General features: G+C 40.1%; 4 protein-coding genes across 4 annotated transcripts; all 4 read left to right on the forward strand.

Annotated features, from left to right (window-relative positions):
* Positions 1-9,416: 9,416 nt before the first annotated feature.
* DYRK4 (dual specificity tyrosine phosphorylation regulated kinase 4) lies at positions 9,417-35,507 on the forward strand (the record flags this gene model as incomplete). Its single annotated transcript, XM_032187465.1, has 12 exons — positions 9,417-9,473; positions 13,283-13,432; positions 17,661-17,796; positions 19,497-19,660; positions 20,014-20,150; positions 23,277-23,417; positions 25,246-25,384; positions 27,696-27,777; positions 29,348-29,520; positions 30,669-30,729; positions 31,276-31,405; positions 35,447-35,507. Coding segments are annotated over exons 1-12 (1,431 nt in total), but the record flags the coding sequence as incomplete, so codon positions are not given.
* An 8,848-nt stretch (positions 35,508-44,355) lies between these two features.
* On the forward strand, positions 44,356-61,632 carry LOC116489297 (putative DBH-like monooxygenase protein 2). Its single transcript, XM_032187573.1, has 13 exons — positions 44,356-44,712; positions 47,133-47,279; positions 48,237-48,398; positions 48,901-48,984; positions 50,184-50,351; positions 51,319-51,421; positions 51,754-51,920; positions 53,643-53,734; positions 56,674-56,770; positions 56,968-57,027; positions 57,898-58,028; positions 58,278-58,392; positions 61,576-61,632. Exons 1-13 carry the CDS (start codon positions 44,356-44,358, stop codon positions 61,630-61,632), a joined length of 1,740 nt encoding a protein of 579 aa, XP_032043464.1.
* Positions 61,633-64,408: 2,776 nt separating this feature from the next.
* Positions 64,409-76,984, forward strand: LOC116489364 (C-type lectin domain family 5 member A-like). Its single transcript, XM_032187708.1, has 7 exons — positions 64,409-64,490; positions 66,411-66,479; positions 72,095-72,184; positions 74,354-74,419; positions 75,325-75,467; positions 76,115-76,224; positions 76,795-76,984. The coding sequence occupies exons 1-7, from the start codon at positions 64,409-64,411 to the stop codon at positions 76,982-76,984; spliced, it is 750 nt and encodes a 249-aa protein (XP_032043599.1).
* A 22,130-nt stretch (positions 76,985-99,114) lies between these two features.
* Positions 99,115-103,356, forward strand: LOC116502201 (C-type lectin domain family 2 member L-like). Its single transcript, XM_032207983.1, has 5 exons — positions 99,115-99,191; positions 99,546-99,629; positions 100,288-100,472; positions 101,536-101,607; positions 103,295-103,356. Exons 1-5 carry the CDS (start codon positions 99,131-99,133, stop codon positions 103,298-103,300), a joined length of 408 nt encoding a protein of 135 aa, XP_032063874.1. The 5' UTR covers positions 99,115-99,130; the 3' UTR covers positions 103,301-103,356.
* Positions 103,357-144,179: the final 40,823 nt, after the last annotated feature.

The following is a 144,179-nucleotide window of genomic DNA, read 5'->3' on the forward strand; positions in this document are numbered from 1 at the left end:
CCCCTTCATCCTCACACTACATTACTTACATATGTCTGGCTGTAATCGTAGTGCTGTGCCTCCTTAGAGGCTCAGTGCTACTGCTGATCTGGGGAAGGAGTTGGACATGGACTCCTAAATGATCCACTGGATGTAGGAGGGACTGGATAGCAACAAACCACCCTGCTTATCGTGCACCAGCATTTCTGAAATGCCGAAGTGTCTTCATCATGTACGAAAATATGTTTTTGTCTTTAAATTCTGTAGCTAAATGTAGATACCTTGCAACATCTAAATGCAGATACCAGCAGTAGGTAGTCCAGCTTTCCTAAATTAGATCCCTGGGCTTCATGTACAGCCCTTGCAGGAAGGCAGAACAACTTGAAACATCCAGAGGGAGCAACTCAGAGCTAGTCAAAAGCAAACTGTAGGCAGAGGGATGTCCCCAGAAGCTGCATCTTGATTTTACATACTTCCGCATAATTATTAGATCTGCTTAGGAAGATCATCTTCTAAGGACGAACAGCATTTACAGTACACGTATACAGTGTACCCTGGTTCCTCCTTCCATACAATTGCACCTTGTATTGCACCTTTATCTGCCTGCCTAACAGAATGAGAAATTTTATACAATTCCTGACTATATAACCTGTGTGCGTTTATTTCATTGTTTTTGTATATACAGTTCCTTGACCTCTCAAAGCAGCAGGAAATCCATCCACTGAGGCACAACTCTATCAATTATGGCAAGTAAGAAATTGCAGGAAATATTCAAAGTTAATGCCCAAGTGAAGTGCCCAGCTGTAAAGAAGTGTTGCAGCTGCTTGTCTGTATATAGGCTTGTCTATATATAGCCAAGGGTTTTGCTCCATACAGGTAGCCAGAAGAAGCAGAGGTGTAGTGAATGATACATACTAGCAGCGTGCAAGCAAAGAGGGGGGAAGAGGTAAGGGAGTGGAGGCCTTAAATTGTTGAATTTTAAGCTTTTAATCTACAAATGATTTAATTGTAACCAACCATATCCTGGGCTGTATCAAAAGAAGCATGACAGCTGATCAAGGGAGGTAAAGCTCCTCCTCTACTCTGCTCTTGTGATACCCCACCTGGAGTACTGCATTCAGTTCTGGGGTGCCCGGCACAAGAAGGATGTGGACGTATTATAGCTAGTCCAGAGGAAGGCCATGGCGATGATCAAAGGGCTGAAGCACCTTTCCTATGAAGGCAGGCTGAGGGAGTTGGGGTTGTTCAGCCTGGAGAAGAGGAGGCTCCAGGGAGAATTTATAGTGGACTTCCAGTATCCAAAGGGGGCCTACAGATGGGGAGGGACTCTTTGTCAGGGAGTGTAGGGATAGGACAAGGTGGGAATGGCTTTAAACTGAAAGAGGGAAGATTTAGATTCAATGTTAGGATTCAATGTTAGGAAGAAACACATCACTCAGAGGGTGGCGAGGCACTGGAAGAGGTTGCCTAAAGAAGCTGTGGATGTCCCATCCCTGAAAGTGTTCAAGGCCAGGTTGGATGGGGCTTTGGGCAACCTGGTCTACTGGAAGGTGTCCCTGACTGTGGCAGGGGGCTGGAACTAGATGATGTTTAAGGTCCCTTCCAACGCAAACCATTCTATTATTCTGTGATTCTATGATCTTACTTCAGGCACCATCTGTATGAAGAAATTGTGTCTGATAGCAGCGGAAGAGGCGTGGCCTATGATTAGCAACAGGGTCCTAGAAACTTCTAGGGAGATAAATAAATTCATGATAAATAAATTGCAAGACTAACATTAAAATATTAGTCTAATGTATATTGGAAAGATATGGGAGAGCATGCAGTATCAGTGGCATTGTTGCTTGAATAGGCCTGAGGTCTAGTCAGTGGATATTATATCCATTATAAAGTGGGCAAACGTGTAAACACTGAAGGAGATGCGGTAACAGCAGAGAGCTCTGTGACTTAATTTCTAGGAAGGTGGTACTGTTCTCAAGGGACTGTGACACACATGGTTAGTCAGCAAATTGGGAAATGTGGACCGCAGCCTGCTCAGACTTCCGTTTGCTATATATACCCATTCAGTTATTCACAACTGCAAATCAAATTATGCCCTTGCAGGAGGTAAAAATTAAATTTACATACAGACTCAGCACCTCTTAACATCTGTTATTTTCCTGCTGGCATATTTGCTCTAGCAGTGTACTGATGTCAGGCCACTGCCATGCACCATGTATGTGCTGAGCAATAATAGGAGATGGTGCAGATTCACTTACTTGTCTCTACTCTCCTCCCAGATCAGTATGACTTTTTCAAGTGTTGAATGAGAGCCAATCTGACCTCTCCTAGAGAGAGGACAAATCATCAACCTATTGTAACCTATACGGAAGTGATCAGTTATTTGGCATCTTTTGATTGCGAGGTTCATAAGTGTTTGTGAAAACTAGGAGGAGCCATAACAAGTTTCTCAGTGCCTGAATGAAAGCTCACTTTTCTGTTTGCTTAGTTCATAGTGACTGTGGTTCAGGATCTGAGGAATCATCCATCTTTCTCTAGACTTCACAAAAACTTATTTGGTTTGATTTCATACAGTTTCTCCATTTCCCATCCCTTTTTCTTGTCTGATTGGAAAGCTCTAAATTTGACTCCTAGAAGCAGAACACTTCACTGATGTGAACTGTAGCAGAATATGAAGGCAAAGGCAGAATTTGTTCATTATCGTCTTCATAGTGCAAGCTGTTCCTTTTTTTATTTTTATTGCGGAATCTCACAAAACAAAACCTTTGCTGTTTCTCTGAAATCTTTCACAAGCTTTGAGATTGTTTTTGAGGAAGAGGTATGGTGTTTAGATCTTTATTTTTAATATTAAAACAGTTTGGGTTTTTGACTTCTTGGCATTTAGATTTTCTTTTCCACTTGTCTTTATTTAATCCCTCTCTTTCTCCTCCTCCCATGTTTTGTGTTTTGTTTTGTTGTGTTTTGTGTTTGTTTTTTTTTTTTTTTTCAAATTTACAAAGAAAATAAAAATTGATTAAGAAGAAAATGTAACTTCAGTGTCTCTGGGGTTCTGAATCTTATTTTCCATGAATAAACATGGAAACAAGGATCAAATAATATATAAAATTATAAACTTATAAGAAATGTAAATGGTATTAATTTCAGTGTTTTCCAAAAGGAGACTTAGAGTTTTCTCAACTTTATTCCAAACCCACTGTGGCTTTATTGTAATAAGTTTGTGTTGTTCTTCTGCTTTTTTAAATCTTTCTTTCACTTTGACAAAGATTTTGTTTGCATTTTTTGCTCTTTATGAAATACAAATTGCTTTATCATTCTTCAAGAAAAGTACAGAAAATAATGAATTGAGATTAAGTGTTAGTTATTCCCCCATGGAACCTGTCAGGAGTACAAAACTAGATTACAATATGCTGAATAAAGATCATTGAAGTATTTTCCCTTTGTATTCCAAGCAAAAGCCGCTCCTTCTGCATGCGTTTGTTTTGCTGATGGAGTATCTAAAAGGTTGTTAGAGCCCACAGAGGATTAAAGCCTAAGCAGAAACAGAGCTACCTAGAAATAGTCACTCCAAGATCACAAGTATTTTTGAGGGCTAAGAGGAAACCATGAGTGAAATGCATGGGGACATTCTTTGGACTTACAGTAAAACTCTATGAATTATACAAACTACCTTTGAATTACCTTCATTATAGAGTTTGTTTTTAGCAGAACTAAATCTGTGTCTGAGTCTTTGCGAAAGGAATTAAAAAAAAAAAAAAGAAAAAAAAGAAAATGATGCACCTTGTGGTACCTCAAGGGACAGTTTTGCAATCATGCTGAGCCTAATTGATGAACATGTTGTGCTTGTGCTAGGTCCTCAAAGATTTCATAGCACGTCAGCAAATATGCTAATATTCTCAGTTTGGTTTAATATTACTTGGTTTGTGACAATGCTGTGGAACTGTGGTAAAACAACATGTGATTTAATTTCAGCAAGCTCACCCATGGAAATCATCAAACAGCCCATGCTATTACTGATACAGGGGCACCTGTATGGCAGGGTTGGATTAGACAAACAGTAACATCAGGTTTAAGTTACAAGAGAACAATTTAATGGATTTAAAACATGGAGCTTTGTCATTATGGGGAGAGAAAGAAGCAGTGAAAACTGCTGTGATTTCAGCTTCTTCAATAACTCTTGTTTACGAATGAGAAGAAATAGAAGAATCCAGCCTAAGGTAATAATGGTTAGCATTTGCTTTTATTCTTTAAAGTATGTGCATTTGTATGATATACCTCTTGTGTGGAATGATAAACAAATACTAGAAAACAGAAGACAGTTTGATCAATTATACTGTCTATTATCAATTCCATATATTTTTTTCAGGATTAATCATAATTTAATTTGTATTGAAAAGGGTAATTAACATGTCACTTTTTAATGAAAACATTAACATCATTAATGATGTGAAGTTAGTTAATGCTTACGTTTTTAAGTTGCAGGAGTATCTTACAGGTTTCTGCATAAATGTTAAAAGTGATTAACTTGTAGAATCTCAGAGTACTTAGGGTTCTGCAAAAGATTTCATACTGATCTTCTCATTTACATGAGAGGCTTTGTAGTTTATTACAAATTTTAACTTATATCCTATAAACAGCTAGTCTATTTCTTATTTTAGAGGGTGCTCTATAGAAAACTCCACTGATGGCACCGTTTAGGAAGCCATCTAAATGTACAAATGTGTACTTGAAATCAATGGCATTTGGGAAGGTGTTTAGTAAGTGCAATTATGAACTATACAAGGACTGGGAGATCTTGATTCCTCCACGCTACCATGCTAGCTTCTGCTTCACAAGAATAGACAGGTGTTTCCTGAACATTACCTCATTACCTGCAGACTGGTAGAAATAGCTGATGATCTTTCTTGAAAGAAAGATCTTGCAGGTCTTTCAGGGCTTCATAGGAAAGTGAAAAATACTTTTCCATCATGATAACGAACTTATTTTCCTATAATCTTTTTTTTTTTTTTTTTTCCCTGTGACTGCTCAATGTGTTTAGGAGCTACGTTTTGACTGTGTACCCCACTTGATTTAAATGAGCTTATCTGGTACATATCCAATTCCTGCTTCTCATGTGATTCCTCTTCGGCTTGTGAGTCCAGGAATAACCATATTTTCTGTTCTTGGAATAGTCCTAAGAACAGATTGGTGCTTTAGGAAAAAAAAATGTTTGAGCACTGATTTCTAGGCTAAGTTCTTTATTTGCCCAGTCTGTTTCCTAGAAATTATAATGTTGCTCCAGTCCTGGTGGCTTTAGACAGCCAAACAGTTGTTTGGAAAATCCCCATGTACCCAGATTCTATTTAAATTTGGTCATGGACCCTTGCTCTGATGTTAGAAATTATCTTTCAAAGTTTTGATAATTATGTCCTTAGCTACACAGTGCTTGATTTCCTCATATGTGATTGTTATTTATCTTCAGAGCTTTTTTACACCTGAATAGTATTATTAATTTGTTTCTCCTGTTTGCTAATAGCAGGAGCATATCCCAACCATGATAGGAATTATTAATAAGCTTTAGAGAAGCATCTTCATGGCAAATAGTTTAAATGTTAAAAAGGTGAATTTATCATTCACCAAGCTTTTGCACTCTTCTGTGGAAGACATACACTAAAGAAGTCAGAAATTGTGCAACTGTTTTTTCCATTTCCAGTAAATTTGCCTGTGTTGGTTCATCTGGTGCAATCTTTGCCCGAGTTTATGCACGCAAATCTTAAATCACCCATTTCCTTTTCACTGGTTAAGCAGTAGTGTTATTGACATAGTTCATATGCTTTATTACAACAAATAAAACAGGAATGATTTAGGAAACATTAACTGTATTTTCTGGCAACTCCAGTCACTTCAGGGACTTGTATTCACCGTACTTGCTTCAGTCTGCAGTGGCAGCATTTCACTTTCTCCATTGCAATGGTCAAGCATTTATGTAAGCCACTGCATGGACCTGGACACAAAGGGTTCAGTTTGTTGCCCCCTTGTATCTTTTGTCTTTAGTCAAATCAGTGGAATGACTGTAGGCAAGTAAAATGTTTTCAAACCAAATTTAGGATTTGGTATCTCTTTTGTTTAGTGGTACTAGTTCTACAAGGTGCATTGCAGTGCAGGAGGTGCACAGTGAAGTGTATAAAGAGCAGAATTTATAAGATCTAATTTTAGTGATATAAAATTTGAGGTACCTGATCTACATTACTTGCATAATCTCCTTCTCAAGCTGAGCGAACAAAAAGTCAGAGGCACTTCCACAGGGACCTTTGTTTACCTTGAACATTTAGGCTAAGTTGGAATGAATCTTCTTCCCACTCCAAAATGCCTAGTCCGCCACAGGGCAAGTTCTTTAATTACTTTACCTTTAATATTATTCTATTCCACAGAGATGTTGCTGAACTTAATAGGATTGTAGTTAAGGGTTTGCCTATGTGATGATCACAGCCAATGATGGCATCCACGAGGACTTTATCTACTATTGAACTTAAGCCCTCTAGTAAACTGTCAGAAATGGGTATTTTGTTAATAGTTAGTTACACAGACAAAGACCATAAATATTTCCTTCAAACTTAACAAAAATGCTTTGTAATTTATAGCTGAAACATTTTATGCATATTTTTTTTTACTTCAGATGACTGCACTTTTAACTTTACTACCAAGTTCCGGTCATGAGAATCCTGGCAGGTTTCTTTCACTTTGACAGTGTTGTTGAGAAATGTAAGAGAAAACCTTACAGTAGTTTCTTGTGTTGAAAAATTATTTGGTCCTCTTCAGGCATGAGAAAGAATGATCCTAAAATTTGTTTTTATTCCTCCATGACTTGACACACACCCAAAAATAATTGAATATGCTTACAAGAATGTTATAAAATAAAATAAGGAAAATAGAAAACATTATGAGGAACAAAAATAAGGAAAATAGAGGACATTCTTAATGGGGGACAATTGAGTGTATGACCAGATACATCCTTTGCTCCCTTGTATGTAAATTATCCTAGGGATGTTAATAATTTCTTAATGAGTCAAGAGTCAAAACCTGAGATAGGACAATAAGGCCCAGAAGGTTGTTGAGCTATGCAAAGCTGTCTTACACATCTTTTAATAAACAACATGGCTGCACTGCAAACAAACCAGAGGGAATATGGTGTACAGCTTTCTCTTACATACCCTGCCTCTTATATCTAGCACTGCTGGTCATAAGAGCAGAGTGCTGTGAGTGTCAGTAGTGGTACTTCCCACCTGTGTAGTACATGTACTTGATATCCACAGTGGACTGGACTGATAGCTTCCAGCATCACAAATTTATGTTTTCACACCACATTAGCTAAATCCCTTCTTGTGAACCTTTGTGAAAGCTACTCAGAAATGGTTGATATACCTGTGGGAGACAATAGCTGGAGTGTAACTAGCTGTATGTGCACACACATTCCTGCTTGTCTGTGTATGTTTGTGTGGGAGTGATTTAGGTTGAACACACTTGATGCATATTCGTGCTGTTTCATTTGTATTCCAGCACATGGCATCTCCATGCATTCCTAGGGCTAAACCTGCACTGTTGGCATGACAGCCTATGATGTTATTTGGCTAGACAATGAGAAGTTGTTTTTCTTGTATGTGAGGTGTAATTCTGGGGAGGATTTGTTGACTGGAGAGCTCCAATTTGGGGAAAATGGAGAAGTAGAAGTGATAGAAATGAGAGTGATTTGCCTTTTAGGATGGTGCACCTCAACAATAGTATTATGCAAGGGCATTGCTTGGACCTCCATGACTGCAAAAGAATAGCTGTTTGTCCCTTGACAGCTCTGTGGAAAAACTCATCCAGAAGCATCAGCAAAGGTGGCTGTCTTCTAGAATAGCTTCTGTGGGTGAGCATGTATTTCTTCTTTGTAAAGCCTGATTTCTGAGTGAAAATAGAGCTATTCTGGGTTGTCGACAGATTTAGAACCGGCAGGGAACATGCCATTCCTTGACTGTATGAAGGAGGAGAGCACATGGTATTTTTCGGTCTTAGCTATTCCCATAAGATGTTGGGGAGATAGGATCACTTCCACCAGTGCTCCCCCTCAAATGCACTACACCCAAATGAGGTAAGGGAAAGACAGGATGGCAGCTAAGCTCTATCTCACTATTTATACCAAAACGAGAGCCTCGTTATCTCACAGGTCAGAGAAGCTCTGTACTGATGCTAACAAGAACCCCAGGCAAAGGTGCCACAGTTTGGTCTTCAGTAAATGAAACGTCATGACCAATGAGAAATGAGTCCTTGAGGTATTAATCTATTTTCATTTTCCAAGCTGACAGTCTCAGTGACTAGATTTAACTCAATGTATAGCAAGGTCTCTGCGACAAGCTTTGAAAAAATATGATTTCAAGTGGTTTTTGGTTTCGCAAGCACACGATCTCAGTAAGAAAGAACAGACTGAGACAGCAAGGAGAACAGCCAATCCTGTTATATTTGTCTTTCTTATTACTGACTTGCCATGATAAATATGGAAAATTATATTTGGCTAGAAGGAGGTTGAGAAAGGGAACAGATGGCCACCAAAAGAATACTAGAGCAGCTAATAGTCACTGGCATATTTCCGGGATAAAAATTTAAATTTAAATCTGAAGCCAAGCAGAAGGGTTTTTTTCTGATCAGGGTACTGTGTATGAAATTGAGCCTGCTCTGCTCTAACTAGATGAAGGTGGGCTTCCTGAAATGTGTTTTGCAAATGGAATAAACAGCCTCTGTCCTGCAATTAATGGCTCTTGCAGTTATGCTGACAGAAATAGTTGACAAGGTAAGGAAAATGTTTATTTTCCTGCTGTATTTTGAGTGAGCAAATATGTATTTGCTATGGCTTTTGAATATACTGCATGATTTAACATTATGTTGCATTCTGTGTATGTATTCTACAAGCTTAATTCGATTTTGATAGTGGGCAGGTGTCCATTTAATCAAGGAAACTATGGAGTCTACGTTTTATATAGTTATGTGTTTTATCATTTCTAAAATTCTAATACATTTCTGGTCAATTGAATACTGAAAAAAAAAAAAAAAAGCTGACATATTGGGTATTCTGAAAAAGTGTCACACTTTCTGATTTTGCAGAATGGTGAATGCTCAGTGCCTCCTGTGATTGCAAATTAATTAGGTAGCGAATGGCGACACTGCTCTGTTTCTTGAGTGACAATTGGAATTAGCAAGGTAATAGCCAGTAATACATGATTTGAAGGGCTGGAATAGCAGGAGATTGTAGTTCAGGACTGCAGTGCACTATATGTATCTTAGTTGTAGGACAGGCCAAGTGCTATATGAGTACAACAGCCATGAGTGAAGTGGAATGGAATAGTAACAGTTGCTGCAGTTTTCTTTAGCGTGCATCTGCCAGATTAAACCATGCACAACAGCTCAGCTGTAGTTCCCATTACTAAATGTACAGGATTTCACTAGAGCAGCAGCTGATGGGTCATTTGGATCAAGACTATCAAGTAAGTCACTGTGTGGACTTAAATCCATCTGCTCCCTTGTCAGGTACTGGCAGGACTGTTGTAGGCACAGATCAGTTTTTCCAGTGGTAAATGTGTATGCTATCTAACTGTTTATTTTATGAGGGTTGGTCAGCTATTGATTTTAAGGTGTTTTGAGTAAATTTCCCAAAGAATACTGAAGAGCTCTACATCCTTAATAAGAAGGTTTAGAAAAAGAGAGGCAAAGAGAATCACAATTTTCTGCAATTAAAAAAAGGCACAGCCATGGGCTAATGGACTGATTTTGCTTTTGCAGTATTAAAGGAGAACTGTCTATCTCAAAATTGTGCTAATCTTTTCTGTAGTAAATAGAAATTAAATAGATTCGGAATTCTGGCAGCATCATGACCTGGAGTTCACTCACTTGCTTCCTTAGCTCTTGCTGAGTTTTAATGTCATTTTGTGAGTTGATTAAGCTATGTTAGTAAATACAGTATATTTTGAAATTTATATTTAATAATATAGGCATCACTGCATAGCATTTTTAAATCACTGCTAAGAAATAAAATGCCATTTTAGAGTGAAGACTCTGCAGTCTGTACAGGTATGTGAAGTCAACTCTATCTTTATTTGCTTCTCAGTGATGACTTTCTCTTTAAAAGCCTGGTATTGTATTGACTTGTAGTCAGAAAAGCACACAGCATTTAAGAAACTCTTTCTAAATGGAATGTAATGTTTTCATCAGGTCCATAAACTGAAAAATAAAACTAGCTGGGAATAAAGTATGGATGAGGTGTGAGAAGAAATCTAGTATGTCCTGAAATCAATAGTTAAATGTATTAAGTTCTGGGTTGATACATCTGGTATAGTTACGAGTGTGGAATCCAGACTCATCTTCTTAATAAATCTGGTTCTGCACTGAAGTGCAGGATATGTAGTTTACATGCAAAGTGTTTGTATGTGAAAATGTTCTGGCAAATATTCATCTATTCAAATTCACTCTGGAAAATAGTGATCACAAGGACATTTGGAGCACCAGGAGAAGTATATTGTGCTCTAGGTAATTCATATGTAGGATGCAGTAATCCAGTGTTTCTCTTTGGGACAATTATTGTGTTTTGTTGTTGGGAAGTTTTGAACTTACGGTGTATGATTCTTCAGACAGTGAGTCTAAAGGAAAGTGGCATGGAGTCCCTTTCACTGTGGCTAGGCTGCATCATGGCAGGTGACTTATGGCCCATACAAAACACTAGCAATACTCCTCTCATATGCAGACTTATTTTCATGTGGACTTACTGAAGCCCACTACAAAGGCCTTTAAATAACAATCCTCTGGCACTGATCCTGGAACTGGATAGAATAAATGTCATTGCAAAGAGCAGTGACTTCTCTTCATCAGGTGCTCTGCACATTTAAGACTGTGTGACAGGTACAGGCCATGGAAGCCCTGGCTACAAAACAGGTAAAGAAGAATACAATGCTTTGTCGAAGTATGTTTAATCTTCAGCTTACATCCGTAAGACAATTTTGGCTGCAAATTATTTTTTTTTTGAGACACTAAACTAAAGTTCCCTCCCATGCCTCCAAGTTCCTCTGCTTTTAGAGAAAATCCTGCTTTTCTACTACTTCAAGAATCCTATAGTGGAATTGTTGTGCCTACTTGGTTAAAGATGATTTTCTTGATTATGAATGGAATGACGTTATGCCTTACAGAGCCCAGAGACAAGGAAGCATATTTGACCAAACCTGGTGAGGTTCACTTGAGTCTATAGAGCAGAGCTCCAAGCTGCTATTGTGTTTCAATATCCAAATTATCTTACAGTTTCCTTCGATTCACTGCAGTCTTGGACAGGAATGTACAGTACAATGCATTTTATGTTTGTAAGAAAACTGCATAAAGCACCAGCAGAATCTTAAAAATGACAAGCTACTTAGCGCTTTCCCCATGTTTCTTTTTCTATTATTGTAAAATTCTCTCTCCTTTGGAACCAATTGGATTTTTTTTCTTTATCTCAGTAAATTTAAACATTGATATGTGTTTTCTTTACCACAAGTTGAATTAGTATAATTCTGCTATTAACAATGGATGGGTTTACAATCTACCTTATGAGCCATTGTAAAGTTGTCCTTCCAAGCAGGCTCACTATATACTTTCAAGCACATATTTTTAAGGATGGCAAAGGCCCCCCTTCCCCTCTGTTGACCACATGGACACATCAAGCATGCTGAGAAGCACAATAGGCAAAGCAAGCTGTCTCTGCACCTGCCCACAAAACAGCTGTTCGACTGGGAGGGGAATTGCCGGAGAGTAGTGTGTTTTCAGCAGCTTTTGTGGTCCTCTCTCAAACACTGTTTTGGCACAGATATTGCCACAAAGGAAAGAAAAAGAAAAAGAAAAAGAAAAAAAAAAAAAAAAAGCATTTTTTCCCAGAGTAATTATTATTATTATTAAAAAAGCATCATCTCATGTTTACAGTCTTCTCATGTGGATACATTTTCTCAGCCTCAGCTGACTGTTCAAGAGAGTGATCATCTGGGATCTAACAGAGTCTTCCATCAGGTAGGTAACTCTTCAGCTGACTTTAAAGAATACCTAAATGCTTGTTTCCTAAAAGATTCCACATAATAAATAAATCTGAGCATAGAAAAGTCCTGTATTCCCTGCCCTCTTCCATTTTCCCTATAGCTGTATGACTTTGTCGCAAGTGCCTGAGAGTATTTTGTTTTCTGCTAACTGTTCAATAACATGTGAGGCATTTCTCCTGCCCACAGCCACTTTTGTCTCCTGAAGATGTAATGAAAAGTTCCCTGGAATCTCAGTTCTAAGGCTTTAAAGACTCTTCTATAATATTGGAAAAAAACTTACTTGTTCAAGATGGTTTGATAGAGAGCTTGTTTCTTTGCTTTTTGAGAAAAATATCAAACCTCTCTGTTGCTGTCAAAAGTTTGAAAAATATATTCTTTTCAGATCTATGTTGCAGATCTATTTCAAATCTTTTTTCTTTTCTTTTTTTTTTAATGTTTGCCAAAGAAAACAGTCTACCTTGAATTTTTTCTTTGTTGATAAGAAGGTGATTTCTCTCATTCTAGATATCCAAGATATTAGAGGTCCTAACATTCATAGAACCACATACTTAAAAGACTGATTCTAGAAAACGAGTGTTATAGACATATTTTACAATAAGAAAAGGGACAAGTCTAAAGGAAAGACTAATCATACTGGAACTTTCAAATGATTATAAACATCTCATTTTCAATACAGTTTGCACAAAACACGCCTTCTCATTAACAAATCAAATGTTAACAACGGTGCCTAGGCAAAGAGAACTGTATGGAAAATGAGGGGGGAAGGAAATGCTGAGAAAACAGACCAGGGAAGACCCTCTCAGTGACTCCTTTTCAGTCCCAATTTCTCTTCTGCCACCTGGGATAGCTAATGAAGTTTTTTACCATTTACATTTTGTGTCTATCCTACATACACTTTATTTTCCCCACTCCTGCGGCCTGGAGCGGCTGTCCAGTTTCCCAGCCCAACCACCTTTTCCACCTGAGGCACTCACTCCTCTGTTGCTGGATGCAGGTGTTCTTGTGGGGAAACTCGAATGCCCCAGAAGGTGCCAGACGGCCGGATTGCCTAGACAACCTCCTCCTGCATGTTAGAGCAAGTTGGAGCTGCTGGAGAGTATCTGCCCTTTTTGCTTTCACCGTTAGGTGTCAGAAGTGAACCATACACACCATTTCAAGGCTTTAAATACTTCTGTTTTTCGAAGCTGTTACACAGAATTGCCTGCTAGGATGTTATGTAATATTTACTTATGCTTTCTATTTAGAAAGTCAGTCACAGTGCTATTTCCTTCCCACATCTGGAAGGCCAAGCAAAGCATGGTTTGGTTGCAGACTCTGCAAACCCTCCCCCCCTTGAAAGCAGCCTGTGTCAGATAACAAATACCAGCTTGCAGAATGTGCTCCCCCCTCTTCAGGTGAGTTATAAAGTTCTTAAACATCTTGATTTTCATTAACTAATCAGCTTCTCTCTAGTATTGCTAAGAAAGTGTCAGTGGAAAAATGTCATAAATGTATTTCTGGGGGAAAGAGATAAATAATTTAGAGCCTACATTTGCATCAGTTTCTGTTTTCAGTTACAGAAAAGAAAAAAAAAAAAAGAAAAAGAAAAAGGAAGAACTATAAATCGTCAGACAGATAAATTGCTTATCAGCATGATCGTGTAAAGCTCCTGTGATTTTAATGGACACCTACACCTAACCTCATAGGAGCTGCCTGGGCTGTCTTCACTTTTGGTATTCCTTCTTCCATCTTCCCCCCGTCCTTGAGCTGTTGTGCTCCTCATACCTGGCAGCTCTGCTTTTGTAGTAGTCAATATTGAAAAATAAAGAAAAAAAAAAAAGCAAAAAAAAAAAAAAAAAGGGGAGAAAAAAAAAGCAGCAAGGCTAGATGCAAATACTGGAAGATGATTTTAAAATAAAACTTTTCACTCACACTAACACGTTCTTAATCCAAAACTCACAAGTATCAAGATGCATGTATCCCATCAGGACTTTTTGCAGTGACGTGATGGACAAGGACTGCCCACGGTTTGGTCTATATCACATCTACTGGGTTGTTCTTGTGCTGGCAGCCATGTGCTGGTTTTGGGTTATGGCTTTTGTATCATGGCACCCAGACAGACTGATCTTTTGTGTCTCTATCCTGGTCCTCTTGTATGAGTTGTCAGGACTTTCTCAAAGGCTGAAGAATTATAAATATATTTATTTATATATAAAGAATAATAGCATAACTTAGGTTGGAAATGTCTTCTGGAAAACATCTAGCACAACCTCCCACTCCAACTAGATCAAGCTTGGAACTGGTTGCTCAGGGCCTTGCCCAGCTGTGTTCGGAGTATCTTCAAGGATAGATAGTCCACAGCTTTTTTGGGCAACCTCTTGCAATAGCAAACCACCAGTACAGTAAAAATGTTTTTCCTAATACCTAACGAACAATTCCCAAGTTGTGATTTGTATCCATTAGCCAGGTATCCATCTTGTCCTAAGACCACACACCCCTGAGAAGAGACTGGCTTTGCTTTCCCTATATCATCCTGGCAGGTAACTGTAGATAGCAATACAGCCAGTCCTGAAGCATCCTCTTCTGCAGACTGAACAAATGCATTTCCATCAGCCTCTCTTTGTACGTCATGTGGTCCAAGCTCCTAAACATTCCCTGGCCTCTCCCCTGAATTCACCCCAGTTGGTTGATATCTTTCTTGTACTGGGGATCCCCAGCCTAGACTCAGCACTCTGTGTTGTTATGAATGCTGAAGAGAGGGGGAGAATGACTTCCCTGCTGGCTATCCACTTGCTAATTCAACCCAGGATGTGTTTGGCCTCCTTTGCTGGAAGGGGCAGAGCATACTGCTGCCCCAAGTTCAGTTTGTTCCCAGGACCTTCGCTGCAAAACTGTATCCTTTCAGTTGTCTCCTAACCTGTTCTATTACTAGGGAATATTCTGTTCTAGGTGCAGAACTTCGCATTTGTCTTCATTCAACTTCAGGAGATGCCCATTAGCCAATTTTTCCAGCCTGCTGGCCTTTCTTTGGATAGCATCCCTGATACGGCCTGCAGGGTGAATTCATCTATTGCCCACGTAATTGATGAACACAGTAAGACTGCTAGCTTTAGTATCAGTCCCTGAGGGTGGCTGCTGGTAAGCAATTACCACTGATCACAGTCCTTGGAACCTGACCATCCATCCAATTCTTGACTCACATTACGATCTGTTTATCCATTCCAGATCTTACCATTTAGGACATAAGCGTACTGTGGGAGACAGTTACACAGGCTTTGCTGAAGTCAAAGTATACAGCATTCATTGCTTTCCCCCCATTTACCAAGACAGTCACTTCATCAGAGAAGGAAATCAGGTTGTTCAGACACAAATTCTTCACAATTTATTCTGCCAAATCCACATTGGCTGTTTCAAATAAGCTTTTTGTCTTTTATTTGGTTGGAAATGGCTTCCAGGAGGAATTGCTCCATAGCAGTCCCTGGGGTGAGGTAAGGCTGACCAACCTGTAGTTTCCTGAATCCTTCTTCTTGCCCTTTTTGAAGATGTGTGATGTTTGACTTTTCCACATTTTCAGGAACTGCCATGGCCTTCAAATATAATAGAGAGCAGCCTTTCAGTGACGTTGAGCTCTTTTTGCACATTCTCAAGTCCATCCCATCTGGTCCTGTAGACTTAGGTACATCCAGCTACTTATGTAGTCCTTAAATATCTTGAAATATCTTGATGTACTGCAGGTAGATGAGATTTTTCCACAAACTCTGCTCCTTGACTCAGGGACATAGCAGGCCTGAGGGCATAACTTACCAATGGAAAGCATCTAGTACCTTAGTCTCTTCCATGTCCTTAGTCACTTGGTCTCAAACACCACTGAGCAGTGCATTCATATTTCCTTTAGCCTTCCTTTTTGCTGATGGTGTACTTAGAGAAACATTCCTTGCTAATTGCAGATTCAACTGAGGTTTTGCTTTCCTAAACATCACTGTGTGCTTGTGTAGTGCCTCTTATATATGTCCCAGATAACCCATCCTTGTTTACACCTTTTTTGTACTCCTTACTGTGTTTGTACCTGATCAAATGCTCCGTTTCCATCCATTCTGGCCTTCATCCATGCTTGCTTAACTTTCTGCATGTCAAAATGGACTGTTCTTGTACTTCAAAGAGATCTACTCTGAAGATTTATGAACCCTTCTGGTTTCCTTTGCCCTCCAGGGCAGTCTTCCATAGGATTATAAGAAGATCCATGAACAATTCAAAAGGTACTTTTCTGAACATCAACGTTTGTGGTTCTGCTGTTTGTCTCACTCATGTCTCTCAGGATTTTGAACTCCACAATCATACGGTCACTGCAGCCAAACTGCTCTTTCTTTGACCTTTATATAATCAGTCAGTTGAGATGAGCAATGCTGCTTGAGAACAGCAGGTCCAGCAGAGCATCTCAGATCATCTACATTAAATCCACAGTCCATAAATCTCCTGGATAGCTATTGCTATCTCAACAAATGTTTAGGTGACTGAACTTGCCCATGAGTATCAGAGCCTTTTAAGTTATGAAAACTCTTCCTTGATGTACCTAATTAAAAGCCCTACTAAGCATGGTTAGTAAAGCTATTTGCAAATGTAATCTTGCCCTGCTTCATCAGTTGGATTCTGTTTCTTCTCAGCAGTCCTTGTTCCTCATCCTGTGTACATAGAAGACAAATCACTCCCTGTAGCTTCAGCCAGGTATTTATGCACTGAATGTATCCTCTCTAGCTGAGTCTTTTCCGTTCATTGAAGGGATTGAGAACATAGCTTGGGACCCCACACCTTCTATTCTTATCCCAGAGCACACTATTTTCTGTCTTTTTATCTGTCTTCCTTTTATATCCAACCCTCCATCATGTCCTTCTGACTTGATTCTGTAGGCTGTCCTGTTCTGGAAGGCCTGTGAACTGCATGTGCAGGAATCTTGAAGACCTGCTGATATAGATAGCATCTTTATATCATTTCTTACACCACTTGTTCCTTCTAGTGCTTCCACACCCATACGAGCCCATTCATTCCTCGTTCCTACCAATCTGGATATTTGTATTGCAATTGTGTAGGTGTGCAGACCCACACTGCTGTCTCTGCAATGCTGCAGGCTGCACAAGCAGTCTGATGGATTCTAGCACAACTCTACTCAATGTGTCCATACAGAAATCAGAGATAGAAAATGCCTATTTGACTATCTTTGCTGCACTTCATACCAGGAAGACCGTACTCAGATCTATCCTAGCTCATAAAAGATAGGCAGCTTAATCAAGCCGTGGTGGTTTCTAGCATTTATACAATGTAAGTACCCATATATTGAATGAACATGGAAAATGAACTTTATTCTTTTATTTAGAAATTTATCCTTCTGTGGTCCAACAGTGCTATAGGCAGAATTTTGGGGTATTCAGTGAGTTCTTGTTTCCAAGCATACGTGTTCTATCTCAGCACAAAATTGACAAAGATCACTCAAGAAATCCAGCTCTTGTAGTCCTGTCTTTAGGAATGTAGTAGGTTGGGGTTTTGTTGTTGCTGTTTTGTTTTTGTTTTTGTTTTTCACAATTGTAGATAGCTGAATATTCATGAAAATATTTGAAAATAAATTTAATTTTTTTTTTCTTTGCTTGTCAGGAAAATGGAATTATAAGTAAGTTTCCGCAATTTAACCTTCTAAATAGTCATTCTGAAAATGATACCAGAGCTCAGAGAAAATCATCAGAACTGGAAAACACCAGCACCAGTGTCAAGCTGCCTATGACTGCTTCAGGTAGACTATAAGAGAGCATGCTAAAAAGACTAGAGTGACAGGTTGTGTGTATAGATAGTGAGTGTATGCAACCAGGATACTCACTGATGAGAGGTCCTTTGCTAAATGTTCCATGAAATATTTAATAAACAATTTGAAGGGCAGGAATATGGATGGGCTTGTTGATCCCTAACAATTCTACTTGCAATGTGAGAATGCAATAAATGGAATATGAAAATGAATAGACTAACACAAATACATAAACAAGAAATTTATACATTATAAAACTGAACTTGTATTTGTCAAAGATTTATGACAGATCATGAAGCAGTATTCTATTATGGTGATAAAACACTTTTCCCACTTGCTTGTAACTGTGTCACATTTTATTTATGTGGGCTAAATTGCATTTTGGTATTCCTCAGATGTAGAAGGTTTCTGGATGAGTAGACCTATTTTTACGAACAGTGCTGGGAAAAAAAAATGTAGTGGCCTCTTGTCTTCAAATGATTTAACATCACTGCATTAATGGATGGAAATCTGCTAGTGTTTAACAAAACACCCATGTGCATGCCTAGAGAACACATTGATTTATAATCTCTGTTTATTTGTCTAGATTTAAATGATATAAAAGGGGGTGTAGGTAGAAATTCTTCTGTACAGGTAGAATCAGGATTAGTAGAACAGCAGATTTGGGTCCCACTTAATTCCCAACCTCATGCATTTGAACTTGATATTTTTTGTTAGAAAAACAAGTACTTAAAAGCTTTGGTTAACTAAAGCTTACTGCCATTTCATAAATATGTCAATCCAATCAATAAAAAGCATACAGTTCTTCATGTAATCTGTGAAGCTTACTGAAACAGATAGACAACAGATGGGATTTTCAAAAACATCTGGGTATGTGACTTTGCTCAAAATCAAATGATTTTTACCTCAGCTCTCAAAATCTTGCTGAGAGATAATGAATGTTTCGTTGAACATAGAACAGTAGGTCAGAAAAGAAAGAAAAAGAAACATAATTTTGTACAAAATGTCAACGTAGAATCATAGAAATTATGGTTGGAAGGAAACTCTAGCAGCCATCTACTCAACCTCGTTTTCAAACAGATATGCTTTACTCTAAAATTTTCCACTGTTAAAGCAATTTGCCATTGACAATGTATTTAGCCACAGCTTGAGTACTGTATTCAGCTCTGGGGCCACCAGTTTAAGAAGGACATGGACCAATAGCAAGTCATAAGCAGGTCCAGAGGAGGGCCACAAGGATGATCAAGGGGCTGGAGCACCTGTCCCATGAGGGAGTTGTGATCGTTCAGCATGGAGAAGAGAATGCTCTGGGGAGACCTTATAGCAGCTTTCCAATACCTACAGGAATACTGGAGAGGAACTCTTCATCAAGGACTGTAGTGATACAACTAGGAATAATGATTTTAAACTGAAAGAGGGTAGGTTTAGATTAGACATTAGAAATAAGTTATTTATTCAGAGGGTGGTGAGGCACTGGCATAGGTTGCCCAGGGAAGTTTTGGATGCCCCACCCCTGGAAGTGTTCAAGGCCAGGCTGGATGGGGCTTTGAGCAACTTGATATGGTGGGACGTGCCCCTGCCCATGGCAGGAGGTTTGGAATTGTGTGATTTTTAAGGTCCTTTCCAACCCAAACTATTTTGTGATTTTGCGATTCTGATTTTTGTTCTTATTTTCTTGTTTTTTAATTTAGAAGCCTTGAAAAATTTTAGAAACCAGTTAACAGTCTATGAACAAAAAGAAATTTTCAATTATCCAGAGCTATGGTTTCTTGGTCTGGAAGCTAAAAAGATTGAAGGTTTACCTGAAGCCCAGAATAATAGTTGTTATGATGATGAGAATGGTTCTTACCTGAAGGTAAGTGGAAACATTACGGTATTCACTTTCAGATCAATAAGTTTGTAGTGACTATCGACTCTTAAGGGATCAATGTGAGATAAATGTTGTTTCCTGAAGGTAAATATTCCCATAGCAAAAACATCAGTAATAATCATGGTAAAGCTTAGAAGAGAATCCTAAAGAGATAACCGCTTTTCCTCAGGCTTGATGCAAGGTGGGTGGATTAATGAACCATGTACTTGTTATTTTTCTCTCTTACAGTTGCTTAATGTAGACATCACTTGCTACAAATCCAGCCTCTTTCATGAACTACTTTAAAGCATGATCTTTGCCTTGCTGTTTGAATCTGAACTATTTGTTTTCTTTTGAAGGTTTTACATGACCATATTGCATATCGATATGAAGTGTTGGAGGTCATTGGAAAAGGGTCATTTGGGCAGGTGGCTAAATGCCTGGATCATAAAACCAATGAATTAGTGGCACTGAAAATAATAAGGAATAAGAAAAGGTGAGACATCCATTGAATTTAAACCAATACAATCAGCTCTTTATTATATAGGCAGTGACAAACTGAGATAATGTGAACAAAGCAAAACCAAGCCTCCAGTACCACAGGTTTTCATTAAACACACTCAGAACAGAGTGAAGAAAGGTTAAGTCAGGGTCTCAGAACTGGCCTGAGCCCAGTGGAGACACAGTCTATGAAAGCAGCCACAGTTTTTCCATACTTACAAAGAGGTCTCTTATCTGTGGCACAGTTAATACACAGCACAGGTAACCAGCCCAGTACAACTGTTTTCTGAGAGCCTACTTTCCTACAAGACCTCAAAACACCAAGAATAGTCTGGGGGGCTTCAGTCGCTCATTTTAGTATGGAAAATTCTGCGCTATGTTCCTAAGAAACATCTCATTTATGTGACAGATTATAATTTTGTCAGTTGAGTTTAGTGTTAACTGAAGTCAAAGGAGCAGATGAGAAACAGAATCATAGAATTATTCAGGTTGGAAAAGACCTCTAAGATCATCAAGTCCAATGGTTAGCCTAGCACTGCCAAATCTACCACTAAACCATGTAACTAAGCACCACATCTATGTGTATTTCGAATACCTCTATGGCTGGTAACTCAACTACTTCACTGGGCAACCTGTTCCAATGTCACACAACCTTTTCAGTGCAGATTTTTTTCCTAATATCCAACTTAAATCTCCCCTAGCACAACTTGAGGCCATTTCCTCTTGTCCTATCACTTGTTGCTTGGGAGGAAAGACTGACCCCTACCTTGCTACAATCTCCTTAGAGGTAGTTGTAGAGAGAGAGAAGGTCTCCCCTGAGCCTCCTTTTCCCTAGGCTGAATAACTCCAGTTCTCTCAGCCACTCCTCCTAAGGCTTGTTCTCTAGACCCTTCACCAGCTTTGTTGTCCTACTTTGGATACAATCCAGCACCTTAATGTCCTTCCTGTAGTGAGGGGCCCAAAACTAAACACAGTAATTCAGGTGCAGTCTCACCAGTGCTGAGCACAGAGGGACAATCCCTTCCTCAGCCATGCTGGCCACGCTGTTTCTGATAGAAGCCAGGATGGCATTGGTCTTCTGGGCTACCTGGGCACAATGCTGGCTCATGTTCAGCCTGCTGTCAGCCAGCACCCTCGATCCTTTTCTGCTGGGCAGTCTTCTAACCACTCTTCCCCCAACCTGTAGCGCTGCTTGGGGTAGGTGTACCCCAAGTGCAGGACCCATCATGTGGCCTTGTTGAACTTCATACAGTTGTCTCAGTGCATCAGTCCAGTCTATCCAGATCCCTCTGTAGAGCCTTCATACCCTCAGGCAGATCAGTACTCATGCCCAACTTGTTGTCATCTGCAAACTTACTGAGGGTGGACTCGATCCCCTCATCCAGATCATTGATAAAGATATTGAAGAGAACTGGCCCCAATGCTGAGCCCTGGGGGACACCACTAATGACCAGCCTCCAGCTGGATTTAACTCCATTCATCACGACTCTTTGGGCCTTGCCACCCAGACAGATTTTTACCCAGCAAAGCCTATGCCCATCCAAGCCATGAGCAGTCAGTTTCTCCAGAAGAAAGCTGTGAGCAAGTGTCAAAAGCTTTGCTAAACTCTAGGTATAAAATATCCACAGCCTTTTCCTCATCCACTTAGCAAATCACCTTGTCACAGAAAGAGATCAGGTTCATCAAGCAGAACCTGCCTTTTGTAAACCCATGCTGACTGGGCCTGATCACCTGTTAGTCTTGTGTGTGCTGCATGCTGGCACTCAAGATGATCTGCTCTATGAGCTTCACCAGCACCTAACAGGCCTGTATTTCCCTGAGTCCTCTTTCCAGCCCATCTTGTAGATGGGCATCACATTTGCTAGCCACCAGTCAATTGAGACCTCCTCTGAAAGACAGGACTGCTGAGAAATGATGGAAAGTGGCTTGGTGAGCACTTCTGCCAACTCCTTCATTACCCATGGGTAGATGCCATTTGGCCCCATAGAACTGGGTACATCTAAGTGGTGTTGCAGGTCACTAACCATTTCCTCTTGGATTATGAGGGCTTTATTCTGCTCCCCATCCCTATGTACCACTTCAGGGGATTGGATACCCAGAGAACAAATGGTCCTACTACTAAAGACTGTGGCAAAGAAGCCATTAAGTACCTCAGCCTTTTCCTCATCTTTTGTTACTGTTTCCCCCTACATCCAGTAAAGGATGGAGATTCTCCTTAGTCCTCCTTTTTTTGTTTATGTGTTTTTAAAAACATGTTTTATTTTCCTTTATGGCAGAAGCCAGATTGAGCTTAGGTTGAGGTTTAGCCCTTCTAATTTTCTTCCTGCACAACCTCACAACATCATGATAGTCTTCTTGAGTGGCTTGCCCCTTCTTCCAAAGGTCATAAACACTCTTTCTCTTCCTGAGCTCTAGCCGAAGGTTTCTGTTCAGCCATGCTGTCTTTCTTCCTCGTGGGCTTGTCCTCTGGTACATGGGGACAGTCTGTTCCTGTGCCTTTAGGATTTCTGTCTTGGAGAGTGTCCAGCCTTCCTGGACTCCTTTGCCCTTCAAGACTGGCTCACAAGGGACTCCACCAACCAGTCTCCTAAAGAGTTTACCCTCTCGAAGTCCAAGCTGGCAGTTCTTCTAACCTCCTCCTTGCTTTTCCAAGAACCAAAAAGTTCATTAAATTATGCTATTGACTCCAGGAAGAGCTGTATTCAGAGCTTCAACTGTTAAGTTTTTTTCCCTCAGTGAACACCGAGAGTAAAGACGTTCTTCAAAACTGACAGTCTCACTGTGCTATGTGTGAAATATTGCTCTGTTTGAGTAAATGTAAACATTCCTATGGATTTTGAAAGCATCAGGTTTTTACTCTGGATGTTTGTTTGAAACTATTTTTCTTTATTTTTTTTCAGACAATTCAAAATATCTACTCTTAAGTGCTATCTAAGACTGGTATATTTAGACTACGAAACAACAGTGAATCAAATTTAAAGTAGTTAACAGTGAATGGTGAATTTTTAATTGTCTCACACATTGAGTTTATAGTAAAATTGTGGTGTTTGCAGTGTTTGTATTGCAATAAACTTAGATTGAGTTAATGATTCATCCATTTGGATGCCATATGATATTGCAGATTTCACAGCCAGGCTTTGGTGGAAGTTAAGATCCTTGATGCTCTTCTGAAGAAGGACAAAGATGATACTCACAATATTATCCACATGAAGGAATACTTCTACTTTCGCAATCACTTCTGTATTTCATTTGAACTGCTGGGGTAAAGTGTATTTTCCTTTACATAAATCTTAAGGGGCATTGTAGATCTTGTGCCTTATGAGCTTCCATTTTAATGCCTTCTTCGGAAGAATGTGTATCTCTCAATGTTCCAAGAAAGGAATACTGTCTAAATTCGAACTGCATAGCTGAGTCTTTGATCAGGAAAGATGAAATGAAAAAGGCCCCCTCAGACCTTATATAGACAATGACATGATCTATTCCTTATCTTCTGTGCTATGTATTGAAGTGTTCTTCTCTGAGAAACCTATAAGTAAAATTGTGAGTTCAGAACTGGTAAACTTCAGGGTGTAGAAGCATGAATTATGTTAAATTATTATAAAATATTGCTTTATGTGAATGTATGCTGCAGGACACACCTCAGGTGGAATTTTGGATAAACTTCAAGGAAGTCAGACCATTTTATTCACCAGCCTCCTTATAATCAGGGCATCAAATTATAATTATGTTTACCTATAATTTCCCATTTCTTCAAGTAACAGCCCAGTTGCTGCATGTATCATAGCACTTGCTGAATTTTCATCATCCTATGGAAGTCTTGATCTCAAATACACCTAAATTAATTGTAATTAATTGCTGCTTGTAAGTCTGTCAGTCAGACACACAGGAAAAGAGTTGACTACTTGTCTCCAGGGAAGACATGGATGAGTCTTTTCAGAAAGCTGCTATGGAAAATTCACAGGAAAACATTCATGGTATAGTCAACATATGCAGCTTTTTACAGAAGAGTAGCAGACTCTGACTGTCATAAAAAGTATTTGCCCGATAAATTCTTGAATGCTTCTAAAATGCAATGAAAAACCCTTAATTTGTGAACTTTGTGCTCCATCAAGTCCTGGTAACTTTATTTACTTCCAAAGGAATGAGCCTTGTCTGAACTAGTGGACATGCAAGTGGGGAAGGCAGAAAGCTTCAGTTGGTGTATGCCCTTGACGTGACATGGGAGCTGGGGTCTCCCAGGGCTGTGGAGGCTCCTGAAAGGAGTCTGTGAGCATCAGAGGCTCCCCATGTCCATCGTGACAGGGCCTGGTGCCTACCTGGTGCAGTAGGTACCAGAAACACCAGTAACAGTCCAGGCATTGGGTACCTTTCTGGGGATGGGCCAAAGCTGTTCTGGGCCATGGGTCCATAGGCTGGGCCTTGGGGAGCTGGAGCCCGGCCCTGTTGTTGGCCTCACTGGGGCAGTGGTCGGCAGCTATGGTGCTGACATGGGGTCCCAGGCTTGGTGCTTGTGGCACCCTCAAGCTCTCAGGGCACTGTTCACATGAGCAAACACTAGTCATATCATTTAATGCAGTACCGGAAGGCGCTAAGATACGATGATGACAAGAGGGATTTAAGAACCTAACAAGACCTGAATTTATGGGTTATTTATCTAGAATAATTTAATACTAATTAAAGACTTTTTAGACAAAATGGATTTATACAAGGTGCCAAAACAAAGATAAATGAGAGAGAAAAGAGACAATGTTTTTTTTTTCCTTTCAATTCCTAAATGATTGTTTTATTTGATGTAAATCAGCACAGTTGCATAACAGCATGGAGTTTAGTAAGCAAGCATGTCTATGGGCATTATGTCCTCATTAGATCTGAAGATTCAAGGAGATGTTTATGCATATTATATACAGAACATCATTCTCAAGGAGGAAATTACTTAGGTCGTTTTATTCTTCATGAGTCTCCTCCCTCAGGTAGGAAGACAGACAAAATACTTTCTTAATGCACTCTAAATTATTCATGCTGTTAAAAATAAGTTCTCTAATCTTTTTTCTGCTTTCTGCCTTCTTCTTCCAACCCCACAATCCTCACAGAATAAATTTGTATGAGTTGATCAAAAAGAACAATTTCCAAGGTTTCAGTCTGTCTTTAATTCGACACTTCACTCAGTGTGTGCTGAGATGTTTACAAGTGCTCTACCAGGAAAGAATCATTCACTGTGATCTGAAACCTGTAAGTACTGTCATTTCCTAATGTGTTATTCTGCACAGAATCTTATTTTTTTATTGATTGAGAGGAACACTCAGTAGAATCATTAAAATTTAGTAGGATATTTGTCCAGAAGCTAAAATTTCTCTCAGATGTTATTAGTACTAGGGTTAAGTGATTCTTTCTGTTGATTCAGTTTCTTTACTACAGTTTATATGTGGTTTTGTGGCTGCCAAAATATGTGCAAAAATGGATAAAATGCAGGTAATGGCTTTTTGCTTAGAGACAGAAAAAGGTATTTGTGAAATTAAATAATTCAATATGAGGAGCATTATAATATAAGTTACTCTCAAAGTAGCCTGTTTCTGGTTAATCCTGTTGCATATTTAATTTCATATGTGTAACTACAAAATTAAGTATTCTAGTAAGTAACAAAACAATTTTATAATACACTATTCAGGATGCTTACATATTTCTGGAGGAATATCTGCGATCCAATTCCTGCTGTTATATCTGCTAAGCATTCAAGCTAGATGAAACATTTCCATTCTCCTTAAGCCCCAGTCTTAACTCTCTCTCTCTCTCTTTTTTTTTTCTTTTTAATTCTTAAGAATTTTTTATTCTGTTCTTAAGAAAATTCTTTAGTATTTTTAATCTTTTAATTTCAGGTAAACCATTCTCTTGATTTTTTTTCCAATCATCAAATGAACCAATAAATAAATAAATCATCTCTCAAGTAAAAATGCTAAGGATGGAATTCTGCTCTCACTATGCGTAATGTAATCTAACTCAGAACTCCAAAAAGTCAAGTACTGTCTGTACCCGCTATCTTGCCGACATCTTTAATAGACTGGTTTACAGTGAGAAGTGAGGCTTGCAAGATAGTCAAAATATTGTAATCTGAAACAATTGCCCTAACAGGAAATCTCTTCCCAGACAGCCACTGCCATGAAATAAGGTTACCAATATCAATGAGTATAGTCTGCATTTAAATAGAGTGATATTAGTGAATACTTAATGGTTTAACTGAAAGAGAATTTTGTTCTCATTCTTTAAGTATGGTTTCATGACTTGAATTTTTGTTACCTGAAGCTCACGTGTGTTATTACATCTGTCTCCTATGATATTTCTCAATGTAAGTTAGGGCACAGAATTGCTGTGGACTTCATGCTAGGTAAGTAATGGCCCCAGAACCTGATTTTGCCATTAATCAGTTTCTTTGCATTGTGCGGGATTCAGTATTAGAGAATGAATGCTACCATGAGCATGGAAGCATAGCTAGCTGCAGAGAGAGGTTACATCCTGTAACAGGACCAAGACCATCTGGGTTGTGGAAGTGAGTCCTTGTCTTGACTTTCATCAGTATCAGCATCTTCCTCCTATCTCCTATTTTTATGAATCTAATAGCACAAGAAACTATTTTGTCACTAGTTGACAGCAATCTGGGAACTGTTCAGTCCTTCAAAACTTTGACGCAAAATTGGTATAAAACTTGTTGATAAACGTAGCTGTCTCTCTGCTGAGAAGTGGAAAAGACCGTATGATCAGAAAGAAAATCAAAGGAAATTCTTGATCTCAAGAGATTTTTAACAAGGGTAGAATTCAACTATCCAGCAGAGAGCTAATAGGCTATGTTTCCTCATTGTTGCAGATATTCCTGAGCTAGTTGTATAGGAATCACTTTTCAAGTTAGAACTGTAGGCACACAGTACTACTCTATCAGCACCCAGCTAATATGTCGATAGGACTGTAACATTGTAATTCATTGCTACTTTGATATCTCCACACCACACTATTGTGAGGTGGAAAGAGATAGGCTTACAGAGTATGGTGAAGGTTGAAAGAAATAGAGGGAAGATATGTGAATTACAACTTGTTCATGGGGCAAAGGCTTTCTGTGTTTACAAAAATAATGGTTCTAGTTAGATCATCATGTGACCAGATACAGTTCGCCTTTTACTAAGTCAATAACAATGGGTTTGCAGGGGCTCATTCTGCTCACACAGCAAGTAGTCTCACTGGCTGGTGCCTTGATAACACCACACACTGTGCAGTGCAGTGGCTTGGAATGTATGTCAAGGACCAGTGTGTCTGCCTAGCTAACCTTCAAACTCTGTCCATTTACAAATCTCCCCTCTGCTTTTGCACACATTCCTGGATGTGGTTGCCTACTCATGTTAGCAAATGCGTTCTCAGGGAAGATGAAATTTTAAGCTTTTGTTATGCAGATAAATGTAGACCTGATATATGTTGTTTTTTTACCCAAGTGTTCACTAACCTAATGGGGTGTTAACCTTTTTTTTTTTTTTTTTCCCTGTGATTTTTCCCCCTTTAGGAGAACATATTATTATATCACAAAGGCCAAGGTTCAGTTAAAGTTATTGATTTTGGATCAAGCTGCTATGAACACCAAAGAGGTTTGCAGAAAAGTCAAGTTGATGTAATTTTCTTAATAAGTTTTCTTAATTTTTAATAATGTGGGAAAAGCTAATTCTTTGATTGATCTAATATGGTCGCCTATGTCCCTAACCAAAATCTGACAAGCTGTTCAGCCGTTGGTGGTGGAACATATACTTGTAGGAAATAAATAAGCTATTACCATGTTTCTTCTTTGTCCCAAGCCTAATCAGCCCTCTACTGCTGTTGAACTTAGAATTGCATTTGCAAAAATGGTTAGCTGAAATGGGCCTATCCAGATAATCCCAGTTACATGATTTAACAAATAGTTTGTAGGATCAGGATAGGTCCAGAGATCCTTTCCCAGTGGAAAGATTAAAAAACAGGCACTTTTTGGATGAATACAATGAGGTAGGAAACAGAAAAGAAAAACAGAAAGAAATCTAGACTACATTTTAAAACCAAAACTAGTCTTGAATTGCTCCTTTATTTTCCTATGAAAGTTTGATATATAAACTGAACCAAACATGTTCATTTATATTTTGGGATTCAGCCCATTAGATTTGCATCACAGTTTTGTAGGAGCAGGTAATCATTTTAGGTTTTCCAATATTTGAATAAAATATAATCTGAAGACACAGCCTAAAATATTTGCAGATAGTAACAAATTGAAACATAAACATCAGTAGAAAGAAAGAAGGATCATGACTGAGACTCTGTCAGCTGAAACAAGACTCAGTGCAACCCTCAAATTGGTACAGGATTAAAGAGTATAAAACAAAAAAATCAGTTATTTATTTGTGATAAAATGACAGAAAAACAGCCAACAATTATACAGTTGGCCAAATGCACAGATTACCACCATGGTGCTCTTTATCTGCACAGATTTGGTGAAATCGCATGTTGTGCAGAACTAACTTTTCAGGGCACTTTCCTTCCAGAAAGGTTTCAAATATATGGGAATGTAAAGAACTGCAAAAATATAAACAAAGTGACAATCAGGTTGATAAGAATAAGGAAATAACAGTGCTTGTATACTGTAATAGTTTTCATTTGTTTGAACTGACAAGAGGCAAAAGGATAAATCTACTCATTGGGAGTCCAAACTTGGAATGTGATTTTTGATAGTTGCTGTGAGGCTATAGTTCAGACAATAATGCATGAACAGGGGAATCAGAAGGCAACAGGAGATATTCCCTAGATATCAGTAGAAAAAAGTATTTCCTATAGTGTAAGATTGTGATAACGAAGAACCCTTGATTCATTCAAGGGGAAGACCTGCAAGTATGAAAGTGAACAGAATAAGCTGAATCACAACATTAGAAGAAGAGTTTCTTTTAGTAAAACCTATTGAAGTATGATTTCAAATAAAATAGTGCTAAACATATTGCTCATTGATTTCAGAATGGGATAAGGGAAGGTTTTCAGAGCCTGTGTGAGCAGTCCATTAATGGGAGCTAGTAGTTAGAGTAGATATATGGTGCTTGAACATAGATATCACTTTTCCTGTGGAATCTGGAATCCACATTTCTGTCTCAATTACAATATTTTGCTTCTTGTCAATTTTTTATTTTTATTTTTTTGTTGCAGTGTACACGTATGTTCAGAGCCGGTTTTATCGCTCACCTGAAGTGATTCTTGGTCATCCTTATGCCATGGCTGTTGATATGTGGAGCTTAGGCTGTATCATGGCTGAACTTTACACAGGCTACCCACTGTTTCCAGGGGAAAATGAGGTTGACCAACTTGCTTGCATCATGGAGGTAACTTCTGGGATTGTATTTTGAATTACATACTCACTTGATAAACTGTGCTGCCAGCAACAAAAAGAAATTTCAAGAAATGAAGAAGTATAATTGATGAAGAGACAGCCTTTTAGAGAGCGGTTTATTGCAGCCACAAGACACTTTGAAAGGATAGGTTCTAACAAGAAATTGTTATTTCTATTTCTTGTGCTAAACGCTTCTTTGTACATTCACTGTCTCGCTTCTGAAGGAAACACATTTTAATCTGCTCAGAATTTGTACAGAGAAGCTACCACAGAAGTATATCTAGGGGGAAGGAAAAGCAATACAAATTATATAACAGGCTCCTCTTCTCTCAGAGATCACAGAACTGACAGTCAAGTGAAATCTGTCAAGGTCTTTAGTCCAAGCTCCTTCTGAGAGTGAGATTTTTGCTGATCAGTCAGCTGTGGCTTTGTCTAGCAAATCTTGAAAACCTCAAAGTCTGGAGTTTCTACCACCTGTCTGCATGAGCTGTTAAAATGCTGCTCTATTCTCCCGGTGAAAAAGTTTTTCCTCACAGTCACCCTGAACTTCTCAAGCTACAGTTTGTGGATGTTGCCCCTTCTTATACTGGCTGCCTACCAAAGAGTTTGGCTCTGTCATCTTTGTAACTGTTTCAGGAATGTAGTGTGATACATGTATATCCTACCTCAGATCATCTACCAAATGTTAGAGTAGGTGCAAAGCTGACCCATGAAAGCGGCTGCATACCAACCACTACACTGCAATCTGATGTTGAACTCAGCCCCAAATTCTCATCCTTCTAGTGCCATGTCAGTTTGTACAAGATTTTTCAACAGCAGCATCTCTCTCTTTGGCTTCCTACAATGTATTTTATTAACAGAAATGCTAGTTCTTAGAGCCCTCTGTGGATGAAGATCCTGATGTCAACTTTTATGAGAAGACATTTTCTATGTGCAGATAACTTTAAGGGAATCCATTAATTTCTTCCAAAATAAAATGTATAAAAGCAAATGGCTTGTAGACATTTCATAGTAAGTTGCTACATTCAGCTTCTTTTCAAATGGCATTAGGTGAAATATCACATCTCTCCTGATGGCTGTTGTGTATGTTTATGAAATGAGCAGTAACTCCATGTATTTTTTTTTTTTTTTGTATTGAAGGTTTTGGGTCTTCCACCAGCTGATTTTATCCAGGCTGCATCAAGGAAGCGAACATTCTTTGGTAACTGATTCTGTTTGTTTTTCCTTGCTGGACTCCTCTGCTCGTTAATCACTGATAGAGCACTGGTAGAAAGTAGGGTTAGAAGAACTTCTAACCTGCTTCTTAGCTGACAAAACTTCCTTCAGAAAGAGGTATTGAGGTAAAGCAAATTGATAACATTAGGCCTACAAATGAATGTGTTCCTGTGTTCTTCATCTTTTATGGGCCTCATATTGCCAAGCTGAGAGAGAAGAAATTGGGAAATCCATTCCATTGTTACGTCTTAAAAGATGTTATTTCAGAAAGGAACACAGGGTTGGGGAAACTAATTTAGACTAAGTTAACTTCTCTGGATATCATGTGGTTTTGGAAAAAATTAACAAAACACTTAGTGTAAGATGCAATCTCTAGGATGTAACCAGTATTGTTTGCCACAATGCTGACAGATAATCAGTTGAACAGGACAAAGCTGGAGTTAGTGGTATGGATGCGTACTGTTTTTGCAACTCTTAAAGTTTTGGTCAAGATTTTTAATGTGGTTTTTTGATCAGGTTTTTATTTTTTAAGATTCCAAAGGTTTTCCTAAATCCATAACCAACAGCAAGGGAAAAAAGAGATGCCCAGACTCAAAGGATTTAAGCACAGTGTTGAAAACTCATGATGCTGGTTTCTTGGACTTTCTGAAAGGATGTCTAATGTGAGTTCATAGTTCTGATTTACATGCAGCAGACTGGTTTTGAACTTGCTTTCAATGTCTTGTGCCTTTAAAATCTTTGTATCTGTTTGTTGGCTTTTGTGTGTGTGTTTTTGTTTGTTTATTTTGCCCTTCATGGTATTGTTAGGGTAGCTATTACAGATACTCACAGCTTATTGCAGTGAAAAATAATTGCACAAAAAGACTCAGTGTAAGGGACTAGTTCAAGCTACGTTTAAAAAAAAATGTCATGTCTAAAAACATCTCTCCTTCCTCTGATGTTGCAGACTAAACTTTAAAAGCAACATTTTTTGTCTATTTAGACCTTTTGTATTTCATCCTTTCTGTTTTATCTAAAATAAAGGTTCATTCTTCTATGGAGGGTGTTGGGGTCATTCAGCTTGGAGAAGAAAAGACTCTGGGGAGACTTTATAGCAGTCTTCCAGTATATAAATGGGACCTACAGGAAAGCTGGGGATGGACTTTTTATCAGGAAGTACATTGATAGGACAAGGAATAGTGGTTTTAAACTAAAAAGTTAGATTTTGATTAGATATTTGGAATAAATTCTTTCCTATGAGGGTGATGAGGCACTGGAACAAGTTGCCCAGAGAAGCTGTGGATGCCCCATCCGTGAAAGGGTTCAAGGCCAGATTGGATGGAGCTTTGGACAACCTGGTCTTATGAAAGGGGTCCCTGACCATGGCAGGTGGGTTGGAACTGGATGGTCTTGAGGTCCCTTCCAACCCAACCCATTTTATGGCTGTGATTCTATGATTCAGATTAACACAAATAATGATAATGCACTGCCCCAAGGCAGTGGATATTTGCAAATCAAAGTTTGGTTTTGTACTTAAATCAGCCTCCTACTCTGGTGGGAATAAAGTCGTCCAAAATTTCCTCCAGTGGGAGATATATTGGGAGCTAACTTAGCTGACTTGAATTTCTTGATCATATTTTCTGTGCTAGGTCTTGGAAATGGCAATCAGATGATATGTTATGGCATATGTATGAAAATAGTTCTGCTTCTTTGAATATCTGCTTGCAACGATCTCACTGTCAGTATGTATGTTCCGTGGGTGAGATTAGACTTTTTGGTTATAATATGCTATAGACATCCCCCGTTGCACAGGATAAAAGGGCAAAGTATATTCAAGCATGTCTCCATTCCAGAATCAATAGTATTGTTTGCTTGTTCACTTCTTTCTTGACTGTGGTAGTTAGTGTGGAGAATTGCTTAGCATATTTACTGGAGTGTTACCTTGTATTCTGCATGCTGATTTTTTTTTCATTACCATAGTTATACTTACTTCTCATCGATGGCAACACAATGTACGTTTCAAGAATGATCTGATCTGAAGTATCAGATAGACCATATTTTTTCCATTCTTAAGATTGAAATAAAGTTTTATAAATCAGTCAATCTCAGAATGCAAGAAGAGTCTAATATGTCTCAGGTCCTGTCATTTCTAAGATAATATGTTGACTTCACTCCAGTCAAGAATTTTGTTACTATAGGGCAAGTAGTATACAAATGTTTTCTTAAAGGAAATTGATGACTGGCACAATTTTCTAAAATGCTAGACACAAATAACATGGAAATGTTTAGAGTCTTCACAGAAGTTAGGAATCAGACAGATTCTCTATGCCATGAACTTTTTACATAGTACCACAGAATAATTTAGGTAGGAAGAGACCTCTGGAAGTCCTTGGAAGTAGCAGGGCAAGTCCAAGCAGGGCAAACTTGGATCAGGTTGCTCAGAACCTCGTCCTGTTAGGTTCTGAGTATCTCCAGAGAGGGAGAATCCACAGCCTGTGGCAATCTGTTCCAAATACAAAGCACTCTCATGTTGAGAGCATCAATGGCAAGGAGTCTTTGTGTTTGTGTGGGGGAAGGGAGAAATATTTCAGTGTCAGCAGCATATCATCTGTCTTCACAAAGTCATTGGGACTTTTTTATAAAAGAGGTATTGTTGGGAAGGCAAGCTATTTCATGGCTCAAGTACGATCATGGCTTTTCCAAAGAGGTCAGGTTACTAAGCATTTTACATGGTGAGACTCCATGATATGAGGTGTCATTTTACGAATAGTTAAAATGAAATCTGTTGGGAGGTGGTTACTAATGAAGTTTTACTCATCCATTGAATGAGAAAACTGAGCATAGAGGAACAAACTTGTGTCTGGTTGCCTTAAATATTTACCTCTTATTATAGGTAGAGTAAGCTTTTGTTCTAATTTTTACTGAAGTGTAATGGCAGCAGAAGCTGGTTCCATGCCTTTTGCAGTGCTACCTCTGCCTTATGCAAGGCTAGTATTTTGTGACTTGTTTAACATTGTAAAATTCTTTCTAGCAGTTATGGGTTATTTTCCTAGAGAAATCCAACCTAGTTTGCAGTTACCTCTTCTCGTGTGTCTTGCACAAGAAGATTGCTTTTAATGTTCTCTGTTTGCTAAAGCTGTATGAATCATTGAATCATTTTGGTTTGCTGGTTGAATCATAAAATTTAGAAACAATTTCAGTGAAGCAAAGACACCTGTAAGCAAGTAATTTCAGGTCACAAAAAAAAACATTTTTGCTGCAGTTTTTGTTGTTATTGTTGTTTGTTTGTTTTAATTTTCATAGGTTTGAAATGAAAGCTCATTTGGTGACAGAAAGAATTGATCTATTTGGTGTTTTGAAGTTGTCAATCTATGTTTTTCCAAAGCAGCTTTGTACATTTGCCATGACCTCACAGATAGTTTTGTTCAACTTGAGACTGAAAAAGAATTCAGTCAGCTCTTGTGATGGCAAGAGCATCTTTTTTTTTTCTACTTCATTTCTGTACAGTTCTAAACAGCATTGATATTGGGCAAATCAGAATGAAATACCCTGCAACTAATGTAGAGATTTGTGACATAAATATTAGGATTGTTATGAATGCAGTGTGAATGGAAATGTATGCTTGCTTAAGCACTGGAGTAAACAGCACAATGAGGGCCCAAAGAATTGTGCATATTAATAACAAATGATACCATTCCCAGGACACTGGTCTCCCTTGTAAAGCTGGGAAGTGCAGTGTTTGTGTTACAGCCAGGACAGTCAGGAAGCCTGCATGCTGGTGATACCACAGCACAGGTGACCAGCAGTGAAAAATCTGAAAGGTTGCAGAATATCACCCACACCATTAACTTTCCTGTTAGTCAAAAGCAAACAAAACAGATACATATTCCAAATCTACAAGTGAAAACAGACGATGAGTAGTTACCTTGCACAACATTCCAACACTTATGGAGATCAAAGTCGGAAAGGTTCTTATGTGGAGGACAATGCCTAAATGCCAGGTGACTTCTAAAGGATATGAAAGGTCTGTCCAAGGACTATTTCACTGTCACCAGTCAAGAACAACCCCAGAGGTGTGGTGAAGACTCAGTAGATGTCATCTCTTGTCATCTGTGTGACACACAAGTGATATCGGCCAGAACACTTGGTATTTGTGAGTGTGTAGATGTGAAAACTGTGTGAATTAAACCTGTGAGAGAATGAATGTGAGAAGGTAAAATAAAATTAGGAATTTTGTAAAAATATCACCTTCCATTTCCATAATAAGATCTCTCATGAATTTGTTAAACTAATTCTCCACATTAGTTTCAGATGCAGCTAAATTAGAGAAGATTTATCTTTTAATGAATTACCCTATGTCTGATTTGTGTTCATTCTTGGAGCTTGCATTGACAGAATGTGAAAACTTTGAAACAAATATTCAGTTGGGTCCCTACCCTAATAACACTATAAACTGCACATTTTTGTATTTAAAAATATCTAGATGCTACAGATTAAAGCAAAGATGAGATCAGCAAAGCACATAGTGCTGAAGTAAGTAAAAAGCTTTTAGCAAGTAGAAAGATGGAGAAGATCAAGTAAGATTTTTCTTTATTTTCCATTAAAATTCTTTTGTTTCAAAAAATGGCCTCATGGCATGACTTTCAAATACTGAACCTCTTGGCTTAAACTAACTTTCAGTTATAGCTACTGTTGAATAACTTTTTGCCTACTGTGGATTTAAGGTGGGAACCTGCTCAGCGCATGACTCCAGATGAAGCAATGAAACATGCATGGATCCAGGAACCAAAAATATGCAGAGCAAAACAGAAAATGCAGGTTTCAAGGAAGCTGAGTGATGGCTCTTTCTCTACACCAGGAAAGAAAAAAGAGAATATCCGTAAGCATGTCTACCTGGAAAACTAACTGCATTTATATTGGTGTTTGGTATTTCTTTATATTTCGTAGCATCTGACCGATGTAAGGTGAGGTGATAGTACACACTATGCAGATAATGAACAGTCACTGGAATCTAGTGAATATAGCAACTATTTCTTACCTCTACAGAAATAGATCTGCCCACTACTTATTTTTTGTAGTGGCTCCCAGCAAGAAGACTGGTAGCACTAAAGGTTCACAGAGAAAGCTTTTCCCTGTTCACAGCAAAATAGTTATGGTATCTGACACCATACCATAGTGCACTTCACTTTCAGAGCAAAAGAATGCAGCAGTGGTTGTTGTGAGATCACAACAGAAATTTTCAATTGATTTTTTCTGATTTTGTAGTGATCGTGTGTTTAGCTGCTGCTGATAATCCACAGTCTCACCCTATCATTTTATTTATTTATTATTACAGAAAATATCTGGAAAGATACAGCTGACAATGTGAAAAGTGAACTGGGTGAAAGACTGACTCTCACTGTGCCCTCCACAGGAACAACAGAAAATGATGTACAGAATCACACAATGAAACATGCTATCCCAGAGAAACTTTTGGATACTGAAATAGAAAAGCCAGTCAAAAATGATCAAGCAGAACACAGTGGTGAAACAGCTCTTCCAAAAAATTCTTTCTTTTTCCCACCAATTAAATAATGCAGAGTATAAGTAATGATTGGTTCAGTTGCATACCTGGTGTATTTTGTAGGTACTTGTACTCAGGAACATAAGCTGTATCTGTCTGAACATGGACTGTGCATATTGTAGGTTTATTTAATGTTCATTTTACTTTGAAATAGTCCAGGAAAAAAAAAAAAAAAGAATTTGAAAAACATTCATTTTCCTCACCTCCATCCTTGCTATGTTCAGAGATACTTTACAACTAGCAGCAATAAAATGGAGACTGTAGAGACAGAGTGGCTTGTTCGTGATGTCATAACAGACTTTTCTGAATTTTAGGTTTTCCTGAAGCTAAAAGAACAAATGTATTGACTAAAGGATCTGAATCCTTTCACTTACATCAGCATAACTAAGGAATAATTCACAGATAGGCTTGCTGTATTTACTTCTGTATAAAAAATAGAAATCAAACACAGCATCTCCACTTTCCTCCTTCTCTATCTCATCTTTTTTTGTGTGAAGCACTAGATGGAAGCCATTGTCGCACTTTTGTAGCAGACTTAGGAATGTAAATTATGTTCTTTTGCTCTTCCACAACAACAGAGGGTGGTATTTCATGCCCATTTCTGCAGGGACTTCACTCAATACTCATATTAACGAGAAAAAGGAATTAAAGCAAGCTGTTTAGATTCATGGGAATTGTTCTCCATAGGAACTTAATAGTCCAGAAAAAAAAAAAAAAAAAAAAAAGAAACAGAAACAAACAAAATCCACGAGATTTCTAGGAACCCTATGATTTCTATGCTCAATTTAAACATTAATCTCTTTGGCACACACCTCGTTATGACTCATTTACCTTACTGTGGCTTATGGATAGTACTGCAAAATATGAAAGCACATAGTGAGGAAATTGTCATACAAAATGCAGCTGCTGCTGTAACAGTGCAAAATAGTAGTCCCAAGAGAGCTAGGTGATTGTTGGTGTTAAGAGTTACCATAACAGCAAACTCCCGCAGGCCCTATGTGCAAAAGAAAAACCCAGAGAACATGAAAATGCTCCCTACACAGTTCTAATACAACAATGAATAAACAAGGCGTCTGATAGGGTCCAGAGGCGACTGCGTTACAAGAGCCCTACTGTAGGTGTGCTGCCAAATATAAAGTTAATGGAAACAGTCATCTCAGAGAAAATGGGCTGTACAATAAAAAGTGGCCATTCATGTGGGTTTCAGGCAAGTCCTGGGACTCAGGACTGCACAGCTGGAAGATAAGTGACCCAACAGGGCAACAGCCCATTATTGGGTGTAATTGAGTGATTAAGCGTCTTGGTATTCTGGCAGTAAAATGTCATTCTGCTGTGATTCAGATGTTACTGACAAGCAGGCCAACTTGCAGTACCAGAATTGTCTGTATCTCTGGCTTCAGAGAGACTCCTGTTCAGCTGAACTCTCCTGAAGACTATAAAAAGCTTCTGTTCTTCCATGGAAGAATATGCCAGAAAAAGTGAATTCTCTTGTGCACTGCATTTATTTCTGTGATTACACAATACCCAAAGAGGGTGAGTATCAAGTGGGAGGTACACAGAGCCCTTACCATGTTTCATGGAGAAGGAATCCCGCCCCTGATGGGAATGGAGCTAGACTCATCAGCAGTTTTAGGGAATATTCAGATAGGTTTTTGCAGATATTTGGAAAATATTTTGGATATTTCTTGAAAGTAACACAGAAGATGAGAAGCAAAAGGTTTCCGTTTAAGTGCAAGGGTTCTTTGTGGACTAAGGACAGCAAGAGTACTTATCCCGATATCATGTAACATAAAAGGTCAGATTCTTATCTCCTTGGAAAAAGAAATTGTACAGTTTCTATTCAGTTGCTGTTCCTTCTACAGCTCTGTTGTGGTATGTTCACTTGATGACTGTTTAGGCTGCTCCAAGTTAAAATATCTGTTTTCTCACAATTTTGCACTTGTGTATTTGTCTGCTCTACCTTAGAGACAAGGTTTTGGGGTCTTTTATACCAGCCTGCTTTTGATAGTATTGTTTAGTGATAATGAAGCTGAAAACTCAGTCTAATGCATGGGTTCACGTGCTGGAGCTGTAGTTTCTTCCATTAATTCACAATTAATACATTTCAGTAGCTTTTTGTAGTAACCAGCGTCATATTGCTTCTCTTGGCACATGTTTGTGTTTTTTCAAGACATTCAGAGCATATAGAAACAAAGCCACCAGAGACTGAAATTCAGTGTGATTATCCTATTCACAGTAGGCAGCTAGATGGCATTTTACTGTAGCTAACTGGCTCTTCTGTATTTTGTCTTCCCTTCTTTGCTGACCTGCTGTTATTTTTTAATTCCTTCAGCCTCCACAGTGATTTCCACCTTCCAAGTATTTCTTAATAAGGCCTCTTTTAGATAACTGTTGGATTATTTATGTATTTATTTATTTATTTATTTTTCAGATATGACAGAAATAGATAGAAATGCCTTGGTAGGAAGATCTAGTCCTCAGATATCATCACCGCTTTCACAATCTTCTGCAGAAAAAAAAAAAAAAAAAAAAAAAAAGCAGATCCATCAGATACAGGTAGCATCCAGTTCTTTAAGCTGTAAAAGGAAAGTCAAAATACTGAGAACATTCCTCTGACTTCTGCTCTGTTTGATCTACCTGCAGACTGATACCACTGAGTTTAAGAGAAGTTGCAGGAACCAGCACTGTTGCAGAAGTCGGTATTTAAAGGATGTAGGACACAAATCTGTAGGAAATCAAGCTGTGAAAATATAGGTGCTCATTGAACAAGTGAGGTGTATTCCTTCTCTCCCTGAAACCTCATTTAGAAAACGTCTGTGAAAACTAATGATAATACATGCACCTTGGCTCTGCTGCTTTTCTGGAATTTAATGCATTTTGGGGGAAAAAAAAAAAAAAAAAAAAAAAAAAGCACCCCATTGCCCCTCCTAGGAGGCTAAGTGTAATTGCTGTAAGTCAAACAGTCACTGCCAGAGCCAAGATCAGACAAGACCAAACCGTGCGGATCCTCACTTCCGTGCGCTTCTCTTACTCGTGTGGGATCCTGAAGTTGGTTCTTTTATTCGGGGTTGATAAAGTTGTCATCAGCGGCAATGCTGAAACACTGCAGCCCCAGCTGGAGTAACGCAGAAGTGCAGCTGTTCACGAGGTGATGCCTGTCTGCTCGTTTGGGGTCGTTCGCTAATGTTCTGATGCCATCTAGCGTTACAAAAGGCTGAGTGTATTCTGTTTCGAGTGCATTGCTAATGGCTCTTTAATGCCCAATAAAAAAAGTAATAAGCTCATCAAGAACAAATCTCATAGAACAAAGGGTGACAGTGATAAGGTCTCTCTTTAGATCTAGAATGTTGTAGCCTAACCTGGGCACAGAGAGTGTTTTAGAGCCACACCTCAACTCAAATAACAAGAAAAACACATTATTTTATATACAGGTAGGGCTGAGCTATGTGGAACATTATCTCTACCTCAAAGTAAGGAAAAAAAAAAAAAAAAAAAAAAGGCCTAAGTTTAGTAATTGTTTTACTGAATCAATGCAGCCAGGACAGGATATGCAGGAACAGCATTTTGATTTCCTGACTGTGTACACCATGCTAAGACCTACTGACATTACCTTTGGAGATGACCGGAGGGGACAAGATGGCTACCAACAATGTGAAGCAATCGCTTTTCCTGAGCATCTCAGCAGTAACAAAATACCTACTTTACAAGCTGTAGTAAGTTTATCCACACTCAGAGAACTGAGCCACTGCCTGTCAGTCAGGATTTTCCCTATTCTTCCACACCCACTACCCATCCCAGCTCTGTTTCCCCACAGGTCATGGGACTAGAGGAACCCTGCACAACCTCTGCAGCTGCAAAAGCCATCCAGAGAAAAAAAGTCTACTACACATAGTCCTAATGTTCTCTAAAGGAAACCTAATAGTGGATCCTCAGTGATGGCTTGCTTAATTATATTGTAAATTAAGCAACCTATTTGTCTTCCCATAGTTATGTTCTCTCCTTTATACCATTGGGAAAAATCAAGAACCTGGGTGTAGGGTGGGACGTGTCAGGCATTTTCCTCTACAAACAACCAGAGGAGAGGTCAACTGCAATCTGTGTACTGGCAGGAGAGAGGGAAGACTCAGCAGTTGGGTCAAGGGGAAAGCTTGAAGGAGAAAATCATTGGGTGGGAACAACAGCAAGGTGACCCCTCACCGTCTCCCTGAGAAGCAGCAGTCCAGTTCTTCCAGAGCCAAGGACAGGAGAAGAATGGCAGGTCCCTTTTCTGAGGCATTTAGTGCTCAGCTCTTTTATCATCCAGGTCATTGTATATCTTATTTGCCCCAAGAATGAGTCACTGGGAAAGTCTGAACCCAAGGAGAACAGACCAAGATGTTTTGTTTGTTTGCTTGCTTTTAATACTGTTACTTTTGGTGCTCCCATTACTGAATTCCTTCTCAGACTCCATCTTGACACCTCTTAGTTCAAACATGTTACTAATTTCTGGCTGTCCACCCACGTGGGAAGCTTGTACTAGTAAACTATTGTGTGAACCTTCTACCTGAGTCTGCCCAGAGTCATGGATTGCCAGTCTCTGATGACTGTAGTGTGTGACTGTTTGGGGGTTCATGCTGGAAGGGACAGGAAACAAAGTGGCAGGGGCTGAAATGGCTCTAGGGAGAGATGAGAAAATATACTTAAAAGCTGGGAGGAGGAGGAATCAGATTGGGATGAGATGAGGTGGTCCTAAGTTCTGGAGGCCACATTCATCTGTGTTGATGAAAGACAAGCAGAAGAAGCAACCAAGTCTTTGTTCTCCTGAGAAACATTTTATACATTGAGCTAATAGGAATCAATCAACTACCACTACAGTAGATGTGTCTACCTCCAAATGGGGAAAGGTCTCCCTCCCCACCTCTCCCATCAGAAGCTTTGGGGAATGGAGCAACTTACACAGCTTAGCATGAGGCTTGGGCAGAGACACTGGAAATAATGCAGCCACTCAGGAACATGGGGATTTCACTGACCCAAGATGTCAAGGCAATCATGAGGAACCTGAGAGGAACCATTGGGAAAAACCCCTTTCCTCTAAGGACCTGCCCATTGCAGTCAATATTCTTACTGTACATTGAGTTTCATGAAAATGCAGTGCAACATCACTTACTTCCTCTCCTTTCTGTGTGTCTCCATCTGCCATATAAGACAGATCCTCAGAAGTACTGTTGTGCCCTGTGGTTCTGACCCTCCTCATTCTTTTCACACTTGGCTCCTGCATGAGCACTTAGTTTTTCTAAAGGAAGGGTTATCTTATTTCCTCTGTCATTTTATAATCATCTTTGGCATGTGGCTCACTGCTAATCTGTGGTATTTTACTGTTCCTGAATATCTCTCCCATGTCCCTTAGTAGTGGTGTGCAAACACCACATCCTGTTTCATCAAAGAAACCATGCAATTCTAATCCTTGTCACACAGCTAAGCCACCCCTCTTTGTAATCCTGGGATAACCATGTCTTCCAGCAGTGTATCAATTCCATCCCCTAATACCTTACTCCTCTCAGTGTAAAAAAGGGATTTTCTGCTTAGAAGAATAGAGAACTAGCAATGATGAAAATTTCTCACACCAGCAGGTCTGCAGAGCATCCTCATTGTAGCTGTGTATATTCCCTTCCCTTTTTCCCTCCCTCTACTTCATTAACTCTTGTCTTGGGTTCTCCCCACATGAGGGCTGAAGTCCCTCAGTTTTAACACCCTGTGATATCCTATCCTTTTGTCCTACTATATTATCACAGCCCTCAGTCCTGGCTGGTGTCCCTAGAACAGTGTGCTGGGCCTCTCTGGAGCAGAGAAGCTTTAAAATGTTGGCATTGTACTACATAATTCAGAAAAGAAACCGCAAATGTACTTGCTGCCTACAGCAAGACTGTCAACAATGTAAGTGGGCATCCAAGAAATCTGTATGCAATGTGATCTGTTTAAATCCTATCCCTGAAGATCAGATTAGATATCTCTCCTTCTCTGTTACTCATTTGTCCTGCAAGCACTTGTCTCAGCAGAATAATACAAATGGGCTTTTCTAGGCTTTCCTAGCACATAAGTCAGAATGAACTACAACCTTCTTCAAAATCCATAGACTCGGGCTATGTTTTGTAGTGCATTATGCAACTAGACAAATTGTAAATGAGATTCACAAGGCAATTCCTGGCAGAACTGGTTGGAAGCCTGCTGAGGCTATTTGTTTTTCTTATCAGTACTCCGAATCCTCCCGGAAACCATGTTAAGATACATGAAAGACAGGGAGGTGAGTGGAGATAGCCAACATGGCTTCACAAAGGGCTAGTCAGGTTTGACTAATTTGGTGGCCTTCTAAGACAGAATGACAACATTGGTGGACAAGAACAATGGCTGTCATCTACATTAACTTGTGCAAAGTTTTTGATATGGTCCCACCGAACACCCTTGACTGTAAATTGGAGAGAAAAGGATTTGATGGATGGATTATTCAGTGAATAAAGAATTGGCTGGAGGGTTATACTCAAGGAGCTGCAGTCAATGGTTCAATATGAAGGTGAAGAACTCTGAGAAGTGGTATCCCTTAGGTGTCTGTACTAGGACCGGTACTGTTTAATGTTTCCATCAGTGACACGGACAGTGGGATTTAGTGCATTTTAGCAAGTTTTCAGATGACACCAAGCTGAACGCTGCGGATGATACTACAAAGGGAAGGGATGCCATCCAGAGGAACCTTGATAGACTTGAATAGTGGGCCCATGTGAATCTCATGAAGTTCAACAAGGCCAAATACAATGTCCTGCACCTGGGTCAGGGCAATCCCAATCATCAGTACAGACTGGGTGATGAATGGGTTAAGAGAAGTCCTGTAGGGAAGGACTTGGGGGTTCTGGTGGGTGAAAAACTCTGCATGAGCCAACAATGTTCTCTTGCAGCCCAGAAGACCGATTTATCCTAGGTTGCATCAAAATAAACATTCCCAGCAGGTTGAGGGATGTGATTCTCACCTTCTACTCTACTCTCATGAGACCCCACCTGGAGTACTGCATTCAGCTCTGGGCGTCCCCGCACAAGAAGGACGTGGACCTGTTGGACCAAGTCAAGAGGAGGGCCACAAGGATGATAAAAGGGCTGGAGCACCTCTCCTGTGAAGAGAGGCTGAGAGGGTTTGGGTTGTTTAACCTAGAGAGGAGAAGTCTCTGGGGATACCTTATTGTGGCCTTCCAGTACTTAAAAGGGGGCTCACAAGAAAGGTAGGGAGGGACTCTCTGCCAAAGGAGTGTAGTGATAGGACAAGTGACCAGTAATGTTTTTAAACTGAAGGAGTAGATTTAGATTAAATATAAGGACGAAATTCCTCACTATGAGGGTGACGAGGAACTGGGACAGGTTGCCCAGAGAAGTTGTGTAAGTCTTCACCCTGGAAGTGTTCAGGTTAGATGGGGCTTTGAGGAGCCTGATCTAGTGGAAGATGTCTCTACTAATGGCAGGGGGGCTAGAACTGGATGATCTTTAAGGGACCTTAGTTTGCTTTTAACCCATACAATTTTATGATTCTATGATAGGGCCTTTTGTCCATATAGCCCCAGTCCAGATTGCTACTGCAGGATAGCTTCTTTACATTGCTACTGCAGGATAGCTTCTTTATATAGCTTCCTCTGATAAACTAGGAACTAAAGTTCACCAGCCTCTTCCCCACAAACTTTCCAATAATTATTGCACCAGGCAATAAGGTAGCACAGTCAGGGTTCATTTCAGCATTTGCAAGGAAAGACACATAGTCAGAAGAGTCCTTTTTCGTTCGTGAAAAGAGGCATCATTCACCTATTCTAAGGAGTACTGGGTAAAACAAAAACTTTTTTTTTTTTTTTTTTTTTTTTTTGGCTGTGTGGTACAAACCAGCTCTTTAAAATGTTGTAATATGTACATGGGATGGACTAGTATGGTTTCACAGAGGCAGGGTGCCAGGACATATTACGTAAGATGTTGATCTTTCTTAAATGTTAAATTGGATATAAAACAGCCGGTTTCCACTTCTCCTTTCTGGCAACAGGCCAGCCTCATGTAATTCCATATAAGATGGGCCCCTCACAGCAGAATAGCTGCTCAGGGTATCAACAGAACACAGAAATTGCAGCAGTCCTGTGGATAATGTCTGTTCCCTTCTCAAGAATAAAGGGCATGTTCTTCCTCTTGTTCCTCACATGGTTTTGTTCTGGTCAGCCTGCACCTCCACTCTTACGTTTCTCTGTCTACCTGGATCCTTTAAACATGGTATACCTTCGTTGGGACCATGATGAACAGGAGATGATGACTTTTGAGCTGCAGGTTCACACAACTGGCTGGGTGGCGTTTGGATTCAGCCCTCATGGAGAGTTGCCTGGATCTGACATTGTGATTGGAGGTGTCTTCCCTAATGGCAGCATCTACTTCTCTGTAAGTTGAAAAGCCTTCTGAAAAGTCTTCTTCTGCACCCCTCTTTGCCAAGGGCCACGTTATCAGTGTGTTGTCTTGAGAGCATATGGGCTTAACCGACTAAAGCTAGCTATCTGGGACCATTTTAGATGCTATAGTAGCCTCTGACTGAAAGAGTCCAAAAGGTCCCAGGTCTTCTGCAGGTCCTGTATCACGGCTGCTATCCCCATGCAGCTACCTCACATACACTATGATATCCCAGATGGCACTAGATGTTGTTGTTAGGCAAATAAACTGATCCCATCTGTGAGTCAAAACCACAGCTATAACCAATTAGATTTGATCAAAGCAGTCACCTACCATGAAAGTAGAAAAGGCTGCTGGGAGAGTTACTTCAGACAGGATTCTGATGTGAAATTCCTCTGTTTTTCCTCACTTTCAAAGGTTTTTAACTTTTTCAAAGGTTAAATAAAATTCAAGAAAATTATGGTTTGTTTACTACAGATGTTGAGCGGATGGGGAGGAGAACAGCTTTTCACATTTCCCTGCCATTTATGCATTCAGCTGTCTTGATTTTGTGTAGGAGCTCATAGCCTATCAGAATTGTGGTCTAGCTTTGCAAAGTGGAAGAGACCTCCTTGGAGCCTAGCTTTGACCTGAGTATTGTGAATGGGAGTCCTCCTACCAAAGTAAAGTTGTTAGAGAGGCAGTCATCTGGATTGAACTAGCTTTCTGAGTTTCTTCTGGAGTAAGTGGAGAGATGTGTTCACCTCCACAGGTGGCTTCTTCCTGACAGTGTTAAATGCTCCAGTAGGAATAGGATAGAACACCCTTGGGGCTTGATGATTTTTTCCATTGACTGTAAAGGCAATAACTAAGGTTAGATGCCTGATGTTAAGGCAGCTGAACTGCAGATGAAGAAAATACCCATTAGGGTGCTAAACGCAAAAACGCTGTGTTTGTTTGTTTGAAAGAAATAGTTTAGTATTATCCAGACACAGGAAAAGAAGAAGGTATACCGATTAAATATTTGCAATTCAAAGTGGTTTTAGTTTGCTCAGACATTTTATTTTACCTATTCACATAACAGCAAAATGTGTTTTGCATGAAATGTGTCTACATTTTCTAAAGTCAGTGAACTTTGGAGGAGGTGAGGTAGCTAGCTTTACTTATAGTCTAGTTGTTTGCAAAACTGCTCTTGTAATACTGAGTTTTAAATCTTCTTTTGATTGTGACACAATGAGTTATGGGGGTAAATGAAACTACAGGAGGGAAATAATATGGACAACTTAGAAGAAACTGTTGCTTGTACTTTGTTTAAGAGTAATTACAATAATAATAATAATTTATGGTAAAATGAAAGCATTTAACAACTCCTAAAATGTACACCCTAAAATAAGAAATTGAAGTATTCAGTTTCAAAATTATTAATATTAAACTTTCCATAATATTCAGATTAAATATTTAACATTTTCATAGTTTCTCTGCCTTGGTAGCTGGAATTCTTTGCTTAAATTAGAAAATCACTTCAGTCCCACAGACATCCTACTTTTTATCAGCTTTACTACATATAAGAAAATATGTCCCAATGATTTAAATCTGGAGACATTATAGTAAGCAAGCACATTACTGAACACAAAAATCTACATGTGTTGTAGGATGTGTGTCATTTCTCCTGAACCCATGAAACAGACTGTGGAAAAATTTGCTAGTTAACATAAATGGCATTTATGTGGAGCTTTCTCTTTGTGTTCTTCCCTTAATCCTTTTTCTTGTATCCTTGGTTTTTGTTTTAATCCCCTTTTTTACTTCAACCATGCCAAACTCATTATCTGAATAATGACCAATGGGTGGGAAAACTACCCCAAAAAATGTTGGATTTCTGTTTGTTGTTGTTACAGCTGTTCACTGCTTTTCTCTCTCTCTCTTTTTTTTTTTTTTTTTTTTATGATATATTTAATTTTACATATTTTTTCAAAGTACTTCACTTGCAAAATACTTATCTTTAAATTGTGATCTTAGAAGCTTTGGTATGCCCCAAATATTTCATATCTAAACTACCCCTGTTTTTCAGCAGGGCTTGCTTTACCTCCCAGTTCCTGTGTAACTTAGCCAAATGTGCTAAAATACCCTGGTATGCAGGAGGGGACACCCTCTGTCAGGGAGTAGGGAAGATCCTCTAGGACCCATCCTATCCAGGCCATCCTCTGGGCAATGGGACACCAGGGGCTTCTCTTCCCTTGAGAAGCTGGATGTAGCAGGACTGGATGGGAGTTATCTTTGATTTATTTGTGGAAATCGGTGGTGAAAGCGGGGGAGATTTTTTGGTGAAAGATAGACTTAGATTATTCAGGTACCACCAACAGTAATTAGAAACATGGCTTCCTGGAGTGTAGGAAGTTTTCTCCTCTCTATGGCTTCTACCACTCTTCCTTTTCCAGGATTTTCATGTGGTAGATGATGCAGCCCTTGAGGAAGATGATAGCCAGGACTACCAACTGCTGTCAGTGACAGAGAACGAAACCTCTACCACCATGCTGTTCAAGCGCCACCTCCGGACGTGTGACTCAAATGACTTGGATATCACAGTAAGGAAGGGGACTGGTCAAACAACAAACCAAACCAAACTGCTCTCGTGTCCCACTGTAGTCCCAGTTTCTCTGGATAAGATCTGAGAATAACAAGATTTTCTCACAACAGTAAAGTTACAGGAATATGAAGAAAAATATGGTATCATATGGCCACATTTATAATGCCCATTTCACCCATTGATATGTTTTATATTTTCTTACAATGTTTTCCATCAAATAATTGTGATGATGTAAGTCTCAGTGTTTTCTTAAGCTTGAATACAAGTTTAGGCTACGCAAAAATGTTTGTCCAGAGGTAAGTGTATATTCAACATTTTTCCAGAGTTCAAATACACGCTCAAAAAAATAGTTACATTCCTTTGAAGTGACAGACCTTCCTAATTACCTTCACTAATTGGAAGGAATATAATCCCATTCTAAATGGTAAGAATGTTCAGACTTCCAAGGCTACTGCTGTTCTTGCATGGTGGGGCAGATCCAGGCAGGAATGTATGCTCAGTGTTAGCTGCTAATGGAGAATCATGGTACTACAGTTTTGTTAGCATTTTTTGTTAAGTCTTGTAGCAATTCTTAGTAAAAGTTTCTGAAGCCAGCACCCTTTATTTGTAAGGAAAAAAAAAAAAGTGTGTGTGTATATATATAGATAGATAGATATACACACACAAATATACAAATATATGTATATATTGTTTTTGTGCCTGGACAAGGCAAATTTTATGTGTTATAGTGATTAGTTTCTGTTGTGTGTTCTGATATGTTGCCCGATTGCCCATGTGTAATCTACATACCAAACATTCACGTTTATAATACAGGTGACTTTTAACTGCAGATGGTTAGTATTGTATTGGATTTTAATATGTGTGCAGCAGTATAATGCAGATGGTGTGGGTGAATTACATGTTTATCGTTGATGGGAATGAATTAAGATTTTCCAATGAAACACTCTTATTACAGATGGACACAGCACGTCTCATTACTGCATTTGGCACCGATGACACAGTACAACTCTTTAAGGGCCAAAAATTTTCTAAATCTCTTTTCTTGATGAGATACAGAAGTCCATCCAACTCAACTGACCCTAAAATATTCTTCACCTATGACCTGAGGCTGGACAACGTAAGTATTGGACAAAAAAGTTAGCTCCCAGGCTCAATGTCTAAGCTGTGCTTGCTCAGAGTTGTGGATAGGTGAACTGGAATGCTGGAGCAGGCTACCTGGGATGTGTTAGAGGAGGAGGACAGACTTACTCAGAAAAGAAATGATATATGTATGTGCTGTGCTTGAGACTCTAGACATACAGGAATTAAAAATTATTGATTGAACAGGTTAATTGTTAAGACTTGGTGGTGCTGACCACTGTATTTTCTCTTCACCAGAATGGAGTTTTATCTTCTTGAACCTTCATTCAAGAATCATTTCACTGATTGCTACCAGAACCCCATTAGTCTCTTGCTAACTGCATCACCTTTCTCTCCATCCTGACTGGAGGAACAGGGTCCAGTTCTGTTTTTTTTTGTTCTCTTTGCACAGCCTTCTTTTGGCTTCTCCACTTTCCTGCACATGTTATTGTGTTGCCAGAGGAATCTTCAGGTGACTTGTGTGTCTGCTTCTTTTACAGTTTGCTGTTCCCATTGAAGAAACCAAATATGCCTGTACTTTTCTTCCACTGCCCAGGGTTAAGCAGAAACACCATATCTACAAGGTAAACTGGGGAAAAAACAGGACAGAACAGACTTGTTCCTTCAATTATGCTTGCAAGTCTGTCCCTTACAGCATTTTTAGCATAAATCAGGGAGCATTCCATGTGTCCTTCACTGCCATTGGGATGAGCCAGTAAATTTGTCTGGATTGCGTAAAAAGATTCTCTGCCTCATTTCTAACCTTGGAATTATCTTTGTCTTTATGTACATCACACCTGAAGAAATCTTCCTACAAGTCTGATTCTCTCAGTGTAATGAACTCAGGCCAAGTTACCTATCAGTATCTTTGAGAGCAAAGGGAGCCTGCAGAATTTTCTGTATTTGAAATAAATTCAAGGACTTTTCCTTTTGTTCTTGGAAATTTCTAAGCATATCTATATAAAAGGCAAAATTAACACTTGAAGCAGTTTCAAGATTGGATACGAAAAGAAAAGATCATGAATTTACCAAACCTAGATTAATTCTCAAATTAAGATAATTTTTCTTTAATGTCACACAACCTTTTTTAATTTTGTAGGTTTTGAAGGTTTAAAAAAGAGATGTTCCGATGTATTAATGTAGAATTTCAGAACGAAGAATTTACATGGACTGGAAAAGTGAGAATTTAAAGGACAAAAAGACAAGCCGACAAAACAAACTCATGAGTTTTAGTCAGTTCTGGTGGTAACATCAGGATTTTGAGGCCTGATCTCACTGGTACTAATAAAACTTCAATGATTCATAAACAGATCCAGGTTATTTGCAGGTTTATTTTAAACTATCTTGATTATAGTTGTGTTGGCACAACTGAGGGGTCAGCAAGTTACAGTGAACCTAGATTAAGCATCCAAAGTCAAGGTTCTTTATCTTGCTATTCAGCCAGTAAAGTGGTTCATGAGGTAAACTAGTTATATTTCTAGTCTGGAATCCCACTGCCCAAAATAGTAGGGCAAATAGACATCCCTATAATTCTGATTAAAGAAACGTGCTTTAGAGGAAAATGCAATTAAATTCCGAAAAACATGGACTCTGCTGGATGTGTATTGAAATTAGTAGATAAACCATCATCTAGTTTGCCATTCATCTTGTGAATCTGACTTTCTGTTCCCTCAAGCTGTGGTTAGCTGTTCTTCCTTGTTGCTTGAGAAATAAATATTTTAGGAATGAAAATAACTTTTTTTTTTTTTTTTTTTTTTTTTTTGTCTCTTTATCTTGCTTACAGTTTGAACCTGTTATAACTCCCCACAACATAACTTTAGTTCATCATATTCTGGTTTACGCCTGTGGCAATGCCAGCGTTTTACCAAGTGGCATAGATGACTGCTATGGAGCCAATCCAGATTTTGCCCTGTGCTCTCAGGTGGTTGTGGGCTGGGCTGTTGGAGGAGAGGTGAGTCTGTCATTCCCTTCCTTATTTCTTGTTGTGAATAGTGGTAACCCTTTTTGTCATCTTATCCAGTAACACCTCACTGTCCTGCAGAGCCAGTCAAATTGGAGGTCTCTCATTTTATTCTCACTCAAGTCATCTGTGGCATCAGTTGAAGATGTTGATTTCTACATAGCTGTTGATACATGGAGTGTATGTGCATGTTATTATCATACAGGCATTGAACAGTTATTATATGTCAAATAGTAAGGCTTTAATTCTGACCTTTTGATAATGTTGACATTAATGTAACAAAACTCTCCTTGGACTAATCTTGCATAAGAGAAAGGAGTGTAACTACTCGCTGCCTTCATTCCTACTGGCTCCACTTGTTTTTCAGCATAATAAAATTAAAAGTTCAGTGAAACTGGTGCAATGGATGAATGGTTTAGTTAATACCCAGGGTTACACAAATTATAGCATCTATATTGTGATGGTTACTTCACTTCTCAGAGCAAAATGTATTTTGTGGTTCTATGGTATGGATGTACATAGGGAGGAAAAGATGTAGGAGATGAATTTTAGACAAAACACATTAATTTTATTTAGATTTCAAATTATGCAGTGCCAATGCTGATGTGAAATTCAATGCAAGAATTTATACTTTATATAAATATCCTATAAAATATAGTAACAAAATAAAAATGAAACCAAGCAAAAGAATAATGGAAAAATAAATTTTGAAAAGCCTTCCTTATTGCAATTCAGAAGAAAAAAATAATTAGAACAGGAATAATTTTTGACAACATTTTGCTTTTTAATGAAGTCTAAAAAAATATTCAATATTCACAGATGCAAGAAAATCAAAACTTTATTTTTCTAAGTTTCCATATTTTGACTCTGTCCAAAAACAGAAAAAAAAATAAAAAATAAAAAGAGAGAGAAGAGTTAAAATTACTCATTACTTCATGTAACTTTATTTCTCCACAAGTCTTATCAATTTCCAGATGATGCTGCATATTCCATCGGAACACCTTGGGACCCTCAGTATGTCCGACTGGAAATCCATTACAGCAATTTTGACTTGGTATCAGGTGGGTAATGTTGGGTAGTTGCCTGACAAAGAACAGCAGCAGGATAGTAGTCTCAGACCTCACCTACATACCAATTAAGAACCAGTTACTGAGTGAAATTCTTCCATGTATTGATCAGTACAACCTTCAGACAGTAAGAGGAAACTGAGAGGTGCTGAGAGTCAAGCAGTGACTATCTGGGTATTGAGGGGACTGGGGATGTGGACCTGGGAGCTGAGAAAGGTGAGGATTCAGACATGCACAGAATGGATGGAAAACTATGGAAATGGGTCATGTAAACCAGAGATGTTTCTAGAGTCATTGCTGAAGGAGTGGTTATTTTTATTTTAAAGGTTTGATCGACAGCTCAGGGGTACGAATCTACTATACACCAGAGGTACGAAAGTATGATGTGGGGATACTGCAAACAGGCATCTTCACCTTCCCTGTGCATTTCATTCCTCCTGGAGCAGAATCCTACAGATCTTATGGCCTTTGCAATTCAAGCCAGTTTGATGAAGTGAGTGTGGGGGAAAGACATTAAATCCTTCTTGATTTTTTTTGATCTTTCTCACTTTGGTCTTTCATCTTGCTCTAGACATGTCCAAAAGCCATTTGGTGCAGGGTGCCATCTTGCCTTTCATTTCTGCATGTTGCAAAATGAATAATTTTCTAGCAAAACTGCTCGGAAGAGACCCAGGGTTTGGCCCAAGAGCATTGGCAGAGCTGTGCAAGCATGTCAAAATCATGGCTCAAGTAACCATTCACATCATCTAAGTGAATGGGGTGTGTGTGTGTGTGTGTGTGTAAACAAAGAATGTAAAGCTCCCCAAGACCCCAAGGGAGTCTGTTCCACTACATGTGAGAATTTTGTCCTACCACAGGCATGTGGTACTGGTGCAGGAAGGCGCGTGCTGGGCTGGGAGGATGTGGTACAGTCTCTCAGGTCAAGAAGATACCTCTAGGGCAGAGAGCTCACATCCCTCTAAAAACTGCCATGGGGTTGCTTAAAACAGTCAATTCCAGTGGACTGTGGGATCCAGAGGATTTACCACCTCCAGGACTACTAGATACCCCTTTCACTGCTCCTAATCCCAGCTGAGGCTGGGGGCAAACTCCAAAAATACAGACATCCTCCACTCCACCCCAACCACCCAAACGCACATGACCAGAGAGTGGTCTCAGCTGGCCGCCAACAGATCAACATAGACAGGAGTACAGTACCTTTATGGGCACCCCATGGGTGAGCACAGACATGGGGGTACCCTTGTGAGCACACAAATGACCCAGTCCTGTTCCTGCTATCTGGCAAATCAAGGTTAAAATTCACTAGAGAAACACGTACATACTCTCATGCAGCTTTCACCGGTACTCGTACTACTGGGTCACTCCAATTTCTGGTTCACACTGTAAGTCCTTCCAGCATCTGTGCCCAGACCTAGGCCCCTTTTATGCAGTGTCTTGCAGGGACCTTGGGTCTTACGTATGTGTAGTACAGAAGGCACACTCACACAGAAAATAATTAGCAATAGAGTGTAACAAGTTAGTATATATAGACTGCAGAGGTCAAGTACCAGGCTTGGCCAGCCTAGTACACTGACCTTAACTCTACTTAAGTAAATTTGGACTCTTTCCTTCCTCTCCCCGTTGTCCTACATTTGTTACTATTTCCCTACCTTTGAAAATTTCCCTAAACATCCCATAACGTATTTTGCACATTCCCACAATCCACTTACAACATCCCATAAATTTTACTTTTAATTGAGTGATTTTACATTTTTACAATTTTAAAAGTTTTACGATTTTAACTGCACATCCTATAAGAGGTTTGCTCCTTCATATGAGCTCTGAGGTAACCTTGGTTTTCTTCTTCTCACCAATTATTACGATTCTCTTTGAAACTTTTCTGGTTTACACTTTGGTCATTCTCTTAATAGCCCATTGATTGTTCAGTCTTATATATAAATATACTTACAGTACCCAGCTTGAGAAATCACAGACTCAGACACCTATTATAAAGTACCTAAAGTGAAATTTTCAGAAAGGCTCACCAGAACCTTTCTACAGTAACAACCTACATGAGGAGACAAGCTAAACCTTGTTGTTTGTTTGTTTGTTTGTTTGTTTTTTTAAATGCTAAGTTTAGAGAGGTTCAGTCAAGCTTTTGACTTGATGGACAGGCTTGAATGTGTATTGCAAAGCTCTGACTGTAAGACATGACCCACTTTTTTTTGGACTGCAGATGAATGGGACACCAGTTCCAGATCTGCACGTCTTTGCCTACTTGCTTCACACTCATCTGGCTGGCAGAGGAGTGAAGGTTGCCCAATACAGGTAAGAGACATATTCTTGCCCTTGCCATGGGCTCAGTCACTGACTCTTGGGTCAGAGCAGGCAAGAATCCTGCTCCTGGGGTCATTTCCATTCTGAAGGTGCAGGAGACTCCATAGAGCCTGAACTGTAGTGCCAACAACTAGCTCTGAAAAGAAGTTCAGTGAAGAGTGAAAGAGTAGGACTGCATGTCCTGTCAAACAAAATAGCCCCAGGCAGTGAGTTCAAGCACTGCACTGCTGCTCTTCTACACTGGTCAGCTGCAACAAGGTGCTCTGAAATGTCTGGACCTGCTTGCCAGACTCACCCCAAGGCTATATAGTTGCGTTTCTGTGGCTTGCATGTACCAGTTCCCGTGGGCTGTATAGGCAAAATTCTAGTGGGTTTGGTTTCCTTTACCACCCTCCCACTCTAAAGATTTCATCTCCCCTATGCACTGTCTGATCACACCACAAGCCATGAGGTGTGAACTCTCACTTTAGGCTCTGAAAATAGCAAATCATGGTCTGCAGCATATTGTTTCAACACTACTTCTACCAATTTAAATTTATAAATAAATAAATAAACTGAAGGGGGAGGGAAGAAAAAAGTTGTGCTTTAGGCCAAAAAGACGTAACAGAGGTCCAAGTGCTTGGTAGCATAGGTATGAACGCTTTCTCTTCCTTAGGTTTCTAATTTCAGAACAACCCAGTATGACCATCATGTTTCAGACTTTACAGGTAGTCAGGCACTTAGACTTAGACTATTTAGCCTGAGAACAACCCGTGACCCTATGCTGCTTAGCCATATGGGTGTAGCTCAAGACATTAACAGTGTGACCAGCAGGGCTAGGGAGGTGATCGTCCCCCTGTACTCAGCTCTGGTGAGGCCGCACCTCGAGTACTGTGTTCAGTTTTGGGCCCCTCGCTACAAGAAGGACATGGAGGTGCTTGAGAGGGTGCAGAGAAGGGCGACGAAGCTGGTGAGGGGCCTGGAGAACAAGTCCTACGAGGAGCGGCTGAGGGAGCTGGGCTTGTTCAGCCTGGAGAAGAGGAGGCTCAGGGGCGACCTTATCGCTCTCTATGGGTACCTCAAGGGAGGCTGTAGCGAGGTGGGGGTTGGCCTGTTCTCCCACGTGCCTGGTGACAGGACGAGGGGGAATGGGCTTAAGTTGAGCCAGGGGAGTTTTAGGTTAGATGTTAGGAAGAACTTCTTCACTGAAAGGGTTGTGAGGCACTGGAACAGGCTGCCCAGGGAAGTGGTGGAGTCACCATCCCTGGAAGTCTTCAAAAGACGTTTAGATGTAGAGCTTAGGGAAATGGTTTAGTGGGGACTGTTAGCGTTAGGTCAGAGGTTGGACTCGATGATCTTGAGGTCTCTTCCAACCTAGAAATTCTGTGATTCTGTGATTCCAGCAACATTATAATATTAGAGTGCTCACCGTGACAGCTTCAAGGTGAAGTTCTCTGTCTATACAGCATCACTGATGCATCTGGGATGTGATGTGGGTCCCATTGGAATGCTAAGAAGTTTTGGCATTGCTTGGTCTTTACGTGGCTGTGCTCTCACACTAAATTCCCAGACCTCTCTGTCTAGAGAGTTCATAGGATCATAGAACAATTTGGGTTGGAAGAGACCCTAAAGATCATCCAGTTCCTACGCCCCTGCCATGGGCAGAAACACCTCCCACTAGACCAGGTTGATCAAAACCCCATCCAACCTGACCGTAAACACTTCCAGGAATTGGACATCAACAACCTCTCTGGGCAACCTGTTCCAGTGCCTCACCACTCTCATACTGAATAATTTCTTCCTTATATATAATCTAAATCTAACTTCTTTTAGTTTAAAACCATTACTCCTTACCCTATTTGTTCAGTTCACTTAGGATGAACATATATATGAGAAATGACTCTTACAGATTTTACCATGTTAGAACCATGCCCTGAAATCACCTCAAGCACAAGTTCCAAAACAGAAAGTCAAGTGTTGAAACAATTTCTGAACAGATCTGATTCAGTCACAGTGAGCTGTGGGGGGTGATTATTTTTTTCTGGGATTTCCCCTGTAGGATGACTATGTTGTTCTCAGTTATTTGTCTAATTAGTGGAGCCCTCAGCCTGTTTGGAAGTTGGTCTTGGTAAATTATAGCAGATTGTGATTATTCTTGATAACAATTTAGGGACTTTCTGTGGTTGTCCCTGGCTGAAAGTTTTTCTCTGAAAGGTAGCTTTATTTTTCTGGAGCCTTTGACTCAGGGCTTTGGTAGCACAGGTCTCTCTCCTTTTTAGGTGTTTAGTTTCAAAATATCCTTATGTGCCAAAGCACCCATAGCAAGTAAAAGTGAGGAAGGTAAAGCTATGTTGTTTCAAATTATAGCAGTAGTTTGGGGCTCCTTCTCTTAATGTGAGTCGCATGATACACATAAACTGTGCATTATGTGACAAAGCATCTTCTTTCTTATCATTTTGGAAGTACTCAGCAAGATCTAATGACTTGTAATGTTGATGGATTAACAATGCTCAAGCTGAGCAAAGACCACCTAAGGAGATGTAACATAAACCAGTTTAGAGATAACAAATAAAAATTAAAATATCAGTATAGAAATATCAAATTAATTTATTTTTGATGCACCTGCAAGGGAGGGTCTACAGAGCTTGCCAGCTCTAGTGTGCTAGGGTCAGAGAATCTTTCTTTTGGTGCTTTATATTACAGGTATTGGAGTTCTTAATTCTGGGATCCCAGAAAATTTTAGGAAAAAAATTTTTGAATTGTGTGTTTGGGACACACAAAATGTTTGGGACCGTCACTAAAAATGTGTTGTATAAGTTATGTAAAAAAGAGATCAAGCATGATGTCTGGATGGGATTTTCCTTGGCTCCATTTATTTCATGCGGGAATCAGTTATTTCACACTCCCCTCTGCAAACATTATAACCATCTCCCCTTGTACATCTTTGCCAGGAATGAAAAACAGCTGGGGATCATCTGTGAGGACAACAAGTATGACTTCACCTTGCAGGAGATTCGGGACATGAAGGAAATCCTTGTAATCAAACCAGTACGTTCGTTCATTCCTCTTCTGGAATGTAGCTGTGGGGGAGCAAGCTGGGGAGATGGCATGCATCAGAGATGCTAGAATATGTTTACATATTCTGTCCTTCATTCCACTTCAGACTTTGGCCTCTTTCCTGCATGTGGTTGTTGTCTGTGGTCTGTCTGTACAGCTCTGATGGAATGACCTACTGTGTTCTCTAGGGGGATGAAATCCTGGTCGAATGTAACTTTCAGACACTGGATCGGTCAGGGATTACTTTTGTAAGTTTCTTTTTCTACCTACCATTTTTCCATTGTTTTTAAAACTAGTTTAGCCCCATTAACATCCTTTGGGCAAATTTAATATGGCACTGTCAAATGCTTTTAGTGCTAGACACAACATCAGACGTACCGAGGCATGCCTTGCAAGGTTGTGCTGTGGCTGTAGAGTAGCTCACCATTAAGACCCTCCTACTCTAGGCTTATGAGCAGATCCCAAAGATGTCTTGCACCTAATACCATACAAGCTAACCCTCGTCCAAAAAGTCATATGCAAGTAGAGAAACTTGCAGCCAAGTTGTTTTTCAATCACTGAACAACTTTATTTAGTGGACAGTTTGGGTCAAATACAGAAAGTGAACTAATCTAGCAGTTGGATCTTACTTAGACTTCTCAAAATATAAAGTAATTCTTTTTAACTTTTCTTGTTCGGATCTCAACCACTAGTTTAATTATACCTGTACACTTCTGCAGAACACAGCACATAAGCAATTATTGACATACTCTAGCTTCATAACTGACTTATTTCAGAGCACATACAATGTAGAGATCAAATATTATAGATATATCAGATATTTCCCTTAATGTTTCAGAAGAACTTTGCAAAGTTTCAGACTTTAAGATCCCCTAGATTGAAAGACAAATACAGTAGTCTTCTTGAAAGACAAAATAAGTAAGTTTAAGTTATAAAATTACAGAGCAGCCTATTTATTGAACTGCTGGGAGGATTCTTCAGTTTTAACTGACAATCAGATTCTTCTTTTTTCACCACACACAATCTGCATGATATGTAAACAAGAGTGCTTTCCTGAGGAGAAACTGTCTCCCCTTTGAATCTCAGTAGGCCTCTGAGTCATCCTTATGTCTTTGCAGGCTGGGCCAAGCACCATGAATGAGATGTGTCTCTCATTCCTCTTCTACTACCCTCGTAACAACATCTCCAGCTGTATGGGCTACCCTGACATTTTGTATGTTGCGCATGTACTCAAGCAGGAGGCCTCAGAGTGAGTCCTGAGTCAGCATGTTTCTGGAGGTAGCAGAGCAAAATGTAGCTATCAAGAATGGTAAATAGAAAAGAGAATGTAAATGAAATGGTCTTAGGGAAGATATACCCACATATCTGGATCTGTCAAGTTGAATTGCCTTGTTGCAGGAATTTATCAACTCCATCACCTTAAAAATCTCTTCTTTTTCCCCTTTCTCCTCACTGATTGTCTTCTCTACTTCCCCATTTCCCCTTACTCCCTCCTCAGTGCAGTGGAAGGAATGATGGCCATGGACTTTGTTGACTGGAACAACGAAACTGTCAAAACTGCAGAGAAAGCAGCCAAGGAGGCAGATCAAATAGTTGTGATTAAAACCATTAATGTAAGTCCCCCTTCTGCACTATTTCTGGTTGGTGTCACCTCTGAGATTCTGAGAGTTAAGCACAGCTGAAATACAGAGCCAACACACACCACCGTGAGCTTATCATAGCTTATCTACAGTTTATCTATTGGAACTGAAAGAGAGTACTTGAATTATGAAAGCCCGTCTCTTAGGCTGTAACTGCAAGCAACTGTCCAAGAGATGTTTAATAATCATTTACCATTGTTCTAAAAGAGTTAAATGTTCTTCAGTGGAAAAAAAACAAAACAAAACAAAAACAAACAAACATTTTTGCATCTCAGTAATATACCAGTGCTTAACAGGTAATGCTACAGAAGGGTATTTTTGATGCAATAAAAAATAAAGTAATGCTGAAGATCCCTCAAGCAACATGGGAGTTAGGATGATCCAGAAAGCTCAATCTCATGGGACAAGGTTTCCTAGCCTTACTTCTCTAACTACATGTCAGCCTGATTTTACAGATAAATCGGGGGAAAAAATCTCTTTAACTGAGAAAGGATGTACCTCCTCTCTCAGAGGGCTTCTCTTCTGTTCATGACTTTTTCTGAGATGACTAGTTACTCATCCAGACAACAAGAAATTTGACTAAAACATATCCAAAACTTACAGTGCTATCTGAATTTTTGTGGCTCCCAACTTATTTAAAAAGAGAAACTATAATTTTATTTTGCCTCTTTCCTTCCATCCCCAGGAAATCCAGAAAAATGAGAGTGGTCTCATCAGAGAAATTCATATTCCAGAGCGGGCTGTCTGTCACAATATTTCTGTACAACAGACACTGTCAGATCTGAGAGCTACTGCAAACCTTCGTTTGACCGCAGTACACAATTTTGAATCCTCAACCACCAAAGAATTTGTTTCACTTCCTCTTCTTTTTCTCACACAGCTGTTGTTTGCTTGGATTATTTTTTCCTCTGAGTATAGGAAGTGAGGGGCAGAATACTAGAACAAATCATTGGCCTGATGAAGAAGTCACTATAATTACCACGTGGTATCAGAGTATTCCAGCCCCAATGTGAACACGAGAAGATACTTAAATAATAGAATATTCTCTCCCTTTGGAAGAAATAGGTTCTGTGTGTATTGGCATTTATTTTATTTTCATGAAAAATACTTTCTACTGTAGTTTGTTCTAAATCAAAAAACAAACAAAACCAATGTACTATAATGCAGTAAAGACAGGAATATGATGTCAATTATTGAATAGCTGGTGAATAATTATTAAATCCAGAGCTTACATAGATGGGTTATGATCTATATTTGCTCACAGATATTTCAGTAATTGTTATCTAATCTCTAGTTATATACTCACAACCTGCACTTAGGTCAGTATAGAAAACTAGGCTCCTTAGTTATTAAAACATTTTAATTAATAATCCAAGTAATATATTTGAATGTAAAGCCAGTAGTGCCATATCCAGCATTAAAGTATGTATTCCTATGACTGTACACCAGGGAATTTATCTACTGATTGCCAGGTAATGATGAGGCAATGGCTGGGTGTTTATTGACTAATAGACCTGAAACATCATCAAAATGTGAAGACATAGAACAACTCAAGAATCCCATGCCTTGACATTAAATATATGCAAGTGTAATGGCTAATCTATCATGCTGAAGTTTTCCTGTTTTCCTTTCTAACTGTACATAGATATTTTCTTGCAGTGTGACACCTAAGGAACTGTGACTCTGAAATTAAATTTAGAACCTCTCCAACTTTAACCCTGTCATGATATTCTACAAAGCAGGCTAGGAATCCTCAAAGAAATATCATGAAAATATTCTTCACAAACCAAAATATGTTCATATAAAATATTATTTAAAATAAATAAAAAAATAAAAAATAAAAGTTGATGTATTACTGGGAAAAGTGAAAAGCAGATATTCTCATTTCTAGTTTTTTCCTAAGCATTCTTTTATCAGTAGAAATATTTTGGTTATTATAATTTGGATATTATAATTTGGATATTATTATAGAGCTTTCTATATATAATGTTTAAGTGGAAAGGAGGTGAAGCTGATTTCTGAACCTGATGAAGTAAAGGTTGTTTTGTTTTTGTTGCATAGTATGTCCTGGGACAGACCATCATCCAGAACACAGATCTTTTTTTAACAACTCAAATGTTCTACTATGGAAGACAAAAACATGATTTTAAACCAAAGGGACACCTGCTGCAGTGTGGTATCTGTAGCATATCAACACAGAACTTGGAGTTCTGCTGTAAGTTTTTACAGGCAAAAATTTTCCATAATGATGTCAAATAGCATGATGTGAAGTGTAGCAGAAGAATGATATATTTGCCAAATCCTTCTAAATCATCTTTTTCTGTTAACAATAATTTCCCTTTTTACATGCAATGATATTTCTTCTTGTAAGGCAGAATTTCAAAAGCACCTTTCCTGTGAGTAATTTCCTACAGTTTATAGTTCCTAAAAAAAAATAAAAATAAAAAAAATAAAAAATAATAATAAAAAAAAACATTTTACAGTAAAAAGAGAGAAACGAAACAGAAAACAACACAGCCATATATTTTTTACTTTATTCAAGGTTTGCCTTTTCTTGCATGTTTCTTAAAAAGGTTACAAGACATTATGAATTAATGAGAAAATGAGCATCAGAAGAATGAGACACATCAAACTAAAGGATATAGGTCAAATGTGTTGGGTTGCTTTGCATGACTTCTTACTCATCTACTCATTTGTACATTAGCACTGGTCATTCAACATGAAGTCACGTACATGAATGACTTCACAGTAAGCAGGCTAACTTTTTAAGTGCAGCAATAGATGAATGAATCTGAAAGATTTCATGGCCAAACAGTAAGCTTCTCAGTTTCAGTAGGCTAAGCTCCTCAGTTCCAGTAGACTGAAGATGTATGCTGAGATGCCCTAGAGAAGACTGCAACAGCGTGATAGCATGCATAGGAACCCAAAATCATGTAAAATGGCCTGACCACATTTTGACTTCTGTAAACCGTATTTCAAGATGCCATTGCATCTGCAGTATGTTCAGACAGATTTATGCTGCTGAGAACACAACTGGTGGTAGAGGAGAACAACATCAAGAATAAATTTGAAATGTTTTTCAGTTTTCTGGTTCCAAGTTCCATTGGTCTCTGAACTGTATCCACATTTCCTGAAGCCATTTTTCTGTACTGATAGGTCAAGTTAACAGATGACATTCAAACAGGACAAGCTCTTCAGCTGCAAGTAAAATAGAGGTCCTTCAAAGGAAAAATAAATAAATAAATGAAAGGATAACAATGCAAACAGGGAATACAGCAGATCACGTCAGATAGTGTGGTCAGTTAATCCCAACTAGTACCTAAGCACACACCAGGTCCTTGCTCACTCCTCTCATCAGCAGGATGGAGAATAGGAAAGGTTAGAGTGAGAAAAACTTGTGGACCAAGATAAAAACAGTTAAACAAGTGAAGAAAACCAAACCAAAACAAAACAACAACAACAAAGTGATGCAAAGGTAATCACTCTCCATCTTCCACCAGCAGACTGATGCCTGATGAGTCCCCAAGCCATAGTTACTTTGGAAAAACTTCCCCCTCCATTTTTTATTGCTGAGCACAGCATCAGAAAGCATGGAATATCTCTTTGGTCAGTTTGGGTCATTTTTTCCAGATGTGTCCCCTCCTGGTTTCTTGCCCACCCTCAGACTCCTCACTTGTAGGGCACAGAGAGAAACAGAGAAGGCCTTCAGGCTGTGTAAGCACTGTTCAGACATGGCTAAGACATTGGTGTGTCACCAATTTGTGTCTTAGCCACAAATCTGAAGCACAGAATCACACTGCTACAAAGAGCATTAGCTCCATCCCAGCCAAACCAATCTGAACAGGAAGAACAGGTCAGACCACAAGATATCAAAAGAACACATACTTCCTCTGCGTGGTTTAGTAACTTTTCTAGAGTTTAACATAATTCACAAGCTGACAACCCATCATGAAAACAAATCTCTTTCTTTGGTCCATTCTCTTTGTACCATGTCTTTCACAGTCCTCTTCATGTTTTCTCTTTTATAGCCATGGGAAGAACAAGACTACCAGAAGAAATCTTTTCATGGTATATATTAATATGTGATTACTTATAAGACCCTCTTCTTATACTGGTACAACCTGCCATCAGGTCCTCTCTTCCTCACGTCCAAAAGTAGAGTTCAAGTTGACAACAGAAATAATCATGATTAATACTTCTTTTTTATGAGAGAGTGCATACTGTGGTTGATGTAATCTCTGATGTGTACACTGTTAGGGGAAGGATCATGGATTTGTTACTGTCAGTTGCCCAGGTTTGCTCAGACAGTTCTGGTGAAATACTTGTCATCACCAGGAGCAGCTATCATTAGCCAGTTTGATTCCTTGACTCTTCAGAGATCTCTACCCGTGGTAGCTCTCTGGTGGCGTCACTTTTTGGCTATGAGTATGGTATGTATTTCACCCTACAAGTCAGGTATACATAGACATTCCATGTCAACATCTCCTCTGGCACAAATTTCAGAATTACAGATTTGGTCACCACATTGACTCTTCCAAATTTCAAGTTTCATACTGGAAGTCTCCAACAAATTCTCTCCCTACACTCCCTAAAGCAGAGTTTTTTCTTATTTTGGCAATAATTCATATAGCAGGTAAAAACACTTTTTGACTTTAAAAGCAAGCAACAGAGTGGCAGTGTGTATTCCTTCTTCATTGGGCTGATGAATATTTAATAGCTAGTAATAATCTTACCTAAAACCGAAGCATGGGCAGAAAAAAAAAAGATTTGCTTTGAAGGTAAGTTCATGAGGAGAATCCCGGATTGCAAAAGATTCCGAGAGAATCATCCGGACATCCAGAGTCGTATCCCAAATAAAATATATTAGTGAGATCACTGTGTTCTTCTTAGTAACATCTTAATTCTCACAATTCTCACTTAGAAAATAATAATAATAACATCCCTCCCCTTCAAATTCCTATGGGAATATATCATATTTCTTCTCACTCACAGTGTAGCCAAATCATGGCAAGGCCAAAAGTACAGAGCTATCCATCCCTTGTACTTTAATGAGGGCAGGAGGTTTCTCCTGGCAGATCAATTTGCCTTCAGGGCATGATAGTAAATTTGGTATTTTCAGTTGCTAATTGCTGCTATGAACATTCCCTTTAAAAGTGATTCACAGCACAGTCCACATAATTGCTACCTCCTGTTCTAAAAAAGCATCAGTCATGTGGCGATTAAAAGCTTGGAAAGGCTGGGGATTGTTGTGTTTAGGCTAAACTTTTCTAGTTGATGTCTTTTCAAATTAACCACCCTTGGCCCTTCCTGAAACATGCTGGAGCCATCCCACTTTAGGAATCCCAATTTGCCTTCAGAAGTTACCCACAGAGGGGATGAACATGTTTGTGAGCTGCATAAAACCCACATTCCTCAGGACACAGGAATTCAGATGTTTCTGGATTTAAAAAGCTGTAGCCACAAGACAAAACCCTGAAGTGTGGTAGGCTCCTCTTTCAGCAGTATCACATACATTTCTCTACAGATCAGGAACAAATATATCATAATTTCAAATGTCTGCTTTTGAGAGCACTCCCTCCTGAACAACTCAGGGTTGCTCCCTATGATGTGCTGCAGGTCCACACTGAGAGCTTTACTCTGCTTCTCAGACCTCACTTCTGAATCTGTTCTGTTTTTCTCCTTCCCATTTCATCTAACAAAGTCTGCCTTTTCAAAATACAAGGGGAAAAATTAGAATTTGAAAATGCTAACAGTGCCATAACCCCTTCTAGACAAAGGTCATCATATCAAGGCTTGCAACCTTACCCTTAACATGCTGCTATAAAAAGACCAGTTAAAATCAAACTTCCCCTATCACTATTGGCTTCTGTATGACAGAAGGAAGAAAGAACTTCCTCCTGAGGAAGCAGAGGAGGGTAGTTACAAGCCCATTACAGCAGAGAACAACTTTTCAACAGCAACAAAGGAAAAAAAAGAAGTGGGAATAAGAATGTCAGAAAATCTCATCTATGCTGACTTGAACTTGACTGAATCGAACAGGTCTAGGCTACAGAAGGACATCAATGTCCAAGGTAGGTCAATCTGTCTGCACCGAGCTTTGTTTTATTCAACCTCCCTCACTTTCATTTTGAAAGAGGGTAGCACCAAAGCCCCAAAGAGGGTGATGGAAATATAGAGGGCAAAGCTGTGGAAAATTTGCAGGTGGGGTCAATTTTTAGTTTATTTTTTTAACCTGAATAAAGGGAATTTTTATAAGGTCTACTTCTCATTTTTTTGTTATAAGGTCTACTTTTCATTTGTCAAAGTGCAAATATGAAGGGGAGTTTCTTGTGTGGTATTAAGAGGTCCAATTTAAGAAATTACTCCATAGCTGAATGTTACTCGATCCTGATCCAGGTCTGTTCTTATGTAGCATACTCTGATTCTTACAGCAAACTGATCAGAGGGTTGAGTTCCTAATGTTTCCACTGTTTGAAGCAGTCTCATGCATAGTACAATGCTTCTTGATGAGCATAGCAAGCATTGTTTTGTGGTTTTTTTTTTGTTTGTTTGTTTTGTTTTGTTTTGTTTTTGTTTTTTCCCTCCTGGTCTTGCCGGTGCATGCTGCTTATTTAATAAATCAAGCATAAAATATTTCATGAACAGATTTGGTTTGATTTAGTACAATGATCTTGCAAAATTCTTACCTAAATCTTATCTTAGCAGTAAGAATTATTATGTAAATTTTTGCACTGTTTTTGCTACATCTGCATAATATTACATCCTAAAATTATAGACATTTTAGACTTCATCTCCATATTTCTTCCTTCCTTCCTTCCTTCCTTTTCTTTTTTTTTTTTTTCCTCTTTCTCTGTTTGACATTACTATCTCTTGGCCAGAAATAGTAGTACCTATTTCTTGCCATCCTGCACCTGAATTTTGCATAAATTGTGATCCCTTGGCATCTATTTTAAGGTGGCTGAAGTGTCTAATGCTCCAAGAAACAGTGTTCCCATCACCTCTTTCAAAAGATTAACACACAGCTAGATTGACATACAACCACAATAGAAGACACTTGATTGAAAGTTCCATTTTACTTATAATTTAATACATGTTCTCCTGCTTACAGCTTTTACACATTTTAAATAGCATTTTTATATTTCTTTCTGGAAATCCCGTATGAACTATTTTCCTGTAAATGTTCATTTAATTTATGCACTGTATCTCCCAGTAAGTATAAATATCTTACACAAAGGAGCTTAGAAAATGTCTTCTCTATTCTTTTCCCTCTAGTTTGCTATTTTTGCTATGACAGCAGATTTCCTGGGATCAAATGCATTAATCTCAAAGGAATAAAATTAATTCTATAAGCAGAAGAATGCACTTACAATCATAGAAGATATTAATTCTGTATGGTGATATAAACAGTGGAGCTCAGTGCTGCATGTCAGGATGATTTTGAATATTTTATAAAATTGTAACATCGTAGTTGTTCTTTTCTACCTTATTTCTACACTTTCCTACCCTTCCTTCCTTCCCCACCTGCCTTCTTCCATTTATTATCTGCAGATGTTGGAGTAGTTCTCAGCTTTTCCTCACCATCTCTTTATTAAATAACCCCTTCCAATTCTGTACGAACTGTAGCTTTCAGGTCTGGTTCCTTATCGTAACCACTCTCACCACTCATGTTTGTATGTAAATTGGGTAAGACAGTCAGAGACCTTAGACCTTTTTTTCCACTTCTGTTTAGATTTAAAGCGTGTGTTCATGTTTCCTCTGTTACTGTCCACACTGAACTGATGATAAAACAGATCTTTTTTCTGCTTATAAAAAGTCCTTTATTGTTTGAATGCAATGGGCAAACATATTACTGTGTCAAAGTTAAACACTGTCACATGAATTGCATCAGTTGTTGCCATGTGTTTATAATTTCTCATAATTGCAGTTATTTTTATAACATTTAATTTGTTTCTCTTCTTTTTCTGTTCTCCATTATTTTTGCCTGCTTTCAGATTCTACATACGCAGAACTGAATGTGCAATCCCTAGACACAAGTGCTGTAGCTAGCTGTGCATCATCTGGTGAGTTTTCAGCTGTCTGCTAAACTGATATGAATTTAAACAATGTGAAGTGGGTAGTCCATTCCTTGTTTTCAAGAAATGAAGTGATATAAAACCACATGGAGACAGGAACATACACTTGACTGCTTTATGTAGCCAAAGTAAGGAGCAGCTGATGTGTTGTATTCTAAGCAACTAAACATTTGTTGGATTCACTGGCATAGGAACACAAGATTTATGGGCAGTATCAAGCAATCACATCGCCCAACCTCTATCTGCAATGGCAGTCAAAAGTGTACAACTACTGACAAGTAAGAAGAGGGTAAGCATATATACTATCTTCTTGTAATAACTTTCCCAAGCATCCAGCTACTCAAGGACTTCCTGAGGCAGACTTGTTTCTATCTGCTTACCGTTGGTGGATTTCTCTTTTATGAACTTGCCCAATCTCCCCTTGATTCCATACAAAGCCCTGATTTCTATAACATCCTTTGACAAGGAGATCCACAGTTCTTTTAGATATGCAATGATGAACCAGCTGCTTTTGTCTATCCTAAGCTGGCCTACTATTACTGTATTACTATTTCGAGGCTGTGCAGGGACAAAATTAGGAAGGCCAAAGCTCATCTGGAGCTCAATCTGGCTACTGCTGTTAAAGATAACAAAAAATGTTTTTATAAATAGATCAACACAAAAAGGAGGACTAAGGAGAATCTCCATCCTTTACTGGATGCGGGGGGAAACTTAGTTACAAGAGATGAGGAAAAGGCGGAGGTGCTTAATGCCTTCTTCTCCTCAGTCTTTAGCAGCAATACCGGTTGTTCTCTGGATACCCAGTACCCTGAGCTGGTGGAAGGGGATGGGGAGCAGGATGTGGCCCTCACTATCCACGAAGAACTGGTTGGTGACCTGGTATGGCACTTCGATGTGCACAAGTCGATGGGGCTGGATGGGATCCACCCAAGGGTACTGAGAGAACTGGCAGAGGAGCTGGCCAAGCCACTATCCATCATTTATCAGCAGTCCTGGCTATCGGGGGAGGTCCCAGTGGACTGGTGGCTAACAAACGTGACGCCCATCTACAAGATGGGCCGGAGGGCAGACCCGGGAAACTACAGGCCTGTCTGTTTGACCTCAGTACCAGGGAAGCTCATGGAGCAGATCCTCTTGAAAGTCATCACACAGCACTTACAGGGCAAGCCCAGATCAGGCCCAGTCAGCATGAGTTTATGAAAGGCAGGTCCTGCTTGACGAACCTGATCTCCTTCTATGACAAAGTGACGCGCTGGGTGGATGAGGGAAAGGCTGTGGATGTGGTCTACCTTGACTTCAGCAAGGCTTTTGACACCGTCTCCCACAGCATTCTCCTCAAGAAACTGGCTGCTCTTGGCTTGGACTGGCGCACGCTTCGTTGGGTTAGAAACTGGCTGGATAGCCAGGCCCAAAGAGTTGTGGTAAATGGAGTCAAGTCCAGTTGGAAGCCAGTCACTAGTGGCGTTCCCCAGGGCTCAGTGCTGGGGCTGGTCCTCTTTAATATCTTCATCGATGATCTGGATGAGGGCATTGAGTGCACCCTCAGTAAGTTTGCAGATGACACTAAGTTAGGTGCGTGTGTCGATCTGCTTGAGGGTAGGAAGGCTCTGCAGGAGGATCTGGATAGGCTGCACCGATGGGCTGAGGTCAACTGCATGAAGTTTAACAAGCCAAGTGCCGAGTCCTCCACCTGGGGTGCAACAACCTCAAGCAGAGCTACAGGCTGGGAGATGAGTGGTTGGAGAGCTGCCAGGCAGAGAAGGACCTGGGAGTGATGGTGGATAGTCGACTGAATATGAGCCAGCAGTGTGCTCAGGTGGCCAAGAAGGCCAACGGCATCCTGGCTTGCATAAGAAACAGTGTGACCAGCAGGGCTAGGGAGGTGATCGTCCCCCTGTACTCGGCTCTGGTGAGGCCGCACCTCAAGTACTGTGTTCAGTTTTGGGCCCCTCGCTACAAGAAGGACATGGAGGTGCTTGAGCAGGTGCAGAGAAGTGTGACAAAGCTGGTGAGGGGCCTGGAGAACAAGTCCTACGAGGAGCGGCTGAGGGAGCTGGGCTTGTTCAGCCTGGAGAAGAGGAGGCTCAGGGGCGACCTTATTGCTCTGTACAGGTACCTTAAAGGAGGCTGTAGCAAGGTAGGGGTTGGTCTATTCTCCCATGTGCCTGGTGACAGGACGAGGGGGAATGGGCTAAAGTTGCACCAGGGGAGTTTTAGGTTGGATGTTAGGAAGAACTTCTTTACCGAAAGGGTTGTTAGACATTGGAACAGGCTGCCCAGGGAAGTGGTGGAGTCACCATCCCTGGAAGTCTTTAAAAGACGTTTAGATGTAGAGCTTAGGGATATGGTTTAGTGGGGACTGTTAGCGTTAGGTCAGAGGTTGGACTTGATGATCTTGAGGTCTCTTCCAACCTAGAAATTCTGTGATTCTGTGATACATACTACAGTAAGCAGCTAAACCCAATCCAAGGTCTCCATGATATTCAGGATTTTATAGTGGGTACCATATTATAGTACCCACTAGGTTCCCTGGTACAGTCTCAGAACAAAGGAAAACACTTTACACTGAGGGTGGTCAAACAATGGAACAGGTTTCCCAGAGAGAGATTGTGGAGTCTCCATCTGTGGCGATAGTCAAAACCTGACCTCACAGTCCTGAGCAAGCTGCTCTACTTGAACCTGCTTGAGCAAGGGAGTTAAAGTAGGTGATCTGAAAAGGTCATTTCCAACTTAAATGATTCTGTTATTGTGTGATCAGCTGAAGTTCACAGATCTACTCTATTTATTTATTTATTTATTTATTTATTTGTGGGTTTGGCTCACATTAGATGTGTTACCTTCTAATTCCTGGGTGCAAAGGTAGTTTTAAGAGAGGGATTACAAAACTGCATTAGTAATGCAGTTGTCTCACACCTAGCTTGTCTCGGGATTTTTTACTGCACCCAGTTGTGTATTTGGGCCATATTAAAGAAACTCTTCACAAAAAGCTGTCCTGAAATGGGAGGTCCACCCAGTTATTATTCAGTCAACCCTGATGAAAAGGATTAATTTAGCTTCTCTGCTATAGCCTTATCTTCTGAATACTTCATGGATACCATACAATCCACTGGCCTACGAAGCTCCAAAAAGTTACTTTCTCTCATTGTATTTAAAGACAGGTTGAGTGGTAATTCTGATGGTTTTTGCTTCTCAAGTTCCTAGCTGTCTAATTATTTTTATATATGATTTTTATCTTCCCACCATTTATGATACTTTCTATTTATTTAATTTGGTGTTTACAGCTTTGTAAATTTGATGTTTACAGCTTTGTAAAGTTTACCATCTGTTTCTAATAGCCTTGTCTGCTTCCTTTTATCTGTTCCCAGATCATTCTTAGTAAGTGGCTTATATTGTCCACATGCTGCCAGGATGTTATTCTTTAATAATATATGCTCTGCCTGTATTAATTTTATTATCTTCTAGCAGTACTTTTCAACTTCCTTTTTATAAGTGCCCTCTCCTTTATGTAGTTCCCCTATTTTCTCCATTAGCACTCTATTTTCCCTTTTGTAGTCTAGTACTCTGCTGTCCCTTTTCCTTCTATGCACTTTCCCATATACATACTGGGGTGCTCTTTGGTTAACAAACCACAAGTGTCCAGAACCACCTGGGAAGTATTAGCACATTCTGTCTGCATTCAGTAGGCAGATCTAGAAGACCACAGATCTCATGTAAGTTTTGTAACATCTTCCAGATATGTACAGTTATCTGATATTTGAGGCCATCTTGGATGACACAAAGCACAGATTCTTTGGTGATTGGGTGTTTTAGTCTAGGGCTGGACATTTTAGATCTTCTCATCTTATTTCTTAGTCTTCTAGTATATAGAATCATAGAATCACTTGAGCTGGAAAAGAATTCTAAGATAATCAAGTCTAGCTGTGACTCGGGCATTCGGTTTAAATTTCACCGAAGTGCCTATGAGTATAAGGACTGATCTGCATGCTGAGCCAGAGCTCAAGGGATTCCTAAAAGGAAAAACAAACAAATAAAAGCAGCTGTCAGCTTTAAAAAAAAGTCTGCATGGAAGATCAACCACAACAAAAAGATCATAGAGTCATAGTCATAGAATGGCTCGGGTTGGAAGGGACCTTAAAGATCATCTAGTTCCGACCCCCCTGCCATGGGCAGGGATGCCAACCACTAGAGATCAGGTTGCCCAGGGCCTCGTCCATCCTGGTCTTGAACATCTCCAGGGATGGGGCATTCACGGCTTCTCTGGGCAACCTGCTCCAGTGCCTCACCACCCTCTGAATGAATAATTTCCCTGTATTCACCTAGAAAACAAAACAATAGGTACTGATCAAATTAGGTAAGTTTTACTACCCCCAGTAGTGTATTTCATCCTGTAAGGATCTCAGAGAGCTTTGCAAAAGGCAGCCGAGGGACAGTATTTCTAAAGAGAAGTGTGGATCATGGGATATAGCAGAAAATGAACTACCAAGTTTACAACTCACCCACTTTGCCCAGCAGGAACAAGTAGAAACAGAGGTGATTGACAGTGGGGTACAGCCATATCTGCCTGGCCACACGCCCGTTCCAATAGCTCCCATAATAGTAATTGACCAATTTATCCACTTCTGGCATCCAAAACTGCTTCTGCATCTTCAGTTTGGCCTCTTTGAATTTACCTGGGTCCATTTCACTCCGGGGTTGCTGATTCTTTTTCAAAGACTGTTTTAAAAGCAGTTTAGTTTAATACTGTATTAAATATGACAGCTTTTTAATACTTTACTAATTCAACTAATAATGAATATGCACACGTGAAAATGAGGTTATCAGACAAAACAGACCGAGTATTGACTGCAGTTAGGGTGAAGACTTGGTTGGTCTCCTCCTTTACATAATGCTATTTACTTTAAAGGTCTAGGAATGATATAAGGAATAACCTACATTTGTTCTACAGTTCCCAGTGGTCAAACGGACATCACAAACTTCAAAGACAGCAGAAGTGGTGAGTAAAATACTCTAGCAGATACATGAAGGTCGAAGTGACGGAAAGCTCTCCTTTACCCTTTAATTCAGTGTCTGCTGAGTTCACACAGCTTCCAAACATATCATTTGACCCTCTTGAAGCTGCCTGTGCTCTGCAGTACCCACTGAGTTGGTAGAGTAATGACTGATGCAAGGATCTCCTTGAAGTGAATCCAAAAGCAAAAATACATAAAAAACTGTCAAAACATAAAGATGAGACACTTCAACACTTCTGAAAAAAGATGATATGGCAGGACCTTTGTTGGTAGGCTGATTGGGTTTTCCTTCACTAATATTTTGAGAGGGCAGGTAAGGATGCCAAAGAGCACTGAACTCTAGCATCAGGTACAGCAGAATTTAACATAGTATTCTAGGCAGTATCAGAAGGGTTCAGTTGAATACCTATGATAGGAAAGAAAAAAAAAAAAACAAAAACAACAGGTGTGCACAAGAAGAACAAACATCAGAGGGAAAAACTTTGACTAACTTGAAAGGGCTGTCTCAATATGAGCCTGGAAAGGACATCTTTGAATGACGATGAAAGGTCCTACCACTGCTGTTTTCCTAATCCTTATTTTTTCTCTCTGTAGGTAAAAACTGTTGTTCCAGAACACATATTGGAATATTGATTGCTGTGATAATCCTCCTACTGATCATAGGGGTGGGGCTGACACTCCTGTGTAAGTTCAGCTAAAAATGTAATAACTGCAATTTTTTTGTGGCTCACCCAAAGAGTAACATCTAAATCATGATGAGTAAAACCACGAGAAGCAGAAGGCTAGTTTGATGGTTTGGGACAGTAATTGTTGACAAACCATGGTCATAAGAGAAGTCTGTAAAGGAGTTGAATGGTTTTCCATTCTATGTTTCCAAAAGAAAAATTCCAAAAGAAAAAAAATCTGAAGCACAATCATCAGAACATACAATTTTAAACAGTAAATCAAATCAAATCAAATTAAACAAATAAATCAAAAAATACAAATTAAAAACAAATCAAATAAATACAAATTAATCTAATAAATAAAATAAATACAAAAAATGTTGAAAAAACAGAAAGTAAAAATGAAATAATAATGATATTATGGTGGTTACCCATGAGAATATTTCAGAGATAATCTTGTATAACATCACTAGGATGTCTATAACACCAGAAATCTTTAACTGAATATGAATGAAAGTACATTTGAAAGAGGTTCCTGAGTTTTAGGGAATTTAAAGGAATTGTTTTGCACTTTACTGTCCTGGTTTCAGTTAGCACAGAATTAATTTTCTTCCTAGTAGCTGGTGGAATGCTGTGTTTTGGCTTAGAATGAGAAGAGTGCTGATAACACCCCGATGCTTTAATTGTTGCAGAGCAGTGCTTATACTAAGCCAAGGACATCTCAGCCTTTGCTCTGTCCTGCCAACGGGCAGGCTGGGGGGTGCAGTAAGAGCTGGGAGGGGACAGACCCAGGACAGGTGACCCAAACTAGCCAAAGGGGTATTCCATACCATCTGACGTCATGCTAAACAATATATAGGGGTGGCTAGCCGGGGGGAGGGGGCCGGACTGCTCGGGGTTAGGCTGGGCATCGGTCAGTGGGTGGTGAGCAATTGCATTGTGCATCACTTGTTTGTACATACTATTATTACTTTCGTATTATCACCATTGTATCATCATTATTATTATTGTTATTATTATTTTGTTATTTTTTTTTTTCCTGTCTTATTAAACTGTCTTTATCTCAACTCACGGGCTTCACTTTCCATTTCTCTCCCCCATCCCAGAGAGGGAGGGGGGAGGGTGAGCGAATAATCTAAATGCCACCCCACTTCTTTTCTCTCATCTTATTTTTGAGTTTACTGCTGGAAAATGAAGTTCTTTCTTTTAATATTTTGTTCCTTTTACTGTTTGTCTCAAATGTGAAACCTGCATATCATGCTGAACCATGAACAGTGTGAACTATGCTGTTCTGCTACAAGTTTGTCAGAACTCTCTTGAATCCAATCTTTTTTCTCATTTTATTATTTTATTTTATTTTATTTTATTTTATTTTATTTTATTTTATTTTATTTTATTTTATTTTATTTTATTTTATTTTATTTTATTTTTGTTTGGCTGTTTTCAATGAATTTATTGATTCTGGTTTCAAGTATAATAATTCTACCACTATAATATTTAGTCTATAGTTTCTTTACCGTGGTTATTAATACATTTTTTGTCCAACTCCAAATAACCTCAAAAATGCCTTTTCAAACTTTGTTAACAACACGTTCTTGTTGTTCTTTGCATCCCTCACCAAGTTTAGTTCTGTCAGCCTTGACTTTCCTGATCCCATCCCTGCACATCCAGACAGCATTTCTGTGCTCTTCCCAGGGTACGTGGCCCTGTTTCCACTGTCTATGCACTTTCTTTTTTTGCCTAAGTTTGGCCAGCAGGTTCTTGTTCAACCATGTTGTTTTCCTACTTGCTTGATATATTGCATATGGAAATAGAGAGCTCTTGCTCTCTAAGGAAAATATCCTAAAATAGTTGCCAGCTCTGATCAGATCCCCTGTCCCTAAGGACCATGTCCTATGGGATCTCAGCCACTAATTCTGTGAAAATAAGGTTATTTGAGCTTGGGCATCTGCTTTAAAACCTACAGTGAAGACTGTTGTCTCATTGTGGTCTCAGGGTGCAACACTCTTCGGAAATCTGCTCCACAGTATAGTACTACCATTTTTTTTCAGTGGAGGAGGAAATAGTGGAGGAGTAGATATTCTTTGTGGAATGATAGTGAGGATCAAAAAGGCCTAGAAGAGCTTTGACACTCTGTGGCAAAATGGTCAGCTATTTAAAACAGAAATTATTGTCATCTTATTTCCAGACCATCCAACCACAAGAAGCCCACAGGACAGAGAAACATTCTCCATAATCTATGATAAGGCACAAGGTAGGTAATCATCCATGGTTCAAAAGGCAGTTTCCAGGTACCTGTTGGATTGCTTTACAGGAGGGGTTCTTGGTTCTGTTCAGAGGAAAAATAATAAAAATAATAAAATAATAAAAGTACTAATCTGACCAAAAAAAAAAAAAAAGTAACTAATAACTCAGAGAATATGCTCTCAAGTCCAAACAGCAATATTTTCATCTTTGAAAGTATGCTTGCTCAACACTACATTATTGTTTCAGGGGGAGGAAGAACTGATTTACTCCCTTCATGCTAGTGCAGAGGAGCCTGTTGTCTAGATGAATGGACATTAATACAATGGTCCTTTTGGTATCACAGCATAGTAGTGAGCATGCTGGATCAATGTGTATGTATTGTTTTCAAATACCACTTCGTTCTTAGCCTTTTAATTAAGTGCAATTTCTTTTTGATGTTTAAGGGCTGCTGAGTAACCAACAAAACTCTATTACACAGTCTCTGTCTCATTGAATTTTATCAACCTTTCCAAGTCTCATTCTCTGTCCTTCTGCTCCTAGCAACAGGGAGAAATATTCTTTCTTTCAGTAGCATCACTTTTGTCATATATTGAAACAGGCAAATAAGAGGTTTGAAAACCAAAAGCTGCTTTTTGCCTCAACCTTTTTTCTTTACTTCCTGAGGACAGTTTTAAAAGACTGGATAATGTTGTCCATGATCCTACTTCTCTGCCTCATGCATAGAGACTAATGAGCTTGTACTAGCTACAGAGATTGGCAGGGATCCCTGGAGGGAAAATTATGAACAGAACCACAAGGGTACTTTTCTGGCTGTAATTTCCTTTTTTTTTTTTTTTTTTTTTTTTTTTTTTAATGGGATCATTTTATTTGTTTGAACATGGAATTTATTTTCCACATTTTTCCCTCCTATAGATTGCCCCCAACATTGGAAAAGAAATGGGGAAAAATGCTACTTCTTTTCTCGAACTACGGAAGGAAAAAACTGGACAGCTTTCCATGATGAATGTACTGGCATGCACTCAGAACTGGTGACCATTGACAACAAGAAAGAACTGGTGAGATCTAAATCCATGGATCTGAAACCCTGCTTCTAGGGTTGTTTGACCTGTATGCCAAAGATCCCGTGGGCTACTGGTGTCTTCTTATGTTAAATGTCTCTGGGGACCTATAAACACATACTCCAAGCACCTCTGTAAGGTAGAAAAAGCCATCACAGAAAGATGTATTTTGGCATCTTACCCTCTTAAAGTCTTGCATCTAGAAGCTTCTCTCCTCAAACATGTTCCCATGGGAAGGAACAAATTCTCTTCCTACATGATGTATGCCTTAAAGGGATTTAGCACACAAACCAAGACCAAATGAGTCAAACAGACATTTTTGGTCAGAGAAAAACTTTGAGAAAAAACGAAGACGCCTTCCCATCACAGTCAGAACAGAAAAATGTCTCCAGGTATTAAGTCACAGCTTTAATAGTATCAGGAGTTTATTATTTTATTTAGTCTGTTCCTAAGAAGCCTCAGGAAGAGGGATGAGATTAAATAAGAATGAAATAATTCAGCCTCTGAAGCTGCAGAAAGAGAAAGTGTAGCTAGATCCATACCGTTCTTTCTATGTTGGCTATTTAGTACTAAAATTTCTGTGCATTTCTGGTGAAGAAAATGTAATTTGGAAGTATTAGCATTGTGTTTTTTTTCCTTTCTAGGATTACCTTATTTCACAATCAATGAGTGATTACTACTTACTTGGTCTCCGGTACAATGAAAGCAAGAAGAAGTGGGAGTGGATTAACGGCAAAGAACACAGCACAGACATGTAAGCTTATTCCAGCAAATCACTGTGATGAATGTCTAGAAACTGTCACAAATGCTCCAGGGCCCACACAGTGTGCAAGCAGAAGTGGGGTTTTGAAGCATACTGATTCCTTGAGATTCTGGTGCTACAGTACATCCTAATGACAATTCAAAGGGAGCCAATGGCTGAATCAGTCATGTCAGATCAGGATGGCAATACAGGGCACAGCTATAGTTCTGCTGGCAAAGGAGGTATCTGACTAAATGGAGTTCAGTGAAGGGAGGAAGGATACACCAGGCAGATATAAAAGGGACTGTGATCTTAGCATCACTGAATGGAGCACACTGAAGAAGAGAAAGGTGTCTTCATGGGAAAGCATAGTCCATATACTTCTATTGAGGATGGGTGAAAAAAAAAAATAAGGAGCTGGGAGGGAGACTCTCCAATGAGGCAGTCTCCATTACAATTGACAAAGACATAGGCTGCAAGGCAAGGTGACACACTGTCTTTCATGTAAATGATACTATTCACTGCTATTGCATCTAACTGAGTCAGGAATGAAACTAAATCTGACTTTCTCTCCCTGTTCAGATTTAATATAACAGGACCTCGTGACTACTTATGCACTGTTGTTGGCTTTGGCAAAGTGTCAACTGCACCTTGCTGTGGAACCTCAACAACAAAAAATATGTGTGAAAAAGGTGCAAGTATTTCAGAAAAGGCAGAAGAGGAGCAACAAACAACAGATTCAAGTAGGAACCTCACTCCCAGCTTTGTGTAGGAACAGCAGATGGAATTTGTCTCATTTTATCTGCTTAAATATCTTATCAAAGGAATCTCTCATCCTTCTGTCTAGACACCTTGCCAAGCTTAGCACATTCTTTGCTAAAACAGGTATCAAAGACTGGATGGATGAGCCTCTGGAAGAGCCTTAATTTTTACACATTAGGAACCTGGATGACTTGTTAACATCAGATGCCTGACTTTTAGGGAACTACTGTTTGGTGATGAGTCCTGCCTTGGTGAGAGGTGTGATAACATACAGATCCTGTTTCTCATAGACACATGCATATACACTTATACATCCACAGTCCTCCTTGTCCATAAGGAGGCGCTTTGAAGCATTGCCATGCACTAGCATTCCCTGCAGCTGCAAGTGAAGCTTAAGACATATTTATATTTTGGATCCTGTAGACAAGTGCACAGTTTACTCAGGAAAATGGAGAAATATATACATGAAGGTTTTTCTGGCACTGACATGTCAGAGTCAATACAAGAAAGAGGAGGAACTAGTGGAGCAGAGACATGACCAGCAAATGGTGAATGCTACCAGAGATCTTCCAATGTCTTTCATTTGTTCTTGGGACTCTGGTGCTTTTGTGACTCTAAGGATTGTCATTTTTACCATCTCCTTTGAGGCAGAAATGCTCCTACTTCAAATTGTGTCAAAGTCAATTCATGGCTCTCTCCAGCATCTGCAGGATGAAGAAAGATAGAAAGATTTATGAATTCTTTGATGAAGTACAGTGATGGCATGCTTACTCATTGGAAGAAGGAGAAAAAAAAGGGGGGGAGAAAGGGAAGAAAAGAAAGATAAAGGGCTTTTCTTAATCAACAATTGCTATTCAAAATGTTGTGGCCAAGGCTAATGAACATAGAATCATGCAGGAAACTTTCTCTCATTCTTACTTGAATGCACATTCCAAAGTCTCTTCTTAGTGGCCTTATTCATCAAGTCTCCTTTGAAGCATATTTTTAGTTCCTTCACTAACCTTTAATCACCAAAGAACAAAGTAAGAACATAAATGTAGCACAATAATCTCAATGGCCGAAACCAGAGTCTAAACTGTTATTTCAGAGGAAGATGGGGCAGTTTGTTTGTACTCAGTTTACTGAAGGGGGTGGGAGATAGCTCTGCATTGTACTACATAGAAGTCTGGAAGAGAGCTGCCTTTTAATTTTCATATTCTAGCTGCTGTCCTTTAATTGGGTGGGCTCTGATGAAGGGGGTAGGAGATATATCACTTCCCTAAGAGCCACTGGACCTAAAGTAAGTTTGGAGGCTTCAGAAAGTGGCAGAACTAAGCAGCTACATATCAGAGGTGAAAGAAACGAGGAAGTGGCCCTAAGGGCACTGTGGGACTACATGAAGTCCTTCAAATCCAGAAAGTCACGGGAGTAAGAAGAGAACACTGTTTATAAAGAAATATCTAACAAGTGAGGAAGTTTGATTTAAACTGATTTATTTACTCAGCCTTAGTGCTTCCTTTGCTCACAAGTCTATCTTTCTCCGGATTTGTTATCTTACATTTTAAATAAACCTGAAGTTTACAGTTTGAGAGACTTTGATTAGCTTTTGGCATGTCCACCACAAGGAAAAGGTGAAGTAACTCACACCAACTCAGCCTTGGTCATGGTCTCATCCTGATGCCAAGGGCAGGGGAATCCCACACCAATCCAAACCTAACCTCTCAGAACTTCAGTGGTTGGTGACTGCAGACAACTACAAGGTTGGTTTTAATTCTTTCTGTGGTTGGGCAATGGGTCAACTGTCATTTGGCTAGGTCAGGCTCTGGGCTGCTTCACTCAATGACCATTATCAAGAAGAACCTGGGACTGAGAACTTAGTAGATGAGGAAAAGGCAGGGGATGTTTTTGATATAGATTTTAGTAAAGCATTTGACACTGTGTCCCACAGTATTCTCCTGGAGACTCTGTCTGCTCATGGCTTGGACAGGTGTACAGTTCACTGGGTGAAGAACTGTCTGAGTAACTGGACTCAGAGAGTCTTAGTGAACGGGGTTCAATCCAGCTGGCATCCAGTCACCAGTGACATTCCCCAGGGCTTGGCCTTAGGGATGTAAGGAATGTTCCAGCAATTCGTGTCAATAGAGGGCTTGAAGGGTAAACCTTGAGTCTCTGATATCTGGAGGGTTTCAGAATAACTGCTAACTATTGTGACTATTGCATGGGACACTACACAAGTCTCTGATATCTGGCCAAGAGATTAAGGAGAAGGGGAAAGCTGAAGGATGACTAAAAGACAAAGCTTGCATGGGACGCTGCACAAGTCTCTGATATCTGGCCAAGATGGACAAAGGAGAAGGACACGGACAAAGACTGGGAGGAAGACTACGAGCCTTCAGCACAAGAGACCCCCAGAGGTACCACCGGAGACTGATACGCATGCACCAGTGGGAGGGCTCAGATTCCGGGAACTAATTATAATAAACCTGCCTTTTCTAGAAGTAGTAATGAGTATGTATTAGCCTAGGAGCATAAAAACAGGCCGCCTGATGTAACGTGTGTGTGTATAGGAGGAGCCCAGACTCCCTGCACACCCAGCACTGTTTACTTCCCTTTTATTGACCCCATAAATAAATCTTATAAAGCTAAATTGACTCAGAATTTATAACAGGGACAGTTTTGTATATGATTTTTATCAGTGATCCGTGTGAGGGGTTTGAGTGCACCCTCAGTAAGTTTGCAGACAATACCAAATTTGGCAGGAGTGTTGATCTGTTTGAGGGCAGGAAGACTCTGCAGAGGGATCTGGATAGGCTAGATCAATGGGCTGTGTCCAACTAAATGGCATTCAACAAGGCTAAGTGCCAGGTCTTGAACTTGGGTCATAACAACCCCATACAGCAGTGTAGGCTTTGGGAAGAGTGGCTGGAAAGTTGCCCAACCTGGGGGTGCTGGTCTGAACATGAACAAGCAGAGTGCTCAGGTGGCCAAGAAGGCATATGGTATCTTGACCTGCATCATAGTGTGGCCAGCAGGACTAGATTAGTATTTGTCCCCTTATGCACAGCATTAGTGAGACTACACCTCAGATATGGTGTTCAGTTTTGGACCCCTCACAACAAGAGGCATATGGAGTTTCTAGAGCGTGTGCAAAAGAGAGCGATGAAGCTGGTGAAAGCACTGGAAAACAAGAGCTTTGAGGAGTGGCTGAGGAAACTGGGGTTGTTTAGTCTGGAGAAAAGGAGAGATCCCATGACTCTTTACAATTGCCTGAAAGGAGATTGTAGCAAGGTGGGTGTTGGCCTCTTTTCTCAGGTGACAAGTGATAGAACCTGAGGAAACGGCCTCAAGTGCATAAGGGGAAGTTTAGATTGGACATCAGAAAGAATTTCTTGATTCTATGACTCAAGAGGTATTCTTCAGCGTTTGTCCTATATTCATAGACCTATATCCAAGTGTGCTTCAAGAAAAATCTCTTCAGCTATATTGGCTCTGATGAAGGGCAAAGTGAACCCAAGGTAGTCACAATGCAAAAAGTGACCCTTTTGAAAAGGAAAGCATGCTCTTGAGTAAAAGCACTACACTCATGACTTAGCCAAAACTATGAGGAGGGAGATGACAGTCAAAGCACAAAACCAAAGCATATCACATTCTGGACAGTAGCTATGTAGACATGAAAAGCAGTACAATTCAGAGAAAGGACAAAGATGTCTTTCTGAAGTCCTGAAGTCTTCTTGAAGCTGAAGTCTACCACAAAGACGCATCCTAGGCATCTCCTTTGTCAGAAGGCCCTGCAGCCCTGTTTGTAGCATCCTATTCACAGCTGAGCCAACAAAAGACAGTATTTTTTTGGTTTAGGATAGCTTTCACACAAATGCACAGCAGCTTTGAAGTTAAAATACTCTTTTCTTGCACCAAATTGTCCTATTCTTGCAACAGTAATATTCCCTACAGTCTGTGCTAAGACCATACACTATTTACATTGCAGTCACATATTGTTATAATATTCCACAAACTGAAAGAAATTAAATCAGGAAATGCTAGATTTCCCAACCACCATGTCTTGGGGGAGAAAGAGACAAGAACATCTTTACCTAAGAGACTATCTGGCAAGTCTAAACTACAAGAGATGCACAGCAAAGTGGTCTTTGGTCGATTAACTGGGTTATTCTGCTCATTTACTGAATGGGGCAATATTCCTCTGACCTCACTTCTCTGGCTGGTATGAGTTGTCTCTTCCACTTTTGTCTGTGATGCCACTGACATAAAAGCATGATTTCTGTGCCATTCCCCCCCCCATGCATGGTTTGATTTTAGATAACCTGAATGATCCCTTCATGAAAGAATCAACAAACATAAATGGCTGAGTGCATGTTGAAGAGAAAATATGTGTGTATATATGCATATGTGTAGACGCATATATACACATTAACCCTCTGAAAAGTTTCCTTGTTATTATGAGGTCTGGGACAAAACATGAAGATCAAACAACCAGAAAAATAATACATGTTTAAATATATATATATATTATTATTTTTTTCAACTGTGCAGGAATCCTCTGAGATAATACAGTACATTTAGAGAACAGTGGAGATGGACTAAGTGTAGTTTTAAAGAAAAATATGGAGTTTTCTGGGAAAAAAACAAATAGTAGTTTTTCTACACTAGACCTCAATACACCCTATTCTTCTTTTGATAAATAAAATACAAACAGTTTTTTGTAAGGGAGATGAATTCAGAAGAGTGGTGAGCAGAAAGGAGTGTGTTGACCAATTCAACCTGCTGCTTAGCAACTACCAAACTTTAGATAACTTTAACATTAAAAAGGACTTTGCATCCCTGGGAAGGATGTTGAAGGGATCAGGGGTGCAGGTAGTGTTCTCATCTGTCCTCCCGATGGGTGACTGGGACCCAGAAAGATGGAGAATGGAACAGGTAAATGACTGGCTGAGGGGGTGGAGACTAGACTAAGGCTTTGGATATTTTGATCTTGGGCAGGCCTTTGAGAAGCTGGGTATGTGGGCTGCTGATGAACTCCAACTCAGCAAGTGGGGCACAAGTGTACTGGGGAGCAAGCTCTGTGACTTATTACCAGGGCTTTAAACTAGGTTTGACAGGGGAAGGGAGGGGAGTTAGATGTGACAGAGAAGGGCTGGGGGAAGTTGTCACTGCTGTTACTGTTGAAGATAGTAGGGAAAAACCTCTGAGTTGTCCCATAGGATTGTCCAAGGGCTCCTCAGAGAAGGTATTGCTCCCAATACCCCGTCTGGAATCTTCTTGTGTTCCTCTAGGGGTAACTACACCTGCTGCTTCCCTGAAGTGCTTGTATACCAATGCACAAAGCATGGGAAATAAACAGGGGGAGCTCAAGATCTGTGTATGGTCACAGGGCCATGGTCTCCTTGGAGAGATGAGATCATCATATGGAAACATCATATGTTTCCATTGGAGCATACCACCTGGGGGACCGACATCCCTATGTATCCCTAAGGATAATGTAGCCTTGGGGAGGAGAGCAGTGGGTGATAGCTTTAGGGGGGTATGGGGAAAAAAAAAGGGGGGTTGGTGGGCCATTTTAAATTGGCTATTGATAAATCTGCACCATGGTGCTGGAAGCTCCTATATATAGATGTTTTCTTGGCTTTGATATATTGATGGGGCTGAGTGCTGCAAACTGTTTTAGGACCTTTTACTTTCAGGCTACCCACTTTAAATGGAAACACTATTTGCAGCAAGGTATGCTTTCAGGTAAACCTAACATCACTTATGCTCATGCTGCCCTTCTGGGGAGCTGTTGCTTTCACTCATTCCCCAGAATCAATAGAATGGGCAATAACTTTTTAACCATCCATCTATAGGCAGGAGGTCCTGCTGTATGGAGATCTAACAGAAGAACAGAAACATGTTGCATGGGTAATTGACAGATTGGCCGCATACAATACTGTGGGTGGCAAGCAGTAAACTATAACCCAAAATGGAAATAAACAGTGTTAGATACCAGTGAGGCCAATCTAGGCAGTAGGACAAACAGTATATGGTCCATTTAACATTCAGTTGTACAGAGGGACGTGTGTGTGCATACAACAAAAACCAAGTTGTTTGCAAGGTGTTACTGACATGGATGGCATATTGGACACATATAACACACAGGAGTTTATCAGCATTGTAAAACCTCTGTGGGGTAAAGAACTGTGACAAGAAATATACTGCATTAGTTTGCAAAAACCAATCTGGATGTGATACGTGGATGTGCCTACAAAGTGTAATGCCTCTGGAACTGTCCACAAGGCTGTAGTAGTTTGAATAACTAAAGATACTATGACAAGTGTTGGGATTGGCATACAGGATATGGACATGTGCCCGTGGAACAATTGTTCGATTTGAGCTTGCCTTAAGCAACCAGAAGCAGGCCTTAGAAAATCTCAGGGCCTGCTGTAGCTGAGCAAACCAAGCTGCCAGAGTAACTGTGAGAAGCTCCCACGGCAATGACTCCCACATCGCCCAATTAAGGAACTCAGAAAAATATTGTTACCAGCAGCTGGCCTCAAGGACTAGGTCTACGTGACCGCTAATCACAAGGGGGGTTCTTTTCTTGCAGGTGGGGTTGTTGTCTTATAGTTGTTTGTCTGAGTACTTTTGACCAATAATCTTGTGTGAAACACTGTCCGCCCCTGTCAAGTTCACTATAAAAGTTAGGCTATTTGGGCAATAAAATGGAGCAGCACGATCTGACTCAACTGGTGTCTGTCGTGCTTTCGGCCGTGCTTCGCAACAGACAAGGGCTACTCAAATACACACAGCTTCAGGGGAGTGACGAGCAACTGCAGCCAAAGGATGGGCTGCCAAGAAGAGAGAACAAGTGTCATTACAAGCTTTGCAAGAATCCTGTTTGAGTTGCCTTACTTGTTCCTGATTTAATCTTTTCCCTCTGTTAAAGGCTCAATTAAACGATGCTTTGCTAGTGAAATATGGCAAGTCAATGATATAGGGCTCCTGCCAGCCCGGCAGGGCAAACACTATGTATTTGTAGCTGTGGACATCCATTCAGGACTGCTGTTTGCCTATTCCACTATGCATTATAATCAGCATAGTATGCTTCTACTGTTGTCTGAACTAACCACTCAATACCAGGAGCAGAAACAAAGTAGCCAAGGCATCCACCTTACCAGTACCACTGTGCAAGACTATGTGAGAGGATTATGAATTGAGTAGCTATATCACATTGCCTGTGACCTGCAGACCAATGGGTTAAGAGTGCTACAATGGATTATTAAATATTATTTGTGAAAATTAACCCCCTCTCATACCTGTCAGGCTGGAGGACATGTTTAGCCAAGCATAGAAATTTCTTGAAATATGTGTTGTAGGTATGAGGAAATCCATACCAAAGTCTGGTTGGCACAGCAATGTCAATATTATAACTGCACAAATTCTCCCTATTGTTAGACTTCATCCTTGGGCATAATTACCTATTAGGCCTACCCCCAGCATTACCTCTTAGACTGTGTTTGAGTCTCCTTGAAAGTGGATCTGCAAACCCAGTTCCTATTTTGCTGAACAGATGCCAGGAAACTCAGTACTGTAATAAACAATAATACAGACCCCAATATTTTGTCATGTTCTTAACGTGCCTCAAAATATTTATATCATATTATTTATTTTATTTTATTTTATTTTATTTTATTTTATTTTATTTTATTTTATTATCATAGAATCATAGAATGGTTCAGTACTGACAGCAATTTCAGTTTGGGAAGTCACACGAACTGTGGTGCCCAACACTAACAGAGTAACAGTGCAACTGCCCCAGGCTCCTCTAAGCAGTTGTTTTAAGACCCTGTCCTTGCAACAGTAAGACAGGCCCCTGCATAACATCCACTTCCTTTTCTTGTAAATGCATGTACGTGATAACTGCTATCTGAAAGTAACCATTGCAGTTCACAGAGCCAATCACATGCTGAAGAGAGAAATTCCTGATGTAGCAAGAAATCAGCCTGGTAAATGCTCTGTGTGGACTAAAAATGTTGCCCCTGAAAAGGATGAAATGAGGTTTCATCCTTCTGACAGACAACTGGAGTTTCTCAGCTGTTCTCACTGGAGCTCTCCAGGCCAGAAAGAAAGGGGAGCATCACATACATCATGTATCTAAAGAAGTTTGCACTCCAGAAGGGAAGAGCAATCTCTGGTAATTCCACTGCTGTTCAGTTCTGCCCACCACTGCACTTTTCACAAGTACTTTTTTTTTTTTTTTCCCTACTTCACCCTTGCATACATCAAGGCAATTCCTTATGGGCTTTATCAAGACTAGACTTGAAGATGAGTACTTGTCCTGTTTGTATTTGTATAACCTACAGACATGATTAATTAGAGGGGATGTAATAAAGAACATGGTGTGCTCAAGAGACAGTAAATCAACCAGTCTTCTCTTTGACACTTTACCTCCCCTGCAAATAAGCCTGAAATGGAGGGGAACTGATGTTCTTTGGAAAACATTTTTCCCCTTATTAGCCTTCAGCAAGACACCTTCTGTATGCCTAGATGTCTGCACTGACAACCACCTAACCTTTGTCTTGTGGGCAGTATATAAGTGGGCTTTACTTGAGTGCGGCTACCTCAGTAGATGAACAAATAACTTTTTTTTTTTTTCCCGTGACATTGACACCATAGATATTTTGCCTGCAAATACCTTAGTGTTGCATTTCTTCGAGGGTCAAATGGAAATAGAATATAATCCCCTTTCTCTTTCTTATACCCAAAGCTCTTTTTTGTCAAGACAAAAAAGGACCAGTGTCCATTACATATTTATCTTGCCTGCTGCTCAAAGTATAACCTCACCAGCATCTAATCTAAACTCAGTTCTCTTTTATCTGGATGATAATCACTATTCCAGTGCCAGGACCCTTTCTCCATACAGTGGTACACAAACTGGCAAAAACAAGGCCCTTTATCCCAGTGTCCTCGTGTTGTCCCCAAGCCAGAGAACTGGAAATGCTTCTTGGCTACACAACAGGCATAATCAGAGGAGAAATAGTGCAAGGCTCTCTGGAACATCTCTTCAGCAGAGGGTTCTCCCTCTCCAAAAGTCTCTGTGAAGTGACTCCTGCACCCCTCAAGGGAGATGTAGACTAACTGGAGCTTCAGTTGGGAATCACAGCCAACCAGAAGGGAATTCTTTATCAGCAGTGAGTTGGCCTCACCAGCAGCATGGGACATCTCCAGAAGTTTCTCATCGGCTGATTTGATTTTGTAGTTGTAGACACAATTAAACGAAACAGAAATGGTACACAGAGTTGCAAAGATCATAATACAGCCCAGGAAAGTTGCGTAAGAATCACCAGAGTCCTGATCAAACCCAGCAAATAATAAGGTACCAACTATCAAAAATAAGCTTCCTAATAGGCTAACTGCAATCCCGGAGAGAACACTGATTGAGGTACAAGGTGGTACCCTAGAAGATACCTCATTAATCATCTGGATGGCCTTTCTGTAGACCTCAGTATCTTCACAGACTATACTCAACTGGTCAGGCAGTGCCTCACTGAATGTGCCTCCTCTCCATTTTGGAACGACCTGGTCATCCACTGCAGGTAGAGCCAGGAGGGACTTCCCATTGTAGAGGGATGGAGGGCTATAAGGAACCATGGTGGCATTCCTCATCTTGTGATTGGGAGTGCAAATCACCTTGATAACTTTATCTAAAAAGTGGACATCATTGGTGTCAAGATAAGTCAAATGGGTGAGGTGCAGTGGCACAAAACAAGGCACTAACATGATGGGGATCACTGGCTTCCTTCCCAAACAGTCTTGGAAGACAGACAGATTGGCTTCCAGAAGACACCACCTGCTCTGGACAAAGTCAGGGCTGAGAACTAAGACTATCTTCTGACTTCCTTGAATGGATTCAACCATGTTTTCAATTATGGTTTTACCTGGTATAAAGTCTCTCTCATGGTAACATGCCTTCAGATTAGGAATCATAGTCTCTAAACTCTGGATAAAGTTCCTTGACCAGGCTGAATCAGTGTTGCTATAACTGACAAAGATGTGGTGAGTCTCATGGGCTGCCAGTGCAGGTAGCTCAGGAAGCACCAGTGGTCCTTGAAGATCTGACATTCCTGCTCTTGTAGATAATGCAGAACTGGTCTCTTTAATACATACATCAGAAATGGGTTTAATTTCCTCTTTGAAATCCATCATTCTTTTCTGTGAAAGCAAAACATGAAATCACACATGATGAAATTACTCAGCATAAAAACACACAGAAATACAAGACAGAAATAAAACGCAAACTGTTCTGTCTGCCAAAGGTATACTATCTTGCCTGTCCATGCTTCTCTTCTTGAGCTACACTACACACTTGTATTGCAGTGCAGGAACACTGATATTGGTGACAGGCTCTCAGTTCAGGAACTGGGTTATCAAGCATCTGGCTCAGTCACTGGCTTCAACTCAGATCAATACTCTAAACTTCACTCACACTCAAGCACTGACTCATGATCTGATTTAACTCGGTGGTATTATTTCTGGGAGCAAATGTGTTTCATCTAGTTAGAATTTGAATTAATTTATTATAGTAATGATAAGTAACCATATATTTCATTTAAGCATTTGCAACAGCAAAATTCTTTAGTAATAACTATTATCTACTTGGATTATCTACTTGGTATTTAATGGTATTAAATAGTATTTAGTATTAAATATTATAGTATCTATATATATTATAAAATATTTATAAATATTATAATAGTATTTTCATATATTAAATATTATAATAGTATTAAATGGTATTTTCTGCTTGGGATTTAATATTAGGAATGTACAGAATATTGTTATCTGCTTTTGCTATTATCAACATGGAAATGCATAAAGCAGAGCAAGTACCCTAACCACAGCAACCCTCTGCAGGCCACAAGGAAGTCCTGTGGATCATAACTGAACCTTCTCAGATGGCTACTCCCTCACTTAGCTGAGCTATGCAAAATAAGAAGGAATCAAACAGTTTGCTTTGAAGCTCTTTATAAAATCTAGATGTGATTGCTATGGAGGTTTTTGTTCTTTGTGTGAAAAATCCATTCTATCTGAAAAATCTCTCCATTCACACTGGAGAAGCTAGGGGGAGAATACACTGACCTTTCCAAAACAACAGTGCAAGTTGCCAATTCCCCATGGACAACAAGGACATAGCAAGCCTCAGGTACTGCTGCTCTGCATTGCTACTGTATCACCCAATACCACATTAGGCTTGGAAAACATTACTTTTCACAAAGATCTGGAATGTAATATTTCAAGCAAGTTCACCTTATGATAGCCAAAAAGAAATAAGGGTTGCCAAAACTGTAAATAACCAGCTGTGGCCTTCTAATGACAAATATGCTAATCTCTTGCAGAGCTAGAAGTCCAGCACCAGAATAAGACACAACAGCTTGCTGAGAACTTTATGAGCAGCGCATGGTGTTCTTGAATGTTGCCAGTCTCCTCGTTCTTAACTTTGCCATCTGCTTGCATGCTAAACTCTCTTCTTTTCTTGTTTTCTTCCTCCTCCTCCACATCAAAAAGGAACTCCCTCTGCTGAGCTTGCTACAGGATGTGAAACCAAAACTAAACAGAGACACTAACGGCAGAGAACAGGAGCCTGAGCAAGAGCCATCTTTTTTTTCAGGGTCTTGCAGTCTGTGCTTGGGAGCATTTTACACTCTCCCCAAGTCACAACAAGTTAATTGCTTTTGCTTCCTCAGCCTCTCTAGAAGGGACAGAAGGCACTGCTTTCTCTTCTGTTTCACTTCCACCCCATGCATCTTCCATAAGAGCTGTATTTCAGGAAGGGGCACCTCATGTTTTGGGCACATGAAGCAGTGCAAGAGGTCAGTTACACTCCCTACAGCCTCTGCTGAACATCTAGGGCCTTGGGGGGGGGGGGGGGGGGGTGTGGAGCAAATGTTAATAATTGAGACATTCAGGAAGAAAACAAACTCTGCATGGTGCACAGCAGCTGCCTGAGGAGATTCCTTATTCTGTTTCTTATCCCCACCATGGTAGCCTGCCCAAAAACTTCACTGAAACTCACCCCTGCTCTCAAGAGTGTGATTGCAAGCAGCAGCCAAGCCCCTGGGGCGAGCTTCCTGTTCCTGGCCACCCCCCTGGAGAAGTGTGGGGTTTCTCCCTGTACATCTCCTATCACAGCCCATCATCTGAAAGCAAGCTGAGCTACACAGAGGACAGAAGCACTTACTCACTGGCTGGGATGAGGCAAGACACGAAGGCTTCTCAAAAGCTCCTAGAGCCAGCAGTGTCACTGACAGCTACCAGGAGAAACAGAGGCAATGTACGCCCTTCCCACTTGCCCAGGGGTGGATGGTTTCGTTAAACTCACCCCTCTGTGGCAAAGGAGGAGCCTTAGGCTCTGGAAGAGAGTAGTAGAATGGGAGGGAACTTGGCAAGAAAACAAACATCTGATATCTTCCTCGTTTATAAAGCTTAGGCCCTGCCCACCAGGAACACCTCTTGCCTGCCTTCTCCTAAGAGCACCTGCTTTTAGGTGCTGAGGATAACCTGTGCTTCTCCACACCAGACGTATGGGAAAGTGGCCCTGAGCACAGACGGAGTGTACTGAGACCTCCTGTCCTTCTCTTCTGCAGGTCAGGCACTTTCCTCATCCTGCCTAATGTGCCATGTCCTCTTGGGGTGAACATGGAAAGAAACATGAGGAGAATGGACAACTAGCAAGAGGGAGCATCCACAAAGGAAGGGAGTATGGATTCAAGGGCTTGACTGTGGATGGCAGGAGCATGAGCACAGCAAAAGGTGCCCGTGTATCTGAGCCCTGAGCAGGTAGGGAAGCATAAGGAGGCCTTACAGGGGCCACGATCCACCTGGAAACCTGCTTCTTCTGGTAGAATGGAGGCCATTATTACTTTATTAGTGGAGTCTGGGCAGGGGGAAAGGTCTGTTTGGATGACTACACCAAATGCAATGCCATAAAGCAGACAATGTTCCATTTCCCAAGACAGAATCACTTTGTAGTGGAATCAGACCTTTAGGCAAATACTCTAGGTCAGATCAGATCATAGTTATTTTGTATATTTTAGTACAAAGAGTAAGGCTATCTACCTGGTCAAACCTTCCTCCAGATGTGTATATTTGCTGAGAGGACCCTGAGAACTTTGGCTCAGACGTATGCTGAGCCCTTGTTCTGACAGTAGATTTACCAGGGCAAGCTCTTTCCTTGCAGTGCTTCCTTTGATTATGCAGAATGTCTTCCACATTTCTGACATGTATCCTACTATGCCGTCTAACTATTACCTCTGAAAGATTTTGAGGTATCACAGACACTTCCTTCTAGCTTTGTATCAGTAAGTTCTGAAGTATGTGTGAGCTGACACCTGTAGCTGATACCAGAGCTAAGGAAACTCCTTCAGTACAACCCGTACTGTGAACAAGGGGGATGGTAATACTTCTTCCTAATAAAATGTGCCAGACTTCCTTATCCTTGTTTTTTATTCTGTTTGGGTCTTTCCAAGCAGCCTGCCTCTCTGTGCATGGTAAGCAGAAGTTTTTAAGCATGCAGTGAACTTCATGCATATGCTAAACAGTGAAAATATTGCCTGCTAGGAACTACAGAGTTCATTTGCAACTGCCCTGGCACTGGCAGACTGCAAGGCTAGCGGAAAAGAACCACTGTTACAACCACTATGTAGGTATGATATGTTCTGATTTTTGGCCAATGTCCATCTCTCAAGTCTTCAAAATTGTACCCTAAGAATGGCACTGGAGAAGTGCAAACCTGGACATCTGCCAGGCCAACCTTGATTAGCAACATTTGCTTGTATTTATGTATTTTGGTCAAAAATAAACATACAAGCTGACAGACATTGTTTTTTCTTGCTCCAAACTTGCACACCCTAAAATTGAAGTTTGGAAGTATTTGTATCATGATTTCATTGATCTGTGCATAGAGGAAATATTAAAGCACTCTAAATTGCACAGCAGATAGGATGAGGTTGGTGAGGATTTAGAGTTCCCTTCTAAGACTGCAACCCACCAAGCAGTGTGAGATGTGCTTTTGCTGTGAATCTATTTACAGTTGCATTTGTCAACACTGTTTTCCACTAACCTCTCTTTTGTGGTTACCTTCCCTTCCACTACACAGCAGGGCAGTCATGTGGAAGAATACCTCCCTCCATGCTTTCTTATCCTGAGCATAACACCAAATATGTCAGCAACATCAAAATGGAAAGTGGATCTCTGATCATGGGATCAGCCAACAGTTGTGCGAGAGAACAAAGTATGGTAATTTTCTGACCAGGCAAGTCAAGAGTTGCTGGCCATCAGTGGTCATCCTAACAGATCCATTAAATAAATGTGTATGTGTTGACCAAAAGCTTCTGTACAAAGCACAAAGCCATTTCCTGCTATGGTAGTTTCAAAACCGTAGGTAGATAAGCTACACCACACCACACTTAAACTCTCCTTCCTTAGAAGGACGGGGTAAGAAAATACAATTAAAACAAAGCTTGTGAGTTGAGATAAGCACAGGGAGATCTCTCACTAATAATAGTCACAGGCAAAACAGACTCAATGTGAGGCAGAGTAATGTAATTTATTGCCTATTGATAGCAGACTAAAGCAGTGAAAACTAAAAGCAAACTAAAAACACCTTCCCCGCCATCCACCCTCTTGTACTACATCCTCCCCCTGAGCAGCACAGAAATTAATATGGCTGTAAGTTCCTGCTGGCTTGATCAAGTTAGCCTCCCATCAGGAGAAAGATTGTTGTGGGACTGTGACAGAAGTAGCCCCTGTTTCAGTTCCCTTACCCTATTATGTCTGTATGGGAGCATTACTAGTCAATATCTGCTGGCTGTTAGGGTGCCTTCCGAAACCAAAGGGTGCAGCAGGTGGTGTTCTGCTTGGTGTCCTTCTCTAGTTCCTTATTTTTAACCCTAAGGTCTTTGCTCTCAGTTTATTTTCATTCTTTTTCTTCTGCAATCAGTTGTCTTCTCTGCGTGCTGTTTTTATTCTTGCTCAAACCCCATTTTTGAGGTAGGATGCAAAAAGCACTTATTCTTGGTATGGATGAAAAACGGACTCCTATGAATGGAAATAAAAAATAACAATAGTGACCAGAAAATAAAGAAGGACTGAACCTCACTTTCTGCAATTCAATAGTTGGGATATGCCAATTGCTACAGTTGCAAGGGTATGCACTCCTGCTCCTAGACAGAGCTCACTTCCTGGTATCTATCATCCTCCCTGCATGAGCAGAAGCAGAAGCAGGAGAGCTAACACCACCACCACAACCCTCACTACAGCCACAGGAACTACCACAACCCATGCCTCCAACACCATCTGCACCTGCATGCTGACCTCCACACAGCAAGAGCTACAGACCACAACTACACACTGCCACCTTGGCCCACGTCACTGTGGTAGCTTACCCAGTTGGGCAGCTGAGCTCCACCACAACTACTCTCTCACTCTCCCTCCTCAAAGGGAAAGGAGGAAATAGGATGAAAAGAGCTCAAGGATTGAGATAAGTACTGGGTGATCACTCAATAACTATCATAATGGGTAAAACAGACTCAGTATAGGGAGGTTAATGCAATTTATTACCTATTACTAAAAAGCTACAGCAGTGAGAAACTAAAATAAAACTTAAACCACCTTTCCCCCCCCCACACACACATCCTCTTCTACCTCCTCCCCCCAAGGGGGCTGTGGTCAGTCTCTAATGCTTCGCTTCATCTTCACCACACCTTCTCGGTCACTCTCTGCCCCTGCGCCATGTGGGATCCTGCCCACAGGATGCCATCCTTACCAGACTGAGCTTGCTTTCCACAGGCAGCAGCTCTTCAAGAACTGCTCCCACACGATTCCGTACCACGGGGTCCATCCATCCATCCCCCAGGAGCAAACTGCTCCAGCACGGGTCCCCCATGGGTGGGCGGCAGCTCCCCCCAGACCCCCTGCTCCTGCATGGGCTCCTCTCCACGGGCTGCATCTCCAGCCCAGGGCCTGCTCCTGCGCGGGCTCTCCATGGCCTGCAGCCTCCTCCAGGCCACCTCCACCTGCTCCACCGGGGGCTCCTCCATGGGCTGCAGCGTGGAGATCTGCTCCATGTGGGACCCATGGGCTGCAGGGGAACAGCCTGCTCCACCAGGGGCCTCTCCACAGGCCGCAGGGGAACTGCTGCTGCCTGCCTGGAGCACCTCCTGCCCTCCTGCTGCACTCACCTGGGTTCTCACTCCTTACTCTCCCAGCTGCTGTTGTGCAGCAATTTTTTTTCCCTTTCTTAAATATGCTCTCGCAGAGATGCAGACAATATCGCTTATTGGCTCAGCTCTGGGCAGTGGCGGGTCCCATTGGAGCCTACTGCAAGTGGCTCTGACCTAATGCGGGGCAGCATCTGAACTCTCCTCACAGAGGACACCCTTGCAGCCTCCCTGCTACTAAAACCTTGCAACTTAAGCCCAATACAGTCACCTAAAGAGATGGGAGCTGCTGACTCTTTCCATCATACCCCATATAACACCCCACAAAAACTGACACTGAAAAACAGCATGACACTGAAGAACAGAGTGGACACATACATGCTCTATACTGCTTTGTTGCCTTGCCCTTCTTTATCCCTTCCCCCTCCCTCTACTCTATTTTTAGTTAAGAAAACAGGAAACAAAAAACGGTATTACTCCCTCCTTGTAGTGAGGAGATAATATTTTGCACAAGGCATTTGATTGGCAAACATTTTTCTTCTCACAGATCTTACAGTGTAATATTTGTCTCAGTTGCTTTTGTCTTGCAGACCATAGAAATGTATGTGATACAGTTGACTATTTTGGCTACAGAGGAGATGGGGAAAGGGCTGTTATTAACCTATTTATAAGGCTTGGTGGAAAGCAGTCCTTCAGACTGCATTGCACTGATATTTCTGAAAGAAATCATCCATATTCCAGTGCAGTTTGCTTTTCACCTCATTCTTTGTGGATCTAAGGTGGTTGTTGAGAAAGATGTAAAAACAGTTTCTTACTATTTAGTTGCATTTCTTACTGGCCCTCTAACACAATCTTTTGGATTGCCTAGAATGCTCCAAATATTAAGGATCCAAGAAATGCAGGCAGCTCAAAAAGCATTTGATTTTCTTGGCCTCGTTCTTGCATTAAACTCTGGGATATATTTGTTTAATATCCTAACAGTAAATTTAAGTATCATTAGAGTGGATTTTTAAATTGAAAGGAAGAAGTATTCAAGTTACTTGAATACGAGATCACAGTCCTTTCAATAACAAAATTATTTTGAACAACTTGCTCTACCATTTCCTTTTCATGCAGATATATATTTATTTAAATTAATCTTGTGACAGGAAGGATGATGCACACAACTGAGTCTTCTCCTTCCTTTCTCCCGCCTACAGATTCACTATATAGCCATGAGGACTTCACCTCTCTGCACATTGATTCTCACCCATAAAATATGGAAAACAATCATTTCTCTCTCTGTTCTTATGTTGAACTTTTCTATTTAGACCACAGGATCTTCCTGGCAAAATTACCTGCTGCTATTGGTATTTAGTATACAGAGTCTTGTCCAGGAACTGATGTGAAAGAAACAAACATTCTGGTTTTATAGCTATGCCTGGTTTCTAGATCACTGGTAGTGCATTTGTCCATCTCACTCTCTTTATACACAAGTATTTTAAACAGAAACAGGTCAAGTATTACTTTCATATGCCATGCACACTTGTTATTTTTTCCCATCTCACTCTGATTTTAAATATTTATGTAATAACCATTACTTTATGTTACATAATATATCTAACGCAGACCTAATCTGCTTATGTTGCTAAAATATTTAATATTAATTTAATATAATCTGGCGTGGAAGAAGGAAGTACTGACACAGCAAAATTTTCAGGGTACCATGGATTATCTAGGCAATTAAGAACTTGAGCTGAGAGTGAAGAAATGCAGAGGCCTAAACAAGACGTGAATTGTGACATTTTATGTTAAAAAATAAAGGAAGTTTATGCATTAGGTACTGCTAATGTAGATCTGTTGTCAAAACAGCAAACAAGCTGTACAAAGGATGTACAAAGAACATGGTAAAGAACAATGAACATGTCACCATGCTTATAGAAATCAACGGCATACGGGTTCGTTGTTTTCTTCAGCTTAAGGCTACATACTCATAAGATCATGAGATGGTCTGATCTCTACAGACTCACTACCCCATGCAGCTCTCTTACTCAGCACTTCATGTAAATCTTCCTTCCTTTGCTTTGGTCCCAAGGAGGACAGTACTTCTTGCTACAGTACCTTTGCTACAGAAGGCAATGTGGGGAAGAAAAGCTGTTAAACTGATAAGGGACAGGAAAAGAAACCTTGACAAGCAGAGAAGGGATTATTCTCTCCTGTGAAGGAAGGTGCACAGCTCCACCAGCTGCAACCACGAGACTGATGAACAGGATGCTGAACAGGAAACTGAATTGAGTAGCTCTGTCAAGCCCCTGTCAGAATGACTCACCACTTTAAAAAGCCATAGGTGAGCACTGCACACGCTTCTTTTCTCTCCTCTTTGGTCGTGTGTGGACCTCAGTAGAAGCAATGGAGGTCTCTGGCTGATGGTGTAGCTGCATGGTCTCATGCGCTGGCCCCTAAGAACTTCCTGGTACAGATGCATAGCCTGCAGACATCTTGGGGAGAAACTTCTAACACGGTTATCCATACAGGGGACATCATGACACCATCCTCAACTAGCAAAATCTATGATTCACAACACTGGAACCTTTCACAGTTTGTGGTTGCAAAGGCTTCAAACGGTAAGTGACTTTTCAAGGTGTTAGATGCTGTGTTTGCTCTGTGATGAATCACGTTATCTATAAAGAAATTCTGAACTTTCCTGAAAGATAACATTGACAGGAAATACAGCTACTAATCATTATTGATATCCAGTCTATCAGCTTCTGTAGATAATGACAAAGAGGAAGTCTGATGTTTTAGGTCATTTGAGGTTTCTACCATAATCTCCCTGTCACACCTATTGTTATATTTTTATTTGTTTTATTAACCTTAATATTGTTAATTGCTTTCATGTAACTATATTGCTATGGTACTTTCTCTTCTGTACTTCAACCCTCCCTACTTATTTCCGTCCTCCTTCGGGTCATTTCCAGTGTTAATGTTGTCAGTTCTTAAAGATGGAAGCTTCCTGCTCTAAGGAACCTGCTTTGGCAGAAGGGTTGGACCTGATGATCTTTCGAGGTCCCTTCCAACCCCTTCAATTCTGTGATTCTGTGATGGACTCTATGTCTTCTACAAAATTCTAACACACAAATGCTGCAGATAAGTAAATAACAATCCTGGTGAATACTAGTCTCACCAAAAATGCAAACACAGCTAATAACATATCTGGATTCCTTTCTCTTATGCATCCTATTCCAAAACATTCCAAAATAATGTTTTGCAAGACTGCTGAATGACTGGCCTTCTTGATGTAAGAGACCTGGCTGCAACATTCTCAGCCCTGCACTTTTGAGTGCAGGAGCACATGCTTAGTGCTCCTCAAGTACTACTTCACAACACACTCACATTCATTTAGCTACTTTTCTAATAAACCATTTGATCCTGAAAAATAAACACTTTTCAAATGTTATATGTAGAGTTTACTACAGTTTCAACAGCACCCCAAATATTAACATCTTGTTTAGGGTATAGCCCTTGTTTAGGGCCGACTGAAGATTTTTAACTCACTGGCAGTTCTTCCATTGACTGTGGAGGTAGATGGGCTGATAAAATCAACCAAGAGCAGGACAAATTAGCTCCCCCAGCCTAGCTGTGCAATCAAAGCTAAATCACTGCTAGTGTGTGAGCTATGTAGTTCCAGTCAAACTAGGGCATTCCAGCAGTACACTGTTGTGACCACAGTGCAGATATTTCTAATGTAAACACTCTATCCCCCAAATTTTTGTTCTGAAGTGATTTCTCCCTGCATAATTGAAAAGTTAGAGGTAGCATGTTAATGGGTGAGAAAAGGTAATCAATGTTTATTTGTTACAGCAGTAAGCAGGAGATGGCATCACAGAATCCATCAAACATTTTGAGTCATTCCCATGAGACTCACAGCACTGAAGGGGCCAAGTAGTTTTTCTGAGAAAATAATTTGCTTAGAAAATGCCACATTCTTAGTTAGAATGTTTGCATTCTCTCCCTGTGATTCTGTCTGGAGGGTATGTTTGCCTTTTGCCTTTATCAAATTCTTATCTTCTTGTTCAATCTTCATTTTATGAAATGTGGGAACATTTCTTGAAACAAAATACACAGCTAAGTAAATACATGGCCATTACAACGCCTAATGGGAGACTTTTTTTCCTGCAAAAATAGGCACTTACCTTTTCTGAACAGCTGTCCTTGACAGCTCAACAGCCTCCAGTGATGCCTGTGGAAGTTACCATTGCAGAGGAATTTGCAGGCCTACCTTCACAGAAGCCCATATGCTTTGAGCCAGTAAGGTGCCAGAAAGGAGAACTGAAAGCTGCCCTAAATATTAGCAGCTGAGAGTGGGTTTGACAAGTGTCTGTCTTGCACTCAGCCTATGCACTGCATTCTGCTTTGGTACAAGGATAAATTCCCCTTCTTCTCCAAGATCATTCTGAGCACTTGCTGCAAACTCATCTGTCTGTAGGTCAGCAGCAACTGTCCCCCTCCAAAGCCTTTAGCTCATGTGGGGAGCTTTGCAAACCACACTTCCTCAGTAACAGCAGCAGGCTGCTTACTCTTTGGTCTGGAGGTCTATTAGCCAAATTGATCTGTGAAACTAAAAGTCAAGTGTCTCCGTTATGTAAAGGAAGCATCTAGGGTAACAAGGATAGCCATTTTGAAGCATCAAATGATTCATAACGGAAGATGTTGTAAATTCTCAGTTTCTTTGTCAACCTGGAGAATGACCTGAAAATGTCAATAATAGCAGTGGGTGAGTAAGTGTGAAATGGATACCTGTGACTTCTCTGTGGTTATAAGCCACAGTAAACTATTTTTGACCACAGTAGCTGGCAGATCTGAATGAAAAGAGAGCGAGCCACTTAAGAGACATTTCATTCTTAAGACTAAAACCAGGTAGTGCGCTATCTGATTTTAGGAAAGTGGATGGTCCAGTGTCCAGGGTTGTTTATGTTCTCAGATTTGCTTTGTTTTGCTTAAGTCAGGAGGTGCTTGGCAAGTTTTATCATTAAACAGCCTGAAGTAGAAGAATGAGTAAATGTTGAGAAACTTGTTCTTAGAAAGAGATGCACAAATAGCTGTACATACACTAGTGTTTCCCTGTCTTTTATGCAAAACTTGTTCAATATGAAACAGGTACTGACCCTTCTTGCTGTCCTAATTCCATACCTTCCTCTCATTCTGTGCTCCTCTGGGTTCAGTTCTCCCAAAACCTCTTAAAGCATATACGTCCTGAGCATTCTGAATCCATTACTTTTTCCAACACCCCTTCTACCTTTTCTGGGACTCTTTGGTTCCCTAAGTTCCCCAAAGCCAACATATTTAAAGCATTGTTTTCACACACCTTTTTTATTCCTTTTTACCCTTTTGTCTGTCTCTTCTCAAGTGTCATCCCAGGAATACTGGCACGTCCAGCCCTCCAGCACATTGCCTAAACGAGCCGCTGCCACACTCCAAAGTTGAAGTCAACTGTAAGTCTGTATGCACAGAAGCATAAAGTTTATATGGGTCTTTATTATCTGCAAAGATAAGCACCCGGGGATAATTTTCAGCAACTGACTACGCTCAAATATTCTTGGCAAATAAAAGGAATTGGAGGTCACGGTGAAAGCATAATGCATAACCCTCCATGTTCATGGTTTTCTCTTTCAGGTTTTCTGCGTGGGTACCGATGGCGGCATGCTTTGGACAAACCCGCACTAGGCGTGCACCTCATCAGCCTTGCACGGGGAGCTGCATTCCCCATTCCCCTGGACATTTGACCTCGCCACACAGCCAGGATCTGTCGCCAATAAAGCAGCTACCGCGCGTCAGACACCGCACGAAACACAGCTGCGGAGCGCCAGCCCTCCCGGTACGTGCAGCCCTGTCTCACGACCCAGCCTGCGGCCCCACGTCCAGCCCTTGCACCGTCTCTCCGCCCGTTCCGGCCCCGTCATCTCCTCCCGCGGCGGGGCAGGAGCTCCGCACCCATGGGGCGTCCCGGGGCTGGCGGCTCCCCGGAGCGGAGGACGGCGCCCCGCAAGGCTGGAGGTGCAGGGGGCGAGGGAGCTCGGCGGCTGGGCTGCCGGCTGGGCTGCGGCCGGGCGAGGAGAGGGGAGCCGCGGCGTCCCGGGGCAGCGCCGGTGTCCCGGGAGCCGCCGGGCTGCTGGAAAGCCCCGCGGCGAGATGGCGCCCGCCGGGCTCCCGGGGGCTGCGGGCAGGCGGGGATGGGGCCGGAGCGGCCACCCGGGCCGCTGTCCTCGCCTCCTGTCCTCAGAGAGTGGCCTCTGGAACGGCTCCGGGGATCCTGGGCTCTGCTCCGCCTTCAACTCCGTATGGTTTTTTTTTTTTGTTTTGTTTTGTTTTAAATTCCTCGTATTTATTTATTTATTTATTTATTTTCAGGTCTGTTCTCAAATGTCTGGTTCTGGCGAGGTGTTGCTGGAATCCTCGTTGCTGCTGTCGTCTTGATTTTGTGTATTCACTTTGGTAAGCGTATGCACTTTGTGTAAGGTACTTGCAAAGAACATATAACTAGCCTTAGAAATTAGAGTTTTGCATGGTCAGAAGTCCCCAGGACCTCACAAGAGGGTTCTTCAGACCTTACCTTGTTTCAAAGCTAATTACACGTCTCATGCCTTGCTGTTTAAAACTGTGTTCTAATACTGGGGAAATAACTCCCATAGTTAGAGAGTGCTCAGATTAGTCTGAGTGTGCTTCTGACATTCAGTTCTATAACCTTGCTGTTAATCATAATCCAAGCTTGGGAAAACAAATGCAAAATTGTCTTTTGCAACCACTCTGTAATCGTTAACACTATAATAAACAAAGTTATTGATTCAGTACAAGAAAGAAACACTCACAAAAGCCTTAATTGTCAGAAACATTTAAGTTGTAGATGAGTGTCTAAAGCATACATAGTTATTACCTTCCCAGTTACTTCAACCGACTTGCAGTGATCATCACTTTAAAGATTTGTTAGCGGGAGCTAGAGTACATAATTAGTTTACAATAAATATTTCTGCTGGGCAGAGATAATTATATAGTGGTTAGACTGAGATGAATTAGATGGTGCAGCCACAAAGCAAGGTAAAAAGCTCTAGAAACCTTTTCCATTTGGAAGAAATAGGTTTCTGTCTTTTTGCAGTAAACCATTCTTCGGACAAAGATATTCCTGCCTGTCCATCCCTGGAACTCTGTCCATCAGATTGGCTGTATTTCCAGAAGAAATGCTACTACCTCTCAGAGAGAGAAGCCAACTGGAACTCTAGTCAGAACTTCTGCTCATTGCACAATGCTTCCCTCCTTGTGATCGAAAATCTTCAGGAATTGGTAAGAGAACAAAGCAGGGATCCTGGTTTCACTCCATCTCGCTTCTAGGATACTGCACAATACACCCATGAGTTTTTCCAGCCTTGTAAGCTGAACAGTTTTAATGCAAAGGCAGTGACAAGTCACAGCAAGCAGAAAGCTGCGTACCTCTTTCCCTGCAAACAGCAAACGTCAGTTCTAGGAGTTGATGTGTTAGAACAGTTGATGTGTTAGAACATCCCCAAGGCTTATCTGAGTTAAATTTTATGCTGTTCACAGCCATAAGTACTCACACGGAAGGCAACTGTCAGCGTAAATATCGTTGTATCTTAGGTAACTTTAATTAGATGAAAACTGTTCTCTCTTAGCAAGATAGATTGGCAGACAAGTTGATAGATGTGTTAGTCTTGACTTTTGGTGTTAGGAGATAATTATTCTAACCGCAGTTTAGAGCATCCTTTTCTGTATCATACTAGTAAAAAGACCTAGGACAATATATCCTCCCATATCTGTTAATAGACCTTGATAGCATTTGCTATGTTAAAACAGTTTCTCCCTATGTCAATAGATCACATCACAGATACCAGTTTCATGGCTATACTGGGTGCAGATGACAATCCTGTTCTATGTACTGTGGCAAGGTTCTACCCTCACTCATCTCTCTCTAAAACGTCCATCACAAATCCTTGCTACTTGGTAATAAAAATTCAATATGATGAAGACATACCAGTGATGGAGAAATGCATTATCTGCAAAGGTGCTCATTGTTCTTTGAAGAGTTTCTCGTGGAGAAAGAATAAATGCAGTTCCATAGTAGTTCTTAATATTCAGCAGTATACTTGGATTCTTGTAGTTGGCATTTCTACTGCTACAATATCTGAGTGCTGCAGGGATAATCTGTTCAAGTTGTAAGTTCTTTTTCCATAAGGTGAATCACACAAGATCCTGTAGATTTAGTCCTTAATACTGTTCCTTTTGAGAGAAAGGCAAGATCATTGCTTTGCTTTCGAGCCTTGCATCAAAGACTTCATATTCTGATAACTGTATGGAACATGCAAAACTTCTTTCGTGTTTATTCCTGCAGAGTTTTATGGTGAAGATAACAAAGCAAGACCCATGGATTGGACTTCATAAAATAAATGAAGAATTCTTTTGGGTAAATGGGAGCACATTAGATAACAAGCTGTGAGTCAATGCTGTTGTTTTTTGCTAGTGATACTAGATTATAGAGGACCAAAATACGATAACATACAGATATAGATAGTGACTTGAAAGAAATACCTGTAATGATGCTGTCCAGATGGCAATGGAAACAGCAAGGAATACAATACAGATTTCACGTAGTTTGGGTAAAACTTATGATGAAAATTAGGAGATAAATCTGTAACACCTGATTCAGAAGCAAAATGAGAAGGGAGGTCATGGTAACAAACAGTATAGCAAAGTGAAAGTTAAATCTTGAGACCACCAAGGTACTGAAGTAATGGGGAAAGGGATGAAAGATTCCAATAACCTGAATTCCTCATCATAGGATAGAGTTTGAAAGAACAATGCAAGAGGCTTATAGGAAAGGTATTTGGGAGGCTTGTAAGATATTTTCATACCTCTTATGGTATATGCTTACACACACACAAAAAAAAAAAAAAAAGGCTGCAAGAGGGGGAGGTGAATCTGTGAATTTGTGTTGTAAGAGCTACTCTGTGGTACCTGTCCTATGCTCTCTCACAGGCATCATGTGTGGGGGTACTTTGCTCCTCCCACCAATGGCTGGTCCATCATTTCAGAGTCCTGCATCTTATGCTGGGGCAGCTGCTGGCAGGAGTCTGTAGAATAACCAATGACAGTGATAGACACTGAGATTTCAGAAGTCTGAAATTAACATTGAGTATTTAGATTTTTCACTTTTTAAAGTTTTTGACATCACTAGTTATGCGTAACTATATCCTGTTCTTCCCTGAAACTTGCAAGCTTGATCTGACAAATATCTTACACATTTAATCGGAGATGTAAGCAGAATGTAGGCATCTTAAGTTGGAAACTGCAGTCCTCCCCACTGTTGCTTACCCCTGCCTGTGACAGAAACATCCACTGTTGTTTTTATATTCAGTGTTAAAGTTCTTTGCATTCTTAGACTTTTGCCTCTGTGCATGCCTAAAACTGCTCCTCCTGTCTTTAAAAGAGTACCTTGATGTCTAAGAACATGTACTGTAAGAGTCATGTTAGCACTGGGGCAGGTTGGCCTTTGTCTTTTCCAGGGAATGTATCAGCTTGGTTAGCCTACTCACTGAACACTATTACACTTTATTTTAACACACAGTTGGTTAAGGAGGCCCTTACCTTTTCCACACCTGTGGTGCAGAAATGGAGATTCATTTCCTATTTCCCACCAGCCCCTTAACCATAATGCCTTGTTCAGTTCTGAGGAAGAGGAAAATGAAAAAAAGTATTTGTTTCACAGCTTCTCTTGAAACTTTTTAGCTGTACAGAATGCCAAGGGAGTCAAAGGTGGAGCCAGTCTTTGATAGCACAGGGTCTTTCAGAAGGGCAAATTTAAATTCCATTATTTGCTCTAGGAATGTATTTCACATTAAGCAACCACTAGGCAAGATGTAGGAATACTGCTAGCCCTAGGTTTTGTATTCTGGGGGCCAGACCCCCATAAAAGAAGATGATACCTGTGGCATTTTCTTCAGAGAGCAAGGTATCATCTTCATGCCATGCCTTGCCCATAGTAAATCAGGTGTTACATGAAAAGAATCCGTAATCCCTTTAGTTCTCTCTTCTCTGTTGAATTATTTGATTCTGGCTGTCAAAGTAATAGTATCTTTCATTTTCCCTTGCAGGATTGAGGTAAAAGGCTCTGGAAACTGTGCCTATCTTGAGTCAAAAGGAGTCTCGGCCTCTGGATGTTATTTAACCAGGAAGTGGGTCTGTAGCTTGAGTACTAGCTTAGCATGATAATGGTGGGCGAAGTCACCTCCTCTGACATGTAGAACTCTGATATATCTGCACAGTATATGTGTATGCTCTGGGACCTGGGAATGCATTTCAGCTCTTGCCTGGAAGTGAACATGTTTTCTGGTAGCCAGGACTTTCTGCCCATGGAGGAGGCTTCTGTTTTTTCACAATGTCATTTCAATGTCTTTTCTCAGGGTCTTGATAAATTTTCTTGCCCCATTTTTCTAGCTGCTAAGCTACTGCTCAGCCTGTAGTTTCTTTTGTGTCATCAGTATTTCTTCCATGATTTTGTGTCTTGTAGGATCCTAAGCAGCTGTTCTTTTCTTTTTGGTGTGTCATTGGAGGTGTTTGTTCTGCCTTTCTCTTTTCCAAGTTCTGTGTACAGGCATGCTATTATACGAAGTGATGTGGCTCTGCCTAAAGGTTTCTGTATCTCCCAGATACAGGATGATCCAGAAATGAGCACTTTGGTTTTAGACATGAGCATTGTGGACTTCATACTCCCAGTTTGATGGGGTGCCTCTTGTGTGTCTCTGCATCGCATTCATTGTTTTTTGTAATTGTTATTTTGCATTAATTTTGTTTAATTTGCTTGGTAGTAATACTGAAATTTGTATAGCTGCTTTCCTGAAGCTCTCCTTCCTGCAGCACCCATCTTAGCAAAAAAATAAATAAAAAGTATTAATTTATCTGAGGATTTGCACAAATGGGGAGAAGAAGTTCAAACTACAAAAGTAAGGGTATTGTATTAATACAGTAAAATTAGAAATATCCCTAGTGCAAATGGCAAAATATTGAGAATAAGAGAATTAATAATAAAGGATGTGCCTTCATGATTTCCTCATGTCTTGTGCCTATCTGAGTTTGAGGAATCTAGACAAGTGGTCAATTTCTGGATAGACAATCAGTGTTTTGTTCTGTGTGCACATCATTTTCAATAGCAACGTACAGTGCTGTTGCATGGCTATCAGTCTAAACAGAACGAGGGCACAATCCCACTGAACTCTGTCCATTCATTCTACAAGGTAAACTGAAGACAGAAAGTGACATTGAACTAGAGGAAGCAAATCAGCTTGTTTTCATGGAGGGATTATTTGTAATGGTTTTCTAGACAAGGAAGGATCAGGAATTCTCATGTATAACAGGGCAAAATACTTCCTGCTCAGAATAAAATCTGGAAACAACGGACTTTGTTTACTAAGATTCCCTCTCTTTAAGGCAGCTCTGGCAGTATACCTAGTACAGAATGCCCCTGGCCATAGAGGTAGTCCATGTATTTTGTTAGGAAATAAGGGGAATGACCTCTCATCTGGTGGAAATCAGTGTTGCTCAATTGATTGAAGTGGAAATACGCTACTCTGCAGAAGTACAGGATCTGCTGCTGTATTGCTATGCCCTTCTGTCACCTCTTCAGGCATGCATAGTTGACTTTTGTGATGTGGTATGCCGCAGGCTACATGGGATTTCTTAAAGAAGCAAGTGGAATAACTTTTTGAGCCACTAGAGAGCAGTGTAGTTTCAGGGAAGGAAAGATAATTATGTTTCTTTCGTTGTCAAGAATGTAAAATTGCACTATAAGTGGTTTTTTTCAGTATTACATTTTGTCCTATTTCTAATTATTTTTTGCCTTCACTGTATTTTTATGAAAATTTAATTGTCTAATTTTGTTAATTGTTTTGTTTATACCTTCATTATTTTCTGTGACAGTAGGACTGTACTGTAACAGGATTTTGTGGTACAGATATTGTTAAAAATTGTGTCTTCTAGATGTTAATTTATATATGATCATAATTTTTCTGAACTACACTTTTTTAATTGCATGTGTTTTTATAAGCACAGTAACAAGACTCTACAGTACGAATAGCCGTAGTAATCTATGTGTTAATTTATATGTAACTTGTTTGTTTGTTTCCCTGCAATGTTTTTAAATTAACTAGCTCTGAAGGGTATGGTATGTGCAATAGTCCAGAAAAGATACTTAATAAATATCTTTACAGAGCTTTTGAATTCCACTGGTGTGTGTGCGAATGTTGTACCATTAAAAGTCTTTCTTCAGCCCAAGCACCGTATGGAAAAAAAAAAAAGGTCACACCAGACTGAAGCAAAATAAAATATTCAGGTTTTCAGTATGAAAAGATCTTTAAAGATAATGTTGGGGTTTACATGAAACGACATTTCATGCCACCTCCCCAGAAAACATTTCATTTTCTAACACTTTAAATCTTTTTATAGTAAATTATAGTAAATTTGGGGGGAAACATGGAGTTTTATGCAGTTTGTTCTTACAAAGTTTTCGGAGCATTTATATTATTGAAATTCTATAGGTATATTTTACAAATTTGATAGAATTTGTGAGGGATAAGGGGTATTCTTGTACCACATTTTATCTTCTTTAGTGAGCTGATTTACCCAGAAATTCTTTTTAAATACAGAATAATGGCACTCTTGTGTTTTGTTTTCTTTTTGTTTGTTTTGTTTTGTTTTTTCTCCATCAATGCCATCTACATGTAGAGTCCAAATATTGAAAATTTTAGTTCTTAAAGGAGGTTTTGAAGAAACCATGAACACAATGGGTTACAACGAAAGCGCTTTTTGACTCTTAATGGGTGCAATTAGCATCTTTGTTAGTACCCAATGTCTGTCATGCTAAGAACTGAAGGGGCAGGATATGAACTCACTTTACTCACAGTGAAGTTAATGAAGTACTACAATCAAATGCTTTTCTTTTTTTTCTTTTTTTTTTTTTTTCCCCTTTTAAATCTGTAGGATTACACAAGATTTAGTGACTGCATAAAGTGTAGGTAAGGTCTTTGGTAAGATGCTACAAAAATATTTAATTACATTAGTAATAGCTAGGATGTTTGAATAATAGATACTTCATAAGTATTGTTAAAATCACCACTGATTTCAGAGAAATTAGCTCAACATGTGTCATGGTTTCAGCTGGAATAGAGTTAATTGTCTTTATAGTGGCTGGTATGGTGCCTTGTTTTGGATTTAGGAGGAAAATAATGTTAATATCATAACAATGTTTTAGTTGCTGCAGAGCAGTGCTTACACTACATCAAGGACTCTTCTGCTTGTCATGCTGCTCTGCCAGCAAGGAGACTGGGGGTGCACAAGAAGCTGACCCAAACTGGCTGAAGGGAGATTCCATATAATGTGACATCATGCTCAGCAATAAAAGCTGGGATAAAGGAGGAGGAGGTGGGGGATGTTTGGAGTGATGGTGTTTGTCTTCCCAAGAAGCCATTATGCACGATGAGCCCTGCTTTCCGGGAAGTGACTGAACATCTGCCCACCCATGGAAAGTAGCGAATGAATTCCTTATTTTGTTTTGCTTGCATATGTGGCTTTTGTTTAACTAGTAAACTCTCTTCCTCCAAGCCCATGAGTTCTCACACTTCTACTTTTCTGATTCTTTCCCTTATTCCACCTGGGAAGAGTGAGTGAGCGGCTATTTGGTGCTTGGCTGCCTACCAGGGTTAAACCACAACATGGTTTGAGAAATATTTGCCATAAAACCCAGCAATCCAGGAGTTGTCTACAATGCATATAGAAAGGTAGGCTCTAAGTACCGTGGAATAACATGTTTTTTTCTCCATTGAGAAAAAGTATCTTGTTCATTTCAGACATTTTCCTTGCTTTTCCTTCTCCATGTAGAACAAGTCTGTTCCTGCACGCATGCTGAACTGAGTTTTTCTTCTCTCTCTCTCTCTCTTTTTTCTTTTAACACAAGAACAACAGTTTTTCAAACGAGTCTTTAGTTGCTGATACTACATTCTGCAGGGGAAAGTTAAGTTGTTTTTTTCGTTTGAAAGGAAGTCAGCAACGCTGATTGTGACATTCACTTCTTAATCTTTAGCTTTAAAGATCTTAAGAAAAGCTGTCGTGTTGTGCTTATGGAACATAGATACATCAAGCGGTTAGTATCTCAAAAGAGGATCTCTTCACCTTTAAAACTCTCACTTACACACGCCTACTACCTCCCTACCATCTTTGTGTGTCCATAAATGAGTGCACTGTTGGCCATCAGTGTCCATGGATGGATTCTAACACCACAACAGGTTTTTATTTGTGCAGGTCAGCAAAAGCTTGTAAATTTAATTTAATATTATTAGTTTTCTGAGGTCTTCAAATGTTCAATGAGTCTACAGCTGTTTGAGAGGTGAGTTGCAAAATATGGAGGGTCCTTTCTTGTGTAGATAGTTTCCCTGGTCTCTGAGTTTCAAGGCTCACATTCTGCTGTATTCTGTCTTCTCTTTGTTTTCAGTGCAGCTAAGAACTCACTAAGAGCCACATGATGTGAGGGAGGGGTGTCAGTTTGTCGGTGTTATGACATATATCATGAAACATTTGTTCTACAGTTGCAATCAAGTGCATGGTAAAAAAGTGGTACTTCATGCCATGAGCTTACTTGTGAGCGTGTCTGTCAGTTAGTCATCACAGGTTACAGACATTAACCACAGCCCTCCAGATGGGCACCACACATCTGGGGCAGGTATGAATCAACATACCTTGGAAACTGCATCTGCCTTTAATTATGTGCTCCACAGCAAACATGAGCTAAAGGCTTTACATTTTGAAAGCCATATTGGACTTACTTATCTTTCTTGGTGCTAACAAGGTCTTTAATTCCAGTCTGTGCATTTTTTGTTAGAGTAGCATCTTTGATTTTAATGTTATGGTATTTTGTGGTTTGTCTTTTTTTTCACGCACAGTTCACCACACAGAGACAGTGTAAAAGCACATAAAACTGTGTTAAAAGCCTGGCAGCTTAGAAACTCTCCCTAACAGGCCCCAAAAGGGCCTTGGAGTGTCTTTTTCTAAAAAATATTGTATGATTCCATGAAACAAGGTAAGAATTCAGTGTCTTATTGTGGTAAGCACAATGTAGAAGAGTTGACTTTAGGGGCATTTGAAGAGATGCTGTCTGAAATAGAAAGGGTAAAAAAAAAAAAAAAATTGCTTAAGCAACCCTGTCTGTAAGCATGGAAAAGTAGATTTTACACTAGTAGATTTTGCAAGGCAGCAGTTTGTATGTATGAGAATGCCTCAGTTCTGTGGCCCCACTGTCTGAGAATATGAAACTAGAGATTCACAGTTCAGTTTGAGCTTTTTGAATATTAGCTTTCACATCAGAAGTGTTTGATATTTTATCAGATAGAACTCAGATGTCACACAGGTATTTTTTAATCAAAGCATACCCGAAGAGAAGAATATTGAAATGCAGTCTCCCTGTTTTGCTTCCCTATTGAACAGCCACCACTGCTGTGCTTCATGACTAATACAGCCAGTTTATCAGTATCAGTGAACAAGACTCAAACATACTGTGGAAGAGTTGGTTTTCTTTGCTCCAATAAAATATTCAGATTGGACTGTGTTCATTTTTCGCTTGCACAAGTCTTTGTTAAATTAAATAAACCAACTTGTTGTTTTGACTATAAGAAGTAGTGCCAAGTATCCAGCAGAGAAGAAACAAGGATGTGCTTTTCTCTTCTCTAGGGGAGCCACCTGTCTAAGATTTGGCAACTCACCTCTCGATTTGAAGGAGGAGATCTTTTTCTACTCACTGCTGCTGTAATAAGAAAACAAAATTTACACACACAACTTCTCTTAGAGTCTGGAAACATACAAATAAATGGGATACAGTCTGCCATAAGAATCGTCTTTCATTTGGGTGAACTTGTGCATAAAAGGGTTTGCAAAGCACTTCAGTGGGTGTTTGAGGTAGACAGAGGACAGCTGAGCATCTTTGTATGAACAAGAGGAATTCAGAGGTCCCCCTAGCCCCTCGGTATTGGTACTGGACATAAAACTTGTAGAGCAGAAATTATGCACTCCAGTAGTGAAAAGAGCATTTGCAGGAATACAAAAGTCATTGCTTGATTTGTACAATAGATCTGAGGTGCCACCTGTGGGGCTTGGTATGTTCAGAAGCAGCTGGTGTAAATAGGAATATACCAAAGGCAACGTGAGCCAAGAGCAGAGGACAAACCTTGCAAAGGCAATGCTCTCATCAACCAGGCACAGTCCCACGGGGGCTGAAAACAGCAGGTAGAGCAGGGTGCTGATAACAGTGTCCTTCACTGTTATCCCAGGCAAAGCAAGTGATGAGGCAGGTCCAGGATCCACTCAGGGAATCCAGTCAGGAGCAACAGGGACAGAGACATGACTACAGACAAGACTATAATGTGGGTGTAGAGTTCATCCAGGAGGCAGAGACAAAGACAAATTAGAACATTCTTAGAAGGAGGTATCCAGGAGACAAGATACCAACAACAAAGGTTCAAGATCCATCCAAGAAATGAGGCAGGAAGGCAAGACTGGAGACGGTACATCTATGACATTGCCCAGGCAGAGACTGACCCCAGGCCTGAGACTGAATAATCTTGGGCCCATTGGAAGGAGATCTGGGTGGGAGTCTCAGGAGAGGCTTTCAGGATGCTTAGGGCCTATTAGTGCCTTCAGGACCCTGTGAATACCCAAGTGGAGGTACATGATTTTCAAACAGGAGGAAAGCAGTTTTATTACACCTCCACATCCATTTTCCCCTATATGTTTGTTGTTTGTTCGTTGTTGTTTTAATTTTCATGTTTACACATTACTTGCTCTCCTCATTATTGAACATGAGTCACTGGAAATATTTCAACAGTGGTGCAAATATTTGCACTCTGGGTTACTCATTTTAAAGACACATGCTAGCTAGAAATCTAGAGTAATTGTTACTCTTATTATACTAAGTTATTTGTAACAATTGGAACAAGTTACCTTCGTGACTTCTTTGAAATCTAATCATGACATTTTTTTCATTTTTTTTCCAAATATATTAATCTAAAAAAGATGGTAAGTCAGATCGCTCTTAGCATTTTTTCACTGCAGGTCCAGAAATAGTGTGGTGTCCCTGAAAATTGAGTGACCAAGCATCTTATTTACTGACTGGATCAACAGTCATTAATTTTACTTAACTTTAGCTTCAATATCTGATCACATCTCTCAGGCAGTACTTAGAGCTCCATGTCAAAAAGTTCGCAACATAAAGGGGCAAAATGTAGGAGGAAAGGCAGGCCACCATCTTCATTTCCTTGCTGCTGTTCCTCTGCAATCTTGTCTTATGGTCCAAATCTCTTCCTTAGCTCATAGCTTTGTATCAGGCCACAAGGTTCAACATTAGAAGAAGACGGGAGCCATCAGGCTATTAGCCACAAGCATTATGGGTCACCTCTTACTTGATCCAGTACCTCTATACCCAGCAGCCATGCAGGTTGGCTCTGAATAAGTATGAGACACTGTCTAGTAAAATCATTTTCTTCCAGCCCTTCAGAAAACACCAAAATATTGAAACCCAAATAAAATGTGCCTCAGCAAAGTCTGCTTCAGGGACGTATACAAAAGCAGTGGGCTCCAGCACAGTCTTCAGCCCTCACAGGTGGCATCTTTCTTGCATATCATACAGATCATGTACACAGTGCTCATCCTCACATATCTCTTATCGCGTCTTTTTGAGAGCTGCTGCTGATGTCTGTCCATGGGAATGCTCAGCACTCCCAGAGCCACACGTGCTGACTCACAGTCCTGTTGCATGACCTTCATGCTAACACTTGGCAACTTCTGAGTTCCCTGATTTTATCAGACATGGTCTTAGCGAGCACAGAATGGTAAAATTCAAATTTCTGCATAAGTCTCATAATATTTACATTGATTAATTGTTGTTTTGTCAGCAAAACGAGTCTCCCGACAAAAAGCTCTGCCTATTGTTTGACAATTTAGCTTAGAGAGTCAACAATGTTGCATTCTTCTTACAGATCCACTTCTTTAAAGTCTGGCAATTATCCATTTGGATCATATTTTTTTTTCTGTAAACAGCACAGTTCTCGTCAGTCCCAATTCTATTTGTAGCTAACCTGATGAGAGAACAAGAAGGACATAATGACTTGTCAGTTATAAATTCAGTACTGGATAAAAATACTGGGTCAGGGTATTGGGGAAAGCACATTCAGTGACATGTTAAAGTACAGTTCTACAGTCATGCATAGGTGCATAGGGCACCCACAATCAATCCTTCTGGCCACTGAAGGATTGATTCTCATGAACATTAGTGTAAGAAATGTGAGGAAAATCTCTGCATGCAGCCATGATGATGAACCGCAATGCAATGTAATAGTGAGAGGCAGAAGGACCCTTCAGCTGCACAAATCCCAGCATCAACTCTATGTAACAGACATCACATTCAATGGAGGTGGTATGCACAGTCTACGCACTGAGAGTTCAGTGATGGTGATTTTTAATGGAAGAAGTGTGTAACAATGTCTCTTTGTAGTCGTAAACACAAAAACTGTGACTGTGGTTGGTCTTGCAGCCAGAGGACAAATCTGCTTCCAGAGGTGCTCAGCAGGATCTGTTTAAACTGGTGGTGAAAGAGACACAAAATAGGTGCCTGAGACTGCACGACTAGGTCTATACTTTGGGAAAAGAGCTTGGGCTCAGAGTTATATTTCCATGCAGAGTAACACACCTTTGCTTTTGCCAAAGATGCCTCCCCCTTCAAACCCGCAACCAGTAATCACCTGTTTTCTTTTACTCTGGGATCTCCAAGCAAATTCCGTTGTTTCTTCTCATCTTCCACCTTTGACCCAATCCATATATATTTGGTATCTTTCTCTATATTATCTATAAATTCCTGTGGAACAAGCAGAAATATGTTATCCAGCAACAGAGCTTTTCTGCTGTGCTCAGGTCCCTGTCCTGTCCCATACACAGCTTTCAATGTAGTCCCTCACATGAAGGGAAAGGGCAAGGATACAGATACAGCAAAGCAGCCCATTACAGTGGCTTATACACATGACCACCCACAGAGATTTGATTTAGGCTGATGCTCAGACCAATTAGCTTCTTGCCAGCTGTCAAAAAAAAAACCCTCAATAACTGGAAATGGCCTCAGTGATGTTTCACACTCTAGTGAGCCAGACTACAAACTTCTAAGGTAAAGTCTTGTTCCTCAAAGAACAAAAAGTTTCTTAGAAGAGCCATGACCTGCCATTTAGTCATACCCTGATATTCACATTTCCAAAGAAAAATGGGATGGAGGTTTGACTGTTTGAATTTCCATAGTCAAATAGTAGTCAAATCAAACCTCTCTTCTCAGAGCCAAGTATTGGAGATGAGTGGGAAGCCTCCTCCCAGTCAAAACTGTGGTGGTTTCCACACTTGCTCCTCTTGTGCTTCTCTCTATTTCTTCTCTTGACTCTCTCTGAAATGAAGTCCTGTCAATAGGGAGTCACATGCTCTGCACCTGATAAGGTTCTTGCTTGGCTGTGTGTACACCTGATATTTGGGGCAGCAGTTGGAGGTTCACCTGGTGAAATGTTTGGCTAAGGTAGATGCTTGTTGTGCATTTTTTAGGGCTGCTGCAAGACTTACCATCTCAATTTCATCTTCAATGACAAGAAGCTGGGATTTCTTAGCTAGACAGTTTCTTTGGCTGTCATCCCAGCTTACAGCCTCCTCAGAGAAGTAGTAACACCTTCCCCTGTGTAGTTGCCACCCTGGCGGACACAGCTCACATGTTTCTGTAGATGGAGATAGGGAAACATTAGCTCACACCATTACTTGTTCCAGTTGCCCTGTAGCATTTTATGTTCGTGTGCCAGGCTGGCTGGTCCAAAAGCAGTCAACCTTTACTCCAAAGAGTGGGTTCACTGGCAGCGGAAGGTTGTGAGGTTTGAAGGCTCCTCTGTCACTCCTGTTCTCAGCTTCACAATCCCTTGCCTTGATGCTATGCACTTGTGCATTACCACTGCACAACTCCTCGCTCTCCCCTCCCTGATGGATATGCCAGGTGGATATGCACAGGGAGAACCTAGAGGGCTGTGAAGACATTCATTCCCCTCTTGAAGTCCTTGTGAAGAGATACCATGCTATAGGACATGATGCAGAGTGTGTAGATTTTACATATGAGGTGACTGAAAACCACAGATACTTTATTGAGGTCCAAATTATGTCTATCAAGCTGAATAAAGAATTAGAGTAAATTGAAGTGAATGCTGTTATTCCCAGATACACTCTCTGTTTCACTCACAGCATCTGTGAGGAACATCCCTCACATTTTCTGTCCTGGCTTCCTTTAATGTTTCAAAGTAACAGTCTCTCTCTCTCTCTATATATATATATATTTTTTTTTTTCTCATTACAATCAACACTCAGAAATGCATTAATGTTAACTAATAAATAATAGATCCATGGTGAAAAGACCAGTAAGGTCTTCCCCTTCATGATTCTTGCAAAAGGGTAGGAAAACTAAATCCTACCGACTCTTTGCAAACAGTTATTGTCTGGAAAGTGTTCTCTAGGATGCAGGGAGGCTATAATAGATGACATTTCTGACAGCAGCCTTTGACAGAAAGAAAGGTCAAAGAAAGTACTGAAAATTGTATGTACCAAATAGTGCAAAGCTGATGTCATTGAAATGTTAGTGTAGATCCAGTCACCACTTCTCCTATGGAGGAACACCGTGCTCCCCGGGTAGTACCAGTGATTTCCCATAAATTGTGGGCTGTCATAGAAATGGGAACAGAGACAACAGAAGTGTGTACACAGCACATCTTTCATAGTGTGAAAGGACTAACTTTCCTCACCTTCTCCATCTTCACACAGTTCCTCCATTAGCCATTTCAGGAGCACTGCCGAGACTGTTTTCTCTGAAGAAACGTGATTGTCAGTGTTATTTAGACCATACTGGGGAAAAAAATCTGATTTTTCTGCTCTGCCTTCCAAAACTTGAAGAAACAAAATGAAATAAAAATAGAGATACAGATTATGATTAACAACAGGGTCAAGGAAGTACAGTCTTTGTATCCAGTGTTATACCGTGACTGTGAGATGTGTGTGTATATGCATGCGGAGGGGTATGAACACTCAATTGGGAGTACATTCGGTGAGTATAACTGTCTGGCAAAGGGTATAGCTGCTGAATGATATGGTGAGTACAGGAAGGTTTATGCCACATCTGATAGCTGGATGTGTAAAGAATAAATGATATTTTGGTAGGAATTTTTGTTGGGAAAGTATGTGTTTGTTTTTTTTTTTTTCTGAAAATTTTCAAGGCTGTTTTCTTTTAGGAAATTAATATATTTTCTGGAACAGTTCTTAAATAACTAGAACATGATCTGGGCTGTGATATTACTCGTACCAGGATGTCTGATTAAATGAAACAACCTGAAGTCTGTTTTTGTTTGTTTGTTTGTTTTGTTTTGTTCTTTTTCTTTCTTTCTTTCTTTTTTTTTTTTTTTTGTTATTATTTGTTCAAACCCACAAAGTAATTAATAGATATAGACTCAAAGTAGCACCACAGATGCAACATTTAACTTGTAATTCAGGAAGGTCAGATGCTCTGATTATCCTAGTGATTTGAAGTCTGCCTCTACAGCCTTTCAGCATCATTGATGATGACATAGACTGCAGCAATTCTCCTTCATCTGTGCTGTGTATATTAAATGTCAAGTAGGAAATGTTCTCTTTGGAACACCACATCTATTTTCCTGTATCTGTGTATAACCTGACACCTTTAATGTGATGCTAAGGGAAAGTGTTTTTTTTGTTGTTGTTGTTTTGTTTTGTTTTGTTTTGTTTGTTTGTTTGTTTTTTGTATCATTGTTTTTGTGAGGTTTAACCATGCCTATAATGAAGAGATGAAACTGATGGTAGGATTTACTCACATTGCTTTGCTAGCACAGCCATGGTGACCAGCAGAATGAGCACAAGAAATCCCAGGGCCAGTGCCACATAGAACCAGGTTGAGCGCTGCTGTTTGCAGCCTGGAAAGACAAGGGGAAGAGTGGCTTAAGCAATTTGCATTGCAAAAAATAGCACTGCCTTCATGTATGACTTTTTCTAATGTGGAAACAACAGAGAAATCATGTAAAATAACTCTGCCGTTTGAAGTATGTTGGGACATTTTACTTATCAACAATTTGCATCTATTTTGCTTAGGTGAAAGTGAAGTTGAAAGATCCTGTTGTCAGAAAAAGCAAATGATTTTCAGCCAGTTATTCCATTAAGAATTCTCTTTTTCTCTTTTGAGATAATTTTTTTCAAGCATTACCTATTCCCATCTACCCACTCACACCCTGCAAAGCTCTGAAGAGCAATTCCAGGGAGATGTCAGGAATGATCAGTGGTATGCTCTCTGGCCATGCTCTCCTGTGTTAAAGAGCTGGCCATGTGGCTGAAAGCTAACTTACCCAAACTCACATAAAAGGCGAAGATCCCACACTGACCTCACAGCACAGAGAAATACAGTTGGTCAAGCATCTCTCCAGCCATTTGGCATTCATCAGTTTCTGGGAGTGTAATACCCAGGAAAAGGCAGGACCCGAGGAAATTTGGGGTCAAGGTGTCGTTTCCACAACCCACAGAGTTATGCTTTCATAACTACTCTTTTTTTGATCTTTCCAGGGTGAGATGAGGAACTGCCCTGTTCTCCGGCCGCCTGAGATATATTTGCAATGTTCCCTCTTAGCTCACAGAGCTTTGTGGTTCTGTCCTTGTTTTGCAAATGTCCTTCAGTAGAGAGGGTGACAACCCTCAGGGCACAGACTGCAAGTAGAGAGTTGGGACTGCAAATAGTGCTCTGGGTATTAGGCTACTTCCCAAGCTCCCCTACAGCTGCTCCTGCAGAGATACAGTTGAGTCTGAACTTATAGGAGGGTTCTTCAAAGAATGAAGAATTTTATTTTCCTTTACTAAATTTTTAGTTCAGGGCACAAAGGCACTAAAAATATTTTTAAAATCTTTTTCAGTATCACTTTTACAGGATAATCTGAAAACCCAGTGAAAAGAAACGTGACCATATGAAATGAGAAATCAATTCCTTACTAGGAGATTGTATGTAAAGATTCTTGATAATAGGTTTTACTGTTGGGTAATAGGAAAGACTAAACTATAATTAGTAACTGACAACCAAACAAAATAGTACAATACCAGAAACGGAAATCTCTGATCTGCTGCACCCTTTGGGTTTTGTCTTCATGCGCAGTTCAGCATACGTGATCATGTTTCCTGTAAGGAGTAGGGAAATGCTAACATTTGTGGTTGAATGAGCCATTAAGTGGAGAAAGAAGAAAGAATTATACAGGAGACACATAGTCCATGTAAAAAGGGACGTGTTTTTCCAGAGCTGCTGGTTCAGCTTTTTTTTTTTTTTTTTTAAGAAACAACAGGCAAGATGATGACTTATCATTTCCTGCTGCTGTCAGGAAGTAACTAAAAACCTCCTCCATAATCTTTGCTTGAACTAATTGGGTGCTGTATGGCTGTACCAGGAGGCAGCCAGGCTGACGTTTCATTAAGACCTGGGTACCAGCCACAGAAAGCTTCCCAGTGCTGCCAAGCCATCTCAAGAGATACCATAGGAATTTACTGGGTAGCAGAGCTGTGATTGCTTTGCAAAACAGGTGGACTGCAAAGGGAAAACTGCAATTCACAGAAATACTTCTGCAGCAAGGTGGTTCTGGGGAACATTCTTGGCTTGTGAATTTTTATGCTAGAGCATTATGTGAAGCCTGTATTAGCAGAGGAATGGACCTGCTGATTTAAGGCATCCCTTTCCAAATGCACATTACCAAAGCAAAGCAAGAAAAGCAATTAAAATAGAAGGGTATGAGTTAGATGCACATGATTTCACTACTGAGCATATTTTCAATTTTGCTTTCGCCAGGTATTTTGTAGGGCTACTAGCTAATTTTATGGATGATATTTTGACCTTTGGTACATTGATCTTCTCTCCATAAATAGTGGGTTTTAATGAAGCTGAATCAAGAATAAGCTTCTGTGCTACATCCTTGGTTTCTGATCATTGGGTTTTTAAGAAGTACTTTGTGTTGTACATAGTCTCACTGGTCAGGGAAGAACTTGGCATAAAAAAATGAAGAGAGTTTCACTGGGATGAAATGAGGTAGCAATTGATATGGGTTGCTGAAATGTGGAGAGTTTTAATGTAAGAAAAATAATGAAGAGTACTGAATGGAAAATGAGGTTTATTCATAGAGGTAAGACCTCCTATGTTTTAGAGAACATTGCCTAATACATTTTGCTATTTGATGTATTACAATTTATTGGCTCAGTGAACTACAGAAAATTTCTAAATTACATTTAACTGTAAAGATAAGTAACTGTTTTCAGAAAGAAATGCTTGTAAGCATTTTTCTTCTTAGAATGTAAATATTTTTCAAAGTACAGTAGTGGGGACTTCTAAACATTTACATGCACTACCCCTATAAATGGAAACACTTTTTCCAAAATACATACTTTAGAAAAGTCTATTACTATTCAGAAAGTCTATTACTATTGCCAAATATTTTCTCTTCCAAATAAAGGTACTTTCCTTTAAAACGTAAAGAACATATTTCATACAGTATAAATAATTTTAAAAAATCTTATCCATGTAATCTGAATGTTTCAAAAAAGGGACTATTTCTATTATAGTCTGTATTGGCACATGACCATTTGAATGTCAAGTCCTCAGAAGTCAGCAAGTGGTTTGAAAATACCACATAACCTGAATTTTGCCGGATGCTTACACACCCCTTACTAGTTCAGCAACAAGGAGCCCTCATTCTAGGTGGAGACCTCTGTCACTTACTAAAACTGAAATTTCACTTCTTTTCTATATGCAAATCATCAAGTGCAGAAAGATATTTCTATTTACTGGAAGCTTCTACTTTGTGAATGTGCAGATTGGGAGTGCTCCTGGCAGTTCATTCACACCAGAAAGTCAGGCTTTACAGCAATTGTGCTCTTGTGGTCTACAAGAAACCAGGCTGAATCTCAGCCAGCAGTGTGTCATTATCACAGTGGTTCAAGCCACCAGCGTGGTTCAGTTTGGAGAGCCCTGACTTGCAGGGGAGGGAAAGTTTCTGTGCTGCTCCACTTGTTGCTGTTGGGGCCATGGCTGGAATGTTGTGTCCAGATGGGGGCCACCCAGTTTAGGGAGTCTGGGGAAGCTGGAAAGAGTCCAGCAGAGGGTGGATGATAAGATGGCCAGGGGCACAAGTAGCTAGGGGGCAAAATAAATGCAGCCTACAACTATTTGTAGGATAGTTAGATGATGGAATTGAACTCCCAATTTTTATTTTATTTTATTTTATTTTATTTTATTTTATTTTATTTTATTTTATTTTATTTTATTTTATTTTATTTTATTTTATTTTTCTAGATGAAATGCCTTGTATGTAATCAGTTATGGGCAATAATCAGGTTGCTCTCAAACATTTCTTGAATACATTAGGAAGTGCGAACTGTCTTTTGTTAGAAAATTGATGTATTTATGTAACATTTTTCTACTTTTAGATGCGTTATGAAGCACATGCAACGTGGTAGCACCTGCTAGTCCACCAAAGCATGTGCACAGATAGTATCACCAACTCAACATGACCTGCTAGAACATTCAGAGCTCTAGCTCAGAGCTTGTCCTGATTCAGAGCACCTGACCAATTGCCGAAGTCCAACAGATTGTGTAATGACCTAGCGCTGACTTTCAAGTTGGAATAGGATCACAACAAACTCATTTCTATCACTCTTCTGGATGCAGCCTCACAAATTTATATCTACAGACATGTTTTATTCCTACATTGTGGTAAACAGTGTTTAAACACTTTGTCCACTCCATCATGTTTATCCCAATAGTTTTCAATAACTGAGTTTTTCTTATCATTTGTCTGCAAACTAATTGATTCTTTGTGACTGTGCCACCAGTGACTTCTTTTTTAAAATCTTTTTCTGTATCCTAATAAAATATACGCAATAAATAACCTTTGAGATAAGAATAGTAAATGGGAGAACAAGAAACTCTGCATAATATGACCAAAACAAATCCAGCTCTCACAGATAAAGAAAAGATGAAAAAGAACTGGGCCCTGGATCTGGAAATATACTTTCACACCCAAATCCAAATTTTACATATTTAAAATACCTACTCAACTTCTGCAGAGCCTTGGCAGACATTCAGCCCCCAGCATGTTTATCTTTAGTTTGCACCAAATCTTGACAGCAGCTATACTTTAGCAGGACAAACTAGCTATGCCCCTCACCCATGCTTTTTTAGTATCTACTCCAGTAAATTACATCTAATAAAGCTCATACATAATGCAGCCAGGAGGAGGTGGGCATGTTTGACTTTCCAATAGCCCAGTAATTTGAGGTCTTACCTAATGTTTGGGAATCCACAACTTGGAGTATTCATATGCTGAATTTGCAGTGGTGACTCAAGCCAGCTTTCCTTCCTCCCTGGTAAAATTTTAACCATGCCTATCTTAAAGCTGCATCTTTTTCTGCAAGATAGCCAGATATCCCTGGCCAAGAGCAAGACTGGCATAAGTCTGGCAAGGGGGCGTTTGTGGGTAATAGGCATCATCCAGTGGACATTTCATTGTTATCACAGTCAGCATAGAGCCAAAGTGAGAGCTTGTGACACTTGACACAGACAGCCCCATCAGCTGGTAGGTAGTGCATTCACCTTGGAGCTGAGACCCTCTCCATGAAAACTGGTTTCAAATGCTGTCTTCAAACTGGAGAAGGCATTTAAACTTCTTCGTGTAGGGTGTGACAATGAGTGAGACATGCTAGTAGCATGTCTGGTATGCAGAAGCTGTTCTGTCCAAAACAGCCTTGAGCCCAGCCCACACTGGAGAGAGATTCTCCTCGCCTGTAGGGAAGGATCTAACACACAGAAATGGCTAAATGAGTAGCATCTTGGGTCATTGGTCCTCTCTGCTTTTGGCAGTTCCTAGCTCGTTATGTTGGGTTTTATGGATCACAAACTCTTCCTCATTAGCTCTAAAGAATTGTTGAGCACATCAGTAAGGGGCCGCTATGCACGTGGGTTACCTTAACACTAATAACTGCAGTATTTACAGTTAGTTTAAGCATGTTTCAAGAACATTGGTCAACATCTCTGTCACATTTCATGTTTGTTTTTTCTTTTTTTTCCCTGAATTTTTAAAAATTACAGAAAATGCTGGGGATGGATTTATGTTTTCTCCCATTCTTCCCATGGTAGAAGCAACTCTTTTGCTTTTGCTTGGCCTCTTGGGGTAAAGGAATACTTGCCAGCTGGATGAATATATACGAGTTTCAGTAAAAATGATAAAACTTAAAGGAAGGAATAAGCTGCTGAAATCATTAATTTGAATTTTCTAATGCATGATAATACATCTCAAGGTTTTGTCCACTTTAATTGCAATAACATCTATGTTAGCATATGTCAATGAAGAAGACAGAACTAATTGTCATTAGGGGCTATTTCTAGCATATTCTAAACTTATACTAGGGAGCTGAACTCTATGATCCTTGTGGGTCCCTTCCAACTCAGGATTGGAACTATGATTCTGTTCCATGATTCTATGGTGATAGGTCTAATATTGCCTAATACTCTTTAGTGCTTCTTCCATTTGTGCAAAAGTAAGTAGAAAAAATATTGCCGATAGATTTCAGACTTTAAAAATGACAGAAATATTAACAACACATTTAATTAAGACACACATCAGACTTGTAAATGCAAGTCCAGTTGAATAAAATGTGTTTGAATACAACTAGATGTTATGGTGAAGGAAGATGATACAGGGATCTATAAGTAGTGAAGGAAACACTATTTAAGATATTTTATCTGTATAATTAAGACAGCACACCTGAGACTTGTAGTAATACTGAGTATATATATTTCTGATGCCCATATTTTGTAAAGGAGATGCAATCACTGGTGGATGTACAAAAGATCCACAAAAATGACTGGAGTTATTTAGAAAGCTAGTTACAATGAAAGATGTAAAAGCAAAAGGAGAATCAGAGATGAATTAACTACTGTGGCTAGTAATTTAATGTGAGAAAATACTAAGTGCTAAAATCTATTAAAGGTTTAACAAGAACAATCTAAAAAGTAATGAGAACTTCCATTGGAAATTAAAGCCTGGCTGATTCAAAATCAAGATTTCCTTTAGAGAGTATGATCAAGGAACACGTTTGGATGTCTTCAAATCAGGATTTGACACTAGTCTCCCTTTGCAAATAAATTATATCACCCTGGAAACTGGGTAAAATTCTGAGCGATCCCTCTGTGCTTTGCACTGTACAAGTTACACCAGTTCAAACAGCCTCTGTGAATGTACAAATAGAAAGTGTAAGGTAGGTTATTCAATTAGGTATCTAATTCAAGTGAACTCATTTTTATCTTTCAGATAAAGCTTTTGCAAAAATATAAAAAATAGTTTATAATTTTTTAAGTGCATTCAGAGCATCATCAGCATTATTTATCTTCACTGTAAGCAGAACGTGTTCTAAAAATGCTCATTATACAATGCTGCTAAATATATTAATTTCTAATGATCATTGAAAGCATGAAAATATCATCTTATGACCATTATGCATTTTCTGTTTGGTCAGGTGGTGGCAGACCTTTATTGTGATTCTGGGAAAATCAAAGAGGAAGAGCAGTAGGGTTTTAGGAGTCATTCAGTATTTCCTTCAGTAACACTGACTGTACTTTCGACTGGCACTAGTTTTCTGATTAAGTTTAGTATCCTCTTTCCATGAAAACATCACAAAATGCATTGGTCTGATTTTTTGGGCTAGGTTAATTTGGTGGAGCATATCTTAACAGCTTTCAAACATAGTGTACATATTAAAAATAATGACCTTTGTTTAAAAAGCTGCAACTTTTTTTTTTCTTCTTGTTCTGTTACTTAAGACAATAGCCCAGAACTGAAACAGAACTCCATAGCAATACTGACCTAAGAGCAACTTTTCTGATTTGTATCTCATGAGGTTCTCTTCCACAATCTGCAACTTCTTGCCCATCTCATGACTTCTGCACACAGCATGTTATAGCATTCTTTTAGTATCAAATGACAGAAAAGAAGAGAAGAGAGAAGAAGAGAGGAGAAGACAGAAAAAGGAAAAGAAAAGAAAAGAAAAAAGAAAAGAAAAGAAAAGAAAAGAAAAGAAAAGAAAAGAAAAGAAAAGAAAAGAAAAGAAAAGAAAAGAAAAGAAAAGAAAAGAAAAGAAAAGAAAAAAGAGAGGGAGAGTTAAACAGAGGGAGAGAAAACAGTGTTTGCCCAAAAGCTGATAAGAGGTTTTACCTGGAACTGATGTCCGAGAAGGTGTGCATGGTCTTTCCCTGGGTAGCATTGCTACATCTACATACGTGATATCGCCTGCCATTGATGAGCAAATCCCTCTGAGTTATGGAAAGAGCAGGTTTAATACAGTGGGTTGCATCCTGTATTAGCTTTGCCTGCCTCCAGAAGTATACATATGCTGTGCTATGGCTCTGAGGAACGCTGAGAAAGAGATAAAAGGAAGGAAGTTACTTCTTTCAATACAGCTTCAAAGCCTGTTTTCAGCCACCATTCTGTCTCTTCTTTATGATCTCTTGCCCTTCAGAATGCAGGAGAAAATGAAGAAGAAAAAAATAAATAAATAAAAAACACACAATGGCCCAAAATGAATGGCCCAAACAGAGGAAAGTTTCTATGAATACACAAAAAATGTACTTACACAAGTACAAAAGCTCTTCTGGTTCACACAAAATAACTAAAGCAGTACAATATGGCTTGTGGATGTATTAGACTACTGTGAGTGATCTTATGTAACTTATTTACCTAAAAGGAAGATTAAAAAGATATGTATCAGTATAAGACATTTTGGGGCTAACGTAATTACAACCACAGCTAAAGCTTTTAAAATGCAATTCAGATTTGAACCCACTCAATCCACTAATTGTTTAATAACTGAATTTAGGTGATACTAACAGTGCGACACATTTAATTCAAAACAAAAAGTAATACAATCAATGTCTTTTACAAGAGTGTTTGAATGTTTTTATATTGCTCTATCAGTAATTACTAGGATCAGAGTTGCTGTTCATTAAGTGGTTTGAGCTGTTCCCTGTTTGACACTAACTCCACAGTCAGAAAGCCTGAGTAGCTTTTAATTCCTTGGTCATGACTCCTGTGTTTGCTGCAGCATATTTTGATGACAGTGTTTTTGTCTTCTACATGTATATTGAAAAGAAAAACCACAGGTTTGAACTGAAACGTAAGGCCCTTCTATAACCTAAAAAAATGTTTCAGAACATAAAGACATAAAGTACTGTACATGAAGGGTCTGAAATTTCCTGTTAAGAGCTATATCATTGTTTTTGTGCTTTATTCCCTCTTAGAAAATTCCTTCAGAATTCAGCACAGATAGGGTTTACAACCCTATTAATGTTAATTGAAAATAATATTTCTATTCTGTTACATACCCTATTCTCATTTTCTATTACATTCAACAGGACTATTAGAACCTTATAGATTAAAAAAAAAAAAAAAAAAAAGTTTATTTTTGTGATCTTATATTACTGATCTTTTCCCTTTCTACTCTCAATGTTGGTTACAGCATTAAGCACTGAAACAAAAAGGTTTAGGGAAAAAATGAACCTTTGATAGTCATGGAACAAATTACTCAGAAGTACTGCTCAGGTACGATTTATATGCAACATATCTGAATTGTTGTTATTCTATCAGCCACAAAGTTATCAGTACGCAGATGTGGATACTGTTAACTGGATACTGATAAGGTTTGTTTTATGACAACCTACATACCAACTTTATGACTGGTCCAATCATGACACAAAGCATTTGCCCTCTGATTGAATCAGTTTCCATTGTGGGCCCCTGAAGTTCTTAACATCATTTGCAGCAGGATATTTATGCTTTGAAATGGAGAAAAGAAATATATATATATATACATGCATATATATTTTTTTTTCTTTCCACTTTGATCCATAATTGAGAGCAGGAGAGCTAAAAGGCCAAAGAGGTTGCATGAGCTCTCAGTCTTTCTTTCCATTATTTCATATACACCTAGGCAGTCTTTTATCACATCACTCTCTCCTAAATGATTCAAAACCATTAAGATGTAATCATGTATAGTCTGTGCAAGCATGAGTCTTTTTGAGCTAGTGGAAAAAAACTGTGTTTCTATTTTAAAGAAACGTCCCTCTCCTCTCCTCTCCTCTCCTCTCCTCTCCTCTCCTCTCCTCTCCTCTCCTCTCCTCTCCTCTCCTCTCCTCTCCTCTCCTCTCCTCTCCTCTCCTCTCCTCTCCTCTCCTCTCCTCTCCTCTCCTCTCCTCTCCTCTCCTCTCCTCTCCTCTCCTCTCCTCTCCTCTCCTCTCCTCTCCCTCTCCTCTCCTCTCCGCTCCCCTCCTTGCTGAAATACATTTTCAAACCCAGATGTAATCTCAATAATCATGCAGTGCAGACTAGGCAATTACATCCTTTATGACTAAAAGGTTCTCACTTACCCCCCAAAAAATGATGAATAGTTATTTTCCACAGCAAACTTACAAAATACCCATAAGCATTTCTCATTTTGGATTTGAGGTCTACTTGTTGTGCTCACTGTTAAGACTGTTAAGGAAAAGGAAGGCTATTTTTATTTTCTAAAAGTAATAGGGGTATAGAAGTCTTTGAAGGGCATTTTTATTGGATTCTTTCCATTCTACAGCAATATTATGGTTTTGTGGTGTTTGTTTGTTGTTAATGTTGTTGTTTTTTTTCTTACTTTTAAGAAGGATAATTAAGAAGGATATTGCACTGCTACCAAATTTTAATTTAAGTATTTCCTTTAGAGATAATACTTTCAGCTCTGCAAGTATTTTCATTCTGTTCTTTGTTTTCAGTTTAAATGCTGACTTTATTTATGAATACCCAGCTGTGGGTCACCATGGCTGACCCACTGATCCTCACTGTATGGTGCTGATAGCACTTTACATCCAGAAGGAACAATCCTGTCTGTTTTAAGAAAAGGTCATTACAGAGCCAAAGAATGACTGTCTGCAAAACAACCAACTACTCACAGAGATGAAGGAAGGTTTCCTTTTCCTTACCCACGTGTGTGGGGGTGGCAGTTCCCTCCAGCTTGAAGGGTCAGGTCTCCAGTGCTATGGGGCATTACCAGCCTGCACAACTCAGGGTCGTGCAGGAATGTGGGGAGGAAGGAATCTCTGGAGGCCTCTTGTCCAATGCCTACTCCAAGCAGGGCTATTTCCACAGCTAGATCAGGTTGCTCAGATATTTGTCCAGGCAAGTTTTAGAGATCTCCATGGAGAGAGGTCTCACAGATTCCCTGGGCACCTGTAACAGAGCTGCACCACTCTCGTGAAGGAAGAAATTTTTCCTTCTGCCCAGTCACAGTATCCCTGGCTGTAATTTATGCCTATGGCTTCCTATCCTTTCGCTGTGCCCCTTTGAGAAGAGTTTGTCTCCAGCTTCTCTGTAATCCCCCTCTTGTATGTTACCTAACAAAATGCTACAGATAACAGACTAACATTGTATAAAGCAAGAATCTTTCATTATGTGCCATGAGTCTTAAAATAAATTATTGACATTTGTTGTAAACTCTGCTAGAGTTCATCTAGTTTGTTTAGACACTGTCACAGCTTCAGTTTTGTAATATTATTGCAAAAATCTGAACACAATTTTTGCTTGTCACAGCCCAATGTGTTTTACTGATGCATTTTGGAGTATAAATGCTTCACAAGATGAGTCTATTTAAGATTATTTTTGCCTTCACTGTCATTTTTTTACATCTTATCATTCAGTTGTAACAGTATTTTTGGTGTGTTACTCCTGTGTTAAAAAATAAATAAAAAATTTCCCAAATGTCTTAATGCTTCTTCACAAGTTTACATCACAGCTGTAAGCTGGGTTGTGTGCCCATGTTGCTAAACTTCTCCTAGAATTCACAGCCATGTCACATCATGTCCTTTGACTTCTCCAGGTGAGGCCTTATCTCACTCTCATCTTTCCTTCCAGCCACCTGACCAATATGCCTAGCCAACAGCACATAAGCCCTGGCGAGGCCTGTGAAACAGCAGGGCTTGCTGTGCATTAGTCACCCACATGTCAGAGGCTTCAGGGAGGAGTGGTTCATTGGCCCCAAGTTCTCAGACTGTTTGGCAGAGCATGGAGATACCTGGCAGTTCAGACCTGCTTGCAGCATCTGCTGCCTCAGGGAAAGGTGGTGGGGGTTGTTGCCTATGATTTCTTGCCCATCATTTGGAGTCTGGCTATCTGGGGCTTAAGTAGCACTGCTAAGGTAGCCAAAAGAACGAGCTCAGGTTCTTCCCCACCTTGGCACATGTTCCTGACTGCACAGAGACACATTCTCTGCTGCTAACGGTCGTGGCTGAGTAATGTCATGTGGTGATGTTTGGGTGCAAGCACAGCTATCTGTTCCAGTCACACACAGGGCAGATGTGATAACAACTGCAGATTGCACCCCATCTGTAGGTGTGACAGTGTGTCCTCCATTGCGTGAGAAGGCACGAGTAGACAAAACAGCAATGTGGGCTGCAAAGCAGAATTCATCACCTTTTGCCACAGAATGTGCAGTTCAGCCCAGGCATCTGACTGACTCATGGTGCACATTTTGAAGAACTTAAACTACTTCTCTGACAACAAAATGGACCCCTTTATTTCCCTAAGGTTGAACTGTAACACAGAGACTTCCAAGCTGATATGTGTGAATCCCATGCATACATCTCCAGTTCAGTCTTTTATTCTAAACACTTTGTAACAGCAGAACCTGTATGTACAATGCAATCAGTGCAAGAGCAGCATGCATGCAGATGTGATGAGAGCTATGACTAGAACCAAAGACACTTTCTCCCATGAATGAAAGCCTGTGAATTGTCATCCCATGCTGTAGAAAGAAGAAAAAAGTCATTTCAACAGGGTAAACCCATGGATTTACCAAGAAACAAAAAAAGGATCTCAGAAAACCAGATGTGCCTGGGGATTGCAGAATGAATATTTCTATGCCAGCAGTTTCGTGTTCAGCAGGTGGGACTTGGGTTAAATGCAAAGCAGTCAGGATTAGAAGTCTGTGAAATTGATTCTTCCCTGTGCAGTTTGGTTGTTGTTGTTGGTTTTGTTGGTTTTGTTTGTTTGTTTTGTTTCATTTTGCTTTTTACGTGTGTGTGTTTTGTGTTTTTTTTGGGGTGGGAGGGAGGTGCTGTGTGAAGGGGGAATTTCAGCTCTTTTTTACTCTTCAGGTTCATTCCCAAAGATGTGGCTGTGTGGAGTATTTATTGTGAGTGACATTTTTCACTGCTCAGCAGTGATGGGGTGAATATGTGGACAGAAGAATGTGTTCAGTCTCCTGACCAGTTTGGTGATGGCATGTCAGGAAGGTGAACACCCCTTCCAACACACTGCCATATTGCCTTCTCTCCTTTCTTTAACTCTCACACATTGAATCAGTTTTTCTTCAGAGCTTTGAGTCAGTGAGCCAGTTGGGACCTGTTCCTTAGGCAATATGTGCTTGGCAATGTTTAAGGTATTTTCTGGTCTTCTGGAACACCCATAACTGTGAATTGGACAATGGCCGCTGGGAATAAAATGCAGTGTGTCTGTCTGCAGACCATACATCTCCACAAGAGCATCTAGCACTTTGTACAACAGAGATTGTCTCCGCGGCGTCATAGCACATGTTCTGGTGCAGAGCTGCAGATCATCCCGGTGTGACCACGGCATTGAGGCTCAGTGAACACTTCTTGGTTCAATGCAACTAACTGTAATGCTGTGTGCTGAGTACATCCATACAGTGCAGTGCAGCATCGTGCCATGTGGACTTAGGAGATAAAGCCTCTATGTGTTTAGGCTTTCTGTGGTATGCTGTATTTTGCCATGCAGACATAGCCTGCCTTTCTTCAGGTCTAGTAGAACTCCCGTATCTTACTCTCATATATCACAACGTATTACCATTTGGGCAGCATTTTAAACTGTGTTTCCTAAAGCACTTTGCAAAGAAAAGTGTGTCAGAGTTCCCACAACGCAGATGGAGGAGCAGAAGTCAAAAGATTTACCCAAGCTCACCCAGCAGGCTGGTGGCAGAGGCTAAAAGACTGCTTAGCACCCCTGACCCTCAGCACAGCACCCTGTTCAGTAGGCCAGACTGATTATGAACGCACCTTGCACTTAATTTGCAGGTAATTGCTTCACAAATTGTAATGCTTGAATCCAGATAACGTCAGATTCCTTCTTCCCATATACTCCAGAGCTCTTTCTGTAAATGCCCTCAACATGTAAAGCCAGAAATTCCTTGGCCAATTAAAGTATGTATTTATTGTCACAGTAATTTTTGGTAATCATTTTCTTTCTGTTTATGAAATAAGAAGCCTGTGGCACCTTTGTCCTTGGCTAAAGTTCACATAGACAAGAGTGCTGCCCTGAGTGACCTCATCTAACCTTAAAGTTAGCCCTGCTATGAACAAGAGGCTGGACTAGAGAATTCAAGAGGTCCCTTCTTCCTCAGTTTATTTGAATGCTTTATTTTTATTGTTGTTGTTGTTGGTTGTAGTGGTGGTGTTGCTGTTGTTATTATTATTTTCCCTCTGGACGTTTACAAGAACACAGACTGAGACACAGCCAGCAACAGTCCAGCAGGTTCATTTTGTATTTTGGGGCTCTCCAGCCCTTACTTAATACATGTTCATTCCAGTTTAGGGAACAAGTGATAGTGCAATGAACACTTCATTCCGCTAAACTTCCAGTGCTCTCTAGTGTTATTTCTTTACAACTGCGAGTATATGGCACTTTTTATTTATTTATTTATTTATTTTCCCAAGGAGGCAGAAATACAGTTGTGAATAAATTATTGTTGAGTATAAAATTTTAAGATTCAAAGGCTAATTCTTTCAGTTACAGCTCTGTAGAGCATCCTGGGACCAGCTTACAAGAAGCCAAAGGTTTCATTCACAGCTTCTGTTTGAGTAATTCTGCGGAAACTAGACACTATGCTTTAGTCTTTCCAGATTTTTTATATAAGGACTAGCTAGGAATCCATTAAGAAGACCATTCCTGTAATATTTTTGATAATATACTGTAGAAGTTTTAATCAAATATATTTTTATCCAACAGAAGGAAACAGATCTAAATCCAGAACAGAGTTGGTGATCAAAATACCTCAAAGAAGAGGAAAAAATATATGACCTTACCTCCTGCAATACTAGGTAGTGGTCCAGTTATCAGTCTAAAAGGGAGTCAGTGTTAGTAAAATCATAGCACACTGTGTGGGATGGCACAGGACAGAGAGGAGAAGCCGAGCTCAGCCCGTGGAGAAGCTTCAGCAGTAAAGCCTGGATCTTGTTTGGTTTTCTACACAAGGCCAACTCCCTACAAAAGCACCATGTAAAGCTTTGCAGAGAAACAAACCTTGCAAGCTAACAGGCTAGCAGTTTACTATGAACAAGAAGGCTGACTGAGTGGTTTCTAGAGCTAGAAACTGATGACCAGAGATAAAGCATGTGATTTTTTTCCGCAGGTAAGTGCAACTCAGAGTGACTACCTAGAGAATCAGAACTCCTTAGCCTGCTTTCATGGTTTCAGCATAAAACTGTAGTAGTCAGAGGGATCTCCAGTTACCTCACATGTATGAGAAATCTGTTTTGTATTCTTTTGGTTTACTTAGCACCCCAAATGGATGGCATTTCTGTTTAAAAAGCTGTGAGTGTAATTTGATCAAAAGCCTATAATAGGAATAAAACAGATCCTGCTTGGATAATCTTTCATTTCTCAGTTGTTTAGCTTATTTTGCATTTTTTATAGTAATGCTTGGTTGGTTACATTGAATTTTCTTTTGTTAAGCAATGTAGTATTACCTTCTGGTTGCAGCATACTCATTCAGCATGTTTCATTGTACATCTGTGTGCCTACTGGATTCCAGAGAAATTTACACAGCAGTTAAAGCACATAGGCTACTAAGCTATCCAGGCTTGGCTGGATATCCAAATACAACTATTTTTCACTTTGCAAGATATGCTAGCTGGATGACATCTAACTTACAGAAACTGATGCATTTCTATTTCACAGAAAAACTTGAATGATGTTCAAAAGGTTAAAGCACTTAATGTAGAAATAGCAAAATAACCATTCAGGTGAATAAATGGCAGTATACAATTCTCTATGTGTCTTTGGGATTGATATCCACATAATATTCAGATTATATCCACAGGAAATGACTGTTCACTGTTCTGCAGAAAGTCTGTGAGATAACATGGAAAATAAAAATAAGACAGCTTTGTAACCTAGTAAATATGATTTTCCCATTACTAATAAAAAGTGATAGGCTTCTATCTAATCTCGCAGGATTTGCTGTACTTGCCTTGGCCTGAGCTGACTTTAGCTTGTTTTAGAAATGACAGCGGTTGTCTAGCAGTCATATTGCCTAACAGTAGCCTAATTGTTTTGAGTTAACTCTGTGAACACCGTATATAGAATCAGAGATTATCCTGAGTTGGAAGGGTACCACAAGGATCGAGCCCAACTCCACACAGGAATACCCAAAAATCAAAGCATATGTTTGGCCATGTTGTCCAAATGCTTCCTGAACTCCACCAGGCTTGATGTCATAGCCAATTCCCTAGGGAGCCTGTTCTAGTGTAGAAGACCTTCACTGGTATTGAGTAACAATATTAACCTCGCAGACTGGAGTTAAGCCAGTCTGTAGATGGCAGTCTCCAGTGATCACACAACACCATGAATGCAGTTAATGCGAGACCCTGGGGTCCTGGCAAGTATCTTGCTTATACTCCAGCCCATTTTATAAGAACTGTTGGAGCTGGGGAATGGGATTACTCAAGCTCTCACAACCCGTTTTTATAAAACCACCTCAGATGTTGGCAAAGAGTTTGCAAAATGTAAAGCATTAATACCCAAACCTTCCTGTAAAGAGATCACATGAGCCAGCATATAGGCAATGCGGTCAGTGACACATAGGCTAAATCAGGAAATTCAGGCTTTAAAGGCAAAAGCAAGAAACTAAAATCTGAATTAGGAGCCTGTTCAGTTAAAACACAGAACGTAAAACTAGAGAAGGGCTGAATCTTAAAAACAACTTAGAATAAAGACTGGTTATGAGTGAAGATCAGGGAATTAGAAGAAAAACAAAATATAAGTACAAAATGTGAAATCTAGAAAAAATACAAGCCCTTAAAAGAGAAGGGTGAGGGCCTCTAAGCCTGTGAGGCTCTTACCAAACATCCTGTCATGATGAAGCTGATTTTGGTCCAGAAAGTGACCCTTCCCCAAAGCAGTGTAAGGCTAAAAGTCCATATCCCTGATGCTAAGGTACTGCCAGTATTCAAAGTGAATCAATGTGAATCAAAGTTGTTTTGTGCCAGTTGTTTTAGCTGGTTTTGCTTTCTTATTGGTGTTGCTTACGTATATATGAAAGGAAAAAGGCATAATACTCTTTTTTTTTGTTTTAAACCAATTCCCATTAAGTTTAAAAAAAAAAAAAAAAAAAAAAAAACACGAATCAATTACAGGTGTTCCCATCTCTAATCAGGAGAAAACCCATTTTTCTCAGTGAAGATAGACATGCCTCTCATTCATAATAGTGATCATGATCTCTCCAGGTCTCTCACCCTGGGCTGTTCTATGACTAAGATTCTATGTTTGCACATGTAACATATATATACATAGATGTGCTGGTGTGTACTTGTAAAACTCAAAATGTTGAGTGCTATATAAAACAAATCGTAATCAATTATAGAAGTGTTAGAAGTATATAAGTTTAAGAAGTGTATAAGTATACAAGAAGTATATAAGTGTTATAGAAGTGTAGAAATGTTGTCAGGACCTGCAGGGACGCGACAAGGAAGGCTAAAGCCCAGCTAGAGATGAGGCTTGCAAAAGAGATAAAGGATAATAATAATGTTTTTTTTTCAAGTATGTAAACAGTAAAAGGAAGACAAGGGATAATGTGGGTCCCTTGCTGAATGAGGAGGGTGTCTTGGTAACAGGAGACGCTGAGAAGGTGGAGATACTGAATGCTTTCTTTGCTTCAGTCTTTGCTTCAAGGACTCCCCCCCGGGACTCCTTGACCCTGGAGGGATGAGAAAGAGTCTAGGAAGTGTAGATCTCTCCCTTTTTGACAAGAGTGTCTGAGAGGGCTCAACGCACACAGATCCATGGGTCCTGATGGGATGCTTCCACGTGTGCTAAGGGAGTTGGCAGAGGTGATTGCTGAACCACTCTCTATCATCTTTGAAAGGTCCTGGAGAACAGGAGAGGTGCCTGAAGACTGGAGGATAGCCAATGTCACTCCAATCTTCAAGAAGGGCACGGAGGATCCGGGAAACTACAGGACAGTCAGTCTCACCTCTGTCCCTGGAAAGGTGTTGGAACAGCCTGTTCTGGATGCCATCTCCAAGCAATTGGAAGAGAAGAAGGTTATGAGGAGTAGTCAGCATGGACTCACCAAGGGGAAGTCGTTCTCGACCAACCTTGTTGCCTTCTATGATGGCATCACCAGCTGGGTAGATGAGGGGAGAGCAGTGAATATCATCTATCTTGACGTTAGCAAGGCTTTTGATACCGTCTCCCATGATATCCTGATAGTAAAGCTGAGAAAGTATGGGATAGAGGAGTGGACAGTAAGGTGGGTTGAGAACTGGCTGACTGGCCAAGCTCAGAGGGTGGTGATCAGCGGCACAGAGTCTGGCTGGAGACCTGTGACTAAAGGTGTTTCCCAGGGGTCAGTGCTAGGTCTGGCCTTGTTCAACATCTTCATCGATGACCTTGATGAGGGAATCATCAAGGGCAGATGATCAACAAGTACATGCTGCCCTCAGCAAGTATGCTGATGAAACAAAGCTGGGGGGAGTGGCTGACATGCCAGAAGGCTGTGCTGCCATTCAGCGAGACCTGGACAGGCTGGAGAGGTGGGTAGGAAGAAACCAAATGAGGTTTAACAAGAACAAGTGTAGAGTCCTGCACCTGGGCAGGAACAACCACAGGTATCAGTACAGGCTGGAGGATGACCTGCTGGAGAGGAGCTCTGAAGAGAAGGACCTGCGGGTCCTGGTGGACGACAGGTTGACTATGAGCCAGCACTGTGCCCTGGTGGCCAAGAAGGCCAATGGGATCCTGCCATGCATTAAAAGGAGCTTGGCCAGCAGGTCAAGGGAGGTGATCCTCCCCTTCTACTCTGCCCTGGTCAGGCCTCACCTGGAGTACTCCGTCCAGTTCTGGGCTCCCCGGTATGAAAAAGACAGAGATCTCCTGGAAAGAGTCCAGTGGAGGGCCACAAAGATAATACGGGGTCTGGAGTATCTTCCCTATGAGGAAAGGCTGAGAGACCTGGGTCTGTTCATCCTGGAGAAAAGCAGACTGAGAGGGGATCTCATCAGTGTGTATAAATACCAGAGGTGTGGGAGACAGAGGGATTTGGCCAACCTCTTTTCAGTGATTTGCGGGGACAGGACAAGGAGTAATGGTTACAAGACAGAGCACAGGAAGTTCTGCACCACCATGTGAAAGAACTTCTTCACAGTGAGGGTGACAGAGTACTGGAACAGGCTGCCCAGGGAGGTTGTGGAGTCTCCTTCTCTGGAGATATTCAAGGCCTGTCTGGATGCCTAGCTGGGCAGCCAGCTCTAAGAAACCTGCTTTGGCAGGGGGGCTGGACCTGATGATCTTTCGAGATCCCTTCCAACCCCTTCAATTCTGTGATTCTGTGATTCTGTGAATTACATTTAGAAATAGTAATAATATTAATAATATTGCTGACCATATGTCAGCAATGTGTCTTTGTGGCCAAGAAGGACAATGGTAGGTATCCTGGGGTGCACTTGGAAGAGTGTAGCCAGCAGGTCAAGGGAGATGATCCTCCCCCTCTACTCAAGTCTTGGTGAGGCCACACTTGGAGTACTGTGTCCAGTTCTGGGCTCCCCATTACAGGAGGGACATGAAGGTACTGCCGTGAGTTCAGTGTAGGGCTACTAAGATGATGAGGAGACTGGAGCATCTCTCTTATTAGGAAAGCCTGAGGGAGCTGGGCCTGTTTAGCTTGGAGAATAGAAGGCTGAGAGGAGATCTTATCAATGTGTATAAATATCTGAAGGGAGGGTGCCAAAAGGATGGAGATAGACTCTTTTCAGTGGTGCTCAGTGACAGGACAAGGCAAATGGGCACAAAGTGAAACACAGGAAGTTCCATCTGAATGTGTAAAAACATTACTTTACTGTGAGGGTGACAGAGCACTGGAACAGGCTGCCCAGAGAGACCATGCAGTCTCCTCTGGAGACACTCAAAACCTGTCCAGATGTGACCCTGTGCAATGTGCTAGGTGACCCTGCTTGGCAGGGGGGTTGGACTAGATGATCTTCAGAGGTCCCTTCCAACATTGGCCATTCTGTGATTCTGTAATAATTATAAAATATATTTTAAAAAGAATGCATGCTATTAAGTATACATTTACAACACTGGGAATGGGAAGATTGCTAATTTGTGAAGTGTCATAGAATGTCAGAGATACAAGACATATATGTAAAAGCATATGCTTCTGGGCTGGATAGAAAACCGGTCATAGTGGTAACCAAGAGTTCCTCTATTACAGAGATTTCAAAAAACTAAGTGAGTAGTATACTACCATGTTCCAATATTACAAATAAGTTTTTGTTGTTGTTGTTGTGAAGGAGTTAGCCAGATAGTTTCAGGGATGTATAACAATATTGTGTACAGCACGTGTACACAAATTGTTGTATATAATCTGTGTATAATTTATCTGATAATAGATGTGTATGTAAAGTAACACCGGTAAAGGATGTGGTTTTATTTACATCATACCCACAGAAGAAATACCCAGCTCACAGAAATCATTGCAATTGTATGCTGTTAGGCTCGATACATTTAGGCATTGCTAAGCAATTTTCAACGATTTTCAAATAATTGCCAGAAATGTTACAGAATGCTACTCTTACACCTAAAGCCTGACATGTTGCTCAAAAGCCATAAAGGAAGAGGTTACTGGACATTTAGTAAATAACTAAAGAACCCACATTGCTACTGGAATCCAAAATGCAGCATTGCTGGTGGAAGGGCCTCTTAGAGTGATCTCCCACAACTACAGCAATTTGGAACTTGGCTTTACATCATAGAGTCATCATTTTAATCATTACACTGATTTCTCTTGGCTATTAAACTGCTTAGTATGTTATACTAACAATGAAGAACTACAGACTACTCTCAGACCTATACAAGTTATCTTAAGGTTAGAGCAGAGAGAAAAGAGCAAATTTCTCTGAGATCCACTGCCCCATCATGAACAGTAGCCCTGAGATGTAGGAGGGTTGCAAAATTAAACAAACAAACAAACAAAAATCTGATTTGTAAAAATTGTCTGTCAGTGGACTATCAATAGATTATAGCCCTGTAGCCCCATAAATGTGATTTTGCCATTTCTTGTGCACTAGTAGAACAAAGACAGACAATTGAATCTCACATCCAAATTCAAGAGGTATTTATGGTATTTTTAAGTTTCAAATTCTGCAGCACTGAATGAAGTACATGAAACCATTTTTTTGAAAATATACAAGATTTTGACTTGCTCTTTCACAGAGTCATGCTGACTTCCTATGTTGGTCCTCCAGAGGTAAGATACGCAGGCACATTTAAGTGCATAGTACTAATTATAACCTCTTCATCTAAAATAAGCAGCAGTAGCAACTTTTGGTCTGCTGTATGATCTATTTGCCAGGCTGGTACAAAACCCTCATTTTACCTATGGTTTATACAACTCTTAGACTCTTTAAACTCCTTAAACTTAAAGTTGGTAGGCTACTTGTTTTTGTAGCTCTAAGGGGCCATGCATCAGTGTGCACAAAGACATAGATTTTATACCTTCGTCTGGAAAAGAAGAGAGAAACAAGCCTGAAATCTTCCTGGATTTTAATCACAAATAGAATAACAGAATTCAGGTCAACAATTTCCCCTTAATTTTACATCAGATATCCTACCCACTGTAAAATGCTATAAATCTTAAAAGAACCTCCTCTCTCACTTTAAAACATCTTAGACCTGCAGAAACACTGCACTCTTCCTGCAAATCCACTTGTATAGGGAGTGGCAGTTATCAGCATGCATTTTTGTCAGCTTATAGGCAGCACATTTTTCTTCTTTCTTCCTTCCTTTTATTGTAAAACTGCAAGAACAAAACAAAAAACAGACATAAATATCTCGGAATTTGTATTATGGGAAAAAAAAAAAAGAATAGATAAACAGTGAAACCACAAAGACTGGATTTTTGTTGTTGTTTTTATGCTGTCATTCTTTTGACTCTCTGACAAAGCAGACAGGTTTTGCTTGTTTAGTAAGCTTCATCCTTTCTGTTTCCCTACTTGAAATATAGCTGGAAGAAAAAAGCTTATGCAGCATTCTCACCTCCTAATAAATTCAGTTTCTTTTCTGAAATCTGCCAACAAATTTCACTTTTCATCTGCATGTTTTGATCAGAATTCTGTATAGAGAAAAATCAGGATAGGCTGAGATGCCTGACTGGAGCATGGCACCTGACATCATTTTCTTACTTTTTCTGACATCATATTCTCACTTTCTCATGGTAATGGCTGAATAGCTTCAGCATAGCAAGTAGAAAATACATTGTAAAGACAATACTGATTGATTCCAGAATGAACCTACCTGTGCCCTAGATGTTTGGGATCATTGAGCCATAACCATTTTCCTTCGTCCTCATTGAAACTTAATCCAGTCCAAACAAAGCCAATGTCTTTATCCTTCAGTTTATTTAAGAAATCCTGAAGAAAGGTATATGCCTTTGAATTCTCATAATAATGGCACTTCATAAAACTCCAGCACCAGTAACATAAAGTGATAACTAATATTTTAAAAACAGCAAGGATTGCATGCCCAAAAACTCCAGAGAATGTTTCCAAGAAATTGAAGGAAAAACAGCATATAAATTAGTTCAGATTCTCAATTATACCCCTGTGCTGTGGCTAAGTGGAGCAACCAAGGAGCTAATTTTGGCTCCTTGCCTGGGTTCGTTCCATAAGCACATTTTAGATGAGAATCAGGCTGATCTGAAATATAGCAGCTGAAGGTACCTGTTATTTTCTCCTTACAAGGAAGGAAGTGATCATTTTGCCGGCTCAGCCTAATATTGACATTTTAAAATGTATAAAGTACAGAGAAATAGATCAATTCCCAGAAGAAAGGCAACAGCCTTTGTATCAACTTAGCTCTGAACGGGTTTGATTTGGAATATAACATGCAAGAATCCTTCAATCAAATTCCATCTGATTCTTGCTGGAGATAAAGTATAAGCATATCATTACATCTATTTAAATGAAATCTGGACTACTGGTCTTTTTGACACAAACATTTCTTAACATGCAGAGATCAATCATCAGTGCATTTACCACTGACAATGCCCTTTATGAGCATATATGGATTAGAAATGTCTTCTAAATATACATGGAAAGCTCTGCTGTGATATTTGGATTCTCATGGTATAAGTAAAAATAGTATTTGAACCACAGAATGCCTTACAAGCTTACCATTTCAGTCTCATTTTCTATAATCAGGAGCTCAGATTTTCTTCCTAGGCAATACTTTCTACTATTCTCCCAGGTGTCACTTCTTTCTGAGTAGTAATAACATCTCCCATAATGCAGCTTCCAACCAATGGGGCAGAGCTCACATCTGGAGTCTGTGAAGAATTTGGGGTGAATGGATTTTGACACTTTCTTATTTACAACTGATACTAGTAATATTGACTTACACTTTTCTGAGGCTTCTTAATATGAGATTAAAGAAGCTTTAAGACAGGAGTGGGGCAGAAACTGTGATGGTACACTTCATTTTAAGAAAGCACATTGTTTCTGCTTTACAGTGGCAATAAGGATAGTCATTAGGGATCACTCTGTGCATTTAAATATTTCAGAACTCTAGATAATTGTGCATAATTTCATTTACATAAAAACTGGGATAGAAGCCACAGATAAAATTCCCATTCTGCTGAAATCCCTGGGAGTAGTACAATTGGTTTCCATGGAATCCACAGAGAAGTCACAAAGACCTTCAGTATCACTACTCCACTTGAATTTCTTTCTTAAACTAACATTTTCAAGAATGGAACTCTGAAGTAGATCACTTTATACATCTTTAACAATATAAACATTATTATTCTGTAATCTGAAGGTCGGTTACTTCATCCAGGTGTTTATTTTTTATATTAATCTTTTCTAGAAATTCAAACCATTTATGGTACTATGAACGAGATTTTATTTCCTTACCATTTGTATTCATGCATAAACTCTCCTTTAATGCAGTCAGTAAGTTGTTTTCATGGAGATCTTCCCCTGAGATATTGCTACTTTCAGAAATATTTTCTCTGGGCTTCCACACATTACTTGATGGCAAGTCACCTGGACAAGAATCCTCAACATTTTAATGTAAAGTTCACAAATGAACTGTAAAGAACTTCCATAGACAGCACAGATTGTGTCATCAACTTGTTTTTAACAACGTGGTATATAACAACCAAATAACATGGCTGTGCCATTGATTTTCTAGTGCCTGAACTCTGTATTCAGCTAATTTCAGAAAAGAATGGGTTGATGTGTGAGTGCAGGACTCAAATCCAGAGAAAGGGAGAATGGCTGCCATTAACAATGTAGTCATACCCAGAAGTGCTTCTGACTTTTTATTTTCTCCCAGATTCTCAGGTGATTTTGATGTGCAAAGTGATTTTTATGTCCGGAAGCAGGCTGGACACTGGGGTTATCAGGCTGAGATTTTCTGAAGGAGAAAACTAAAATTAGACTCCTTGGTAAGTATTTAGATGCTTGTTGATGACCACCTCATTCAACTTGCTTGTCCAGGGCAACTGCAGCCACTTCTTTCTGATGCCAAAGTTTAAATGTCCAGGGATAATGGCATACATTTGTGCTAGATATTTAAGCTCTGCGATCAGTACTGGCAGTGAGCCAGTGCTTAAGCACACATTTTGTGGACAGTGGAAAGACCGCATTTATACATTTATAGGCACACATTTTTATTTCTGTTTAAAGCAGTATATTTCATCTACATGTAACATCTTCCAGCTTCCTATCTCAACCATCCCTGAAGTACAGCTCACATTTCCTGTTGTGCAGGTCTGGTAGGACTGGCTGAAACTTAAGGCACACAAAGATGGGCATCAGGAGGTGAAGACTGGCCGTGAGGATGAGAGGAAGAGGAGGTAGCAGGGGTTCCAGTTACACCACATATCCAGACTGAACTCGGTTTCCTTAATAAAAGTGCTTTTACAAACTGAAAAATTAATTCTTTGGCTAGAAATCTGGGTTATTTGTTCAGTTTTGGAAAAGAAAAGAGGGACTGTCCGGCTGAGGGACTGATAAATGAGAGACTCCAGATCTGTTCATAAACTCCAAACATGCAACTGCCCTCCGAAAGCCACTGATCTTCTGCAGATCCACAGCCTCAAAATACAAATAACTCCCTCTAACCTTCATTAGAAACCCAATAGTGGAAAGCATTGAGTGATCTTGTCACCATATCAAAACAGTCTGTTTGGAAAAATTGTTTAAATTGAGGATTAACACCTGCCAATTGCACAGGAATTAAAGCAAAATATTTCACTTGGACACTCACATTGCTGAAATAATGCAATCACAGCTCCCAGAAATATAAGATTCAGAAATCCTGAGAGTGCAGCAAGATACCGCAAGGCTGAAGAATTGGAGGAAAATTCTGCAAGAAATAAGATGGTTTTATAAACATGGCATGAGATATTACCCAGGACATAAATCTGTGTTTCTCTAGACATCATTCAGACAGAATATCCTTCACTGTCACATTGCTATGTGCTTTGTGATTGTTCTATTTTCCCTTCTGGTTGCCTCATGCATATCAAGTGGTTATTGTTTCTAACAAATTCATTTATGAAAAGTTTTTTTGGGTTTGAATTTGTTGAATCTGTTTTCACTGTTTACCCATCCATTTGAGGTTATAAGTGGAACAGCTACCACTTTCTGCTTCTTCATATCAGGGGGATATCACTCTGGCAAGTAACATGACTGTTACATGTTACAGCAAGCATTTAACAAACATTACTAAACAAACCTCACAAACAGTAAAAAGATATAAGGAAGAATTGAAGTTTCTAACAGTTGTAAAGAAAAAGACAAATATGTAATGCACAAATAAAAAAGAAGTTCTAGGGCTATGAATACCCACACTGTCAATCAACAAAGGACCAGTAGACCTTTGGGCTAAATTCTTTAGCACCAGGACTCACTAATTAATCACCTGTACACTGGATGCCAAGTCAAAGGCCTTTAGAAAAGTCTGTGTTATAATTTGGAGATTTTTTTCATGGAAACATAGAATATCCTGAGTTGGAAAGGATCCACAAAGACCAGCTCCGGGCTCCAAACAGGGCCATCCAAAAATCAGACCAGATGTCTGAGAGCATTGACCAAACACTTATTGAACTCTGACTGGCTTGGTGCCATGAACTTCCCTGGGGGCCCTCTTCCAGAGTCCAACCACCGCCTCACTGAAGAACCTTTTCCTAATGTCCGGCTGAACCTCCCCAGCCCCAGCTCCATGCCATTCCCTTGGGTCCTGTCACTGTCCCCAGAGAGCAGAGCTCAGCACCTTTCCCTCTGCTCCCCTCATGAGGGAGCTACAGGCCACCATGAGGCCTCCCCTCAGTCTCCTCTTCTCTAGGATGAACAAACCAGGTAACTTCAGCCACTCCTCACGTCTTGCCTCTAGATCCTTTCACCATCTTCACAGCCCTCCTTTGGATGCTCTCTAGCAGTTTTATGTCCTTATATTGTGGGGCCCCAAACTACACATGGTATTCAAGGTGAGGCTGCACCAGCACAGGGTAGAGTGGGACAGTCACTTTCATCAACTGGGTAGCAATGCCATGCCTGATGAACTCAAGGATACAGTTCAACCTTCTGGCTGCCAGGGCACACTGTTGAATTTGCCATTCCATTTGCCATCAAGCCCCAAATCCCTTTCCGTGGGGCTGATCTCCAGCCTCTTGTCCCCCAGTCTGTATGTATAACCAGGGTTACCCCATCCCGGATGCTGAATCTGGCACTTCCTTTGGTTCAGCTTCATGCAGTTGGTGATTGCCCAGCCCTCTGTTTTGTCAAGATCTCTACGCCATGCCTCTCTACCCTAGAGAGAGTCAACAGCTCCTCCCAATTTAGTGTCATCTGCAAACTTACTTAATAGACCCTCAAGTCCTGCATCCAAATCATATATGAAAACATTAAAGAGAACTGGCCCTAATATTGAGCCCCAGGGAACCCCACTAGTGACCGGCTACCAGCCTGATGTAACCCCATTTATTGTAATACTTTGAGCCTAACCCATCAGCCAATTGCTTGCCCATCACATTATGTATTCATCTACCTGTATGCTGGTAATTTTGTTCAGAAAGATATGGTGAGAAACACTGTTTCAGCTTTGCTTACATACAAAAAGATTACACCAACTTCTTCCTTTGGTCAACTAGGTGGGTGACCTTGTCATGAAAAGAAATTAAACTTGTTAAGCAGGACCTTCACCTCATCAGCCCAAGTTGGCTCTGACCAATGACCACATTGTCCTTCAGCTGAATTTCAGTAACTCCCAGAATAATTTTCTCCATAATTTTACCAGGCACTGAACTGAGACTGACAGGCCTGTAATTGCCAGGGTCTTTTTTCTTGCCCTTCTTGAAAGCAGTAACTTTTGCCAGCTTCCAGTCAAACAGGACCTCTCCAGATTCCCAAGACCATTGAAAAGTAAGGGAGAGAGGTCTTGTGATGACATCTGCCAGCTCTTTGAGTACTCTGGGAAGAATCCCTTCACGTTCCATAGACTTATATGCATCCAGGTGGAGCAGCAAATCCTCCACAAGCTCAGGGTTGGCTGGAAGTTCATTGTTACTGCAGTCATGGCCCTCCAACTCAGAGCCCACCATCGGTGTTGAAGACAGAGGTGAAGAAGGCATTAAGCATCTTTGCTTTGTCTATGTCCCTATTTGTGAGCTGACCATCCTCATCAAGTAATGGACCAATGTTTTCTCTGGTCCTCCTTTTGCTGTTAGCATATTTTTAAAAGCCCTTTAAAAGAGCCCCCACAATACTGGCCAACTTCAACTCTAATTGAGGCCACACAAATTTTCTCCCTACAATGGTAAATGGCATCTCTACGGTCCTCCCATATCACCCAACCTCACTTGCAGTGGACACACACTTTCTTTTTCTGCCTAAGGTCTACAAGACTCTGCTCAGCCAAGCCAACCTTCTGTCCTGCTTGCTTGACTTCCAACATTTTGGAATTTCCTGTTCCTGTGCTCATAAGAGGTGGTACTTAAAACTGAGTAGCACTGATGGGCACCAATGTCTTCAGAAAAATGTCTTCCAAAAAAAAAAAGATCCTGGGGGACTTTGCTCATCAGTTCCCTGAGCAGCTCCATATGGAAGTCTGCTTGCTTTCCCCACATACAGGGTTGAAGTTCTGGTGGCAGTTCTCCTCACCGAAAATTTTAAATTTGATTACTTATTTCACAGCCAAGATGGCCACCAATCGCCACTCCACCCATGAGATCATCTCTATTCACAAGAAACAGATCTAGGAGGGCACCTTTCCTAGCCAGCTCCCTTAGTACCTGTACTTAAATCTTGAAGTTATCATCAAGATTTTTTAGGAATCTCCTGGACCTGTTTGCATCAGCAGTGGGGTATTCCCAGTTCACATCTGGCAAGCTGAAGTCACCAAAAAGTACAAGGGTGGCTGATCTAGGGTATCTCTTCGCTCCTTAAAGTACAATTCATAGGTGTCATCATCTTGGCTGGGTGGCCTATAGTAGACTCCCACAATGGCTTCTGTTAATTTGTTTGTCCCTTAATCCTTACTCAGAGGCTCTCTACCATGTCATCACCAACTACAAGCTCCATGTAGTCCAGCCCCTCCATTACATACAGTGCCAGTCCTTACACTCATTTGCCCTGAGTTGGGGTCATGGAATAAAGTCAGAGAACAACAGAAGAATGACTTTCCATTTCATGGAAATTAGCCTTCTCAGAAGAGAAAATGGGGTAGGAAAATATTTTACCTCATAAAGATCTTGTTTTGCATCTAGTAAATTACATCAGGAAGTATCTTCTGTAAATATCCTTTAATAACTATTACATTTCAAATACTGGTGATCTAGATCAGATGTGAATCAGCTGTTTGAAAAGTTTTATGCTGCAACACTATTAATTAAAAAATGTAATGCATGGAGTTGCATTTCAAATCATAAAAAGACCGTTGAACTTTGTGCAACGTGATAAATTTATTTTCTCTAACACTTCCACTTCATGACTGGTTTCTAGCTATCAGTTTTGCACAGAGGTCAAACATTTTTTTCCTCATTTGTCCATGCAATCATACTTACTTTGGAAATTCTGTATATGTGACTAGTTGTCTTTAAATATTCAAATTAATCCCCACTGTTTTTATATTCCCACCCTATTTAGACAGCACATATTCTGTAAATAGAATACAGTTCTTTTCACTGACTATGCAACATATATTATGGTTATGCATGTGTGTGCATTCTCCTTCCTTGGGTACTGTGTAGTGATTTTGACAATAAAAAGGCAACTAGGTTATCTAATCTTATCTCTGCCATGATTTGCACAATGGCTGGACTGCAGGCAAAACAGTAACAAGTGACTTGTGTAAATACTCAGATTATTGCACAAATACCCAGAATGAGCTCTGGTAGTGGTGATATCACAGTGCTGACAGTGAAGCACAAGCTAACAACTCAGTGTTTGTCCAGCTTCTCAGGACACCTCTGCAGCTTTCACCACTGGCAAGATCAGATGTGACTGCAGGAAGGAAGGGGAGCTCTGCATTGTGGTCGTTCTTC

Source organism: Aythya fuligula, chromosome 1 (assembly GCF_009819795.1).
Source record: "Aythya fuligula isolate bAytFul2 chromosome 1, bAytFul2.pri, whole genome shotgun sequence".
Lineage (NCBI taxonomy): Eukaryota > Metazoa > Chordata > Aves > Anseriformes > Anatidae > Aythya > Aythya fuligula.

Excerpts from the sequence above, each read along its gene's own strand:
- LOC116489297 (XM_032187573.1), top strand. The coding sequence starts at position 44,356 with ATGGGCCCCTCACAGCAGAATAGCTGCTCAGGGTATCAACAGAACACA. Across the intron at positions 56,771-56,967 it reads AAATCCTTGTAATCAAACCA|GGGGATGAAATCCTGGTCGA; the intron begins GTACGTTCGTTC and ends TGTGTTCTCTAG. Across the intron at positions 57,028-57,897 it reads ATCGGTCAGGGATTACTTTT|GCTGGGCCAAGCACCATGAA; the intron begins GTAAGTTTCTTT and ends ATGTCTTTGCAG.
- LOC116489364 (XM_032187708.1), top strand. The coding sequence starts at position 64,409 with ATGTCAGAAAATCTCATCTATGCTGACTTGAACTTGACTGAATCGAAC. Across the intron at positions 74,420-75,324 it reads AATCTATGATAAGGCACAAG|ATTGCCCCCAACATTGGAAA; the intron begins GTAGGTAATCAT and ends TCCCTCCTATAG. Across the intron at positions 75,468-76,114 it reads TTGACAACAAGAAAGAACTG|GATTACCTTATTTCACAATC; the intron begins GTGAGATCTAAA and ends TTTCCTTTCTAG.
- LOC116502201 (XM_032207983.1), top strand. The coding sequence starts at position 99,131 with ATGGGGCGTCCCGGGGCTGGCGGCTCCCCGGAGCGGAGGACGGCGCCC. Across the intron at positions 99,192-99,545 it reads GGCGCCCCGCAAGGCTGGAG|GTCTGTTCTCAAATGTCTGG; the intron begins GTGCAGGGGGCG and ends ATTTATTTTCAG. Across the intron at positions 100,473-101,535 it reads TCGAAAATCTTCAGGAATTG|AGTTTTATGGTGAAGATAAC; the intron begins GTAAGAGAACAA and ends TTATTCCTGCAG.